Source organism: Pseudophryne corroboree, chromosome 3 (genome assembly GCF_028390025.1).
Source record: "Pseudophryne corroboree isolate aPseCor3 chromosome 3, aPseCor3.hap2, whole genome shotgun sequence".
NCBI classification, from domain to species: Eukaryota; Metazoa; Chordata; class Amphibia; order Anura; family Myobatrachidae; genus Pseudophryne; species Pseudophryne corroboree.
In genome coordinates this window covers 330,085,117-330,228,513 of record NC_086446.1, presented here as the reverse complement: position 1 = coordinate 330,228,513, position 143,397 = coordinate 330,085,117, and the positions used below count along the sequence as shown (strand labels likewise).

The window sequence follows — 143,397 nt, the reverse complement described above, 5'->3', positions numbered from 1 at the left end:
TGAAATTGGAAGTGAAACTGTTGGAATACATTAGTATTTTAAAATACTATCAGATAATTGAACTAAGCACTTTTAAAGAACCTGAGAAAACAGGCTCATCCAGGATATGAACCTGGGACCTTTTGCACCCGAAGCAAGAATCATACACCCTGACCAACAAGCCACTAGCCAAATAATTTCTTATTCAGTTTTTAACATTTTTAAAGTAAAACTCTAATTATTTAAGAAAAAATGCAAATAACTGGAGAAAACACACAATTTCATTTAATGAAGATGAAACATTTTAAAAATAACATAACAACTTAAAACAAAAAATGTGTATGTAGCATTGCAAAAATAATAACTTAAGGTTACTTGTTATCCAAGTATGTATATTAGAAATGTGCAGTGCCAATATTTAGAGGTCCCAATAGAGTTTGGACTTTTTTTGATAGTTGGAACCTAAGACTTGTCACATACTGTGTGCAACTCAAGCATGCAGACCCAGAAGAAAGACAAAATAAACACCTGCAATTTATTGTTGATCTTTTTGTTAGTCATAATGATACTATTATTTTAAGCCACTCAGGGTTATTTAGAAAAAAGAAAGGTAAGAGAAAAACCTGTAATTTCATTTTGACAGTTTTTTGTTTGTCAAAATTAGACTTTTAAGCCACTCAAGGTTACTTAGACAAAATGGAATCTATAGTTTACCCAATATACCACCAAATGGTTGACATTTTACTAAGTATGCATAAGTATATACCTTTAAAAGATGGGCTCATCCGGGATTTGTACCGGGGATCTCTCGCACCCTAAGCAAGAATCAACGAGCCCACTGTGCATGTCTTTTTTATGTATATTAATGAAATTGTAAGTAAAACTGTTTGTATACATTAGTGAGTATTTGTATACATTAGTGAGTATTTTAAAATGCTATCAGATATGAAGAGATGGGCTCGTCCGGGATTTGAACCCGGGACCTCTCGCACCCGAAGCGAGAATCATACCCCTAGACCAACGTGCCATCTGCCTAAGGTCTTCTCATTCAGATTTTACCATTTTTAAAGTAAAACTCAAATTATTTAATAAAAAAATGCAATAAGCTGGAAAAAAAGATGTTACATTTTAAAAATACCATAACTATTTAAAAAAAATATTTGTAGCATAGCTAAAATGTTTCCTTAAGGTCAATTTTTGGTCCAAGTATGCATATTTGGAAATTTCAGTGCAAGATTTATGGGTTCCTATAGAGTTTTAACTTTTCTAATAGCTGGAACCTAAGACTTGTCTCATACTGTGTGCAACTTAAGCATACAGACCAAGAAGAAAGAAAAAAACAAAAACCTGCAATTAATTGTTGACCTTTTTGTTTGTCAAAAAGAGACTATTCTTTTAAGCCACTCATTGTTTCTTAGAAAAAAGCAAGGTAAGAGAAAAACCTGTAATTTCATTTTGACTGTTTTTTATTTGTCAAAATGAGACTTCTTTGAAGCCACTCAAAGTTACTTAGACAAAATGGAATCTACAGTTTACCCAATATACCACCAAATGGTTGACAGTTTACTAAATATGCATAAGTATATGCTTTTTTTATGGATTGGCAAAAGAAAAATTCACTTGATGCTTTTGACTCAGGCAATTGACATCAATCAGATAATGGAACCATGGTATTTAAAAGAACCTGAGAAGATGGGCTCGTCTGCGATTTAATCCCAGGACCTCTCACACCCTAAGCGAGAATCATACCCCTATACCAACGAGCCTACTGTTCATGTATTTTCATGTATACTAATGAAATTGGAAGTGAAACTGTTGGAATACATTAGTATTTTAAAATACTATCAGATAATTGAACTAAGCACTTTTAAAGAACCTGAGAAAACAGGCTCATCCAGGATATGAACCTGGGACCTTTTGCACCCGAAGCAAGAATCATACACCCTGACCAACAAGCCACTAGCCAAATAATTTCTTATTCAGTTTTTAACATTTTTAAAGTAAAACTCTAATTATTTAAGAAAAAATGCAAATAACTGGAGAAAACACACAATTTCATTTAATGAAGATGAAACATTTTAAAAATAACATAACAACTTAAAACAAAAAATGTGTATGTAGCATTGCAAAAATAATAACTTAAGGTTACTTGTTATCCAAGTATGTATATTAGAAATGTGCAGTGCCAATATTTAGAGGTCCCAATAGAGTTTGGACTTTTTTTGATAGTTGGAACCTAAGACTTGTCACATACTGTGTGCAACTCAAGCATGCAGACCCAGAAGAAAGACAAAATAAACACCTGCAATTTATTGTTGATCTTTTTGTTAGTCATAATGATACTATTATTTTAAGCCACTCAGGGTTATTTAGAAAAAAGAAAGGTAAGAGAAAAACCTGTAATTTCATTTTGACAGTTTTTTGTTTGTCAAAATTAGACTTTTAAGCCACTCAAGGTTACTTAGACAAAATGGAATCTATAGTTTACCCAATATACCACCAAATGGTTGACATTTTACTAAGTATGCATAAGTATATACCTTTAAAAGATGGGCTCATCCGGGATTTGTACCGGGGATCTCTCGCACCCTAAGCAAGAATCAACGAGCCCACTGTGCATGTCTTTTTTATGTATATTAATGAAATTGTAAGTAAAACTGTTTGTATACATTAGTGAGTATTTGTATACATTAGTGAGTATTTTAAAATGCTATCAGATATGAAGAGATGGGCTCGTCCGGGATTTGAACCCGGGACCTCTCGCACCCGAAGCGAGAATCATACCCCTAGACCAACGTGCCATCTGCCTAAGGTCTTCTCATTCAGATTTTACCATTTTTAAAGTAAAACTCAAATTATTTAATAAAAAAATGCAATAAGCTGGAAAAAAAGATGTTACATTTTAAAAATACCATAACTATTTAAAAAAAATATTTGTAGCATAGCTAAAATGTTTCCTTAAGGTCAATTTTTGGTCCAAGTATGCATATTTGGAAATTTCAGTGCAAGATTTATGGGTTCCTATAGAGTTTTAACTTTTCTAATAGCTGGAACCTAAGACTTGTCTCATACTGTGTGCAACTTAAGCATACAGACCAAGAAGAAAGAAAAAAACAAAAACCTGCAATTAATTGTTGACCTTTTTGTTTGTCAAAAAGAGACTATTCTTTTAAGCCACTCATTGTTTCTTAGAAAAAAGCAAGGTAAGAGAAAAACCTGTAATTTCATTTTGACTGTTTTTTATTTGTCAAAATGAGACTTCTTTGAAGCCACTCAAAGTTACTTAGACAAAATGGAATCTACAGTTTACCCAATATACCACCAAATGGTTGACAGTTTACTAAATATGCATAAGTATATGCTTTTTTTATGGATTGGCAAAAGAAAAATTCACTTGATGCTTTTGACTCAGGCAATTGACATCAATCAGATAATGGAACCATGGTATTTAAAAGAACCTGAGAAGATGGGCTCGTCTGCGATTTAATCCCAGGACCTCTCACACCCTAAGCGAGAATCATACCCCTATACCAACGAGCCTACTGTTCATGTATTTTCATGTATACTAATGAAATTGGAAGTGAAACTGTTGGAATACATTAGTATTTTAAAATACTATCAGATAATTGAACTAAGCACTTTTAAAGAACCTGAGAAAACAGGCTCATCCAGGATATGAACCTGGGACCTTTTGCACCCGAAGCAAGAATCATACACCCTGACCAACAAGCCACTAGCCAAATAATTTCTTATTCAGTTTTTAACATTTTTAAAGTAAAACTCTAATTATTTAAGAAAAAATGCAAATAACTGGAGAAAACACACAATTTCATTTAATGAAGATGAAACATTTTAAAAATAACATAACAACTTAAAACAAAAAATGTGTATGTAGCATTGCAAAAATAATAACTTAAGGTTACTTGTTATCCAAGTATGTATATTAGAAATGTGCAGTGCCAATATTTAGAGGTCCCAATAGAGTTTGGACTTTTTTTGATAGTTGGAACCTAAGACTTGTCACATACTGTGTGCAACTCAAGCATGCAGACCCAGAAGAAAGACAAAATAAACACCTGCAATTTATTGTTGATCTTTTTGTTAGTCATAATGATACTATTCTTTTAAGCCACTCAGGGTTATTTAGAAAAAAGAAAGGTAAGAGAAAAACCTGTAATTTCATTTTGACAGTTTTTTGTTTGTCAAAATTAGACTTTTAAGCCACTCAAGGTTACTTAGACAAAATGGAATCTATAGTTTACCCAATATACCACCAAATGGTTGACATTTCACTAAGTATGCATAAGTATATACCTTTAAAAGATGGGCTCATCCGGGATTTGTACCGTGGATCTCTCGCACCCTAAGCAAGAATCAACGAGCCCACTGTGCATGTCTTTTTTATGTATATTAATGAAATTGTAAGTAAAACTGTTTGTATACATTAGTGAGTATTTTAAAATGCTATTAAATACTATCAGATATTAAGGACTTTAAAAGTACATGAAGAGATGGGCTCGTCCGGGATTTGAACCCGGGACCTCTCGCACCCGAAGCGAGAATCATACCCCTAGACCAACGAGCCATCTGCCTAAGGTCTTCTCATTCAGATTTTACCATTTTTAAGGTAAAAACTCAAATTATTTAATAAAAAAATGCAATAAGCTGGAAAAAAAGATGTTACATTTTAAAAATACCATAACTATTTAAAAAAATTATTTGTAGCATAGCTAAAATGTTTCCTAAAGGTCAATTTTTGGTCCAAGTATGCATATTTGGAAATTTCAGTGCCAAGATTTATGGGTTCCTATAGAGTTTTAACTTTTCTAATAGCTGGAACCTAAGACTTGTCTCATACTGTGTGCAACTTAAGCATACAGACCAAGAAGAAAGAAAAAAACAAAAACCTGCAATTAATTGTTGACCTTTTTGTTTGTCAAAAAGAGACTATTCTTTTAAGCCACTCATTGTTTCTTAGAAAAAAGCAAGGTAAGAGAAAAACCTGTAATTTCATTTTGACTGTTTTTTATTTGTCAAAATGAGACTTCTTTGAAGCCACTCAAAGTTACTTAGACAAAATGGAATCTACAGTTTACCCAATATACCACCAAATGGTTGACAGTTTACTAAATATGCAAAAGTATATACTTTTTTTATGGATTGGCAAAAGAAAAATTCACTTGATGCTTTTGACTCAGGCAATTGACATCAATCAGATAATGGAACCATGGTATTTAAAAGAACCTGAGAAGATGGGCTCGTCTGCGATTTAATCCCAGGACCTCTCGCACCCTAAGCGACAATCATACCCCTATAACAATGAGCCTACTGTTCATGTATTTTCATGTATACTAATGAAATTGTGTTATGCACACCAGTGCCAGCAGGAAAGTACTGGTGTCAGAACTGTTATGCATTCCAGTGTCTGCAGGAATGTACTGGTGTTTGAACTGTTATGCAAAACAGATGGACTCACAGACAAACTGGGGGATATGACATAACGTACACAGAAGGTGATAGGGTAACAAAATACACACAAAGTGAACAGAGAAGCCCAGAGGCTAAGGAACTGGGTATCTCCCTTGTATTAGAACTGCTAAGATGGAAAAAGCAAGATGTTGTGTTTTAATACGTAGAGAACCCAAAATGCTGTTGCTAAGGGCAACAGCAAAACCCTAAAGGGTTACCAACGGGTGTGGCAGTAAACTCCTTGGTCAGAGATGGAATGATAGACACAAGGAGAATCTCCACAATCCTAATTCTCACTTGCAGTGCACAGGTTTTAGCTTACTGCCACTAAACTGACCCCTGACACCTAGCACAGTGAGACAGGATTAGACAGGCAAGTCTTAGAATACAGCCGCAAACTTGCTAAGTTCACAGAGTAGTAACAGAACCCCAGCAAGCTAAACGACTGACTCCAGTCTTACTGCTAGGTCTGGATTGGCAGAGTGTAATACCAAATTCCCAGGCCTATTTGCAGTAAGCAACAAACAAATACAAAGCTACACAGTACTGGCTAACTTTCATGAACTGACTAACCAACAAAGATTCAGCAGCATCTGCTTACCCTGAAAAGAGGCCTTATAAAGCAGGTGCTGTCCACGCCCCACTCAGACCTCACAGACTGTGAGCACAAAAACCAGCACCGGATCCCCTGCCGTGCACAGAGCCTATAACCACTGCACAGCAAAAGACCCGAACCGGAGTATCAGCTGCGCTCAGGTTACTCCACTAGCACTTGTCTCCCGGTTGCCATGACGACGTGGCAGCACAGGGCAGGAGACCCTAACAGTACCCCCCCTCTGACGAGGGGTCAAAGAACCCCTACCACCGGGTTTATCGGGGAACTGCGAGAAGAAAGAGCGTATCAGTCTGGGGGCATGAAGATCACAACTGCGCACCCACGACCGCTCCTCCGGGCCATACCCCTTCCAGTGCACCAAAAATGACAGCCGACCCCGAACCACCTTGGAGTCAAGAATCCTTTCAACAACAAACTCCCTCTGGCCACGTATCAGAAGAGGGGAAGGTCTTCCACTGGAAGAAGGATTACTAATCGCCCGTTTTAAAAGGGAACAATGAAATGTTTTATTGATACCCAAAGAACGGGGCAGATCTAACTGAAATGCCACCGGATTGATAACCCCGGTGATCTTATAAGGGCCGATGAACCGGGGGCCTAACTTATGAGATGGCTGTCTCAACTTCAAATTCTTGGTAGACAACCAGACGAAGTCTCCTAATTTGAAGCTGCAGGGTCTTTTCCGCTTATCAAAAACCCTTTTGGTCACTAATGACACAGACACAAGGGCTTTCTTCACTTTCCGCCAAATACCTCTAAGGACCGAAACCACAGAGGAACCACCAGGCGTGGAGTCCAGGGGGTCAAAAGAATTGGCCTTAGGATGATGCCCATACACACAAAGGAAGGGAGAGATCCCTGTAGCAGAGTGAGCTGCGTTGTTATAGGCAAACTCCGCCATGGACAGATGAGCAACCCAGTCAGTCTGACACTTGGAGACATAACACCTGAGGAACTGCTCCAAGGACTGGTTCACCCTTTCAGTCTGCCCATTAGACTGCGGATGGTAGCCTGACGACAAGCTGACAGAAATCTGGAGATCGGAACAAAATGCCCTCCAGAATTTGGCCACAAACTGGGATCCACGGTCAGAGACCACATCAAGTGGCAACCCGTGGAGATGCACAACATGCAGCATAAATAATTCAGACAGGCGTCTGGCTGATGGCAGCCCAACCAGTGGAACGAAGTGCGCCATCTTCGAAAACCTGTCAACGACAACCCAGATGGCTGTCATCCCCGAGGATTTGGGCAAGTCCACCACAAAATCCATTGAAATGTGGGTCCATGGCTTAGATGGGATAGAGAGTGGATGTAATGGGCCAACAGGAACCCCTCTAGGAGTCTTATTTCGGGCACAGATGTCACATGCCCGAACCCACTGATCCACATCCTTAGCCACCGAGGGCCACCACACCGCCCTAGATAGCAACTCCCGAGTTCTGGCAATACCCGGGTGACCTGCCGACTTCTTGGCATGGAATTCCAGGAACACTCGCTGTCTTAACCTAGGAGGCACAAACAAAAGACCTACCGGAAGGTCTGGAGGAGCCTGCTCCTGTGCTCTAAGGACTAATGATAAGAGGTCCTGGGTAATGCCCACTTTAATACATGATGGGGAAACAATGGGCAACGGCTCCTCGGTGGTCTCCTGGATTGGAGCAAAACTCCGCGAGAGCGCATCAGCCTTGATGTTTTTTGACCCAGGGCGATATGTTATCAAAAAATTAAAGCGAGCAAAAAACAAAGCCCATCGTGCCTGCCTGGCATTGAGACGCTTTGCTGACTCTAAATATGCCAGATTCTTATGGTCAGTGAGAATTGAGACCACAAACTTAGCCCCCTCAAGCCAGTGTCTCCACTCCTCGAGTGCATCCTTAATAGCCAACAATTCCCGGTTACCCACGTCATAATTCATCTCGGCAGGCGAAAATTTACGGGAAAAGTTAGCACAGGGATGAAGGCGATTATCAGACACTCCCATCTGTGAAAGCACTGCCCCAATACCCATCTCAGAGGCATCCACCTCCACCACAAAAGGACGCTCTGGATCTGGGTGTCGCAGCACCTTGGCCGAAACAAATGCCCTTTTGAGACAGGCAAAAGCCGCTTTAGCCTCACAAGACCAGTGAGCAACATCCGCCCCTTTCTTAGTGAGTGCCACCAAGGGCGCCACTATAGACGAAAATCCAGCGATAAATCGTCTATAAAAATTCGCAAAGCCCAGGAAACGCTGAAGCGCCTTCAAACTAGTGGGCTGCACCCAATCCAGGACTGCCTGTACCTTGGAACCCTCCATTTGGAAACCTTCTGGGGAGATAATATATCCTAGAAATGCGATTTGCTGAACTTCAAATTCGCACTTCTCCAGCTTCGCCCCAAGCCGGTGGTCTCTGAGTTTCTGGAGGACTAAGCGTACATGCTTCCGATGTTCCTCCAGGGAATGGGAGAAGATTAGGATGTCATCTAAGTATACAACTAAGAATCTATCCAAATATTCCCTGAGCACATCATTCATGAAATCCTGGAAGACTGCCGGGGCATTACAGAGCCCAAAAGGCATCACCAAATATTCATAATGCCCTGAGTGGGTATTAAAGGCAGTCTTCCATTCATCCCCCTCTCTTATTCGGATTAGATTGTACGCACCGCGTAGGTCAATCTTAGAAAAAATGGTGGCAGTACGAAGCTGGTCAAACAAGACCGAAATGAGAGGCAGTGGGTATGAGTTTTTAATCGTGATACGGTTCAATTCCCTGAAGTCGATGCAGGGTCGCAACGAACCGTCCTTTTTACCCACGAAGAAGAACCCCGACCCAACTGGAGACTGTGAAGGTCTGATAAATCCCTTAGCCAAGTTCTTCTGAATGTACTCTGCCATAGCCTGAGTCTCAGGACGTGACAGGGAGTACAACCTGCTCTTGGGAAGCTTAGCATTTGGCAACAAATCAATGGCACAGTCATAGGGGCGATGGGGAGGTAGTACCTCTGCAACTTTTTTGGAGAACACGTCCGCAAAATCTGCATAACACCCTGGCAATCCTGGCAAACTTAGCTGCGAGAGCCTGACTGGAAGGCTCAAGCAACTCCTGAAACAATCAGTACCCCAACTAAGAATCTCTCCAGAGACCCAGTCAAATTGAGGATTGTGGGCCCTTAACCAGGGTAACCCCAACACCAATGGGGCAAAAGTACAGACAGTCACATAAAAGGACAATTTTTCAGAGTGTGTGGCTCCAATAAACAAAGAAATCTGGCTAGTGCAAGAGGTAATTTTACCTTGGGATAATGGTTCCCCGTTTAACCCACAAATCTCAATTTCCGATGCCAAGGGTACTAAGGGAACAGAGTGTTTCAGGGCGAATTGGCGGTCCATAAAAACCCCGTCGGCCCCACTGTCCACAAAGGCCTCAGTCTTGACAGTTTGACCGAGGATCTTCAAGGTCACCGGAATGATAAAAGTCTTCTTGGGAAATTCTGACTTCTGGCCTGACAGGATATTTCCCATCACCCTCAGGCCCTGAAGTTTTCCGGCTTTTCTGGGCATGATACTACCACATGACCTTTATTCCCACAGTACAAACACAACCCCTGCTGTCTCCTCCGCGTCTTCTCACGCGAGGAGAGGCGGGTAGCCCCAATCTGCATAGGCTCCTCAGAAAATTCCTCAGAGTCTGAGGTTCCCTTGGGAAGGAAGGAAATCTCAGTCTCCCTTTCAAGCCTACGCTCTCTCAGCCGTCTATCCACCCGGATGGATAACTGCATGAGCTGATCCAAGCTATCAGGCAAGGGATATTGTACCAGTTGGTCCTTTATCTGGTTAGAAAGACCTCTTCGGTACTGGTGTCTCAGGGCTGGGTCATTCCACTGGGTATCATGGGCCAACCTCCGAAACTCCGTACAGTAAACCTCAACTGGCCTTCGCCCTTGCTTAAGGATCGAAATCTGAGCCTCGGCTGAGGCCGTCTTGTCAGGGTCATCATACAACATGCCCAGTGCCGTAAAAAAAGCATCAACACTTTTAAGCGACGGACAGTCAGGCTGCAACCCATATGCCCAGACCTGTGGGTCTCCTTGTAGCAAGGAAATCACTATGCCCACCCGCTGAATCTCCGACCCAGAAGACTGAGGCCTAAGTCGGAAGTATAGCTTGCAGCTCTCCTTGAAACAAAAGAACTGCGAGCGATCTCCAGAAAAACGATCCGGGAGATTTACTTTCGGCTCCTTAACCCCTGCAGGTGCTGCTGCTGCGGGAGCTCCGCCAGCAGCCTGGGAGGTGTGCATTTTAATGGACAAATCATTAAATTGTCGAGTCAGGACCTGCACCTGATCGACCACCTGTTGCAACGTATTTTGAGGGGTATGCTCCATATTCCCACAAAATTTCAACAGGAGTATTAGGCTGCTGAATATGTTATGCACACCAGTGCCAGCAGGAAAGTACTGGTGTCAGAACTGTTATGCATTCCAGTGTCTGCAGGAATGTACTGGTGTTTGAACTGTTATGCAAAACAGATGGACTCACAGACAAACTGGGGGATATGACATAACGTACACAGAAGGTGATAGGGTAACAAAATACACACAAAGTGAACAGAGAAGCCCAGAGGCTAAGGAACTGGGTATCTCCCTTGTATTAGAACTGCTAAGATGGAAAAAGCAAGATGTTGTGTTTTAATACGTAGAGAACCCGAAATGCTGTTGCTAAGGGCAACAGCAAAACCCTAAAGGGTTACCAACGGGTGTGGCAGTAAACTCCTTGGTCAGAGATGGAATGATAGACACAAGGAGAATCTCCACAATCCTAATTCTCACTTGCAGTGCACAGGTTTTAGCTTACTGCCACTAAACTGACCCCTGACACCTAGCACAGTGAGACAGGATTAGACAGGCAAGTCTTAGAATACAGCCGCAAACTTGCTAAGTTCACAGAGTAGTAACAGAACCCCAGCAAGCTAAACGACTGACTCCAGTCTTACTGCTAGGTCTGGATTGGCAGAGTGTAATACCAAATTCCCAGGCCTACTTGCAGTAAGCAACAAACAAATACAAAGCTACACAGTACTGGCTAACTTTCATGAACTGACTAACCAACAAAGATTCAGCAGCATCTGCTTACACTGAAAAGAGGCCTTATAAAGCAGGTGCTGTCCACGCCCCACTCAGACCTCACAGACTGTGAGCACAAAAACCAGCACCGGATCCCCTGCCGTGCACAGAGCCTATAACCACTGCACAGCAAAAGACCCGAACCGGAGTATCAGCTGCGCTCAGGTTACTCCACTAGCACTTGTCTCCCGGTTGCCATGACGACGTGGCAGCAGAGGGCAGGAGACCCTAACAAATTGGAAGTGAAACTGTTGGAATACATTAGTATTTTAAAATACTATCAGATAATTGAACTAAGCACTTTTAAAGAACCTGAGAAAACAGGCTCATCCAGGATATGAACCTGGGACCTTTTGCACCCGAAGCAAGAATCATACACCCTGACCAACAAGCCACTAGCCAAATAATTTCTTATTCAGTTTTTAACATTTTTAAAGTAAAACTCTAATTATTTAAGAAAAAATGCAAATAACTGGAGAAAACACACAATTTCATTTAATGAAGATGAAACATTTTAAAAATAACATAACAACTTAAAACAAAAAATGTGTATGTAGCATTGCAAAAATAATAACTTAAGGTTACTTGTTATCCAAGTATGTATATTAGAAATGTGCAGTGCCAATATTTAGAGGTCCCAATAGAGTTTGGACTTTTTTTGATAGTTGGAACCTAAGACTTGTCACATACTGTGTGCAACTCAAGCATGCAGACCCAGAAGAAAGACAAAATAAACACCTGCAATTTATTGTTGATCTTTTTGTTAGTCATAATGATACTATTCTTTTAAGCCACTCAGGGTTATTTAGAAAAAAGAAAGGTAAGAGAAAAACCTGTAATTTCATTTTGACAGTTTTTTGTTTGTCAAAATTAGACTTTTAAGCCACTCAAGGTTACTTAGACAAAATGGAATCTATAGTTTACCTAATATACCACCAAATGGTTGACATTTTACTAAGTATGCATAAGTATATACCTTTAAAAGATGGGCTCATCCGGGATTTGTACCGGGGATCTCTCGCACCCTAAGCAAGAATCAACGAGCCCACTGTGCATGTCTTTTTTATGTATATTAATGAAATTGTAAGTAAAACTGTTTGTATACATTAGTGAGTATTTTAAAATGCTATTAAATACTATCAGATATTAAGGACTTTAAAAGTACATGAAGAGATGGGCTTGTCCGGGATTTGAACCCAGGACCTCTCGCACCCGAAGCGAGAATCATACCCCTAGACCAACGAGCCATCTGCCTAAGGTCTTCTCATTCAGATTTTACCATTTTTAAAGTAAAACTCAAATTATTTAATAAAAAAATGCAATAAGCTGGAAAAAAAGATGTTACATTTTAAAAATACCATAACTATTTAAAAAAATTATTTGTAGCATAGCTAAAATGTTTCCTTAAGGTCAATTTTTGGTCCAAGTATGCATATTTGGAAATTTCAGTGCCAAGATTTATGGGTTCCTATAGAGTTTTAACTTTTCTAATAGCTGGAACCTAAGACTTGTCTCATACTGTGTGCAACTTAAGCATACAGACCAAGAAGAAAGAAAAAAACAAAAACCTGCAATTAATTGTTGACCTTTTTGTTTGTCAAAAAGAGACTATTCTTTTAAGCCACTCATTGTTTCTTAGAAAAAAGCAAGGTAAGAGAAAAACCTGTAATTTCATTTTGACTGTTTTTTATTTGTCAAAATGAGACTTCTTTGAAGCCACTCAAAGTTACTTAGACAAAATGGAATCTACAGTTTACCCAATATACCACCAAATGGTTGACAGTTTACTAAATATGCATAAGTATATACTTTTTTTTATGGATTGGCAAAAGAAAAATTCACTTGATGCTTTTGACTCAGGCAATTGACATCAATCAGATAATGGAACCATGGTATTTAAAAGAACCTGAGAAGATGGGCTCGTCTGCGATTTAATCCTAGGACCTCTCGCACCCTAAGCGAGAATCATACCCCTATACCAACGAGCCTACTGTTCATGTATTTTCATGTATACTAATGAAATTGGAAGTGAAACTGTTGGAATACATTAGTATTTTAAAATACTATCAGACAATTGAACTAAGCACTTTTAAAGAACCTGAGAAAACAGGCTCATCCAGGATATGAACCTGGGACCTTTTGCACCCGAAGCAAGAATTATACACCCTGACCAACAAGCCACTAGCCAAATAATTTCTTATTCAGTTTTTAACATTTTTAAAGTAAAACTCTAATTATTTAAGAAAAAATGCAAATAACTAGAGAAAACACACAATTTCATTTAATGAAGATGAAACATTTTAAAAATAACATAACAACTTAAAACAAAAAATGTGTATGTAGCATTGCAAAAATAATAACTTAAGGTTACTTGTTATCCAAGTATGTATATTAGAAATGTGCAGTGCCAATATTTAGAGGTCCCAATAGAGTTTGGACTTTTTTTGATAGTTGGAACCTAAGACTTGTCACATACTGTGTGCAACTCAAGCATGCAGACCCAGAAGAAAAACAAAATAAACACCAGCAATTTATTGTTGATCTTTTTGTTAGTCATAATGATACTATTCTTTTAAGCCACTCAGGGTTATTTAGAAAAAAGAAAGGTAAGAGAAAAACCTGTAATTTCATTTTGACAGTTTTTTGTTTGTCAAAATTAGACTTTTAAGCCACTCAAGGTTACTTAGACAAAATGGAATCTATAGTTTACCCAATATACCACCAAATGGTTGACATTTTACTAAGTATGCATAAGTATATACCTTTAAAAGATGGGCTCATCCGGGATTTGTACCGGGGATCTCTCGCACCCTAAGCAAGAATCAACGAGCCCACTGTGCATGTCTTTTTTATGTATATTAATGAAATTGTAAGTAAAACTGTTTGTATACATTAGTGAGTATTTTAAAATGCTATTAAATACTATCAGATATTAAAAGTACATGAAGAGATGGGCTCATCCAGGATTTGAACCCGGGACCTCTCGCACCCGAAGCGAGAATCATACCCCTAGACCAACGAGCCATCTGCCTAAGGTCTTCTCATTCAGATTTTACCATTTTTAAAGTAAAACTCAAATTATTTAATAAAAAAAGGCAATAAGCTGGAAAAAAAGATGTTACATTTTAAAAATACCATAACTATTTAAAAAAATTATTTGTAGCATAGCTAAAATGTTTCCTTAAGGTCAATTTTTGGTCCAAGTATGCATATTTGGAAATTTCAGTGCCAAGATTTATGGGTTCCTATAGAGTTTTAACTTTTCTAATAGCTGGAACCTAAGACTTGTCTCATACTGTGTGCAACTTAAGCATACAGACCAAGAAGAAAGAAAAAAACAAAAACCTGCAATTAATTGTTGACCTTTTTGTTTGTCAAAAAGAGACTATTCTTTTAAGCCACTCATTGTTTCTTAGAAAAAAGCAAGGTAAGAGAAAAACCTGTAATTTCATTTTGACTGTTTTTTATTTGTCAAAATGAGACTTCTTTGAAGCCACTCAAAGTTACTTAGACAAAATGGAATCTACAGTTTACCCAATATACCACCAAATGGTTGACAGTTTACTAAATATGCATAAGTATATACTTTTTTTTATGGATTGGCAAAAGAAAAATTCACTTGATGCTTTTGACTCAGGCAATTGACATCAATCAGATAATGGAACCATGGTATTTAAAAGAACCTGAGAAGATGGGCTCGTCTGCGATTTAATCCCAGGACCTCTCGCACCCTAAGCGAGAATCATACCCCTATACCAACGAGCCTACTGTTCATGTATTTTCATGTATACTAATGAAATTGGAAGTGAAACTGTTGGAATACATTAGTATTTTAAAATACTATCAGATAATTGAACTAAGCACTTTTAAAGAACCTGAAAAAACAGGCTCATCCAGGATATGAACCTGGGACCTTTAGCACCCGAAGCAAGAATCATACACTCTTACCAACAAGCCACTAGCCAAATAATTTCTTATTCAGTTTTTAACATTTTTAAAGTAAAACTCTAATTATTTAAGAAAAAATGCAAATAACTGGAGAAACCAACAATTTCATTTAATGAAGATGAAACATTTTAAAAATAACATAACAACTTAAAACAAAAAATGTGTATGTAGCATTGCAAAAATAATAACTTAAGGTTACTTGTTATCCAAGTATGTATATTAGAAATGTGCAGTGCCAATATTTAGAGGTCCCAATAGAGTTTGGACTTTTTTTGATAGTTGGAACCTAAGACTTGTCACATACTGTGTGCAACTCAAGCATGCAGACCCAGAAGAAAAACAAAACAAACACCTGCAATTTATTGTTGATCTTTTTGTTAGTCATAATGATACTATTCTTTTAAGCCACTCAGGGTTATTTAGAAAAAAGAAAGGTAAGAGAAAAACCTGTAATTTCATTTTGACAGTTTTTTGTTTGTCAAAATTAGACTTTTAAGCCACTCAAGGTTACTTAGACAAAATGGAATCTATAGTTTACCTAATATACCACCAAATGGTTGACATTTTACTAAGTATGCATAAGTATATACCTTTAAAAGATGGGCTCATCCGGGATTTGTACCGGGGATCTCTCGCACCCTAAGCAAGAATCAACGAGCCCACTGTGCATGTCTTTTTTATGTATATTAATGAAATTGTAAGTAAAACTGTTTGTATACATTAGTGAGTATTTTAAAATGCTATTAAATACTATCAGATATTAAAAGTACATGAAGAGATGGGCTCGTCAGGGATTTGAACCCGGGACCTCTCGCACCCGAAGCGAGAATCATACCCCTAGACCAACGAGCCATCTGCCTAAGGTCTTCTCATTCAGATTTTACCATTTTTAAAGTCAAACTCAAATTATTTAATAAAAAAATGCAATAAGCTGGAAAAAAAGATGTTACATTTTAAAAATACCATAACTATTTAAAAAAATTATTTATAGCATAGCTAAAATGTTTCCTTAAGGTCAATTTTTGGTCCAAGTATGCATATTTGGAAATTTCAGTGCCAAGATTTATGGGTTCCTATAGAGTTTTAACTTTTCTAATAGCTGGAACCTAAGACTTGTCTAATACTGTGTGCAACTTAAGCATACAGACCAAGAAGAAAGAAAAAAACAAAAACCTGCAATTAATTGTTGACCTTTTTGTTTGTCAAAAAGAGACTATTCTTTTAAGCCACTCATTGTTTCTTAGAAAAAAGCAAGGTAAGAGAAAAACCTGTAATTTCATTTTGACTGTTTTTTATTTGTCAAAATGAGACTTCTTTGAAGCCACTCAAAGTTACTTAGACAAAATGGAATCTACAGTTTACCCAATATACCACCAAATGGTTGACAGTTTACTAAATATGCATAAGTATATACTTTTTTTTATGGATTGGCAAAAGAAAAATTCACTTGATGCTTTTGACTCAGGCAATTGACATCAATCAGATAATGGAACCATGGTATTTAAAAGAACCTGAGAAGATGGGCTCGTCTGCGATTTAATCCTAGGACCTCTCGCACCCTAAGCGAGAATCATACCCCTATACCAACGAGCCTACTGTTCATGTATTTTCATGTATACTAATGAAATTGGAAGTGAAACTGTTGGAATACATTAGTATTTTAAAATACTATCAGATAATTGAACTAAGCACTTTTAAAGAACCTGAGAAAACAGGCTCATCCAGGATATGAACCTGGGACCTTTTGCACCCGAAGCAAGAATTATACACCCTGACCAACAAGCCACTAGCCAAATAATTTCTTATTCAGTTTTTAACATTTTTAAAGTAAAACTCTAATTATTTAAGAAAAAATGCAAATAACTAGAGAAAACACACAATTTCATTTAATGAAGATGAAACATTTTAAAAATAACATAACAACTTAAAACAAAAAATGTGTATGTAGCATTGCAAAAATAATAACTTAAGGTTACTTGTTATCCAAGTATGTATATTAGAAATGTGCAGTGCCAATATTTAGAGGTCCCAATAGAGTTTGGACTTTTTTTGATAGTTGGAACCTAAGACTTGTCACATACTGTGTGCAACTCAAGCATGCAGACCCAGAAGAAAGACAAAATAAACACCTGCAATTTATTGTTGATCTTTTTGTTAGTCATAATGATACTATTCTTTTAAGCCACTCAGGGTTATTTAGAAAAAAGAAAGGTAAGAGAAAAACCTGTAATTTCATTTTGACAGTTTTTTGTTTGTCAAAATTAGACTTTTAAGCCACTCAAGGTTACTTAGACAAAATGGAATCTATAGTTTACCTAATATACCACCAAATGGTTGACATTTTACTAAGTATGCATAAGTATATACCTTTAAAAGATGGGCTCATCCGGGATTTGTACCGGGGATCTCTCGCACCCTAAGCAAGAATCAACGAGCCCACTGTGCATGTCTTTTTTATGTATATTAATGAAATTGTAAGTAAAACTGTTTGTATACATTAGTGAGTATTTTAAAATGCTATTAAATACTATCAGATATTAAAAGTACATGAAGAGATGGGCTCGTCCGGGATTTGAACCCTGGACCTCTCGCACCCGAAGCGAGAATCATACCCCTAGACCAACGAGCCATCTGCCTAAGGTCTTCTCATTCAGATTTTACCATTTTTAAAGTAAAACTCAAATTATTTAATAAAAAAATGCAATAAGCTGGAAAAAAAGATGTTACATTTTAAAAATACCGTAACTATTTAAAAAAATTATTTGTAGCATAGCTAAAATGTTTCCTTAAGGTCAATTTTTGGTCCAAGTATGCATATTTGGAAATTTCAGTGCCAAGATTTATGGGTTCCTATAGAGTTTTAACTTTTCTAATAGCTGGAAACTAAGACTTGTCTCATACTGTGTGCAACTTAAGCATACAGACCAAGAAGAAATAAAAAAACAAAAACCTGCAATTAATTGTTGACCTTTTTGTTTGTCAAAAAGAGACTATTCTTTTAAGCCACTCATTGTTTCTTAGAAAAAAGCAAGGTAAGAGAAAAACCTGTAATTTCATTTTGATTGTTTTTTATTTGTCAAAATGAGACTTCTTTGAAGCCACTCAAAGTTACTTAGACAAAATGGAATCTACAGTTTACCCAATATACCACCAAATGGTTGACAGTTTACTAAATATGCATAAGTATATACTTTTTTTTATGGATTGGCAAAAGAAAAATTCACTTGATGCTTTTGACTCAGGCAATTGACATCAATCAGATAATGGAACCATGGTATTTAAAAGAACCTGAGAAGATGGGCTCGTCTGCGATTTAATCCCAGGACCTCTCGCACCCTAAGCGAGAATCATACCCCTATACCAACGAGCCTACTGTTCATGTATTTTCAAGTATACTAATGAAATTGGAAGTGAAACTGTTGGAATACATTAGTATTTTAAAATACTATCAGATAATTGAACTAAGCACTTTTAAAGAACCTGAGAAAACAGGCTCATCCAGGATATGAACCTGGGACCTTTAGCACCCGAAGCAAGAATCATACACCCTGACCAACAAGCCACTAGCCAAATAATTTCTTATTCAGTTTTTAACATTTTTAAAGTAAAACTCTAATTATTTAAGAAAAAATGCAAATAACTGGAGAAACCAACAATTTCATTTAATGAAGATGAAACATTTTAAAAATAACATAACAACTTAAAACAAAAAATGTGTATGTAGCATTGCAAAAATAATAACTTAAGGTTACTTGTTATCCAAGTATGTATATTAGAAATGTGCAGTTGCAATATTTAGAGGTCCCAATAGAGTTTGGACTTTTTTTGATAGTTGGAACCTAAAACTTGTCACATACTGTGTGCAACTCAAGCATGCAGACCCAGAAGAAAGACAAAATAAACACCTGCAATTTATTGTTGATCTTTTTGTTAGTCATAATGATACTATTCTTTTAAGCAACTCAGGGTTATTTAGAAAAAAGAAAGGTAAGAGAAAAACCTGTAATTTCATTTTGACAGTTTTTTGTTTGTCAAAATTAGACTTTTAAGCCACTCAAGGTTACTTAGACAAAATGGAATCTATAGTTTACCTAATATACCACCAAATGGTTGACATTTTACTAAGTATGCATAAGTATATACCTTTAAAAGATGGGCTCATACGGGATTTGTACCGGGGATCTCTCGCACCCTAAGCAAGAATCAACGAGCCCACTGTGCATGTCTTTTTTATGTATATTAATGAAATTGTAAGTAAAACTGTTTGTATACATTAGTGAGTATTTTAAAATGCTATTAAATACTATCAGATATTAAAAGTACATTTAGAGATGGGCTTGTCCGGGATTTGAACCCGGGACCGCTCGCACCCGAAGCGAGAATCATACCCCTAGACCAACGAGCCATCTGCCTAACGTCTTCTCATTCAGATTTTACCATTTTTAAAGTAAAACTCAAATTATTTAATAAAAAAATGCAATAAGCTGGAAAAAAAGATGTTACATTTTAAAAATACCATAACTATTTAAAAAAATTATTTGTAGCATAGCTAAAATGTTTCCTTAAGGTCAATTTTTGGTCCAAGCATGCATATTTGGAAATTTCAGTGCCAAGATTTATGGGTTCCTATAGAGTTTTAACTTTTCTAATAGCTGGAACCTAAGACTTGTCTCATACTGTGTGCAACTTAAGCATACAGACCAAGAAGAAAGAAAAAAACAAAAACCTGCAATTAATTGTTGACCTTTTTGTTTGTCAAAAAGAGACTATTCTTTTAAGCCACTCATTGTTTCTTAGAAAAAAGCAAGGTAAGAGAAAAACCTGTAATTTCATTTTGACTGTTTTTTATTTGTCAAAATGAGACTTCTTTGAAGCCACTCAAAGTTACTTAGACAAAATGGAATCTACAGTTTACCCAATATACCACCAAATGGTTGACAGTTTACTAAATATGCATAAGTATATACTTTTTTTTATGGATTGGCAAAAGAAAAATTCACTTGATGCTTTTGACTCAGGCAATTGACATCAATCAGATAATGGAACCATGGTATTTAAAAGAACCTGAGAAGATGGGCTCGTCTGCGATTTAATCCCAGGACCTCTCGCACCCTAAGAGAGAATCATACCCCTATACCAACGAGCCTACTGTTCATGTATTTTCATGTATACTAATGAAATTGGAAGTGAAACTGTTGGAATACATTAGTATTTTAAAATACTATCAGATAATTGAACTAAGCACTTTTAAAGAACCTGAGAAAACAGGCTCATCCAGGATATGAACCTGGGACCTTTAGCACCCGAAGCAAGAATCATACACCCTGACCAACAAGCCACTAGCCAAATAATTTCTTATTCAGTTTTTAACATTTTTAAAGTAAAACTCTAATTATTTAAGAAAAAATGCAAATAACTGGAGAAACCAACAATTTCATTTAATGAAGATGAAACATTTTAAAAATAACATAACAACTTAAAACAAAAAATGTGTATGTAGCATTGCAAAAATAATAACTTAAGGTTACTTGTTATCCAAGTATGTATATTAGAAATGTGCAGTGCCAATATTTAGAGGTCCCAATAGAGTTTGGACTTTTTTTGATAGTTGGAACCTAAGACTTGTCACATACTGTGTGCAACTCAAGCATGCAGACCCAGAAGAAAAACAAAACAAACACCTGCAATTTATTGTTGATCTTTTTGTTAGTCATAATGATACTATTCTTTTAAGCCACTCAGGGTTATTTAGAAAAAAGAAAGGTAAGAGAAAAACCTGTAATTTCATTTTGACAGTTTTTTGTTTGTCAAAATTAGACTTTTAAGCCACTCAAGGTTACTTAGACAAAATGGAATCTATAGTTTACCTAATATACCACCAAATGGTTGACATTTTACTAAGTATGCATAAGTATATACCTTTAAAAGATGGGCTCATCCGGGATTTGTACCGGGGATCTCTCGCACCCTAAGCAAGAATCAACGAGCCCACTGTGCATGTCTTTTTTATGTATATTAATGAAATTGTAAGTAAAACTGTTTGTATACATTAGTGAGTATTTTAAAATGCTATTAAATACTATCAGATATTAAAAGTACATGAAGAGATGGGCTCGTCTGGGATTTGAACCCGGGACCTCTCGCACTCGAAGCGAGAATCATACCCCTAGACCAACGAGCCATCTGCCTAAGGTCTTCTCATTCAGATTTTACCATTTTTAAAGTCAAACTCAAATTATTTAATAAAAAAATGCAATAAGCTGGAAAAAAAGATGTTACATTTTAAAAATACCATAACTATTTAAAAAAATTATTTATAGCATAGCTAAAATGTTTCCTTAAGGTCAATTTTTGGTCCAAGTATGCATATTTGGAAATTTCAGTGCCAAGATTTATGGGTTCCTATAGAGTTTTAACTTTTCTAATAGCTGGAACCTAAGACTTGTCTCATACTGTGTGCAACTTAAGCATACAGACCAAGAAGAAAGAAAAAAACAAAAACCTGCAATTAATTGTTGACCTTTTTGTTTGTCAAAAAGAGACTATTCTTTTAAGACACTCATTGTTTCTTAGAAAAAAGCAAGGTAAGAGAAAAACCTGTAATTTCATTTTGACTGTTTTTTATTTGTCAAAGTGAGACTTCTTTGAAGCCACTCAAAGTTACTTAGACAAAATGGAATCTACAGTTTACCCAATATACCACCAAATGGTTGACAGTTTACTAAATATGCATAAGTATATACTTTTTTTTATGGATTGGCAAAAGAAAAATTCACTTGATGCTTTTGACTCAGGCAATTGACATCAATCAGATAATGGAACCATGGTATTTAAAAGAACCTGAGAAGATGGGCTCGTCTGCGATTTAATCCCAGGACCTCTCGCACCCTAAGCGAGAATCATACCCCTATACCAACGAGCCTACTGTTCATGTATTTTCATGTATACTAATGAAATTGGAAGTGAAACTGTTGGAATACATTAGTATTTTAAAATACTATCAGATAATTGAACTAAGCACTTTTAAAGAACCTGAGAAAACAGGCTCATCCAGGATATGAACCTGGGACCTTTAGCACCCGAAGCAAGAATCATACACCCTGACCAACAAGCCACTAGCCAAATAATTTCTTATTCAGTTTTTAACATTTTTAAAGTAAAACTCTAATTATTTAAGAAAAAATGCAAATAACTGGAGAAACCAACAATTTCATTTAATGAAGATGAAACATTTTAAAAATAACATAACAACTTAAAACAAAAAATGTGTATGTAGCATTGCAAAAATAATAACTTAAGGTTACTTGTTATCCAAGTATGTATATTAGAAATGTGCAGTGCCAATATTTAGAGGTCCCAATAGAGTTTGGACTTTTTTTGATAGTTGGAACCTAAGACTTGTCACATACTGTGTGCAACTCAAGCATGCAGACCCAGAAGAAAAACAAAATAAACACCTGCAATTTATTGTTGATCTTTTTGTTAGTCATAATGATACTATTCTTTTAAGTAACTCAGGGTTATTTAGAAAAAAGAAAGGTAAGAGAAAAACCTGTAATTTCATTTTGACAGTTTTTTGTTTGTCAAAATTAGACTTTTAAGCCACTCAAGGTTACTTAGACAAAATGGAATCTATAGTTTACCTAATATACCACCAAATGGTTGACATTTTACTAAGTATGCATAAGTATATACCTTTAAAAGATGGGCTCATCCGGGATTTGTACCGGGGATCTCTCGCACCCTAAGCAAGAATCAACGAGCCCACTGTGCATGTCTTTTTTATGTATATTAATGAAATTGTAAGTAAAACTGTTTGTATACATTAGTGAGTATTTTAAAATGCTATTAAATACTATCAGATATTAAAAGTACATGAAGAGATGGGCTTGTCCGGGATTTGAACCCGGGACCGCTCGCACCCGAAGCGAGAATCATACCCCTAGACCAACGAGCCATCTGCCTAACGTCTTCTCATTCAGATTTTACCATTTTTAAAGTAAAACTCAAATTATTTAATAAAAAAAATGCAATAAGCTGGAAAAAAAGATGTTACATTTTAAAAATACCATAACTATTTAAAAAAATTATTTGTAGCATAGCTAAAATGTTTCCTTAAGGTCAATTTTTGGTCCAAGTATGCATATTTGGAAATTTCAGTGCCAAGATTTATGGGTTCCTATAGAGTTTTAACTTTTCTAATAGCTGGAACCTAAGAGTTGTCTCATACTGTGTGCAACTTAAGCATACAGACCAAGAAGAAAGAAAAAAACAAAAACCTGCAATTAATTGTTGACCTTTTTGTTTGTCAAAAAGAGACTATTCTTTTAAGCCACTCATTGTTTCTTAGAAAAAAGCAAGGTAAGAGAAAAACCTGTAATTTCATTTTGACTGTTTTTTATTTGTCAAAATGAGACTTCTTTGAAGCCACTCAAAGTTACTTAGACAAAATGGAATCTACAGTTTACCCAATATACCACCAAATGGTTGACAGTTTACTAAATATGCATAAGTATATACTTTTTTTTATGGATTGGCAAAAGAAAAATTCACTTGATGCTTTTGACTCAGGCAATTGACATCAATCAGATAATGGAACCATGGTATTTAAAAGAACCTGAGAAGATGGGCTCGTCTGCGATTTAATCCCAGGACCTCTCGCACCCTAAGCGAGAATCATACCCCTATACCAACGAGCCTACTGTTCATGTATTTTCATGTATACTAATGAAATTGGAAGTGAAACTGTTGGAATACATTAGTATTTTAAAATACTATCAGATAATTGAACTAAGCACTTTTAAAGAACCTGAGAAAACAGGCTCATCCAGGATATGAACCTGGGACCTTTAGCACCCGAAGCAAGAATCATACACCCTGACCAACAAGCCACTAGCCAAATAATTTCTTATTCAGTTTTTAACATTTTTAAAGTAAAACTCTAATTATTTAAGAAAAAATGCAAATAACTGGAGAAACCAACAATTTCATTTAATGAAGATGAAACATTTTAAAAATAACATAACAACTTAAAACAAAAAATGTGTATGTAGCATTGCAAAAATAATAACTTAAGGTTACTTGTTATCCAAGTATGTATATTAGAAATGTGCAGTGCCAATATTTAGAGGTCCCAATAGAGTTTGGACTTTTTTTGATAGTTGGAACCTAAGACTTGTCACATACTGTGTGCAACTCAAGCATGCAGACCCAGAAGAAAAACAAAATAAACACCTGCAATTTATTGTTGATCTTTTTGTTAGTCATAATGATACTATTCTTTTAAGTAACTCAGGGTTATTTAGAAAAAAGAAAGGTAAGAGAAAAACCTGTAATTTCATTTTGACAGTTTTTTGTTTGTCAAAATTAGACTTTTAAGCCACTCAAGGTTACTTAGACAAAATGGAATCTATAGTTTACCTAATATACCACCAAATGGTTGACATTTTACTAAGTATGCATAAGTATATACCTTTAAAAGATGGGCTCATCCGGGATTTGTACCGGGGATCTCTCGCACCCTAAGCAAGAATCAACGAGCCCACTGTGCATGTCTTTTTTATGTATATTAATGAAATTGTAAGTAAAACTGTTTGTATACATTAGTGAGTATTTTAAAATGCTATTAAATACTATCAGATATTAAAAGTACATGAAGAGATGGGCTTGTCCGGGATTTGAACCCGGGACCGCTCGCACCCGAAGCGAGAATCATACCCCTAGACCAACGAGCCATCTGCCTAACGTCTTCTCATTCAGATTTTACCATTTTTAAAGTAAAACTCAAATTATTTAATAAAAAAATGCAATAAGCTGGAAAAAAAGATGTTACATTTTAAAAATACCATAACTATTTAAAAAAATTATTTGTAGCATAGCTAAAATGTTTCCTTAAGGTCAATTTTTGGTCCAAGTATGCATATTTGGAAATTTCAGTGCCAAGATTTATGGGTTCCTATAGAGTTTTAACTTTTCTAATAGCTGGAACCTAAGAGTTGTCTCATACTGTGTGCAACTTAAGCATACAGACCAAGAAGAAAGAAAAAAACAAAAACCTGCAATTAATTGTTGACCTTTTTGTTTGTCAAAAAGAGACTATTCTTTTAAGCCACTCATTGTTTCTTAGAAAAAAGCAAGGTAAGAGAAAAACCTGTAATTTCATTTTGACTGTTTTTTATTTGTCAAAATGAGACTTCTTTGAAGCCACTCAAAGTTACTTAGACAAAATGGAATCTACAGTTTACCCAATATACCACCAAATGGTTGACAGTTTACTAAATATGCATAAGTATATACTTTTTTTTATGGATTGGCAAAAGAAAAATTCACTTGATGCTTTTGACTCAGGCAATTGACATCAATCAGATAATGGAACCATGGTATTTAAAAGAACCTGAGAAGATGGGCTCGTCTGCGATTTAATCCCAGGACCTCTCGCACCCTAAGAGAGAATCATACCCCTATACCAACGAGCCTACTGTTCATGTATTTTCATGTATACTAATGAAATTGGAAGTGAAACTGTTGGAATACATTAGTATTTTAAAATACTATCAGATAATTGAACTAAGCACTTTTAAAGAACCTGAGAAAACAGGCTCATCCAGGATATGAACCTGGGACCTTTAGCACCCGAAGCAAGAATCATACACCCTGACCAACAAGCCACTAGCCAAATAATTTCTTATTCAGTTTTTAACATTTTTAAAGTAAAACTCTAATTATTTAAGAAAAAATGCAAATAACTGGAGAAACCAACAATTTCATTTAATGAAGATGAAACATTTTAAAAATAACATAACAACTTAAAACAAAAAATGTGTATGTAGCATTGCAAAAATAATAACTTAAGGTTACTTGTTATCCAAGTATGTATATTAGAAATGTGCAGTGCCAATATTTAGAGGTCCCAATAGAGTTTGGACTTTTTTTGATAGTTGGAACCTAAGACTTGTCACATACTGTGTGCAACTCAAGCATGCAGACCCAGAAGAAAAACAAAACAAACACCTGCAATTTATTGTTGATCTTTTTGTTAGTCATAATGATACTATTATTTTAAGCCACTCAGGGTTATTTAGAAAAAAGAAAGGTAAGAGAAAAACCTGTAATTTCATTTTGACAGTTTTTTGTTTGTCAAAATTAGACTTTTAAGCCACTCAAGGTTACTTAGACAAAATGGAATCTATAGTTTACCTAATATACCACCAAATGGTTGACATTTTACTAAGTATGCATAAGTATATACCTTTAAAAGATGGGCTCATCCGGGATTTGTACCGGGGATCTCTCGCACCCTAAGCAAGAATCAACGAGCCCACTGTGCATGTCTTTTTTATGTATATTAATGAAATTGTAAGTAAAACTGTTTGTATACATTAGTGAGTATTTTAAAATGCTATTAAATACTATCAGATATTAAAAGTACATGAAGAGATGGGCTCGTCCGGGATTTGAACCCGGGACCTCTCGCACTCGAAGCGAGAATCATACCCCTAGACCAACGAGCCATCTGCCTAAGGTCTTCTCATTCAGATTTTACCATTTTTAAAGTCAAACTCAAATTATTTAATAAAAAAATGCAATAAGCTGGAAAAAAGATGTTACATTTTAAAAATACCATAACTATTTAAAAAAATTATTTATAGCATAGCTAAAATGTTTCCTTAAGGTCAATTTTTGGTCCAAGTATGCATATTTGGAAATTTCAGTGCCAAGATTTATGGGTTCCTATAGAGTTTTAACTTTTCTAATAGCTGGAACCTAAGACTTGTCTCATACTGTGTGCAACTTAAGCATACAGACCAAGAAGAAAGAAAAAAACAAAAACCTGCAATTAATTGTTGACCTTTTTGTTTGTCAAAAAGAGACTATTCTTTTAAGACACTCATTGTTTCTTAGAAAAAAGCAAGGTAAGAGAAAAACCTGTAATTTCATTTTGACTGTTTTTTATTTGTCAAAATGAGACTTCTTTGAAGCCACTCAAAGTTACTTAGACAAAATGGAATCTACAGTTTACCCAATATACCACCAAATGGTTGACAGTTTACTAAATATGCATAAGTATATACTTTTTTTTATGGATTGGCAAAAGAAAAATTCACTTGATGCTTTTGACTCAGGCAATTGACATCAATCAGATAATGGAACCATGGTATTTAAAAGAACCTGAGAAGATGGGCTCGTCTGTGATTTAATCCCAGGACCTCTCGCACCCTAAGCGAGAATCATACCCCTATACCAACGAGCCTACTGTTCATGTATTTTCATGTATACTAATGAAATTGGAAGTGAAACTGTTGGAATACATTAGTATTTTAAAATACTATCAGATAATTGAACTAAGCACTTTTAAAGAACCTGAGAAAACAGGCTCATCCAGGATATGAACCTGGGACCTTTAGCACCCGAAGCAAGAATCATACACCCTGACCAACAAGCCACTAGCCAAATAATTTCTTATTCAGTTTTTAACATTTTTAAAGTAAAACTCTAATTATTTAAGAAAAAATGCAAATAACTGGAGAAACCAACAATTTCATTTAATGAAGATGAAACATTTTAAAAATAACATAACAACTTAAAACAAAAAATGTGTATGTAGCATTGCAAAAATAATAACTTAAGGTTACTTGTTATCCAAGTATGTATATTAGAAATGTGCAGTGCCAATATTTAGAGGTCCCAATAGAGTTTGGACTTTTTTTGATAGTTGGAACCTAAGACTTGTCACATACTGTGTGCAACTCAAGCATGCAGACCCAGAAGAAAAACAAAATAAACACCTGCAATTTATTGTTGATCTTTTTGTTAGTCATAATGATACTATTCTTTTAAGTAACTCAGGGTTATTTAGAAAAAAGAAAGGTAAGAGAAAAACCTGTAATTTCATTTTGACAGTTTTTTGTTTGTCAAAATTAGACTTTTAAGCCACTCAAGGTTACTTAGACAAAATGGAATCTATAGTTTACCTAATATACCACCAAATGGTTGACATTTTACTAAGTATGCATAAGTATATACCTTTAAAAGATGGGCTCATCCGGGATTTGTACCGGGGATCTCTCGCACCCTAAGCAAGAATCAACGAGCCCACTGTGCATGTCTTTTTTATGTATATTAATGAAATTGTAAGTAAAACTGTTTGTATACATTAGTGAGTATTTTAAAATGCTATTAAATACTATCAGATATTAAAAGTACATGAAGAGATGGGCTCGTCCGGGATTTGAACCCGGGACCTCTCGCACCCGAAGCGAGAATCATACCCCTAGACCAACGAGCCATCTGCCTAAGGTCTTCTCATTCAGATTTTACCATTTTTAAAGTCAAACTCAAATTATTTAATAAAAAAATGCAATAAGCTGGAAAAAAAGATGTTACATTTTAAAAATACCATAACTATTTAAAAAAATTATTTGTAGCATAGCTAAAATGTTTCCTTAAGGTCAATTTTTGGTCCAAGTATGCATATTTGGAAATTTCAGTGCCAAGATTTATGGGTTCCTATAGAGTTTTAACTTTTCTAATAGCTGGAACCTAAGACTTGTCTCATACTGTGTGCAACTTAAGCATACAGACCAAGAAGAAAGAAAAAAACAAAAACCTGCAATTAATTGTTGACCTTTTTGTTTGTCAAAAAGAGACTATTCTTTTAAGCCACTCATTGTTTCTTAGAAAAAAGCAAGGTAAGAGAAAAACCTGTAATTTCATTTTGACTGTTTTGTATTTGTCAAAATGAGACTTCTTTGAAGCCACTCAAAGTTACTTAGACAAAATGGAATCTACAGTTTACCCAATATACCACCAAATGGTTGACAGTTTACTAAATATGCATAAGTATATACTTTTTTTTATGGATTGGCAAAAGAAAAATTCACTTGATGCTTTTGACTCAGGCAATTGACATCAATCAGATAATGGAACCATGGTATTTAAAAGAACCTGAGAAGATGGGCTCGTCTGCGATTTAATCCCAGGACCTCTCGCACCCTAAGCGAGAATCATACCCCTATACCAACGAGCCTACTGTTCATGTATTTTCATGTATACTAATGAAATTGGAAGTGAAACTGTTGGAATACATTAGTATTTTAAAATACTATCAGATAATTGAACTAAGCACTTTTAAAGAACCTGAGAAAACAGGCTCATCCAGGATATGAACCTGGGACCTTTAGCACCCGAAGCAAGAATCATACACCCTGACCAACAAGCCACTAGCCAAATAACTTCTTATTCAGTTTTTAACATTTTTAAAGTAAAACTCTAATTATTTAAGAAAAAATGCAAATAACTGGAGAAACCAACAATTTCATTTAATGAAGATGAAACATTTTAAAAATAACATACAGATGTAGCCACCTTTATCTTGACTGTTTCTCCACCGAGACGGGCGTTTAGCCACGCTAAGGCGATAGCTGAGTTTAATCACAGGCAGGCGCGTTGAGACGATCTAGATACTCATCATGCATTACACATCTCCACCACTGTGTGGCTAATGCTCCACTAATCCAGTACTTTCGATCGTACAATATAGCGGCGGATTGATCTACAGCTCTGGCAATACTGTAGGCGTAACGGGAGGCGGTGGAAAAAGTATGGAGTACAGTACTGTATGTGTATGGAGACGCAACTACAGTAATTGTGTAAAAGGAAGAATGTACAGTACAATGTATAAACACCGTGCTTTTAAAATATATGAGCGTCTGAGTTCGCTAATGCATAATGGGAATGGAGGACTAGCAGAAGGCGGAGGAAAACACCGTGCTTTACAAATGCGAGCGTCCGAGTCCTCTAAGGCATAAACCAACAGCAATGGGGCGGGGGCCGGGCGCTGTTTGCAGTACTTTCACACATGAAATTAGAAATCTCTCATGAGGCGTCGTGGGCTAGGGGTGAAGGCTCCCACCTCCCTCACTGGGGGTCCAGGGTTCGAGACATGATGTGCTTTCTTTCTTTTTTTTTTTTTTTCTGTAATAATGCACTGTATTATTTTATTTACATTGTAAGACAGTCAAAGGAAGGATGCACACAGGTTTCACATAAATCAAAGTACATCTGCAGGAGCGATTCTTTACGCTAAATGCACCCAAACAGCGTGAATGAAATGAGTGTATTCTGACGCTACCAACTAAGCAAAACAGTACTGTAGATCTTCAGCGTTTGTGCATTGCACAGGACCTGAATTTCCTCCCTGTGCAGGCCCCCAGGGGGGAAGGGCGATGGGGGTAGGGGGGAGACGATGGAAAATACTGTGCCTTTGAAATGCAATTACAGTACATGAGCGTCCGAGTACACTACGGCATACTGTAAACCAACACCAATGGGAAGGAAGTGCCAACCTTATTTTTAATGTGTTCCCGTGACATTCACTTAAACATTTTTTTTTTTCTCTCCAATACAGTACATCCAATGGAAGGATGCACACAGGTTTCACATAAATCAAAGTACATCTGCAGGAGCGATTCTTTACGCTAAATGCAACCTACAGTACGGTACTGTAAGTGAGCAAAATAGTACTACAGTGGGCGTTTGTGTATTGCACATGACCTGCATTCCCTCCCTGTCTACTGCATGATCTGTGCAGGCTCCCATGGGGGAAGGGCAACAGGCTAGCAGGAGGCGGAGGAAAACACCGTGCTTTACAAATGCGAGCGTCCGAGTCCTCTAAGGCATAAACCAACAGCAATGGGGCGAGGGCCGGGCGCTGTTTGCAGTACTTTCACACATGAAATTAGAAATCTCTCATGAGGCATCGTGGGCTAGGGGTGAAGGCTCCCACCTCCCTCACTGGGGGTCCAGGGTTCGAGACATGATGTGCTTTCTTTCTTTTTTTTTTTTTTTTCTGTAATAATGCACTGTATTATTTTATTTACATTGTAAGACAGTCAATGGAAGGATGCACACAGGTTTCACATAAATCAAAGTACATCTGCAGGAGCGATTCTTTATGCTAAATGCACCCAAACAGCGTGAATGAAATGAGTGTATTCTGACGCTACCAACTAAGCAAAACAGTACTGTAGATCTTCAGCGTTTGTGCATTGCACAGGACCTGAATTTCCTCCCTGTGCAGGCCCCCAGGGGGGAAGGGCGATGGGGGTAGGGGGGAGACGATGGAAAATACTGTGCCTTTGAAATGCAATTACAGTACATGAGCGTCCGAGTACACTACGGCATACTGTAAACCAACACCAATGGGAAGGAAGTGCCAACCTTATTTTTAATGTGTTCCCGTGACATTCACTTTAACATTTTTTTTTTCTCTCCAATACAGTACATCCAATGGAAGGATGCACACAGGTTTCACATAAATCAAAGTACATCTGCAGGAGCGATTCTTTACGCTAAATGCAACCTACAGTACGGTACTGTAAGTGAGCAAAATAGTACTACAGTGGGCGTTTGTGTATTGCACATGACCTGCATTCCCTCCCTGTCTACTGCATGATCTGTGCAGGCTCCCATGGGGGAAGGGCAACAGGCTAGCAGGAGGCGGAGGAAAACACCGTGCTTTACAAATGCGAGCGTCCGAGTCCTCTAAGGCATAAACCAACAGCAATGGGGCGAGGGCCGGGCGCTGTTTGCAGTACTTTCACACATGAAATTAGAAATCTCTCATGAGGCATCGTGGGCTAGGGGTGAAGGCTCCCACCTCCCTCACTGGGGGTCCAGGGTTCGAGACATGATGTGCTTTCTTTCTTTTTTTTTTTTTTTTCTGTAATAATGCACTGTATTATTTTATTTACATTGTAAGACAGTCAATGGAAGGATGCACACAGGTTTCACATAAATCAAAGTACATCTGCAGGAGCGATTCTTTACGCTAAATGCACCCAAACAGCGTGAATGAAATGAGTGTATTCTGACGCTACCAACTAAGCAAAACAGTACTGTAGATCTTCAGCGTTTGTGCATTGCACAGGACCTGAATTTCCTCCCTGTGCAAGCCCCCAGGGGGGAAGGGCGATGGGGGTAGGGGGGAGACGATGGAAAATACAGTGCCTTTGAAATGCAATTACAGTACATGAGCGTCCGAGTACACTACGGCATACTGTAAACCAACACCAATGGGAAGGAAGTGCCAACCTTATTTTTAATGTGTTCCCGTGACATTCACTTTAACATTTTTTTTTTCTCTCCAATACAGTACATCCAATGGAAGGATGCACACAGGTTTCACATAAATCAAAGTACATCTGCAGGAGCGATTCTTTACGCTAAATGCAACCTACAGTACGGTACTGTAAGTGAGCAAAATAGTACTACAGTGGGCGTTTGTGTATTGCACATGACCTGCATTCCCTCCCTGTCTACTGCATGATCTGTGCAGGCTCCCATGGGGGAAGGGCAACAGGCTAGCAGGAGGCGGAGGAAAACACCGTGCTTTACAAATGCGAGCGTCCGAGTCCTCTAAGGCATAAACCAACAGCAATGGGGCGAGGGCCGGGCGCTGTTTGCAGTACTTTCACACATGAAATTAGAAATCTCTCATGAGGCATCGTGGGCTAGGGGTGAAGGCTCCCACCTCCCTCACTGGGGGTCCAGGGTTCGAGACATGATGTGCTTTCTTTCTTTTTTTTTTTTCTGTAATAATGCACTGTATTATTTTATTTACATTGTAAGACAGTCAATGGAAGGATGCACACAGGTTTCACATAAATCAAAGTACATCTGCAGGAGCGATTCTTTACGCTAAATGCACCCAAACAGCGTGAATGAAATGAGTGTATTCTGACGGACTGTGCATCTTCGGTATTTGTGTATAGCATAAGACCTGTGAAGGCTCCCAGGAGGGAAGGGCGTAGGGCAAGACAGTGGAAAATACTGTGGTCAAAGAAAGGGCATATTTAAAACTAAGGGAAACTGTCACAAAGTACAGTAACTACAGTACTGTACGTTGAATGCCTGGAACGCACGACGTCTGAGACGCACGACGTCTGAGACGCACGACGTCTGGATCGCTCATTGAGCATAAGCATGGCTGCTGTACGTGACCGTCCCTATGCTCTGGGTGAGCTGCGTCTCCTCGTTCGCTGGCGGGACAGAACTCTCGCCAGCAACGAGGAGAAAGTTAGAGCATATAGGAGGGCAAGTAGGGCTATCCTCCAGACCTACAACCGGAGGAGAACGGTGAGGTCTCTCCAGAGGAGATGGAGCGACCTCGTGAGGAGGACCCCACGACGCCTGCAGGCCATAAGGGATTGTAAGTACAGTACATTACTGTAGATTACTGTACTTTAAGTTACTGTAGTTACAGGTACAGTACATTATAGCAGGGGCTGCTGTAGCAGCAGGTATCCGGTCTATACAGCACTGTACAGTATTTGTGGTAAACAAATGGTTAAACAAGGACCAAACATTAACCCGGGTCAAAAGGTCAATTTGTTTTTTTGCGTCGACCTAGATGGTGCGGCTTTTGAAATTGGTTGACACCAGTTACTGTAGGTTGACATGGTCGTTAAGTTGACATGGAAAAAGATCGACATGCGTTTTACAAAAACAATTGTTATTTTTTTAAACTTGTGTATATACAGTAGTTCTTTACAATCCAGGTGGTCTACGATTGTGCAGTGTACAGTATCATGCAGTGTACAGTATATGCAATGTATCACAGTGTATCGTGCTGCGTAATTGCAGCGTGTCATGCAGTGTACATTCAGTATATGGTATTGTGCAGTGAGTGTAATACATAGTGAATCACATCGTGCAGCAGAGCCGGCCTTAGGCATAGGCAAACTACAGTAGGCAAATGCCTAGGGCATTTGCTATGCTTAGGGGCACCAGCAGCTTCTGCTGATTAAAATGATATGCGGCATGCCTATATTTTGCGTGACTGCGGCTGTATCTGTACCTGGCTAGGGCCAGCACTGTCGTGCAGTGTACTGTATACACATGTGGTAATTGCAGTTTTTTGTGTAGTGTACATTGTATCATATTTTGCAGGGAAATGTGCAGTTTGTCATATCACGCAGTGCATACACTATGCAGTCGTGCAGTGCATTGTGTGGTTTAATTGCAGTGTGTCGTGCAGTGTGCCGAAATTTGTGTTTCAGATAGTACAGTGTTCTAAGGGATGTTACTTTGGCAGAAATTATTCTAAGGGATGTTACAGTGGCCTAATGTGTTCTGACGTGCATTACTCTTGCATAAGGTTCATGACTGGCAGATCTCTACTTTGTGACGTAATGTGGATATACTACTGCACTACTGTGACGTACAGTACAGTAACGTGAATAAGGTGCTCTACTGTGTGACACAACGTGAATCAAGGACAGTACTGTGACGTGAATACGGTGCTCTACTGTGTGACACAACGTGAATCAAGGACAGTACTGTGACGTGAATACGGTGCTCTACTGTGTGACACAACGTGAATCAAGGACAGTACTGTGACGTGAATACGGTGCTCTACTGTGTGACACAACGTGAATCAAGGACAGTACTGTGACGTGAATAAACTGCACTACTGTGACATGACGTGAATAAGATGAATTCAGGTGAGTACTGCATCATCTGTCATGAAATCAATTTGTAATGTAATGAACAGTACTGAGATGGTTAAGGGTGGGAGGGCTGCATGCTGATGTGTGTCATAATGTTTATAAGGGCAATGCTTATGTGTGTTACAATGTCTATAAAGGTAGTGTTCTGTCTAATACCCTGGACCTACTGTACTGTAGCGATACTGTAAGTGTACTGTATGTCACATTTAGAAATGTGCCCCTTAAGTTTTGAAGACAGTACAGTACACTATGCCCTCCTGAGTGATTAGGTGCAGGGTACTAGAATGAACAATTCCATTTATTGTGATGTCATAAAGATGCTGTCAATGTTGAATTTCATTGGCTGTACAGTATGCTGCCATTATACTGTATATATATTTTTACAGGGCTGGTAGCACGACGTCACAGGAGGCGGGACAGGCGCCGCCAAGCTGGTAAGTATTGTCAAATACAGTAGTGTACAGTACATAGTGATTTCTATAGTCCCAACCCCCTGTCCTGACCATCACAGATAACTCGCTGCAATCCGTTAATGTTAAGAATGTCTGTTTACAAAACTAAATGTAAATATTAAACACAAAGTATAAATAACATTGTAGATAGCTGAATACCCGTGCTTCGCTACGGGATGAGGATGGTAAATTCCAGTGATAGTTGTTTGTTAATTTACGTTTGTTGGCGATCTAGTATATAGTACTGTATACTTTAAGCATACTGTATCTTGCTTCTCTGATGCAGATTGTTTATTGGCCGGACCCCTTTTTGGTCCTGGATACTGTACAGTACATGTTTCAAATTGACAGCTTCACTTACAGTACTGTTATTTTTTTTCCCACAGTACCACCACCACCACCACCACCACCACCACCACCACCTGCTGCGCTGCCAGGTATTGTGTAACGAGAATTCTGGTGCTACTGTCATCGTTGTTACACTACTGTACATGTGTCCTGGATACTGTACAGTACATGTTTCAAATTGACAGCTTCACTTACAGTACTGTTATTTTTTTTCCCACAGTACCAACAACACCACCACCACCACCACCTGCTGCGCTGCCAGGTATTGTGTAACGAGAATTCTGGTGTGACTGTCATCGTTACACTACTGTACATGTGTCCTGGATACTGTACAGTACATGTTTCCAATTGACAGCTTCACTTACAGTACTGTTATTTTTTTTCCCACAGTACCAACACCACCACCACCACCACCACCACCACCACCTGCTGCGCTGCCAGGTATTGTGTAACGAGAATTCTGGTGCTACTGTCATCGTTGTTACACTACTGTACATGTGTCCTGGATACTGTACAGTACATGTTTCAAATTGACAGCTTCACTTACAGTACTGTTATTTTTTTTCCCACAGTACCAACAACACCACCACCACCACCACCTGCTGCGCTGCCAGGTATTGTGTAACGAGAATTCTGGTGTGACTGTCATCGTTACACTACTGTACATGTGTCCTGGATACTGTACAGTACATGTTTCCAATTGACAGCTTCACTTACAGTACTGTTATTTTTTTTCCCACAGTACCAACAACACCACCACCACCACCACCACCACCTGCTGCGCTGCCAGGTATTGTGTAACGAGAATTCTGGTGTGACTGTCATCGTTACACTACTGTACATGTGTCCTGGATACTGTACAGTACATGTTTCCAATTGACAGCTTCACTTACAGTACTGTTATTTTTTTTCCCACAGTACCAACACCACCACCACCACCACCACCACCACCACCACCACCTGCTGCGCTGCCAGGTATTGTGTAACGAGAATTCTGGTGCTACTGTCATCGTTGTTACACTACTGTACATGTGTCCTGGATACTGTACAGTACATGTTTCAAATTGACAGCTTCACTTACAGTACTGTTATTTTTTTTCCCACAGTACCAACAACACCACCACCACCACCACCTGCTGCGCTGCCAGGTATTGTGTAACGAGAATTCTGGTGTGACTGTCATCGTTACACTACTGTACATGTGTCCTGGATACTGTACAGTACATGTTTCCAATTGACAGCTTCACTTACAGTACTGTTATTTTTTTTCCCACAGTACCAACAACACCACCACCACCACCACCACCACCTGCTGCGCTGCCAGGTATTGTGTAACGAGAATTCTGGTGTGACTGTCATCGTTGTTACACTACTGTACATGTGTCCTGGATACTGTATAGTACATGTTACAAATTGACAGCTTCACTTACAGCACTGTTGTTTTTTCTCACAGTACCACCACCACCACCACCACCACCAACACCGTCTGACCAGCAGAGCTCTGGAAGTGGTAATCATTATTTTTGTTACAGACACACTAGTTTCCTACAGTATTACTGTAATTTTTTTATTTTACAATACTTGTTATCTTGTACACACAGACCGCCTTGTTATTGATACCGAGGAGGAGGAAATGGGGGAGCCTTCAGGCCAGCCTGGTAAGAATTGTAATCTACTGTACAGTACTCTACATTCTACATTCATTGATTTATTAACAGTACCAATGGCTTGGGTTTGCGTGACCAGTGGTCAGGATTCCAGCAGTCAAGTGACCGACAGCGGTATCCTGATTGCAGAAATCCCATTGACTTTTCTTTTTGTTTTTTTTATATTCAACACAGATGTCACTTACGTGGACTCTGAGTCGTCGGAGGAGCCGCCACAGTATAGTAAGTACAGTAGGATTTTCTCAAGCCCATTCTTAAAAGTATTGACCAAGTCCACTTTTATTACTTTTCAGGCAGGGAATTCCAAACATGTACTGTACAGTATTTCCCTCACTGTGAAGACCCCTTTTCGCCTCTGTGTGCGAAATCGCCTCTCCTCCAACACGAGTTAAATACAGGCACAGTACAGTACTGTATGTCCCCTACCACTGGACAGTCATTCTGCTCCTACTGTATTATGAATATATCTCTGCCTCCTGTAGCACTGTACTACTGTGCAATTTTGTAGTAACTGTACTCTACTGTATTTTGTTTATAATATTTTTTTATTTTCCACTCAGTAATTATTGACAGTGATGAGGAAGGGGAGAAAAAGCCCTCTCCCCAACTTGGTAAGTAAACTAAAGTATTGTACTGTACTGTACATTGTGTTAAACCAATGGGTTGGGTTTGCATGACCAGCAGGGTGATCCTGATGCATCATGATTGCAGCAATCCCAACAGGGTGAGGTACGGTATCCTAACCCTCCTCCACTACCCCCTGATTCTGGCCTCGACATTCTCGTCTCTGTGTGCGAAATCTACTCTCCTCCTCCAATTCCTGACTGAATTTTTGCTTTACTGTATTCAACACAGAATACAAAAGTATATTTCATGGAATTTTTGCTTTCACAGGCCCTACACTGTCACAGGCGGTGGCGGAGGACTCTATGTCCATCACCTCACTGCACCCATTAAGTAAGTCCAGTCCGGTACATCTTGCCTCTGTAGAGCCAGTTTGAGCAAGGAGAGATTGATTGCTTCTTTTTTTGGTGGGGGCCCAAACCAACCAGTCATTTCAGCCACAGTCGTGTGGCAGACCCTGTTTATATAACATAAGGGTGGTTGGGAGGGCCCAATCACAATTCCATCTTGCACCTCTTTTTTTATTTATTTATCTTTGCATCATGTGATGTTTGGGGAAAATTGTTATAAGTGACATCCTGTCTGCCACTGCACTGCCACTCCTAAATGGGCCAGGTGTTTGTGCCGGCCACTTGGGTCGCTTAGCTTAGTCATCCAGTGACCTCGGTGAAAATTTTAGGACTACAAATAATATTGTGAGGTGTTCAGAATAGACTGGAAATGAGTGGAAATTATGGTCATTGAGGTTAATAACACTATACAGTAGGATCAAAAATACCCCCAAATTCTACGATTTAAGCTGTTTTTGAGAGGTTTTTGAAAAAAAGCACCAGGATCCAAAACAAGTCCGAATCCAAAAGCAAACACAATAGGACACGAGGATGTGCACGGAGACTGGAGGGGGGCGAGGTTCAGGGGGAATTTTAAGAAAAATTACTTCACAGAAAGTGCAGTGGACAAGTGGAATAGCCTCCCATCAGAGGTGATAGAGCCTAAAACAGTAGAGCTACAGTATTTAAACATGCATGGAAGAGACATACATAAGGATATCCTTACAAAGAAATAAGGATCAAATAAGGTTTGATGTAAAAAAAAGGTTAAAAAAAAGAGGCAGATTAGATGGCCAAAGTGGTTCTTACAGTATTTGTCATCAAATTCTATGTTTCTGTATGCAGACCCTCCAACATGACCCGCCGCACTGCTCTGTTTCTAGACTTCCCTCTTAATTTATGATTTCCATCACCTGTGTTGAACTAGTTATATGATAAGAAAGCTGTTTCTTCACAGGTGATGGCAATAATAAATTAAGAGGGAAGTCCAGAACCAGAGCATTTTGTACCTAGTGGGGCGGGTCATGTTGGAGGGTATGTGTATTTCCTGGAATGAACTTTTTTTTTTCACATTAATGTTTTTTTTCACAGGCCCTACACTGGAACAGGCCATGGAGGAGGAGGAGGATGATGATGATGATGATGCTGCTGCATTTAGTGGTAAGAATTATTACTGACATTGATCTGATGCCATCAGAGTAGCACTTTTCATCAGATTTTTCTGGCAAATGCGTAGAAATCGGATGAAAATTGTTTTTGTTTGAACTGGTGATATTGCCCATACAGTAGCAACCGATCACATCCCACATTAACATTTACAGTATCTAGTTACACTTACAGACGATAATACAGTACAGTAGGTAATATTTGATTGGTTGCTACTGTATGGACAACATCCTGTTCTAAAAAAAACACCCATCTTACTCAATTTCTCTCTCTCTCTCTCTCTCTCTCTCTCTCTCTCACCCCTTGTCACTGTCTCTCCATTCATCTCTCTAGATACTGTCAGTGATGAATTTCCCATTAGGCACGAGAGGCACGTACTGTACCTAGTGGCGGCATCTGTTTGGGGGCCTCAGTTGGATGCTTACAGTATGCTAATACTGTCATCCCAAAAATTACCACTACAGTAACTGCTAAATATTTTAAGTGTACTGTACAATATGCACATACAGTACTGTACAGTATACATAATTCAAAAGAAAAAAGAGTTGCTACCTTATTCTAGTCATAATCACCGGCATACGGGTCACTCACAAATTTTCTGATGGTCTCGGTGGGGTCCCTTGGAATCACCATGCCTGTCACAAGCATACCTTTTTTTACCCACCTGACACTGGGCCTGGACACTAGTGTACTATTACTATACTTTTTACTGTATACTGTATCTTATAATATTCTTCTCTTTTACCCACAGACGACGAGCCAGAATACATTTTTGGTAAATATACTGTACAGTAGCAATAGTTGGTACTGTAATTACAGTATTTTTTTTCTCCAACATTATTTTAAGTCAAACTGATATGACTAACTGTATTTTATCTTTTTACAGTCCGTCGCCAACCAGTGGAGGAGACACCTGGTAATAAAATATAAATACATAATGCACTGTACTGTATTCTAACTTACTGTAACATGTATAACACTGAGCTGATCATCTTCACACCCTCTGACATAACCTTACAGTACATACTGTACTTTCTCTCTTTTTTCACCCTCTTCACTCCACAAATGCATGCTGCCTTTCCTGACTACTGATATAATAGTGTGCAGAGCGTAGCGAGGCACCGTGCCCACCGCATGGCGAGCGAAGCAAGCATAACGAGAATAAGAGACACTATTGCATGATATGTTGTGAATAAAGTTGCAGTACTGTGTGGCGTCATTTCAGATTGGGGAATTACTGTGTGTCCATGCCCCTTCCCAGCAAGAACATGCACCGTTTTGGGATGCACACCGAATGTGCACACTGTTGCTATTTTAAACATACAGTACTGTAGGTTGGAGGAGCACCAAAATGAGGACTGCTATGGTTGAGGGGTGATGGTGCTGGGAAAGGGGTACAGGATCAGAGGCGGAAATAGCGTCTGTGCAAGGGGGCAGCATCCAAAAACTTGACTAGGGAATCATAATATTTATGGCTGGCTCTGAGTACAGTCCACTATTATTGATAGTACTCCCTACAACACCACCTACAGTACTGTAACCCTCTTTTTTCTGAAGCGGTCATGAAATGTCATGACTGCTAATACATACAGTAAATGTCTACAGTATTTGTACTGTGGTGTTTTATTCCTTTGACAATTTGTTTATGACCTATTGAAGCTAAACTCTTGTACAGTACTTTATATTTTGAATACCAGCAATACAGTATAATACTGTACCTACAGTATACAGTAATAATTGTATAGTATTTGAATGTGACTAAATGTTTTTTTTTCTCCAATATAGTGCCAATGATTTATGGGGGCCCCAGACAGGGGCAAGATAGGTGGGCTGGCCCAGAAGCGGGCAGGCAGCAGCCCACTTATACAAGAGGTAAACTAAAGCAATGTTTAAATTACCTCGACAGCATACAGTAGTGTTTGATTTACTGTACTGACAATACAGTACTGTACATTGTAAATAACAAGATTGTCTAATATAGAGTAAAGTACTGTATTGCCATTACTACACTGTAAAGTATTCAGTATTTGTTTTGTAATACTGTCCTTTTTTTCCCACAGAACAGTTGCAGCGTGCCGTTCTGCTCCTGCGGGTGGTGGTCCACCTCTTAGTGGACCACTTTTTTAATTTGTTGTTAAGATCATTTTAAATTTTTTTTTTTTTTTTAATAAATGTTTGTTATTGTACTCCATTGTATAGTATCTTTTTCTACTGTATAAGATAGGCATACTGTACACCATACAATTATCTGGCAGATAATCTGCAAGATCTGGCTGTTTGTAATGAAATTCTCTCGTAATTTAGCTGTGGTGTACCTCCTGAGTGTGCTGGCGTGCTTTCTGTCCAGTTTGGGGTGATTTGGAGCAAGTTTGGTCGGCCATCTGGCCGACATGTGCTGTCGACTGTTTGGCAAACATGTGTTTTCCCTCCAGCATGTGTGTGTCAGGCATTTTGTGTGTGTCAGGCATTTTGTGTGTGTCAGGCATTTTATGTGTGTCAGGCATTGCTGTGTGGTTCCACAAATGTTAGTGTGTCAAAGTGCTGACCACTGACACCACTATTTCACTTTGGACCGCATGCCTTTTGTGGAACCACACAGCCCAGCATGACTTATTGCTGGGCTGTGTGGTTCCACAAATGTTAGCGTGTCAAAGTGCTGACCACTGACACCACTATTTCACTTTGGACCGCATGCCTTTTGTGGAACCACACAGCCCAGCATGACTTATTGCTGGGCTGTGTGGTTCCACAAATGTTAGCGTGTCAAAGTGCTGACCACTGACACCACTATTTCACTTTGGACCGCATGCCTTTTGTGGAACCACACAGCCCAGCATGACTTATTGCTGGGCTGTGTGGTTCCACAAATTTTCTGGGAAAACAAATGAACATGAGTGTCTTTACTTTAATACTTTTTTTTTTTTTTCCCACAGATATCTATATACACAAGAAAAGAATGTAACGAAGAACAAACTACTTTTTTGTTTTAATTAACTTTCAAACTTTATTTAAAAAAAAACACCTTTTTTTTCTTCAATAAACTTTTAAAAATAGAAGTTTCCTGTGGTTTTTATTAAAATATGAAATGCAAGATGCCTAACCAAGTTGTTTTACATACAGTATACCACTCTTAATTGAATTCCCATCATACAGTACAGTAGTACTAATTTATACAGTACAGGAAGTTGGGAATACAAACATTGGAAACCACGTCATGTTTATTTTAAGAAACACTTTATTTACGGACAAAATCATTTGGAACATGTAACATCACACATACTGTACTGTATTGTAATAAAGCCAACATCACACATACTGTACGGTACTTTAATCAAAAGGTAACAGCACAAATACAGTAACAATATCAACTTTAACATTTTTATAATTTATTTTTTTGTGGTGGTGGTGCGGGGTAATGGTTTTTGTACTTTATTTTTAGGTTTTGCTTTTTTGAATTATTTTTCGTTTTTGTCTTTTGCTTTTTAACACTGTCGCATACGGACACCAGAATAGAGGACTGACAACAGCAGCCCCTGGATGGAAACGCAGCCCAAGGCCCCAGATGGACACAGCACAATGGACTCGGCTGCTACTGGATAGATACAGCAGCGCCCAAAAAATCAACAGGAATAAAAGGGGCAACTTGTAACAGGCCCTTACATTACCAGGAATGTGGTGAGCCAAGTTCATGCACTCCCCTTTGAGTAACCAAGCTGCTCCAAGTGGATTCAGCACAGTGCATGCAGCCCCAGAAAATGTACAGGTCATACAGGTACATTGACACAATTTTTTAGCTTCAGCTGTGTGAAGCTGATGTGCTGAAGCTAGGAGGTAGGTAATGATCTGGTTTCATCATAGTCGAGCTTCCAAGTCATTTTCCTCTTCGTTCTCAGCACAGAGTTTATGGTATCCCTTATCTTCCTCTTTTCTGGATCACCAATCCTCACGCGGCGTTCACACCTAGCCATGATGTCATGTACCAGATTTTTGGGCAGCGGAAGTTTGCCCTTGGAACCATCAAAGTTCACACGATTGGCCCACGTCAAGTATTTGTCGTACCGTACATGGTGCTGGAACAGAGAATATGCATATTTCTGAATATGTCCATTTGAAGCTCTGTACAGATGGTCGTCCAGGGAAGTTGAGATGACAGCCAGGGCAATATTGTTCAGAGAGCCTCCGAATGTATTGCGAAGTGGCCTGTGAGCAGGTGTGCTGGTCATCATTGGTGTTCCTGGCAACAGCACACTTGAATCCAGGCCTCTGCGGTCGTCCAGCCCTCTGCGGTCATCCAGGCCTCCTCTGCGGTCCTCCAGGCCTCCTCTGCGGTCCTCCAGGCCTCCTCTGCGGTCCTCCAGGTCTCTTCTGCGGTCCTCCAGGTCTCTTCTGCGGTCCTCCAGGTCTCTTCTGCGGTCCTCCAGGCCTCCTCTGCGGTCGTCCAAGTCGCTGACTTCGTCCAGTCCGCTGCTGTGGTCCAGGCCTCCTCTGCGGTCCTCCAGGCCTCCTCTGCGGTCCTCCAGGCCTCCTCTGCGGTCCTCCAGGCCTCCTCTGCGGTCCTCCAGGCCTCCTCTGCGGTCCTCCAGGTCTCTTCTGCGGTCCTCCAGGCCTCCTCTGCGGTCCTCCAGGCCTCCTCTGCGGTCCTCCAGGCCTCCTCTGCGGTCCTCCAGGCCTCCTCTGCGGTCCTCCAGGTCTCTTCTGCGGTCCTCCAGGCCTCCTCTGCGGTCCTCCAGGCCTCCTCTGCGGTCCTCCAGGTTTCCTCTGCGGTCCTCCAGGCCTCTGTGGTCGTCCAGGCCTCCTCTGCGGTCGCCCAAGTCGCTGACTTCGTCCAGTCCGCTGCTGTGGTCCAGGCCTCTGCGGTCCTCCAGGTCTCTTCTGCGGTCCTCCAGGCCTCCTCTGCGGTCGTCCAAGTCGCTGACTTCGTCCAGTCCGCTGCTGCGGTCCCCCAGGCCTCCTCTACGGTCGTCCAGGCCTCCTCTGCGGTCGTCCAGGCCTCCTCTGCGGTCGTCCAGGCCTCCTCTGCAGTCGTCCAGGCCTCCTCTGCGGTCGCCCAAGTCGCTGACTTCGCCCAGTCCGCTGCTGTGGTCCAGGCCTCTGCGGTCCTCCAGGCCTCCTCTGCGGTCGTCCAAGTCGCTGACTTCGTCCAGTCCGCTGCTGCGGTCCCCCAGGCCTCCTCTACGGTCCCCCAGGCCTCCTCTGCGGTCGTCCAGGCCTCCTCTGCGGTCGTCCAGGCCTCCTCTGCGGTCCTCCAGGCCTCCTCTGCGGTCCTCCAGGCCACCTCTGCGGTCCTCCAGGCCTCCTCTGCGGTCCTCCAGGCCTCCTCTGCGGTCCTCCAGGCCTCCTCTGCGGTCCTCCAGGCCTCCTCTGCGGTCGTCCAAGTCGCTGACTTCGTCCAGTCCGCTGCTGCGGTCCCCCAGGCCTCCTCTACGGTCGTCCAGGCCTCCTCTGCGGTCGTCCAGGCCTCCTCTGCGGTCGTCCAGGCCTCCTCTGCGGTCGTCCAGGCCTCCTCTGCGGTCCTCCAGGTCTCTTCTGCGGTCCTCCAGGCCTCCTCTGCGGTCGTCCAAGTCGCTGACTTCGTCCAGTCCGCTGCTGCGGTCCCCCAGGCCTCCTCTGCGGTCGTCCAGGCCTCCTCTGCGGTCGTCCAGGCCTCCTCTGCGGTCGTCCAGGCCTCCTCTGCGGTCCTCCAGGTCTCTTCTGCGGTCCTCCAGGCCTCCTCTGCGGTCGTCCAAGTCGCTGACTTCGTCCAGTCCGCTGCTGCGGTCCCCCAGGCCTCCTCTACGGTCGTCCAGGCCTCCTCTGCGGTCGTCCAGGCCTCCTCTGCGGTCGTCCAGGCCTCCTCTGCGGTCGTCCAGGCCTCCTCTGCGGTCGTCCAGGCCTCCTCTGCGGTCCTCCAGGCCTCCTCTGTGGTCGTCCATGCCGCTGACTTCGTCCTGTCCGCTGCGGTCCTCCAGGCCTCCTCTGCGGTCCTCCAGGCCTCCTCTGCGGTCCTCCAGGCCTCGGTCGTCCAGGCCGCTGACTTGAACCGCTTGGTGGTGTGTTGCAATGATGGTGCGGCAAACTCCAACTTGCCATTCTTCCCTCGTTTGTTCAATGACTTTCTTCATGGCTTCTACCATCTGTTCCTTTATGCCTTCTTTAAGGCCAGCCACATCGGTCTGCAGCTGATTGACCTGTCCACCAACTTCTGACTCCATATTGGTCACCTTACTGAGTAGCTCCTTTAGTAAAACAGGACAGGTACACTGGCAGTCCTGCACTTTGGTGTTCACATCTGTGAAATGCAACCTTCTTCGTGGTGAATGTGTCATGTCTTCTTGTCCAGGGGTGGCTACATGGTCCAAAAAAGAAGCTTCCTGATGCAGCGTGTTTGTCACGTCCTCTAGCACCGGTATTTCCAGATTCATTGGCTGAACACTGTGATCTGCAGGAGATGGAACAATTACATCATTTGCCACACCACATATCATCTCCAACGTATTATTCTTTGCCTTGGCATTTTTTCGTGGTTTCACCACATTTTCTTTCTGAGCCGCCTTGGCAGTTTTCTTCTTCTTTTGTGGGACTAATGCAGCAAGTTTCTGTGCCACTGATGGGTGGGTTTTGGCACTCCCGTAAAATCTGGTAGTCTGCATTCTTTGTCTTTTGTCTAAAAATATAAAAACCACAATAAGAAAACATGTAAAGCACAGCATGCTAAAAATAGCAAACAACTGTACATTTTCAAATAAAGTGCACAACAGTAAAGTGCAAATACTGTACAGTATTTGCCTTTTTTCCCTGTGCCTCCCAACAAGAACCTCTGCAGGAGGGACAGAATGCTCTGTTACGGACTTCAGTTTAAATATACAGTATGATTACCATCACCTGTGCGAACAACTATACTGTACAGTAGTTACTGTATTTGATAAGATAGGTGTTTCACCACAAGTGATAGCAATCATTCAGTACTACTGCACATACCTGTAGTACACCGGGATAAGCAAGGTCTATGTACATTACGTTATACCGAGCTGGATCGCTTAGCAACCTGACAAAATGGCCACCGACCGTGAACTCCCAGCACGTGGCAGCGCTTGGATATGGAGTGAGATACAGTATGGTACAGTCCAGGGGCAATGCTGAAGGAGCGTCACAATCCCCTAGCTCAATTACTAGAGCCATCTTAACAGCAGTGTGGGCCCCTGGACACAGCAATGCACTGGGGCCCCTACCCACTCACCAGCGGAAGGGGTGGGGGGAGCTATCAGCGGCAGCTTTGATGCTCCGCGGGGGATAGGGGGGTTCTATCTTTCGCTCAGTATGTACAGTAGGACCTGGAGAAATTATTTCTGCTAATTATTCCTTTACTGCACAGATGGGGCAGGAAGGAGAACACTAAACTGTAGAAGGGGGCATTGTGCTGAATGAAGGGGCCCTGGTACATGACTTCCAGGGTGGTAGGGGGTGTTTAATACACAGGGGAGGAGTGGATAATGGAGTGGGCTTAATATTAGTGTTATGGACTGCAATTAGTTTCCTGTATGAAACAGATACAGTACAGTAAATAACCCTCCTTGGAAGTGCATGGGCCCTGTGAGACTTACAGTAGTGTACAGCATAAGGGTCGACTGACATGATGTACAAGCATTACATACAGTACATGTCAGTACTGTATGTAAATTCTTCAATTATTGCCTAACAACAATGCTGCTTACTGTATATTAAATACTGTAGGCCTAGAAATGTGCATCTCAATATAGTAGTTAAAAACACAGGGGCCTATGTGGATAAGCGAGTTCTATGCACACTAAAAATGGCCACCGACCGTGAACCCCCAGCACGTGGCAGCGCTCGTATATGTAGTGAGATACAGTATGGCATACATTTCACAGTTCAGGGGGCAATGCTGAAGGAGCGTCACAATCCCCTAGCTCAATTACATTGGGATAAGCGAGGTCTATGCACATTACGGTATACCGAGCTGGATCGCTTAGCAACCTGACAACATGGCCGCCGACCGTGAACTCCCAGCACGTGGCAGCGCTCGGATATGTAGTGAGATACAATATGGCATACATTTCACAGTTCAGGGGGCAATGCTGAAGGAGCGTCACAATCCCCTAGCTCAATTACATTGGGATAAGCGAGGTCTATGCACATTACGGTATACCGAGCTGGATCGTTTAGCAACCTGACAACATGGCCGCCGACCGTGAACTCCCAGCACGTGGCAGCGCTCGGATATGTAGTGAGATACAATATGGCATACATTTCACAGTTCAGGGGGCAATGCTGAAGGAGCGTCACAATCCCCTAGCTCAATTACATTGGGATAAGCGAGGTCTATGCACATTACGGTATACCGAGCTGGATCGCTTAGCAACCTGACAAAATGGCCGCCGACCGTGAACTCCCAGCACGTGGCAGCGCTCGGATATGGAGTGAGATACAATATGGCATACATTTCACAGTTCAGGGGGCAATGCTGAAGGAGCGTCACAATCCCCTAGCTCAATTACATTGGGATAAGCGAGGTCTATGCACATTACGGTATACCGAGCTGGATCGCTTAGCAACCTGACAACATGGCCGCCGACCGTGAACTCCCAGCACGTGGCAGCGCTCGGATATGTAGTGAGATACAATATGGCATACATTTCACAGTTCAGGGGGCAATGCTGAAGGAGCGTCACAATCCCCTAGCTCAATTACATTGGGATAAGCGAGGTCTATGCACATTACGGTATACCGAGCTGGATCGCTTAGCAACCTGACAAAATGGCCGCCGACCGTGAACTCCCAGCACGTGGCAGCGCTCGGATATGGAGTGAGAGATGGTATACATTTTAAAATACACCGGGATAAGTTGTACAGGCCATGGAGCAATGCACAGGGACATTCATCATTTACGTACAGTATATAAATAATTGTAAACCGTAAATGAAAGAATTACCGGTCAAATACTGTATAACGAAACTGTGTCAATGAGCTGGAACAGTATGGCCTGTGAAGAAGTTTTCGAAGGCAGAAACGAAGAGCAAATTATCAGGAGATTTCTGAAAGGTCGGAGAAGATCCACACAGCAAGTCTGCCTACGAGGAAACAGATTTGCAAAGTGGGTAGCGGGCAGTGACTGAGACGCTCTTTTATTCACATTCAAAAGTACAGTATGCTCTGTGATTGGTGTAAGGATGAATGCGCCTATATTGGCACCAATCACAGCGGTAAGAATTCCTTTTGTGTGAATGTGAATAAAAGAGCGTCTCAGTCACCGCCCCGCTACCCACTTTGCAAAGCTGTTTCCTCGTAAGCAGACTTGCTGTGTGGATCTTCTCCGACCTTTCAGAAATCTCCTGATAATTTGCTCTCCGTTTCTGCCTTCGAAAACTTCTTCACAGGCCATACTGTTCCAGCTCATTGACACAGTTTCGTCATACAGTATTTGACCGGTAATTCTTTCATTTACGGTTTACAATTATTTATATACTGTACGTAAATGATGAATGTCCCTGTGCATTGCTCCATGGCCTATACAACTTATCCCGGTGTATTTTAAAATGTATACCATCTCTCACTCCATATCCGAGCGCTGCCACGTGCTGGGAGTTCACGGTCGGCGGCCATTTTGTCAGGTTGCTAAGCGATCCAGCTCGGTATACCGTAATGTGCATAGACCTCGCTTATCCCAATGTAATTGAGCTAGGGGATTGTGACGCTCCTTCAGCATTGCCCCCTGAACTGTGAAATGTATGCCATATTGTATCTCACTACATATCCGAGCGCTGCCACGTGCTGGGAGTTCACGGTCGGCGGCCATGTTGTCAGGTTGCTAAGCGATCCAGCTCGGTATACCGTAATGTGCATAGACCTCGCTTATCCCAATGTAATTGAGCTAGGGGATTGTGACGCTCCTTCAGCATTGCCCCCTGAACTGTGAAATGTATGCCATATTGTATCTCACTACATATCCGAGCGCTGCCACGTGCTGGGAGTTCACGGTCGGCGGCCATGTTGTCAGGTTGCTAAGCGATCCAGCTCGGTATACCGTAATGTGCATAGACCTCGCTTATCCCAATGTAATTGAGCTAGGGGATTGTGACGCTCCTTCAGCATTGCCCCCTGAACTGTGAAATGTATGCCATACTGTATCTCACTACATATACGAGCGCTGCCACGTGCTGGGGGTTCACGGTCGGTGGCCATTTTTAGTGTGCATAGAACTCGCTTATCCACATAGGCCCCTGTGTTTTTAACTACTATATTGAGATGCACATTTCTAGGCCTACAGTATTTAATATACAGTAAGCAGCATTGTTGTTAGGCAATAATTGAAGAATTTACATACAGTACTGACATGTACTGTATGTAATGCGTGTACATCATGTCAGTCGACCCTTATGCTGTACACTACTGTAAGTCTCACAGGGCCCATGCACTTCCAAGGAGGGTTATTTACTGTACTGTATCTGTTTCATACAGGAAACTAATTGCAGTCCATAACACTGAAGTTGTATTTTCAGTACTGTACAGTATACAATACTTAAATTTGAACATCAGGTACTGGATAGTAAACATGTACAGTATTAACTTCTATCATAAAACTCTTATGCATTTTCAGATGTGTAAATTTTAGACTACAGTATTCACAAATGTTTTCTCTCCATACAGGAATTATAGTTGGACAACATGCCAGTAACTATCAACAAAACGATGAGCAAGATAATCGCCAACATGAAAAAAGAGAATAAAACCATCAAAGAGATCCATGCATGGCTCAAGGAAAGTGGCATTATAGTCACTTTAGAAACGGTGCGCTATCATGCATTCGAGAGAACAACGCCCAGATTTGTATTTCCTACAAAATGCACATGGTACGTACTGTACACTACTGTAATGTTTAAATGACTTGCTTTATACCATAAACAATTTTTTTGAAATAAAATAAAAACTTCATCAATTGTAACTGTGATTGTGCTGTTCATGAATTCATATTTTTCATACTGTATTGTACTGTAGGAGAGTGCAACAAATTGTGGAGGAACTAACTCGTGAGGATGATGAGCGTACTGCTCTGCAAATAAAACGAATTCTCCATTCCAAGTATGACCTGGACATATCGGCCACCAGCATCAGAAGGATGCGACGGAAAATGGGATGGACCTTTGGCGCAACAAGGTAAAATACTGAAAGCAGTATAAACCATACAGTAAATGCACTGTTAATAATCCCTTGATACGTGATATAATAATGCCATAAATCATTATACAGAGTGTGTACTTTATACTATATACAGTATGTGTGTGTGTATATACTGTATATATTCTATCCCAAAAGAGATACCTACTGTATAGGCACTCAGAGACAGCAATGAAGCATTGCCGGCTTATTGTGATGATTACATACTGTATACTGTGTGTGTGTGTTTGTGTGTATGTACAGTATGTATATATATATTACTCTGTATGTAACTTAATGTACTGTATGTACAGTTTAATGTATACAGTAGGTATATAATACAGTATACTGCACATACAGTCTACTGTATATACAGTAATCTGTAAATCTGTAATTTCATAACTGTATCTGATTTCATTATTTTTGGCTCTTCACAGGATATCTCCAATGATAAGAGATGTGAATAAAGAAAAGAGAGTGGAACAGGCACGGCGATGGATTGAGAGTGGTGAAACATTTGATGATGTCATTTTCACAGATGAATCGTCTGTTGCCCTTGAGCGGTTCTCCAGAATGTCATTCAGGAAACGTAACCATATCTCTTTAAAACCACGCCCAAAGCATCCATTGAAAGTCCATGTATGGGGAGGCATATCACGATTAGGAGCTGGTCCCCTATTATTTTTCGAAGGTACAGTACTATACTTTATTCTGTGCCTGTGTTCTGTAAAAATACATGTTGTACTGTAGAGTACGTGTAACTGCACAATAAAAGGAGTTGCTTATTAATGAACAACATTTTTTGATTTCTGTAGGAATCATGGATAAGAAATATTTCCAAGAAACAATAGTAGAGAAATGTATGGTGCCATTTGTGAATAAATATTACCCAACTCACCATAGGATATTCCAAGACAATGATCCTAAACACTCCGCCTCAGCCAAATTTATGGAAGAGAAAGGTATGAATTGGGAACGCACACCACCAGAGTGAGTATTCTTTCAACAGTGTACAAGTAAAATTTTGGATAGCACTCTAGTACTGTAAAAAAAAATTTTGTTTAATAAACAGTACAATATTGTATGTTTAATTTTCTCTATTTACTGTAATGTAATTAATTTTTTCTATACGCTTTTTTTTTATTTTTATATAGATCACCAGACATGAACCCAATCGAATTAGTGTGGGCTCAATTGAAGAGGTACGTTAGGAGTGTTGCAAAGCCAACAACAAAACAGCAACTGGTGGATGGGATAAAGAAATTTTGGCTAGAAGTACTCACACCTGAACATTGTAATAATTATATAAATCACCTGTATAAAGTATTACCTGTTGTAGTTGAAAGAAATGGTCAAGCCACAAATATGTAGTTCTGTATTTTCTGTTTAAAATTTTAAATTGGTGCATTATTAAAAAAAATGATAAAATTGCCTTTGTCTGATTATTGCATAAACTAATGTAGAATATTATACAGTAGTCATGTTATTGATGTGTACTGTATGAACAGTTATTTTCAGTTTTATAAGTCCTGAATAAGAGTACTGTACATTTTGATCAGTGCAGTACATGGAATCGGATGTTGTAATACTTTATTTTTACATTAATATTGATGTTTTTCCAATAAATATTCAATTTTACAGTATGGTACGGTACAGTACATGAGGGTACCTGTACAGTATGATACGTCATTATGGGGGAGAAATACTGTATCCACTAAATGTACAGTAAAATGTTTTTTTCTTATTACAAACACACAAATGCATCTCAGATGGAAATATGCTATACACAGCAGACAGCTTATGGTGACAGAACTTCCCTACTGTATCCCCACCCATAGTCGTGGTATATTTTAGATTGCCTAATGAGACACTCCTGCAGCATTGCCAATGATTCATGTAAAACCTGTGTGCAAACAGTATCTGTATTGAATGCAAAGTACAGTAAGAGTACAGTATACAGTATTATCAGAGCCAAACCTGACCAACATGATGCCCTAGGCTAGATTTTGGCTGATGCCCTCTTGCACAGATGCTACGTAGTTCCGCCTCTAACCCTGCACCCCTTTCCCAGCACCATCACCCATTTTGGCGCTCCTACCCCCTATAATCTAAATAAGAACAATGTGCACATTTAGTGCCAGCCCAAAACAGTGTACAGTATGTTCTTGCTGGGAAGGGGCATGGTAACACAATAATACCCGAAGATGAAATGACACAACACAGTACTGCAACTTTATTCACATTATATCATGCAGTGGTGTCTCTTATTCTCATGACATCATATCATAGTACCACATTACTCCTAACAGTAATGCCCCTTATTCACATTACACCCCACCACATTCATCTTTATTTACATTAGACCACAGGTTCTCAAACTCAGTCCTCAGGACCCCACACAGTGCAGGTTTTGCAGGTCTCACAGAATCACAAGTGAAAAAATTAGCTCCACCTACTGTATGGACCTTCTAAAATGTGTCAGTTAGTAATGAATACATCTGTGCACTTGCTGGTTTACCTGCAAAACATGCACTGTGTGGGGTCCTGAGGACCAAGTTTGAGAACCACTGCATTAGACCATGCAGTAGTGCCCTTTCCTTATGTTACACCAGAAAATATTGTAGTACACCTTATACACATACAGTACAGTAATGCCACACATTAGTAATGCATTTCATATTTAAATTTTCTGATTTAATTTCATAGAGCCGCAGTCACTCACAGAATATAGGCATGTACTGTAGCATCTCATTTTATTCTGCAGAAGCTGATTATTCCCGTTTGGCTAGTTTGCCGCCTCTGTACAGTATATCACAATAGAAAAAAGTTATAGTGTCAGTGAAAAAAGCACCTCATGACAGATACTGTACACAAGCTCATGTCTAAATACTGTATACTGTAAGCAGTGACATTAAGGGGTACAGTACTGTATATGCAATTGCAGTCGAATTCCGGAAGGAATACGGAAAAAATGGACACGGGATCCCCCATCTTTTTAGAACCAGCACCGGGCTCTGCGCCTGGTCCTGGTGCAAAAAATAAGGGGGACAAAAAAAGCGTAGGGGTTCCCCATATTTTTTGAATCAGCACTGGGCTCCACTAGCTGGACAGATAATGCACAGCCGGGGGAGACTTTTATACCGGTCCCTGCGGCCATGGAATTAAATACCCAACTAGTCACACCTGGCCGGAGTACCCTGGAGGAGTGGGGGCCACTTAAATCAAGGGGACCCCCCTCCAGCCACTCGATTATCTCTATCACCCCTGTGTATTGTAGCTAGGGGATTGTGACGCTCCTTCAGCATTGCCCCGTAGCCTGCAAAATCTGTGCTGTTATTTGCTCCATAGCTGAGTGCCTCCTAGGAGCTACTGTAGGAGACACAGGCGGTAGCCATTTCAATTGAGTCTGCCCTGCTATAGAATTGTACAGGTATGTGTACATTACCGTACGGTGCATAGAACCTTTACAGTAGAAACTCTCCTGCAGCTTTGGCCTGCTTTACTGTATGTACTGTAAAACTTGTGTTTTGTCAGTTTGCTATGCGACCGAGCCCGGTGTAACGTACAGTACTGTAATGTGCATAGACCTCGCTTACAGTATCTCTGTGTATTTTGGCTAGGGGATTGTGACGCTCCTTCAGCATCGCCCCGTAGCCTGCACAGCTTATGCCATTTCTCATTCCATACCCAACTGCTGCATGCCACGAGGTGGGGGTTCAGGAGGTGGGGGTTCATGGGTAGTGGTCGTTTTGACAGTGTGCTATGCGATTGAGTCCGGTGTACCGTAATACTGTATGCAATCCTACAGTGGCTTATCCCTCCCCTGTGTATTTTGGCTAGGGGATTGTGACGCTCCTTCAGCATTGCCCCATAACCTGCACAAGGGTTCAGGGGCGGCGGCCATTTTGCCAGTGTGCTACAGTATGTCATCGAGTCCGGTGTACCATAATATGCATACTGTGTATTTTAGCTAGGGGATTGTGACGCTCCTTCAGCATTGCCCCATAGTCTGTACAATCTGGACTATTACTTGCTCCGTAGCCTAGGGCCTCTGTGGGGCAAGGAGTCATAGGTGGTAGCCATTTCTATTCAGTCTGCCCAGCTACAGAATTGTATGTGTACTGTGTACGGAGCATAGTACCTTAACCTGCATAGAACCTGCACATTATGGTACACCGGACTCGATCGCATAGAACCGCTCATGCAGCTACTGTATGCCCTGGTTTACAGTATGTGAATAAAAAAATAATAAAGTGTCTGAAAAAAACAACAGTAACATGCATTCGTACTTAAGGAATCGAACCCTGGACTCTGAGTATAGGAAGCGAAACACTTCACCACTTCGCCGCAGACAAATGTATAAATCCGTTGGTTTTGATTATGCTGTAATGGCTACGGGATTAGGACGATAACATACTGTAGAAAATTCCTAATCTTGAGAGGCAATAGTGAACTTGTAACACACATCCATTTGCGACAGTGTACACTACTGGTTTTACAGTACTGTGTTTTGTCTGCGGGACTTGGACGCTCACATACAGTATTCATAAAGTATTGTAGATGGATCATATACTGTATGCTGTACTACTGTATTTGCGTCGGTGTCGTACTGTATATACAGTACTGTATTAAATAATGCAGCGTAATGAGTACAGTATTTGCTGTATGCAGCGTAATGAGACGCCTTAGTAAAGTAGTCCTTATTATGTATGTCAGTATTGTATTTTACGGGAGACCACACGCATGCGCAGTGGTGATTGTAAAAAGCGACATCTGGTGGCTGATCGCAGGTATTACACGTAAAGGTAACGCCAAACGTCAAATGTCTGTCTCCGTGCGATTAGATAGCCTCTCTGTGGCTAGGCGCGCCTCGCTACGCCACAGTACGCTGCGTATGGTCGAACGGGACAACCGCCGCGGCCACTCAAGATAAAGGTGGCTACATCTGTAACAACTTAAAACAAAAAATGTGTATGTAGCATTGCAAAAATAATAACTTAAGGTTACTTGTTATCCAAGTATGTATATTAGAAATGTGCAGTGCCAATATTTAGAGGTCCCAATAGAGTTTGAACTTTTTTTGATAGTTGGAACCTAAGACTTGTCACATACTGTGTGCAACTCAAGCATGCAGACCCAGAAGAAAACAAAACAAACACCTGCAATTTATTGTTGATCTTTTTGTTAGTCATAATGATACTATTCTTTTAAGCCACTCAGGGTTATTTAGAAAAAAGAAAGGTAAGAGAAAAACCTGTAATTTCATTTTGACAGTTTTTTGTTTGTCAAAATTAGACTTTTAAGCCACTCAAGGTTACTTAGACAAAATGGAATCTATAGTTTACCTAATATACCACCAAATGGTTGACATTTTACTAAGTATGCATAAGTATATACCTTTAAAAGATGGGCTCATCCGGGATTTGTACCGGGGATCTCTCGCACCCTAAGCAAGAATCACCGAGCCCACTGTGCATGTCTTTTTTATGTATATTAATGAAATTGTAAGTAAAACTGTTTGTATACATTAGTGAGTATTTTAAAATGCTATTAAATACTATCAGATATTAAAAGTACATGAAGAGATGGGCTCGTTCGGGATTTGAACCCGGGACCTCTCGCACCCGAAGCGAGAATCATACCCCTAGACCAACGAGCCATCTGCCTAAGGCCTTCTCATTCAGATTTTACCATTTTTAAAGTCAAACTCAAATTATTTAATAAAAAAATGCAATAAGCTGGAAAAAAAGATGTTACATTTTAAAAATACCATAACTATTTAAAAAAATTATTTATAGCATAGCTAAAATGTTTCCTTAAGGTCAATTTTTGGTCCAAGTATGCATATTTGGAAATTTCAGTGCCAAGATTTATGGGTTCCTATAGAGTTTTAACTTTTCTAATAGCTGGAACCTAAGACTTGTCTCATACTGTGTGCAACTTAAGCATACAGACCAAGAAGAAAGAAAAAAACAAAAACCTGCAATTAATTGTTGACCTTTTTGTTTGTCAAAAAGAGACTATTCTTTTAAGCCACTCATTGTTTCTTAGAAAAAAGCAAGGTAAGAGAAAAACCTGTAATTTCATTTCGACTGTTTTTTATTTGTCAAAATGAGACTTCTTTGAAGCCACTCAAAGTTACTTAGACAAAATGGAATCTACAGTTTACCCAATATACCACCAAATGGTTGACAGTTTACTAAATATGCATAAGTATATACTTTTTTTTATGGATTGGCAAAAGAAAAATTCACTTGATGCTTTTGACTCAGGCAATTGACATCAATCAGATAATGGAACCATGGTATTTAAAAGAACCTGAGAAGATGGGCTCGTCTGCGATTTAATCCTAGGACCTCTCGCACCCTAAGCGAGAATCATACCCCTATACCAACGAGCCTACTGTTCATGTATTTTCATGTATACTAATGAAATTGGAAGTGAAACTGTTGGAATACATTAGTATTTTAAAATACTATCAGATAATTGAACTAAGCACTTTTAAAGAACCTGAGAAAACAGGCTCATCCAGGATATGAACCTGGGACCTTTTGCACCCGAAGCAAGAATTATACACCCTGACCAACAAGCCAATAGCCAAATAATTTCTTATTCAGTTTTTAACATTTTTAAAGTAAAACTCTAATTATTTAAGAAAAAATGCAAATAACTAGAGAAAACACACAATTTCATTTATTGAAGATGAAACATTTTAAAAATAACATAACAACTTAAAACAAAAAATGTGTATGTAGCATTGCAAAAATAATAACTTAAGGTTACTTGTTATCCAAGTATGTATATTAGAAATGTGCAGTGCCAATATTTAGAGGTCCCAATAGAGTTTGGACTTTTTTTGATAGTTGGAACCTAAGACTTGTCACATACTGTGTGCAACTCAAGCATGCAGACCCAGAAGAAAGACAAAATAAACACCTGCAATTTATTGTTGATCTTTTTGTTAGTCATAATGATACTATTCTTTTAAGCCACTCAGGGTTATTTAGAAAAAAGAAAGGTAAGAGAAAAACCTGTAATTTCATTTTGACAGTTTTTTGTTTGTCAAAATTAGACTTTTAAGCCACTCAAGGTTACTTAGACAAAATGGAATCTATAGTTTACCCAATATACCACCAAATGGTTGACATTTTACTAAGTATGCATAAGTATATACCTTTAAAAGATGGGCTCATCCGGGATTTGTACCGGGGATCTCTCGCACCCTAAGCAAGAATCAACGAGCCCACTGTGCATGTCTTTTTTATGTATATTAATGAAATTGTAAGTAAAACTGTTTGTATACATTAGTGAGTATTTTAAAATGCTATTAAATACTATCAGATATTAAAAGTACATGAAGAGATGGGCTCGTCCGGGATTTGAACCCGGGACCTCTCGCACCCGAAGCGAGAATCATACCCCTAGACCAACGAGCCATCTGCCTAACGTCTTCTCATTCAGATTTTACCATTTTTAAAGTAAAACTCAAATTATTTAATAAAAAAATGCAATAAGCTGGAAAAAAAGATGTTACATTTTAAAAATACCATAACTATTTAAAAAAATTATTTGTAGCATAGCTAAAATGTTTCCTTAAGGTCAATTTTTGGTCCAAGTATGCATATTTGGAAATTTCAGTGCCAAGATTTATGGGTTCCTATAGAGTTTTAACTTTTCTAATAGCTGGAACCTAAGACTTGTCTCATACTGTGTGCAACTTAAGCATACAGACCAAGAAGAAAGAAAAAAACAAAAACCTGCAATTAATTGTTGACCTTTTTGTTTGTCAAAAAGAGACTATTCTTTTAAGACACTCATTGTTTCTTAGAAAAAAGCAAGGTAAGAGAAAAACCTGTAATTTCATTTTGACTGTTTTTTATTTGTCAAAATGAGACTTCTTTGAAGCCACTCAAAGTTACTTAGACAAAATGGAATCTACAGTTTACCCAATATACCACCAAATGGTTGACAGTTTACTAAATATGCATAAGTATATACTTTTTTTTATGGATTGGCAAAAGAAAAATTCACTTGATGCTTTTGACTCAGGCAATTGACATCAATCAGATAATGGAACCATGGTATTTAAAAGAACCTGAGAAGATGGGCTCGTCTGCGATTTAATCCCAGGACCTCTCGCACCCTAAGCGAGAATCATACCCCTATACCAACGAGCCTACTGTTCATGTATTTTCATGTATACTAATGAAATTGGAAGTGAAACTGTTGGAATACATTAGTATTTTTAAATACTATCAGATAATTGAACTAAGCACTTTTAAAGAACCTGAGAAAACAGGCTCATCCAGGATATGAACCTGGGACCTTTAGCACCCGAAGCAAGAATCATAAACCCTGACCAACAAGCCACTAGCCAAATAATTTCTTATTCAGTTTTTAACATTTTTAAAGTAAAACTCTAATTATTTAAGAAAAAATGCAAATAACTGGAGAAACCAACAATTTCATTTAATGAAGATGAAACATTTTAAAAATAACATAACAACTTAAAACAAAAAATGTGTATGTAGCATTGCAAAAATAATAACTTAAGGTTACTTGTTATCCAAGTATGTATATTAGAAATATGCAGTGCCAATATTTAGAGGTCCCAATAGAGTTTGGACTTTTTTTGATAGTTGGAACCTAAGACTTGTCACATACTGTGTGCAACTCAAGCATGCAGACCCAGAAGAAAAACAAAATAAACACCTGCAATTTATTGTTGATCTTTTTGTTAGTCATAATGATACTATTCTTTTAAGCAACTCAGGGTTATTTAGAAAAAAGAAAGGTAAGAGAAAAACCTGTAATTTCATTTTGACAGTTTTTTGTTTGTCAAAATTAGACTTTTAAGCCTCTCAAGGTTACTTAGACAAAATGGAATCTATAGTTTACCTAATATACCACCAAATGGTTGACATTTTACTAAGTATGCATAAGTATATACCTTTAAAAGATGGGCTCATCCGGGATTTGTACCGGGGATCTCTCGCACCCTAAGCAAGAATCAACGAGCCCACTGTGCATGTCTTTTTTATGTATATTAATGAAATTGTAAGTAAAACTGTTTGTATACATTAGTGAGTATTTTAAAATGCTATTAAATACTATCAGATATTAAAAGTACATGAAGAGATGGGCTCGTCCGGGATTTGAACCCGGGACCTCTCGCACCCGAAGCGAGAATCATACCCCTAGACCAACGAGCCATCTGCCTAACGTCTTCTCATTCAGATTTTACCATTTTTAAAGTAAAACTCAAATTATTTAATAAAAAAATGCAATAAGCTGGAAAAAAAGATGTTACATTTTAAAAATACCATAACTATTTAAAAAAATTATTTGTAGCATAGCTAAAATGTTTCCTTAAGGTCAATTTTTGGTCCAAGTATGCATATTTGGAAATTTCAGTGCCAAGATTTATGGGTTCCTATAGAGTTTTAACTTTTCTAATAGCTGGAACCTAAGACTTGTCTCATACTGTGTGCAACTTAAGCATACAGACCAAGAAGAAAGAAAAAAACAAAAACCTGCAATTAATTGTTGACCTTTTTGTTTGTCAAAAAGAGACTATTCTTTTAAGACACTCATTGTTTCTTAGAAAAAAGCAAGGTAAGAGAAAAACCTGTAATTTCATTTTGACTGTTTTTTATTTGTCAAAATGAGACTTCTTTGAAGCCACTCAAAGTTACTTAGACAAAATGGAATCTACAGTTTACCCAATATACCACCAAATGGTTGACAGTTTACTAAATATGCATAAGTATATACTTTTTTTTATGGATTGGCAAAAGAAAAATTCACTTGATGCTTTTGACTCAGGCAATTGACATCAATCAGATAATGGAACCATGGTATTTAAAAGAACCTGAGAAGATGGGCTCGTCTGCGATTTAATCCCAGGACCTCTCGCACCCTAAGCGAGAATCATACCCCTATACCAACGAGCCTACTGTTCATGTATTTTCATGTATACTAATGAAATTGGAAGTGAAACTGTTGGAATACATTAGTATTTTAAAATACTATCAGATAATTGAACTAAGCACTTTTAAAGAACCTGAGAAAACAGGCTCATCCAGGATATGAACCTGGGACCTTTAGCACCCGAAGCAAGAATCATACACCCTGACCAACAAGCCACTAGCCAAATAATTTCTTATTCAGTTTTTAACATTTTTAAAGTAAAACTCTAATTATTTAAGAAAAAATGCAAATAACTGGAGAAACCAACAATTTCATTTAATGAAGATGAAACATTTTAAAAATAACATAACAACTTAAAACAAAAAATGTGTATGTAGCATTGCAAAAATAATAACTTAAGGTTACTTGTTATCCAAGTATGTATATTAGAAATGTGCAGTGCCAATATTTAGAGGTCCCAATAGAGTTTGGACTTTTTTTGATAGTTGGAACCTAAGACTTGTCACATACTGTGTGCAACTCAAGCATGCAGACCCAGAAGAAAAACAAAACAAACACCTGCAATTTATTGTTGATCTTTTTGTTAGTCATAATTATACTATTCTTTTAAGCCACTCAGGGTTATTTAGAAAAAAGAAAGGTAAGAGAAAAACCTGTAATTTCATTTTGACAGTTTTTTGTTTGTCAAAATTAGACTTTTAAGCCACTCAAGGTTACTTAGACAAAATGGAATCTATAGTTTACCTAATATACCACCAAATGGTTGACATTTTACTAAGTATGCATAAGTATATACCTTTAAAAGATGGGCTCATCCGGGATTTGTACCGGGGATCTCTCGCACCCTAAGCAAGAATCAACGAGCCCACTGTGCATGTCTTTTTTATGTATATTAATGAAATTGTAAGTAAAACTGTTTGTATACATTAGTGAGTATTTTAAAATGCTATTAAATACTATCAGATATTAAAAGTACATGAAGAGATGGGCTCGTCCAGGATTTGAACCCGGGACCTCTCGCACCCGAAGCGAGAATCATACCCCTAGACCAACGAGCCATCTGCCTAAGGTCTTCTCATTCAGATTTTACCATTTTTAAAGTAAAACTCAAATTATTTAATAAAAAAATGCAATAAGCTGGAAAAAAAGATGTTACATTTTAAAAATACCATAACTATTTAAAAAAATGATTTATAGCATAGCTAAAATGTTTCCTTAAGGTCAATTTTTGGTCCAAGTATGCATATTTGGAAATTTCAGTGCCAAGATTTATGGGTTCCTATAGAGTTTTAACTTTTCTAATAGCTGGAACCTAAGACTTGTCTCATACTGTGTGCAACTTAAGCATACAGACCAAGAAGAAAGAAAAAAACAAAAACCTGCAATTAATTGTTGACCTTTTTGTTTGTCAAAAAGAGACTATTCTTTTAAGCCACTCATTGTTTCTTAGAAAAAAGCAAGGTAAGAGAAAAACCTGTAATTTCATTTTGACTGTTTTTTATTTGTCAAAATGAGACTTCTTTGAAGCCACTCAAAGTTACTTAGACAAAATGGAATCTACAGTTTACCCAATATACCACCAAATGGTTGACAGTTTACTAAATATGCATAAGTATATACTTTTTTTTATGGATTGGCAAAAGAAAAATTCACTTGATGCTTTTGACTCAGGCAATTGACATCAATCAGATAATGGAACCATGGTATTTAAAAGAACCTGAGAAGATGGGCTCGTCTGCGATTTAATCCTAGGACCTCTCGCACCCTAAGCGAGAATCATACCCCTATACCAACGAGCCTACTGTTCATGTATTTTCATGTATACTAATGAAATTGGAAGTGAAACTGTTGGAATACATTAGTATTTTTAAATACTATCAGATAATTGAACTAAGCACTTTTAAAGAACCTGAGAAAACAGGCTCATCCAGGATATGAACCTGGGACCTTTAGCACCCGAAGCAAGAATCATAAACCCTGACCAACAAGCCACTAGCCAAATAATTTCTTATTCAGTTTTTAACATTTTTAAAGTAAAACTCTAATTATTTAAGAAAAAATGCAAATAACTGGAGAAACCAACAATTTCATTTAATGAAGATGAAACATTTTAAAAATAACATAACAACTTAAAACAAAAAATGTGTATGTAGCATTGCAAAAATAATAACTTAAGGTTACTTGTTATCCAAGTATGTATATTAGAAATATGCAGTGCCAATATTTAGAGGTCCCAATAGAGTTTGGACTTTTTTTGATAGTTGGAACCTAAGACTTGTCACATACTGTGTGCAACTCAAGCATGCAGACCCAGAAGAAAAACAAAATAAACACCTGCAATTTATTGTTGATCTTTTTGTTAGTCATAATGATACTATTCTTTTAAGCAACTCAGGGTTATTTAGAAAAAAGAAAGGTAAGAGAAAAACCTGTAATTTCATTTTGACAGTTTTTTGTTTGTCAAAATTAGACTTTTAAGCCTCTCAAGGTTACTTAGACAAAATGGAATCTATAGTTTACCTAATATACCACCAAATGGTTGACATTTTACTAAGTATGCATAAGTATATACCTTTAAAAGATGGGCTCATCCGGGATTTGTACCGGGGATCTCTCGCACCCTAAGCAAGAATCAACGAGCCCACTGTGCATGTCTTTTTATGTATATTAATGAAATTGTAAGTAAAACTGTTTGTATACATTAGTGAGTATTTTAAAATGCTATTAAATACTATCAGATATTAAAAGTACATGAAGAGATGGGCTCGTCCGGGATTTGAACCCGGGACCTCTCGCACCCGAAGCGAGAATCATACCCCTAGACCAACGAGCCATCTGCCTAAGGTCTTCTCATTCAGATTTTACCATTTTTAAAGTCAAACTCAAATTATTTAATAAAAAAATGCAATAAGCTGGAAAAAAAGATGTTACATTTTAAAAATACCATAACTATTTAAAAAAATGATTTATAGCATAGCTAAAATGTTTCCTTAAGGTCAATTTTTGGTCCAAGTATGCATATTTGGAAATTTCAGTGCCAAGATTTATGGGTTCCTATAGAGTTTTAACTTTTCTAATAGCTGGAACCTAAGACTTGTCTCATACTGTGTGCAACTTAAGCATACAGACCAAGAAGAAAGAAAAAAACAAAAACCTGCAATTAATTGTTGACCTTTTTGTTTGTCAAAAAGAGACTATTCTTTTAAGCCACTCATTGTTTCTTAGAAAAAAGCAAGGTAAGAGAAAAACCTGTAATTTCATTTTGACTGTTTTTTATTTGTCAAAATGAGACTTCTTTGAAGCCACTCAAAGTTACTTAGACAAAATGGAATCTACAGTTTACCCAATATACCACCAAATGGTTGACAGTTTACTAAATATGCATAAGTATATACTTTTTTTTATGGATTGGCAAAAGAAAAATTCACTTGATGCTTTTGACTCAGGCAATTGACATCAATCAGATAATGGAACCATGGTATTTAAAAGAACCTGAGAAGATGGGCTCGTCTGCGATTTAATCCTAGGACCTCTCGCACCCTAAGCGAGAATCATACCCCTATACCAACGAGCCTACTGTTCATGTATTTTCATGTATACTAATGAAATTGGAAGTGAAACTGTTGGAATACATTAGTATTTTAAAATACTATCAGATAATTGAACTAAGCACTTTTAAAGAACCTGAGAAAACAGGCTCATCCAGGATATGAACCTGGGACCTTTTGCACCCGAAGCAAGAATTATACACCCTGACCAACAAGCCACTAGCCAAATAATTTCTTATTCAGTTTTTAACATTTTTAAAGTAAAACTCTAATTATTTAAGAAAAAATGCAAATAACTAGAGAAAACACACAATTTCATTTAATGAAGATGAAACATTTTAAAAATAACATAACAACTTAAAACAAAAAATGTGTATGTAGCATTGCAAAAATAATAACTTAAGGTTACTTGTTATCCAAGTATGTATATTAGAAATGTGCAGTGCCAATATTTAGAGGTCCCAATAGAGTTTGGACTTTTTTTGATAGTTGGAACCTAAGACTTGTCACATACTGTGTGCAACTCAAGCATGCAGACCCAGAAGAAAGACAAAATAAACACCTGCAATTTATTGTTGATCTTTTTGTTAGTCATAATGATACTATTCTTTTAAGCCACTCAGGGTTATTTAGAAAAAAGAAAGGTAAGAGAAAAACCTGTAGTTTCATTTTGACAGTTTTTTGTTTGTCAAAATTAGACTTTTAAGCCACTCAAGGTTACTTAGACAAAATGGAATCTATAGTTTACCTAATATACCACCAAATGGTTGACATTTTACTAAGTATGCATAAGTATATACCTTTAAAAGATGGGCTCATCCGGGATTTGTACCGGGGATCTCTCGCACCCTAAGCAAGAATCAACGAGCCCACTGTGCATGTCTTTTTTATGTATATTAATGAAATTGTAAGTAAAACTGTTTGTATACATTAGTGAGTATTTTAAAATGCTATTAAATACTATCAGATATTAAAAGTACATGAAGAGATGGGCTCGTCCGGGATTTGAACCCGGGACCTCTCGCACCCGAAGCGAGAATCATACCCCTAGACCAACGAGCCATCTGCCTAACGTCTTCTCATTCAGATTTTACCATTTTTAAAGTAAAACTCAAATTATTTAATAAAAAAATGCAATAAGCTGGAAAAAAAGATGTTACATTTTAAAAATACCATAACTATTTAAAAAAATTATTTGTAGCATAGCTAAAATGTTTCCTTAAGGTCAATTTTTGGTCCAAGTATGCATATTTGGAAATTTCAGTGCCAAGATTTATGGGTTCCTATAGAGTTTTAACTTTTCTAATAGCTGGAACCTAAGACTTGTCTCATACTGTGTGCAACTTAAGCATACAGACCAAGAAGAAAGAAAAAAACAAAAACCTGCAATTAATTGTTGACCTTTTTGTTTGTCAAAAAGAGACTATTCTTTTAAGACACTCATTGTTTCTTAGAAAAAAGCAAGGTAAGAGAAAAACCTGTAATTTCATTTTGACTGTTTTTTATTTGTCAAAATGAGACTTCTTTGAAGCCACTCAAAGTTACTTAGACAAAATGGAATCTACAGTTTACCCAATATACCACCAAATGGTTGACAGTTTACTAAATATGCATAAGTATATACTTTTTTTTATGGATTGGCAAAAGAAAAATTCACTTGATGCTTTTGACTCAGGCAATTGACATCAATCAGATAATGGAACCATGGTATTTAAAAGAACCTGAGAAGATGGGCTCGTCTGCGATTTAATCCCAGGACCTCTCGCACCCTAAGCGAGAATCATACCCCTATACCAACGAGCCTACTGTTCATGTATTTTCATGTATACTAATGAAATTGGAAGTGAAACTGTTGGAATACATTAGTATTTTAAAATACTATCAGATAATTGAACTAAGCACTTTTAAAGAACCTGAGAAAACAGGCTCATCCAGGATATGAACCTGGGACCTTTAGCACCCGAAGCAAGAATCATACACCCTGACCAACAAGCCACTAGCCAAATAATTTCTTATTCAGTTTTTAACATTTTTAAAGTAAAACTCTAATTATTTAAGAAAAAATGCAAATAACTGGAGAAACCAACAATTTCATTTAATGAAGATGAAACATTTTACAAATAACATAACAACTTAAAACAAAAAATGTGTATGTAGCATTGCAAAAATAATAACTTAAGGTTACTTGTTATCCAAGTATGTATATTAGAAATGTGCAGTGCCAATATTTAGAGGTCCCAATAGAGTTTGGACTTTTTTTGATAGTTGGAACCTAAGACTTGTCACATACTGTGTGCAACTCAAGCATGCAGACCCAGAAGAAAAACAAAATAAACACCTGCAATTTATTGTTGATCTTTTTGTTAGTCATAATGATACTATTCTTTTAAGCAACTCAGGGTTATTTAGAAAAAAGAAAGGTAAGAGAAAAACCTGTAATTTCATTTTGACAGTTTTTTGTTTGTCAAAATTAGACTTTTAAGCCACTCAAGGTTACTTAGACAAAATGGAATCTATAGTTTACCTAATATACCACCAAATGGTTGACATTTTACTAAGTATGCATAAGTATATACCTTTAAAAGATGGGCTCATCCGGGATTTGTACCGGGGATCTCTCGCACCCTAAGCAAGAATCAACGAGCCCACTGTGCATGTCTTTTTTATGTATATTAATGAAATTGTAAGTAAAACTGTTTGTATACATTAGTGAGTATTTTAAAATGCTATTAAATACTATCAGATATTAAAAGTACATGAAGAGATGGGCTCGTCCGGGATTTGAACCCGGGACCTCTCGCACCCGAAGCGAGAATCATACCCCTAGACCAACGAGCCATCTGCCTAACGTCTTCTCATTCAGATTTTACCATTTTTAAAGTAAAACTCAAATTATTTAATAAAAAAATGCAATAAGCTGGAAAAAAAGATGTTACATTTTAAAAATACCATAACTATTTAAAAAAATTATTTGTAGCATAGCTAAAATGTTTCCTTAAGGTCAATTTTTGGTCCAAGTATGCATATTTGGAAATTTCAGTGCCAAGATTTATGGGTTCCTATAGAGTTTTAACTTTTCTAATAGCTGGAACCTAAGACTTGTCTCATACTGTGTGCAACTTAAGCATACAGACCAAGAAGAAAGAAAAAAACAAAAACCTGCAATTAATTGTTGACCTTTTTGTTTGTCAAAAAGAGACTATTCTTTTAAGACACTCATTGTTTCTTAGAAAAAAGCAAGGTAAGAGAAAAACCTGTAATTTCATTTTGACTGTTTTTTATTTGTCAAAATGAGACTTCTTTGAAGCCACTCAAAGTTACTTAGACAAAATGGAATCTACAGTTTACCCAATATACCACCAAATGGTTGACAGTTTACTAAATATGCATAAGTATATACTTTTTTTTATGGATTGGCAAAAGAAAAATTCACTTGATGCTTTTGACTCAGGCAATTGACATCAATCAGATAATGGAACCATGGTATTTAAAAGAACCTGAGAAGATGGTCTCGTCTGCGATTTAATCCCAGGACCTCTCGCACCCTAAGCGAGAATCATACCCCTATACCAACGAGCCTACTGTTCCTGTATTTTCATGTATACTAATGAAATTGGAAGTGAAACTGTTGGAATACATTAGTATTTTAAAATACTATCAGATAATTGAACTAAGCACTTTTAAAGAACCAGAGAAAACAGGCTCATCCAGGATATGAACCTGGGACCTTTTGCACCCGAAGCAAGAATCATACACCCTGACCAACAAGCCACTAGCCAAATAATTTCTTATTCAGTTTTTAACATTTTTAAAGTAAAACTCTAATTATTTAAGAAAAAATGCAAATAACTGGAGAAAACACACAATTTCATTTAATGAAGATGAAACATTTTAAAAATAACATAACAACTTAAAACAAAAAATGTGTATGTAGCATTGCAAAAATAATAACTTAAGGTTACTTGTTATCCAAGTATGTATATTAGAAATGTGCAGTGCCAATATTTAGAGGTCCCAATAGAGTTTGGACTTTTTTTGATAGTTGGAACCTAAGACTTGTCACATACTGTGTGCAACTCAAGCATGCAGACCCAGAAGAAAAACAAAACAAACACCTGCAATTTATTGTTGATCTTTTTGTTAGTCATAATGATACTATTCTTTTAAGCCACTCAGGGTTATTTAGAAAAAAGAAAGGTAAGAGAAAAACCTGTAATTTCATTTTGACAGTTTTTTGTTTGTCAAAATTAGACTTTTAAGCCACTCAAGGTTACTTAGACAAAATGGAATCTATAGTTTACCTAATATACCACCAAATGGTTGACATTTTACTAAGTATGCATAAGTATATACCTTTAAAAGATGGGCTCATCCGGGATTTGTACCGGGGATCTCTCGCACCCTAAGCAAGAATCAACGAGCCCACTGTGCATGTCTTTTTTATGTATATTAATGAAATTGTAAGTAAAACTGTTTGTATACATTAGTGAGTATTTTAAAATGCTATTAAATACTATCAGATATTAAAAGTACATGAAGAGATGGGCTCGTCCGGGATTTGAACCCGGGACCTCTCGCACCCGAAGCGAGAATCATACCCCTAGACCAACGAGCCATCTGCCTAAGGTCTTCTCATTCAGATTTTACCATTTTTAAAGTCAAACTCAAATTATTTAATAAAAAAATGCAATAAGCTGGAAAAAAAGATGTTACATTTTAAAAATACCATAACTATTTAAAAAAATTATTTATAGCATAGCTAAAATGTTTCCTTAAGGTCAATTTTTGGTCCAAGTATGCATATTTGGAAATTTCAGTGCCAAGATTTATGGGTTCCTATAGAGTTTTAACTTTTCTAATAGCTGGAACCTAAGACTTGTCTCATACTGTGTGCAACTTAAGCATACAGACCAAGAAGAAAGAAAAAAACAAAAACCTGCAATTAATTGTTGACCTTTTTGTTTGTCAAAAAGAGACTATTCTTTTAAGCCACTCATTGTTTCTTAGAAAAAAGCAAGGTAAGAGAAAAACCTGTAATTTCATTTTGACTGTTTTTTATTTGTCAAAATGAGACTTATTTGAAGCCACTCAAAGTTACTTAGACAAAATGGAATCTACAGTTTACCCAATATACCACCAAATGGTTGACAGTTTACTAAATATGCATAAGTATATACTTTTTTTTATGGATTGGCAAAAGAAAAATTCACTTGATGCTTTTGACTCAGGCAATTGACATCAATCAGATAATGGAACCATGGTATTTAAAAGAACCTGAGAAGATGGGCTCATCTGCGATTTAATCCTAGGACCTCTCGCACCCTAAGCGAGAATCATACCCCTATACCAACGAGCCTACTGTTCATGTATTTTCATGTATACTAATGAAATTGGAAGTGAAACTGTTGGAATACATTAGTATTTTAAAATACTATCAGATAATTGAACTAAGCACTTTTAAAGAACCTGAGAAAACAGGCTCATCCAGGATATGAACCTGGGACCTTTTGCACCCGAAGCAAGAATTATACACCCTGACCAACAAGCCACTAGCCAAATAATTTCTTATTCAGTTTTTAACATTTTTAAAGTAAAACTCTAATTATTTAAGAAAAAATGCAAATAACTAGAGAAAACACACAATTTCATTTAATGAAGATGAAACATTTTAAAAATAACATAACAACTTAAAACAAAAAATGTGTATGTAGCATTGCAAAAATAATAACTTAAGGTTACTTGTTATCCAAGTATGTATATTAGAAATGTGCAGTGCCAATATTTAGAGGTCCCAATAGAGTTTGGACTTTTTTTGATAGTTGGAACCTAAGACTTGTCACATACTGTGTGCAACTCAAGCATGCAGACCCAGAAGAAAGACAAAATAAACACCTGCAATTTATTGTTGATCTTTTTGTTAGTCATAATGATACTATTCTTTTAAGCCACTCAGGGTTATTTAGAAAAAAGAAAGGTAAGAGAAAAACCTGTAGTTTCATTTTGACAGTTTTTTGTTTGTCAAAATTAGACTTTTAAGCCACTCAAGGTTACTTAGACAAAATGGAATCTATAGTTTACCTAATATACCACCAAATGGTTGACATTTTACTAAGTATGCATAAGTATATACCTTTAAAAGATGGGCTCATCCGGGATTTGTACCGGGGATCTCTCGCACCCTAAGCAAGAATCAACGAGCCCACTGTGCATGTCTTTTTTATGTATATTAATGAAATTGTAAGTAAAACTGTTTGTATACATTAGTGAGTATTTTAAAATGCTATTAAATACTATCAGATATTAAAAGTACATGAAGAGATGGGCTCGTCCGGGATTTGAACCCGGGACCTCTCGCACCCGAAGCGAGAATCATACCCCTAGACCAACGAGCCATCTGCCTAACGTCTTCTCATTCAGATTTTACCATTTTTAAAGTAAAACTCAAATTATTTAATAAAAAAATGCAATAAGCTGGAAAAAAAGATGTTACATTTTAAAAATACCATAACTATTTAAAAAAATTATTTGTAGCATAGCTAAAATGTTTCCTTAAGGTCAATTTTTGGTCCAAGTATGCATATTTGGAAATTTCAGTGCCAAGATTTATGGGTTCCTATAGAGTTTTAACTTTTCTAATAGCTGGAACCTAAGACTTGTCTCATACTGTGTGCAACTTAAGCATACAGACCAAGAAGAAAGAAAAAAACAAAAACCTGCAATTAATTGTTGACCTTTTTGTTTGTCAAAAAGAGACTATTCTTTTAAGACACTCATTGTTTCTTAGAAAAAAGCAAGGTAAGAGAAAAACCTGTAATTTCATTTTGACTGTTTTTTATTTGTCAAAATGAGACTTCATTGAAGCCACTCAAAGTTACTTAGACAAAATGGAATCTACAGTTTACCCAATATACCACCAAATGGTTGACAGTTTACTAAATATGCATAAGTATATACTTTTTTTTATGGATTGGCAAAAGAAAAATTCACTTGATGCTTTTGACTCAGGCAATTGACATCAATCAGATAATGGAACCATGGTATTTAAAAGAACCTGAGAAGATGGGCTCGTCTGCGATTTAATCCCAGGACCTCTCGCACCCTAAGCGAGAATCATACCCCTATACCAACGAGCCTACTGTTCATGTATTTTCATGTATACTAATGAAATTGGAAGTGAAACTGTTGGAATACATTAGTATTTTAAAATACTATCAGATAATTGAACTAAGCACTTTTAAAGAACCTGAGAAAACAGGCTCATCCAGGATATGAACCTGGGACCTTTAGCACCCAAAGCAAGAATCATACACCCTGACCAACAAGCCACTAGCCAAATAATTTCTTATTCAGTTTTTAACATTTTTAAAGTAAAACTCTAATTATTTAAGAAAAAATGCAAATAACTGGAGAAACCAACAATTTCATTTAATGAAGATGAAACATTTTAAAAATAACATAACAACTTAAAACAAAAAATGTGTATGTAGCATTGCAAAAATAATAACTTAAGGTTACTTGTTATCCAAGTATGTATATTAGAAATGTGCAGTGCCAATATTTAGAGGTCCCAATAGAGTTTGGACTTTTTTTGATAGTTGGAACCTAAGACTTGTCACATACTGTGTGCAACTCAAGCATGCAGACCCAGAAGAAAAACAAAATAAACACCTGCAATTTATTGTTGATCTTTTTGTTAGTCATGATGATACTATTCTTTTAAGCAACTCAGGGTTATTTAGAAAAAAGAAAGGTAAGAGAAAAACCTGTAATTTCATTTTGACAGTTTTTTGTTTGTCAAAATTAGACTTTTAAGCCACTCAAGGTTACTTAGACAAAATGGAATCTATAGTTTACCTAATATACCACCAAATGGTTGACATTTTACTAAGTATGCATAAGTATATACCTTTAAAAGATGGGCTCATCCGGGATTTGTACCGGGGATCTCTCGCACCCTAAGCAAGAATCAACGAGCCCACTGTGCATGTCTTTTTTATGTATATTAATGAAATTGTAAGTAAAACTGTTTGTATACATTAGTGAGTATTTTAAAATGCTATTAAATACTATCAGATATTAAAAGTACATGAAGAGATGGGCTCGTCCGGGATTTGAACCCGGGACCTCTCGCACCCGAAGCGAGAATCATACCCCTAGACCAACGAGCCATCTGCCTAACGTCTTCTCATTCAGATTTTACCATTTTTAAAGTAAAACTCAAATTATTTAATAAAAAAATGCAATAAGCTGGAAAAAAAGATGTTACATTTTAAAAATACCATAACTATTTAAAAAAATTATTTGTAGCATAGCTAAAATGTTTCCTTAAGGTCAATTTTTGGTCCAAGTATGCATATTTGGAAATTTCAGTGCCAAGATTTATGGGTTCCTATAGAGTTTTAACTTTTCTAATAGCTGGAACCTAAGACTTGTCTCATACTGTGTGCAACTTAAGCATACAGACCAAGAAGAAAGAAAAAAACAAAAACCTGCAATTAATTGTTGACCTTTTTGTTTGTCAAAAAGAGACTATTCTTTTAAGACACTCATTGTTTCTTAGAAAAAAGCAAGGTAAGAGAAAAACCTGTAATTTCATTTTGACTGTTTTTTATTTGTCAAAATGAGACTTCTTTGAAGCCACTCAAAGTTACTTAGACAAAATGGAATCTACAGTTTACCCAATATACCACCAAATGGTTGACAGTTTACTAAATATGCATAAGTATATACTTTTTTTTATGGATTGGCAAAAGAAAAATTCACTTGATGCTTTTGACTCAGGCAATTGACATCAATCAGATAATGGAACCATGGTATTTAAAAGAACCTGAGAAGATGGGCTCGTCTGCGATTTAATCCCAGGACCTCTCGCACCCTAAGCGAGAATCATACCCCTATACCAACGAGCCTACTGTTCATGTATTTTCATGTATACTAATGAAATTGGAAGTGAAACTGTTGGAATACATTAGTATTTTAAAATACTATCAGATAATTGAACTAAGCACTTTTAAAGAACCTGAGAAAACAGGCTCATCCAGGATATGAACCTGGGACCTTTAGCACCCGAAGCAAGAATCATACACCCTGACCAACAAGCCACTAGCCAAATAATTTCTTATTCAGTTTTTAACATTTTTAAAGTAAAACTCTAATTATTTAAGAAAAAATGCAAATAACTGGAGAAACCAACAATTTCATTTAATGAAGATGAAACATTTTAAAAATAACATAACAACTTAAAACAAAAAATGTGTATGTAGCATTGCAAAAATAATAACTTAAGGTTACTTGTTATCCAAGTATGTATATTAGAAATGTGCAGTGCCAATATTTAGAGGTCCCAATAGAGTTTGGACTTTTTTTGATAGTTGGAACCTAAGACTTGTCACATACTGTGTGCAACTCAAGCATGCAGACCCAGAAGAAAAACAAAACAAACACCTGCAATTTATTGTTGATCTTTTTGTTAGTCATAATGATACTATTCTTTTAAGCCACTCAGGGTTATTTAGAAAAAAGAAAGGTAAGAGAAAAACCTGTAATTTCATTTTGACAGTTTTTTGTTTGTCAAAATTAGACTTTTAAGCCACTCAAGGTTACTTAGACAAAATGGAATCTATAGTTTACCTAATATACCACCAAATGGTTGACATTTTACTAAGTATGCATAAGTATATACCTTTAAAAGATGGGCTCATCCGGGATTTGTACCGGGGATCTCTCGCACCCTAAGCAAGAATCAACGAGCCCACTGTGCATGTCTTTTTTATGTATATTAATGAAATTGTAAGTAAAACTGTTTGTATACATTAGTGAGTATTTTAAAATGCTATTAAATACTATCAGATATTAAAAGTACATGAAGAGATGGGCTCGTCTGGGATTTGAACGCGGGACCTCTCGCACCCGAAGCGAGAATCATACCCCTAGACCAACGAGCCATCTGCCTAAGGTCTTCTCATTCAGATTTTACCATTTTTAAAGTCAAACTCAAATTATTTAATAAAAAAATGCAATAAGCTGGAAAAAAAGATGTTACATTTTAAAAATACCATAACTATTTAAAAAAATTATTTATAGCATAGCTAAAATGTTTCCTTAAGGTCAATTTTTGGTCCAAGTATGCATATTTGGAAATTTCAGTGCCAAGATTTATGGGTTCCTGTAGAGTTTTAACTTTTCTAATAGCTGGAACCTAAGACTTGTCTCATACTGTGTGCAACTTAAGCATACAGACCAAGAAGAAAGAAAAAAACAAAAACCTGCAATTAATTGTTGACCTTTTTGTTTGTCAAAAAGAGACTATTCTTTTAAGACACTCATTGTTTCTTAGAAAAAAGCAAGGTAAGAGAAAAACCTGTAATTTCATTTTGACTGTTTTTTATTTGTCAAAATGAGACTTCTTTGAAGCCACTCAAAGTTACTTAGACAAAATGGAATCTACAGTTTACCCAATATACCACCAAATGGTTGACAGTTTACTAAATATGCATAAGTATATACTTTTTTTTATGGATTGGCAAAAGAAAAATTCACTTGATGCTTTTGACTCAGGCAATTGACATCAATCAGATAATGGAACCATGGTATTTAAAAGAACCTGAGAAGATGGGCTCGTCTGCGATTTAATCCCAGGACCTCTCGCACCCTAAGCGAGAATCATACCCCTATACCAACGAGCCTACTGTTCATGTATTTTCATGTATACTAATGAAATTGGAAGTGAAACTGTTGGAATACATTAGTATTTTAAAATACTATCAGATAATTGAACTAAGCACTTTTAAAGAACCTGAGAAAACAGGCTCATCCAGGATATGAACCTGGGACCTTTAGCACCCGAAGCAAGAATCATACACCCTGACCAACAAGCCACTAGCCAAATAATTTCTTATTCAGTTTTTAACATTTTTAAAGTAAAACTCTAATTATTTAAGAAAAAATGCAAATAACTGGAGAAACCAACAATTTCATTTAATGAAGATGAAACATTTTAAAAATAACATAACAACTTAAAACAAAAAATGTGTATGTAGCATTGCAAAAATAATAACTTAAGGTTACTTGTTATCCAAGTATGTATATTAGAAATGTGCAGTGCCAATATTTAGAGGTCCCAATAGAGTTTGGACTTTTTTTGATAGTTGGAACCTAAGACTTGTCACATACTGTGTGCAACTCAAGCATGCAGACCCAGAAGAAAAACAAAACAAACACCTGCAATTTATTGTTGATCTTTTTGTTAGTCATAATGATACTATTCTTTTAAGCCACTCAGGGTTATTTAGAAAAAAGAAAGGTAAGAGAAAAACCTGTAATTTCATTTTGACAGTTTTTTGTTTGTCAAAATTAGACTTTTAAGCCACTCAAGGTTACTTAGACAAAATGGAATCTATAGTTTACCTAATATACCACCAAATGGTTGACATTTTACTAAGTATGCATAAGTATATACCTTTAAAAGATGGGCTCATCCGGGATTTGTACCGGGGATCTCTCGCACCCTAAGCAAGAATCAACGAGCCCACTGTGCATGTCTTTTTTATGTATATTAATGAAATTGTAAGTAAAACTGTTTGTATACATTAGTGAGTATTTTAAAATGCTATTAAATACTATCAGATATTAAAAGTACATGAAGAGATGGGCTCGTCTGGGATTTGAACGCGGGACCTCTCGCACCCGAAGCGAGAATCATACCCCTAGACCAACGAGCCATCTGCCTAAGGTCTTCTCATTCAGATTTTACCATTTTTAAAGTCAAACTCAAATTATTTAATAAAAAAATGCAATAAGCTGGAAAAAAAGATGTTACATTTTAAAAATACCATAACTATTTAAAAAAATTATTTATAGCATAGCTAAAATGTTTCCTTAAGGTCAATTTTTGGTCCAAGTATGCATATTTGGAAATTTCAGTGCCAAGATTTATGGGTTCCTGTAGAGTTTTAACTTTTCTAATAGCTGGAACCTAAGACTTGTCTCATACTGTGTGCAACTTAAGCATACAGACCAAGAAGAAAGAAAAAAACAAAAACCTGCAATTAATTGTTGACCTTTTTGTTTGTCAAAAAGAGACTATTCTTTTAAGACACTCATTGTTTCTTAGAAAAAAGCAAGGTAAGAGAAAAACCTGTAATTTCATTTTGACTGTTTTTTATTTGTCAAAATGAGACTTCTTTGAAGCCACTCAAAGTTACTTAGACAAAATGGAATCTACAGTTTACCCAATATACCACCAAATGGTTGACAGTTTACTAAATATGCATAAGTATATACTTTTTTTTATGGATTGGCAAAAGAAAAATTCACTTGATGCTTTTGACTCAGGCAATTGACATCAATCAGATAATGGAACCATGGTATTTAAAAGAACCTGAGAAGATGGGCTCGTCTGCGATTTAATCCCAGGACCTCTCGCACCCTAAGCGAGAATCATACCCCTATACCAACGAGCCTACTGTTCATGTATTTTCATGTATACTAATGAAATTGGAAGTGAAACTGTTGGAATACATTAGTATTTTAAAATACTATCAGATAATTGAACTAAGCACTTTTAAAGAACCTGAGAAAACAGGCTCATCCAGGATATGAACCTGGGACCTTTAGCACCCGAAGCAAGAATCATACACCCTGACCAACAAGCCACTAGCCAAATAATTTCTTATTCAGTTTTTAACATTTTTAAAGTAAAACTCTAATTATTTAAGAAAAAATGCAAATAACTGGAGAAACCAACAATTTCATTTAATGAAGATGAAACATTTTAAAAATAACATAACAACTTAAAACAAAAAATGTGTATGTAGCATTGCAAAAATAATAACTTAAGGTTACTTGTTATCCAAGTATGTATATTAGAAATGTGCAGTGCCAATATTTAGAGGTCCCAATAGAGTTTGGACTTTTTTTGATAGTTGGAACCTAAGACTTGTCACATACTGTGTGCAACTCAAGCATGCAGACCCAGAAGAAAAACAAAACAAACACCTGCAATTTATTGTTGATCTTTTTGTTAGTCATAATGATACTATTCTTTTAAGCCACTCAGGGTTATTTAGAAAAAAGAAAGGTAAGAGAAAAACCTGTAATTTCATTTTGACAGTTTTTTGTTTGTCAAAATTAGACTTTTAAGCCACTCAAGGTTACTTAGACAAAATGGAATCTATAGTTTACCTAATATACCACCAAATGGTTGACATTTTACTAAGTATGCATAAGTATATACCTTTAAAAGATGGGCTCATCCGGGATTTGTACCGGGGATCTCTCGCACCCTAAGCAAGAATCAACGAGCCCACTGTGCATGTCTTTTTTATGTATATTAATGAAATTGTAAGTAAAACTGTTTGTATACATTAGTGAGTATTTTAAAATGCTATTAAATACTATCAGATATTAAAAGTACATGAAGAGATGGGCTCGTCTGGGATTTGAACCCGGGACCTCTCGCACCCGAAGCGAGAATCATACCCCTAGACCAACGAGCCATCTGCCTAAGGTCTTCTCATTCAGATTTTACCATTTTTAAAGTCAAACTCAAATTATTTAATAAAAAAATGCAATAAGCTGGAAAAAAAGATGTTACATTTTAAAAATACCATAACTATTTAAAAAAATTATTTATAGCATAGCTAAAATGTTTCCTTAAGGTCAATTTTTGGTCCAAGTATGCATATTTGGAAATTTCAGTGCCAAGATTTATGGGTTCCTATAGAGTTTTAACTTTTCTAATAGCTGGAACCTAAGACTTGTCTCATACTGTGTGCAACTTAAGCATACAGACCAAGAAGAACGAAAAAAACAAAAACCTGCAATTAATTGTTGACCTTTTTGTTTGTCAAAAAGAGACTATTCTTTTAAGCCACTCATTGTTTCTTAGAAAAAAGCAAGGTAAGAGAAAAACCTGTAATTTAATTTTGACTGTTTTTTATTTGTCAAAATGAGACTTCTTTGAAGCCACTCAAAGTTACTTAGACAAAATGGAATCTACAGTTTACCCAATATACCACCAAATGGTTGACAGTTTACTAAATATGCATAAGTATATACTTTTTTTTATGGATTGGCAAAAGAAAAATTCACTTGATGCTTTTGACTCAGGCAATTGACATCAATCAGATAATGGAACCATGGTATTTAAAAGAACCTGAGAAGATGGGCTCGTCTGCGATTTAATCCTAGGACCTCTCGCACCCTAAGCGAGAATCATACCCCTATACCAACGAGCCTACTGTTCATGTATTTTCATGTATACTAATGAAATTGGAAGTGAAACTGTTGGAATACATTAGTATTTTAAAATACTATCAGATAATTGAACTAAGCACTTTTAAAGAACCTGAGAAAACAGGCTCATCCAGGATATGAACCTGGGACCTTTTGCACCCGAAGCAAGAATTATACACCCTGACCAACAAGCCACTAGCCAAATAATTTCTTATTCAGTTTTTAACATTTTTAAAGTAAAACTCTAATTATTTAAGAAAAAATGCAAATAACTAGAGAAAACACACAATTTCATTTAATGAAGATGAAACATTTTAAAAATAACATAACAACTTAAAACAAAAAATGTGTATGTAGCATTGCAAAAATAATAACTTAAGGTTACTTGTTATCCAAGTATGTATATTAGAAATGTGCAGTGCCAATATTTAGAGGTCCCAATAGAGTTTGGACTTTTTTTGATAGTTGGAACCTAAGACTTGTCACATACTGTGTGCAACTCAAGCATGCAGACCCAGAAGAAAGACAAAATAAACACCTGCAATTTATTGTTGATCTTTTTGTTAGTCATAATGATACTATTCTTTTAAGCCACTCAGGGTTATTTAGAAAAAAGAAAGGTAAGAGAAAAACCTGTAGTTTCATTTTGACAGTTTTTTGTTTATCAAAATTAGACTTTTAAGCCACTCAAGGTTACTTAGACAAAATGGAATCTATAGTTTACCTAATATACCACCAAATGGTTGACATTTTACTAAGTATGCATAAGTATATACCTTTAAAAGATGGGCTCATCCGGGATTTGTACCGGGGATCTCTCGCACCCTAAGCAAGAATCAACGAGCCCACTGTGCATGTCTTTTTTATGTATATTAATGAAATTGTAAGTAAAACTGTTTGTATACATTAGTGAGTATTTTAAAATGCTATTAAATACTATCAGATATTAAAAGTACATGAAGAGATGGGCTCGTCCGGGATTTGAACCATGGACCTCTCGCACCCGAAGCAAGAATCATACCCCTAGACCAACGAGCCATCTGCCTAAGGTCTTCTCATTCAGATTTTACCATTTTTAAAGTAAAACTCAAATTATTTAATAAAAAAATGCAATAAGCTGGAAAAAAAGATGTTACATTTTAAAAATACCATAACTATTTAAAAAAATTATTTGTAGCATAGCTAAAATGTTTCCTTAAGGTCAATTTTTGGTCCAAGTATGCATATTTGGAAATTTCAGTGCCAAGATTTATGGGTTCCTATAGAGTTTTAACTTTTCTAATAGCTGGAACCTAAGACTTGTCTCATACTGTGTGCAACTTAAGCATACAGACCAAGAAGAAATAAAAAAACAAAAACCTGCAATTAATTGTTGACCTTTTTGTTTGTCAAAAAGAGACTATTCTTTTAAGCCACTCATTGTTTCTTAGAAAAAAGCAAGGTAAGAGAAAAACCTGTAATTTCATTTTGACTGTTTTTTATTTGTCAAAATGAGACTTCTTTGAAGCCACTCAAAGTTACTTAGACAAAATGGAATCTACAGTTTACCCAATATACCACCAAATGGTTGACAGTTTACTAAATATGCATAAGTATATACTTTTTTTTATGGATTGGCAAAAGAAAAATTCACTTGATGCTTTTGACTCAGGCAATTGACATCAATCAGATAATGGAACCATGGTATTTAAAAGAACCTGAGAAGATGGGCTCGTCTGCGATTTAATCCCAGGACCTCTCGCACCCTAAGCGAGAATCATACCCCTATACCAACGAGCCTACTGTTCATGTATTTTCATGTATACTAATGAAATTGGAAGTGAAACTGTTGGAATACATTAGTATTTTAAAATACTATCAGATAATTGAACTAAGCACTTTTAAAGAACCTGAGAAAACAGGCTCATCCAGGATATGAACCTGGGACCTTTTGCACCCGAAGCAAGAATTATACACCCTGACCAACAAGCCACTAGCCAAATAATTTCTTATTCAGTTTTTAACATTTTTAAAGTAAAACTCTAATTATTTAAGAAAAAATGCAAATAACTAGAGAAAACACACAATTTCATTTATTGAAGATGAAACATTTTAAAAATAACATAACAACTTAAAACAAAAAATGTGTATGTAGCATTGCAAAAATAATAACTTAAGGTTACTTGTTATCCAAGTATGTATATTAGAAATGTGCAGTGCCAATATTTAGAGGTCCCAATAGAGTTTGGACTTTTTTTGATAGTTGGAACCTAAGACTTGTCAGATACTGTGTGCAACTCAAGCATGCAGACCCAGAAGAAAGACAAAATAAACACCTGCAATTTATTGTTGATCTTTTTGTTAGTCATAATGATACTATTCTTTTAAGCCACTCAGGGTTATTTAGAAAAAAGAAAGGTAAGAGAAAAACCTGTAATTTCATTTTGACAGTTTTTTGTTTGTCAAAATTAGACTTTTAAGTCACTCAAGGTTACTTAGACAAAATGGAATCTATAGTTTACCTAATATACCACCAAATGGTTGACATTTTACTAAGTATGCATAAGTATATACCTTTAAAAGATGGGCTCATCCGGGATTTGTACCGGGGATCTCTCGCACCCTAAGCAAGAATCAACGAGCCCACTGTGCATGTCTTTTTTATGTATATTAATGAAATTGTAAGTAAAACTGTTTGTATACATTAGTGAGTATTTTAAAATGCTATTAAATACTATCAGATATTAAAAGTACATGAAGAGATGGGCTCGTCCAGGATTTGAACCCGGGACCTCTCGCACCCGAAGCGAGAATCATACCCCTAGACCAACGAGCCATCTGCCTAAGGTCTTCTCATTCAGATTTTACCATTTTTAAAGTAAAACTCAAATTATTTAATAAAAAAATGCAATAAGCTGGAAAAAAAGATGTTACATTTTAAAAATACCATAACTATTTAAAAAAATTATTTGTAGCATAGCTAAAATGTTTCCTTTAGGTCAATTTTTGGTCCAAGTATGCATATTTGGAAATTTCAGTGCCAAGATTTATGGGTTCCTATAGAGTTTTAACTTTTCTAATAGCTGGAACCTAAGAGTTGTCTCATACTGTGTGCAACTTAAGCATACAGACCAAGAAGAAAGAAAAAAACAAAAACCTGCAATTAATTGTTGACCTTTTTGTTTGTCAAAAAGAGACTATTCTTTTAAGCCACTCATTGTTTCTTAGAAAAAAGCAAGGTAAGTGAAAAACCTGTAATTTCATTTTGACTGTTTTTTATTTGTCAAAATGAGACTTCTTTGAAGCCACTCAAAGTTACTTAGACAAAATGGAATCTACAGTTTACCCAATATACCACCAAATGGTTGACAGTTTACTAAATATGCATAAGTATATACTTTTTTTTATGGATTGGCAAAAGAAAAATTCACTTGATGCTTTTGACTCAGGCAATTGACATCAATCAGATAATGGAACCATGGTATTTAAAAGAACCTGAGAAGATGGGCTCGTCTGCGATTTAATCCCAGGACCTCTCGCACCCTAAGCGAGAATCATACCCCTATACCAACGAGCCTACTGTTCATGTATTTTCATGTATACTAATGAAATTGGAAGTGAAACTGTTGGAATACATTAGTATTTTAAAATACTATCAGATAATTGAACTAAGCACTTTTAAAGAACCTGAGAAAACAGGCTCATCCAGGATATGAACCTGGGACCTTTTGCACCCGAAGCAAGAATCATACACCCTGACCAACAAGCCACTAGCCAAATAATTTCTTATTCAGTTTTTAACATTTTTAAAGTAAAACTCTAATTATTTAAGAAAAAATGCAAATAACTGGAGAAACCAACAATTTCATTTAATGAAGATGAAACATTTTACAAATAACATAACAACTTAAAACAAAAAATGTGTATGTAGCATTGCAAAAATAATAACTTAAGGTTACTTGTTATCCAAGTATGTATATTAGAAATGTGCAGTGCCAATATTTAGAGGTCCCAATAGAGTTTGGACTTTTTTTGATAGTTGGAACCTAAGACTTGTCACATACTGTGTGCAACTCAAGCATGCAGACCCAGAAGAAAAACAAAATAAACACCTGCAATTTATTGTTGATCTTTTTGTTAGTCATAATGATACTATTCTTTTAAGCAACTCAGGGTTATTTAGAAAAAAGAAAGGTAAGAGAAAAACCTGTAATTTCATTTTGACAGTTTTTTGTTTGTCAAAATTAGACTTTTAAGCCACTCAAGGTTACTTAGACAAAATGGAATCTATAGTTTACCTAATATACCACCAAATGGTTGACATTTTACTAAGTATGCATAAGTATATACCTTTAAAAGATGGGCTCATCCGGGATTTGTACCGGGGATCTCTCGCACCCTAAGCAAGAATCAACGAGCCCACTGTGCATGTCTTTTTTATGTATATTAATGAAATTGTAAGTAAAACTGTTTGTATACATTAGTGAGTATTTTAAAATGCTATTAAATACTATCAGATATTAAAAGTACATGAAGAGATGGGCTCGTCGGGGATTTGAACCCGGGACCTCTCGCACCCGAAGCGAGAATCATACCCCTAGACCAACGAGCCATCTGCCTAACGTCTTCTCATTCAGATTTTACCATTTTTAAAGTAAAACTCAAATTATTTAATAAAAAAATGCAATAAGCTGGAAAAAAAGATGTTACATTTTAAAAATACCATAACTATTTAAAAAAATGATTTGTAGCATAGCTAAAATGTTTCCTTAAGGTCAATTTTTGGTCCAAGTATGCATATTTTGAAATTTCAGTGCCAAGATTTATTGGTTCCTATAGAGTTTTAACTTTTCTAATAGCTGGAACCTAAGACTTGTCTCATACTGTGTGCAACTTAAGCATACAGACCAAGAAGAAAGAAAAAAACAAAAACCTGCAATTAATTGTTGACCTTTTTGTTTGTCAAAAAGAGACTATTCTTTTAAGACACTCATTGTTTCTTAGAAAAAAGCAAGGTAAGAGAAAAACCTGTAATTTCATTTTGACTGTTTTTTATTTGTCAAAATGAGACTTCTTTGAAGCCACTCAAAGTTACTTAGACAAAATGGAATCTACAGTTTACCCAATATACCACCAAATGGTTGACAGTTTACTAAATATGCATAAGTATATACTTTTTTTTATGGATTGGCAAAAGAAAAATTCACTTGATGCTTTTGACTCAGGCAATTGACATCAATCAGATAATGGAACCATGGTATTTAAAAGAACCTGAGAAGATGGGCTTGTCTGCGATTTAATCCCAGGACCTCTCGCACCCTAAGCGAGAATCATACCCCTATACCAACGAGCCTACTGTTCATGTATTTTCATGTATACTAATGAAATTGGAAGTGAAACTGTTGGAATACATTAGTATTTTAAAATACTATCAGATAATTGAACTAAGCACTTTTAAAGAACCTGAGAAAACAGGCTCATCCAGGATATGAACCTGGGACCTTTAGCACCCGAAGCAAGAATCATACACCCTGACCAACAAGCCACTAGCCAAATAATTTCTTATTCAGTTTTTAACATTTTTAAAGTAAAACTCTAATTATTTAAGAAAAAATGCAAATAACTGGAGAAACCAACAATTTCATTTAATGAAGATGAAACATTTTAAAAATAACATAACAACTTAAAACAAAAAATGTGTATGTAGCATTGCAAAAATAATAACTTAAGGTTACTTGTTATCCAAGTATGTATATTAGAAATATGCAGTGCCAATATTTAGAGGTCCCAATAGAGTTTGGACTTTTTTTGATAGTTGGAACCTAAGACTTGTCACATACTGTGTGCAACTCAAGCATGCAGACCCAGAAGAAAAACAAAACAAACACCTGCAATTTATTGTTGATCTTTTTGTTAGTCATAATTATACTATTCTTTTAAGCCACTCAGGGTTATTTAGAAAAAAGAAAGGTAAGAGAAAAACCTGTAATTTCATTTTGACAGTTTTTTGTTTGTCAAAATTAGACTTTTAAGCCACTCAAGGTTACTTAGACAAAATGGAATCTATAGTTTACCTAATATACCACCAAATGGTTGACATTTTACTAAGTATGCATAAGTATATACCTTTAAAAGATGGGCTCATCCGGGATTTGAACCGGGGATCTCTCGCACCCTAAGCAAGAATCAACGAGCCCACTGTGCATGTCTTTTTAATGTATATTAATGAAATTGTAAGTAAAACTGTTTGTATACATTAGTGAGTATTTTAAAATGCTATTAAATACTATCAGATATTAAAAGTACATGAAGAGATGGGCTCGTCCGGGATTTGAACCCGGGACCTCTCACACCCGAAGCGAGAATCATACCCCTAGACCAATGAGCCATCTGCCTAAGGTCTTCTCATTCAGATTTTACCATTTTTAAAGTCAAACTCAAATTATTTAATAAAAAAATGCAATAAGCTGGAAAAAAAGATGTTACATTTTAAAAATACCATAACTATTTAAAAAAATTATTTATAGCATAGCTAAAATGTTTCCTTAAGGTCAATTTTTGGTCCAAGTATGCATATTTGGAAATTTCAGTGCCAAGATTTATGGGTTCCTATAGAGTTTTAACTTTTCTAATAGCTGGAACCTAAGACTTGTCTCATACTGTGTGCAACTTAAGCATACAGACCAAGAAGAAAGAAAAAAACAAAAACCTGCAATTAATTGTTGACCTTTTTGTTTGTCAAAAAGAGACTATTCTTTTAAGCCACTCATTGTTTCTTAGAAAAAAGCAAGGTAAGAGAAAAACCTGTAATTTAATTTTGACTGTTTTTTATTTGTCAAAATGAGACTTCTTTGAAGCCACTCAAAGTTACTTAGACAAAATGGAATCTACAGTTTACCCAATATACCACCAAATGGTTGACAGTTTACTAAATATGCATAAGTATATACTTTTTTTTATGGATTGGCAAAAGAAAAATTCACTTGATGCTTTTGACTCAGGCAATTGACATCAATCAGATAATGGAACCATGGTATTTAAAAGAACCTGAGAAGATGGGCTCGTCTGCGATTTAATCCTAGGACCTCTCGCACCCTAAGCGAGAATCATACCCCTATACCAACGAGCCTACTGTTCATGTATTTTCATGTATACTAATGAAATTGGAAGTGAAACTGTTGGAATACATTAGTATTTTAAAATACTATCAGATAATTGAACTAAGCACTTTTAAAGAACCTGAGAAAACAGGCTCATCCAGGATATGAACCTGGGACCTTTTGCACCCGAAGCAAGAATTATACACCCTGACCAACAAGCCACTAGCCAAATAATTTCTTATTCAGTTTTTAACATTTTTAAAGTAAAACTCTAATTATTTAAGAAAAAATGCAAATAACTAGAGAAAACACACAATTTCATTTAATGAAGATGAAACATTTTAAAAATAACATAACAACTTAAAACAAAAAATGTGTATGTAGCATTGCAAAAATAATAACTTAAGGTTACTTGTTATCCAAGTATGTATATTAGAAATGTGCAGTGCCAATATTTAGAGGTCCCAATAGAGTTTGGACTTTTTTTGATAGTTGGAACCTAAGACTTGTCAGATACTGTGTGCAACTCAAGCATGCAGACCCAGAAGAAAGACAAAATAAACACCTGCAATTTATTGTTGATCTTTTTGTTAGTCATAATGATACTATTCTTTTAAGCCACTCAGGGTTATTTAGAAAAAAGAAAGGTAAGAGAAAAACCTGTAGTTTCATTTTGACAGTTTTTTGTTTGTCAAAATTAGACTTTTAAGCCACTCAAGGTTACTTAGACAAAATGGAATCTATAGTTTACCTAATATACCACCAAATGGTTGACATTTTACTAAGTATGCATAAGTATATACCTTTAAAAGATGGGCTCATCCGGGATTTGTACCGGGGATCTCTCGCACCCTAAGCAAGAATCAACGAGCCCACTGTGCATGTCTTTTTTATGTATATTAATGAAATTGTAAGTAAAACTGTTTGTATACATTAGTGAGTATTTTAAAATGCTATTAAATACTATCAGATATTAAAAGTACATGAAGAGATGGGCTCGTCCGGGATTTGAACCAGGGACCTCTCGCACCCGAAGCGAGAATCATACCCCTAGACCAACGAGCCATCTGCCTAACGTCTTCTCATTCAGATTTTACCATTTTTAAAGTAAAACTCAAATTATTTAATAAAAAAATGCAATAAGCTGGAAAAAAAGATGTTACATTTTAAAAATACCATAACTATTTAAAAAAATTATTTGTAGCATAGCTAAAATGTTTCCTTAAGGTCAATTTTTGGTCCAAGTATGCATATTTGGAAATTTCAGTGCCAAGATTTATGGGTTCCTATAGAGTTTTAACTTTTCTAATAGCTGGAACCTAAGACTTGTCTCATACTGTGTGCAACTTAAGCATACAGACCAAGAAGAAAGAAAAAAACAAAAACCTGCAATTAATTGTTGACCTTTTTGTTTGTCAAAAAGAGACTATTCTTTTAAGCCACTCATTGTTTCTTAGAAAAAAGCAAGGTAAGAGAAAAACCTGTAATTTAATTTTGATTGTTTTTTATTTGTCAAAATGAGACTTCTTTGAAGCCACTCAAAGTTACTTAGACAAAATGGAATCTACAGTTTACCCAATATACCACCAAATGGTTGACAGTTTACTAAATATGCATAAGTATATACTTTTTTTTATGGATTGGCAAAAGAAAAATTCACTTGATGCTTTTGACTCAGGCAATTGACATCAATCAGATAATGGAACCATGGTATTTAAAAGAACCTGAGAAGATGGGCTCGTCTGCGATTTAATCCCAGGACCTCTCGCACCCTAAGCGAGAATCATACCCCTATACCAACGAGCCTACTGTTCATGTATTTTCATGTATACTAATGAAATTGGAAGTGAAACTGTTGGAATACATTAGTATTTTAAAATACTATCAGATAATTGAACTAAGCACTTTTAAAGAACCTGAGAAAACAGGCTCATCCAGGATATGAACCTGGGACCTTTTGCACCCGAAGCAAGAATTATACACCCTGACCAACAAGCCACTAGCCAAATAATTTCTTATTCAGTTTTTAACATTTTTAAAGTAAAACTCTAATTATTTAAGAAAAAATGCAAATAACTAGAGAAAACACACAATTTCATTTATTGAAGATGAAACATTTTAAAAATAACATAACAACTTAAAACAAAAAATGTGTATGTAGCATTGCAAAAATAATAACTTAAGGTTACTTGTTATCCAAGTATGTATATTAGAAATGTGCAGTGCCAATATTTAGAGGTCCCAATAGAGTTTGGACTTTTTTTGATAGTTGGAACCTAAGACTTGTCAGATACTGTGTGCAACTCAAGCATGCAGACCCAGAAGAAAGACAAAATAAACACCTGCAATTTATTGTTGATCTTTTTGTTAGTCATAATGATACTATTCTTTTAAGCCACTCAGGGTTATTTAGAAAAAAGAAAGGTAAGAGAAAAACCTGTAATTTCATTTTGACAGTTTTTTGTTTGTCAAAATTAGACTTGTAAGTCACTCAAGGTTACTTAGACAAAATGGAATCTATAGTTTACCTAATATACCACCAAATGGTTGACATTTTACTAAGTATGCATAAGTATATACCTTTAAAAGATGGGCTCATCCGGGATTTGTACCGGGGATCTCTCGCACCCTAAGCAAGAATCAACGAGCCCACTGTGCATGTCTTTTTTATGTATATTAATGAAATTGTAAGTAAAACTGTTTGTATACATTAGTGAGTATTTTAAAATGCTATTAAATACTATCAGATATTAAAAGTACATGAAGAGATGGGCTCGTCCAGGATTTGAACCCGGGACCTCTCGCACCCGAAGCGAGAATCATACCCCTAGACCAACGAGCCATCTGCCTAAGGTCTTCTCATTCAGATTTTACCATTTTTAAAGTAAAACTCAAATTATTTAATAAAAAAATGCAATAAGCTGGAAAAAAAGATGTTACATTTTAAAAATACCATAACTATTTAAAAAAATTATTTGTAGCATAGCTAAAATGTTTCCTTAAGGTCAATTTTTGGTCCAAGTATGCATATTTGGAAATTTCAGTGCCAAGATTTATGGGTTCCTATAGAGTTTTAACTTTTCTAATAGCTGGAACCTAAGAGTTGTCTCATACTGTGTGCAACTTAAGCATACAGACCAAGAAGAAAGAAAAAAACAAAAACCTGCAATTAATTGTTGACCTTTTTGTTTGTCAAAAAGAGACTATTCTTTTAAGCCACTCATTGTTTCTTAGAAAAAAGCAAGGTAAGTGAAAAACCTGTAATTTCATTTTGACTGTTTTTTATTTGTCAAAATGAGACTTCTTTGAAGCCACTCAAAGTTACTTAGACAAAATGGAATCTACAGTTTACCCAATATACCACCAAATGGTTGACAGTTTACTAAATATGCATAAGTATATACTTTTTTTTATGGATTGGCAAAAGAAAAATTCACTTGATGCTTTTGACTCAGGCAATTGACATCAATCAGATAATGGAACCATGGTATTTAAAAGAACCTGAGAAGATGGGCTCGTCTGCGATTTAATCCCAGGACCTCTCGCACCCTAAGCGAGAATCATACCCCTATACCAACAAGCCTACTGTTCATGTATTTTCATGTATACTAATGAAATTGGAAGTGAAACTGTTGGAATACATTAGTATTTTAAAATACTATCAGATAATTGAACTAAGCACTTTTAAAGAACCTGAGAAAACAGGCTCATCCAGGATATGAACCTGGGACCTTTTGCACCCGAAGCAAGAATCATACACCCTGACCAACAAGCCACTAGCCAAATAATTTCTTATTCAGTTTTTAACATTTTTAAAGTAAAACTCTAATTATTTAAGAAAAAATGCAAATAACTGGAGAAAACACACAATTTCATTTAATGAAGATGAAACATTTTAAAAATAACATAACAACTTAAAACAAAAAATGTGTATGTAGCATTGCAAAAATAATAACTTAAGGTTACTTGTTATCCAAGTATGTATATTAGAAATGTGCAGTGCCAATATTTAGAGGTCCCAATAGAGTTTGGACTTTTTTTGATAGTTGGAACCTAAGACGTGTCACATACTGTGTGCAACTCAAGCATGCAGACCCAGAAGAAAGACAAAATAAACACCTGCAATTTATTGTTGATCTTTTTGTTAGTCATAATGATACTATTCTTTTAAGCCACTCAGGGTTATTTAGAAAAAAGAAAGGTAAGAGAAAAACCTGTAATTTCATTTTGACAGTTTTTTGTTTGTCAAAATTAGACTTTTAAGCCACTCAAGGTTACTTAGACAAAATGGAATCTATAGTTTACCCAATATACCACCAAATGGTTGACATTTTACTAAGTATGCATAAGTATATACCTTTAAAAGATGGGCTCATCCGGGATTTGTACCGGGGATCTCTCGCACCCTAAGCAAGAATCAACGAGCCCACTGTGCATGTCTTTTTTATGTATATTAATGAAATTGTAAGTAAAACTGTTTGTATACATTAGTGAGTATTTTAAAATGCTATTAAATACTATCAGATATTAAGGACTTTAAAAGTACATGAAGAGATGGGCTCGTCCGGGATTTGAACCCGGGACCTCTCGCACCCGAAGCAAGAATCATACTCCTAGACCAACGAGCCATCTGCCTAAGGTTTTCTCATTCAGATTTTACCATTTTTTAAGTAAAACTCAAATTATTTAATAAAAAAATGCAATAAGCTGGAAAAAAAGATGTTACATTTTAAAAATACCATAACTATTTAAAAAAATTATTTGTAGCATAGCTAAAATGTTTCCTTAAGGTCAATTTTTGGTCCAAGTATGCATATTTGGAAATTTCAGTGCCAAGATTTATGGGTTCCTATAGAGTTTTAACTTTTCTAATAGCTGGAACCTAAGACTTGTCTCATACTGTGTGCAACTTAAGCATACAGACCAAGAAGAAAGAAAAAAACAAAAACCTGCAATTAATTGTTGACCTTTTTGTTTGTCAAAAAGAGACTATTCTTTTAAGCCACTCATTGTTTCTTAGAAAAAAGCAAGGTAAGATAAAAACCTGTAATTTCATTTTGACTGTTTTTTATTTGTCAAAATGAGACTTCTTTGAAGCCACTCAAAGTTACTTAGACAAAATGGAATCTACAGTTTACCCAATATACCTCCAAATGGTTGACAGTTTACTAAATATGCATAAGTATATACTTTTTTTTATGGATTGGCAAAAGAAAAATTCACTTGATGCTTTTGACTCAGGCAATTGACATCAATCAGATAATGGAACCATGGTATTTAAAAGAACCTGAGAAGATGGGCTCGTCTGCGATTTAATCCCAGGACCTCTCGCACCCTAAGCGAGAATCATACCCCTATACCAACGAGCCTACTGTTCATGTATTTTCATGTATACTAATGAAATTGGAAGTGAAACTGTTGGAATACATTAGTATTTTAAAATACTATCAGATAATTGAACTAAGCACTTTTAAAGAACCTGAGAAAACAGGCTCATCCAGGATATGAACCTGGGACCTTTTGCACCCGAAGCAAGAATTATACACCCTGACCAACAAGCCACTAGCCAAATAATTTCTTATTCAGTTTTTAACATTTTTAAAGTAAAACTCTAATTATTTAAGAAAAAATGCAAATAACTAGAGAAAACACACAATTTCATTTAATGAAGATGAAACATTTTAAAAATAACATAACAAATTAAAACAAAAAATGTGTATGTAGCATTGCAAAAATAATAACTTAAGGTTACTTGTTATCCAAGTATGTATATTAGAAATGTGCAGTGCCAATATTTAGAGGTCCCAATAGAGTTTGGACTTTTTTTGATAGTTGGAACCTAAGACTTGTCAGATACTGTGTGCAACTCAAGCATGCAGACCCAGAAGAAAGACAAAATAAACACCTGCAATTTATTGTTGATCTTTTTGTTAGTCATAATGATACTATTCTTTTAAGCCACTCAGGGTTATTTAGAAAAAAGAAAGGTAAGAGAAAAACCTGTAATTTCATTTTGACAGTTTTTTGTTTGTCAAAATTAGACTTTTAAGTCACTCAAGGTTACTTAGACAAAATGGAATCTATAGTTTACCTAATATACCACCAAATGGTTGACATTTTACTAAGTATGCATAAGTATATACCTTTAAAAGATGGGCTCATCCGGGATTTGTACCGGGGATCTCTCGCACCCTAAGCAAGAATCAACGAGCCCACTGTGCATGTCTTTTTTATGTATATTAATGAAATTGTAAGTAAAACTGTTTGTATACATTAGTGAGTATTTTAAAATGCTATTAAATACTATCAGATATTAAAAGTACATGAAGAGATGGGCTCGTCCGGGATTTGAACCCGGGACCTCTCGCACCTGAAGCGAGAATCATACCCCTAGACCAACGAGCCATCTGCCTAAGGTCTTCTCATTCAGATTTTACCATTTTTAAAGTCAAACTCAAATTATTTAATAAAAAAATGCAATAAGCTGGAAAAAAAGATGTTACATTTTAAAAATACCATAACTATTTAAAAAAATTATTTGTAGCATAGCTAAAATGTTTCCTTAAGGTCAATTTTTGGTCCAAGTATGCATATTTGGAAATTTCAGTGCCAAGATTTATGGGTTCCTATAGAGTTTTAACTTTTCTAATAGCTGGAACCTAAGACTTGTCTCATACTGTGTGCAACTTAAGCATACAGACCAAGAAGAAAGAAAAAAACAAAAACCTGCAATTAATTGTTGACCTTTTTGTTTGTCAAAAAGAGACTATTCTTTTAAGCCACTCATTGTTTCTTAGAAAAAAGCAAGGTAAGAGAAAAACCTGTAATTTCATTTTGACTGTTTTTTATTTGTCAAAATGAGACTTCTTTGAAGCCACTCAAAGTTACTTAGACAAAATGGAATCTACAGTTTACCCAATATACCACCAAATGGTTGACAGTTTACTAAATATGCATAAGTATATACTTTTTTTTATGGATTGGCAAAAGAAAAATTCACTTGATGCTTTTGACTCAGGCAATTGACATCAATCAGATAATGGAACCATGGTATTTAAAAGAACCTGAGAAGATGGGCTCGTCTGCGATTTAATCCCAGGACCTCTCGCACCCTAAGCGAGAATCATACCCCTATACCAACGAGCCTACTGTTCATGTATTTTCATGTATACTAATGAAATTGGAAGTGAAACTGTTGGAATACATTAGTATTTTAAAATACTATCAGATAATTGAACTAAGCACTTTTAAAGAACCTGAGAAAACAGGCTCATCCAGGATATGAACCTGGGACCTTTTGCACCCGAAGCAAGAATCATACACCCTGACCAACAAGCCACTAGCCAAATAATTTCTTATTCAGTTTTTAACATTTTTAAAGTAAAACTCTAATTATTTAAGAAAAAATGCAAATAACTGGAGAAAACACACAATTTCATTTAATGAAGATGAAACATTTTAAAAATAACATAAATTAAAACAAAAAATGTGTATGTAGCATTGCAAAAATAATAACTTAAGGTTACTTGTTATCCAAGTATGTATATTAGAAATGTGCAGTGCCAATATTTAGAGGTCCCAATAGAGTTTGGACTTTTTTTGATAGTTGGAACCTAAGACTTGTCAGATACTGTGTGCAACTCAAGCATGCAGACCCAGAAGAAAGACAAAATAAACACCTGCAATTTATTGTTGATCTTTTTGTTAGTCATAATGATACTATTCTTTTAAGCCACTCAGGGTTATTTAGAAAAAAGCAAGGTAAGAGAAAAACCTGTAATTTCATTTTGACTGTTTTTTATTTATCAAAATGAGACTTCTTTGAAGCCACTCAAAGTTACTTAGACAAAATGGAATCTACAGTTTACCCAATATACCACCAAATGGTTGACAGTTTACTAAATATGCATAAGTATATACTTTTTTTTATGGATTGGCAAAAGAAAAATTCACTTGATGCTTTTGACTCAGGCAATTGACATCAATCAGATAATGGAACCATGGTATTTAAAAGAACCTGAGAAGATGGGCTCGTCTGCGATTTAATCCCAGGACCTCTCGCACCCTAAGCGAGAATCATACCCCTATACCAACGAGCCTACTGTTCATGTATTTTCATGTATACTAATGAAATTGGAAGTGAAACTGTTGGAATACATTAGTATTTTAAAATACTATCAGATAATTGAACTAAGCACTTTTAAAGAACCTGAGAAAACAGGCTCATCCAGGATATGAACCTGGGACCTTTTGCACCCGAAGCAAGAATCATACACCCTGACCAACAAGCCACTAGCCAAATAATTTCTTATTCAGTTTTTAACATTTTTAAAGTAAAACTCTAATTATTTAAGAAAAAATGCAAATAACTGGAGAAAACACACAATTTCATTTAATGAAGATGAAACATTTTAAAAATAACATAACAAATTAAAACAAAAAATGTGTATGTAGCATTGCAAAAATAATAACTTAAGGTTACTTGTTATCCAAGTATGTATATTAGAAATGTGCAGTGCCAATATTTAGAGGTCCCAATAGAGTTTGGACTTTTTTTGATAGTTGGAACCTAAGACTTGTCAGATACTGTGTGCAACTCAAGCATGCAGACCCAGAAGAAAGACAAAATAAACACCTGCAATTTATTGTTGATCTTTTTGTTAGTCATAATGATACTATTCTTTTAAGCCACTCAGGGTTATTTAGAAAAAAGAAAGGTAAGAGAAAAACCTGTAATTTCATTTTGACAGTTTTTTGTTTGTCAAAATTAGACTTTTAAGCCACTCAAGGTTACTTAGACAAAATGGAATCTATAGTTTACCTAATATACCACCAAATGGTTGACATTTTACTAAGTATGCATAAGTATATACCTTTAAAAGATGGGCTCATCCGGGATTTGTACCGGGGATCTCTCGCACCCTAAGCAAGAATCAACGAGCCCACTGTGCATGTCTTTTTTATGTATATTAATGAAATTGTAAGTAAAACTGTTTGTATACATTAGTGAGTATTTTAAAATGCTATTAAATACTATCAGATATTAAAAGTACATGAAGAGATGGGCTCGTCCGGGATTTGAACCCGGGACCTCTCGCACCTGAAGCGAGAATCATACCCCTAGACCAACGAGCCATCTGCCTAAGGTTTTCTCATTCAGATTTTACCATTTTTAAAGTCAAACTCAAATTATTTAATAAAAAAATGCAATAAGCTGGAAAAAAAGATGTTACATTTTAAAAATACCATAACTATTTAAAAAAATTATTTGTAGCATAGCTAAAATGTTTCCTTAAGGTCAATTTTTGGTCCAAGTATGCATATTTGGAAATTTCAGTGCCAAGATTTATGGGTTCCTATAGAGTTTTAACTTTTCTAATAGCTGGAACCTAAGACTTGTCTCATACTGTGTGCAACTTAAGCATACAGACCAAGAAGAAAGAAAAAAACAAAAACCTGCAATTAATTGTTGACCTTTTTGTTTGTCAAAAAGAGACTATTCTTTTAAGCCACTCATTGTTTCTTAGAAAAAAGCAAGGTAAGAGAAAAACCTGTAATTTCATTTTGACTGTTTTTTATTTGTCAAAATGAGACTTCTTTGAAGCCACTCAAAGTTACTTAGACAAAATGGAATCTACAGTTTACCCAATATACCACCAAATGGTTGACAGTTTACTAAATATGCATAAGTTTATACTTTTTTTTATGGATTGGCAAAAGAAAAATTCACTTGATGCTTTTGACTCAGGCAATTGACATCAATCAGATAATGGAACCATGGTATTTAAAAGAACCTGAGAAGATGGGCTCGTCTGCGATTTAATCCCAGGACCTCTCGCACCCTAAGCGAGAATCATACCCCTATACCAACGAGCCTACTGTTCATGTATTTTCATGTATACTAATGAAATTGGAAGTGAAACTGTTGGAATACATTAGTATTTTAAAATACTATCAGATAATTGAACTAAGCACTTTTAAAGAACCTGAGAAAACAGGCTCATCCAGGATATGAACCTGGGACCTTTTGCACCCGAAGCAAGAATCATACACCCTGACCAACAAGCCACTAGCCAAATAATTTCTTATTCAGTTTTTAACATTTTTAAAGTAAAACTCTAATTATTTAAGAAAAAATGCAAATAACTGGAGAAAACACACAATTTCATTTAATGAAGATGAAACATTTTAAAAATAACATAACAACTTAAAACAAAAAATGTGTATGTAGCATTGCAAAAATAATAACTTAAGGTTACTTGTTATCCAAGTATGTATATTAGAAATGTGCAGTGCCAATATTTAGAGGTCCCAATAGAGTTTGGACTTTTTTTGATAGTTGGAACCTAAGACGTGTCACATACTGTGTGCAACTCAAGCATGCAGACCCAGAAGAAAGACAAAATAAACACCTGCAATTTATTGTTGATCTTTTTGTTAGTCATAATGATACTATTCTTTTAAGCCACTCAGGGTTATTTAGAAAAAAGAAAGGTAAGAGAAAAACCTGTAATTTCATTTTGACAGTTTTTTGTTTGTCAAAATTAGACTTTTAAGCCACTCAAGGTTACTTAGACAAAATGGAATCTATAGTTTACCCAATATACCACCAAATGGTTGACATTTTACTAAGTATGCATAAGTATATACCTTTAAAAGATGGGCTCATCCGGGATTTGTACCGGGGATCTCTCGCACCCTAAGCAAGAATCAACGAGCCCACTGTGCATGTCTTTTTTATGTATATTAATGAAATTGTAAGTAAAACTGTTTGTATACATTAGTGAGTATTTTAAAATGCTATTAAATACTATCAGATATTAAGGACTTTAAAAGTACATGAAGAGATGGGCTCGTCCGGGATTTGAACCCGGGACCTCTCGCACCCGAAGCAAGAATCATACTCCTAGACCAACGAGCCATCTGCCTAAGGTTTTCTCATTCAGATTTTACCATTTTTTAAGTAAAACTCAAATTATTTAATAAAAAAATGCAATAAGCTGGAAAAAAAGATGTTACATTTTAAAAATACCATAACTATTTAAAAAAATTATTTGTAGCATAGCTAAAATGTTTCCTTAAGGTCAATTTTTGGTCCAAGTATGCATATTTGGAAATTTCAGTGCCAAGATTTATGGGTTCCTATAGAGTTTTAACTTTTCTAATAGCTGGAACCTAAGACTTGTCTCATACTGTGTGCAACTTAAGCATACAGACCAAGAAGAAAGAAAAAAACAAAAACCTGCAATTAATTGTTGACCTTTTTGTTTGTCAAAAAGAGACTATTCTTTTAAGCCACTCATTGTTTCTTAGAAAAAAGCAAGGTAAGAGAAAAACCTGTAATTTCATTTTGACTGTTTTTTATTTGTCAAAATGAGACTTCTTTGAAGCCACTCAAAGTTACTTAGACAAAATGGAATCTACAGTTTACCCAATATACCTCCAAATGGTTGACAGTTTACTAAATATGCATAAGTATATACTTTTTTTTATGGATTGGCAAAAGAAAAATTCACTTGATGCTTTTGACTCAGGCAATTGACATCAATCAGATAATGGAACCATGGTATTTAAAAGAACCTGAGAAGATGGGCTCGTCTGCGATTTAATCCCAGGACCTCTCGCACCCTAAGCGAGAATCATACCCCTATACCAACGAGCCTACTGTTCATGTATTTTCATGTATACTAATGAAATTGGAAGTGAAACTGTTGGAATACATTAGTATTTTAAAATACTATCAGATAATTGAACTAAGCACTTTTAAAGAACCTGAGAAAACAGGCTCATCCAGGATATGAACCTGGGACCTTTTGCACCCGAAGCAAGAATTATACACCCTGACCAACAAGCCACTAGCCAAATAATTTCTTATTCAGTTTTTAACATTTTTAAAGTAAAACTCTAATTATTTAAGAAAAAATGCAAATAACTAGAGAAAACACACAATTTCATTTAATGAAGATGAAACATTTTAAAAATAACATAACAAATTAAAACAAAAAATGTGTATGTAGCATTGCAAAAATAATAACTTAAGGTTACTTGTTATCCAAGTATGTATATTAGAAATGTGCAGTGCCAATATTTAGAGGTCCCAATAGAGTTTGGACTTTTTTTGATAGTTGGAACCTAAGACTTGTCAGATACTGTGTGCAACTCAAGCATGCAGACCCAGAAGAAAGACAAAATAAACACCTGCAATTTATTGTTGATCTTTTTGTTAGTCATAATGATACTATTCTTTTAAGCCACTCAGGGTTATTTAGAAAAAAGCAAGGTAAGAGAAAAACCTGTAATTTCATTTTGACTGTTTTTTATTTGTCAAAATGAGACTTCTTTGAAGCCACTCAAAGTTACTTAGACAAAATGGAATCTACAGTTTACCCAATATACCACCAAATGGTTGACAGTTTACTAAATATGCATAAGTATATACTTTTTTTTATGGATTGGCAAAAGAAAAATTCACTTGATGCTTTTGACTCAGGCAATTGACATCAATCAGATAATGGAACCATGGTATTTAAAAGAACCTGAGAAGATGGGCTCATCTGCGATTTAATCCCAGGACCTCTCGCACCCTAAGCGAGAATCATACCCCTATACCAACGAGCCTACTGTTCATGTATTTTCATGTATACTAATGAAATTGGAAGTGAAACTGTTGGAATACATTAGTATTTTAAAATACTATCAGATAATTGAACTAAGCACTTTTAAAGAACCTGAGAAAACAGGCTCATCCAGGATATGAACCTGGGACCTTTTGCACCCGAAGCAAGAATCATACACCCTGACCAACAAGCCACTAGCCAAATAATTTCTTATTCAGTTTTTAACATTTTTAAAGTAAAACTCTAATTATTTAAGAAAAAATGCAAATAACTGGAGAAAACACACAATTTCATTTAATGAAGATGAAACATTTTAAAAATAACATAACAACTTAAAACAAAAAATGTGTATGTAGCATTGCAAATAATAACTTAAGGTTACTTGTTATCCAAGTATGTATATTAGAAATGTGCAGTGCCAATATTTAGAGGTCCCAATAGAGTTTGGACTTTTTTTGATAGTTGGAACCTAAGACTTGTCGCATACTGTGTGCAACTCAAGCATGCAGACCCAGAAGAAAGACAAAATAAACACCTGCAATTTATTGTTGATCTTTTTGTTAGTCATAATGATACTATTCTTTTAAGCCACTCAGGGTTATTTAGAAAAAAGAAAGGTAAGAGAAAAACCTGTAATTTCATTTTGACAGTTTTTTGTTTGTCAAAATTAGACTTTTAAGCCACTCAAGGTTACTTAGACAAAATGGAATCTATAGTTTACCCAATATACCACCAAATGGTTGACATTTTACTAAGTATGCATAAGTATATACCTTTAAAAGATGGGCTCATCCGGGATTTGTACCGGGGATCTCTCGCACCCTAAGCAAGAATCAACGAGCCCACTGTGCATGTCTTTTTTATGTATATTAATGAAATTGTAAGTAAAACTGTTTGTTAGTTAGTATTTTAAAATGCTATTAAATACTATCAGATATTAAAAGTACATGAAGAGATGGGCTCGTCCGGGATTTGAACCCGGGACCTCTCGCACCCGAAGCGAGAATCATACCCCTAGACCAACGAGCCATCTGCCTAAGGTCTTCTCATTCAGATTTTACCATTTTTAAAGTAAAACTCAAATTATTTAATAAAAAAATGCAATCAGCTGGAAAAAAAGATGTTACATTTTAAAAAATACCATAACTATTTAAAAAAATTATTTGTAGCATAGCTAAAATGTTTCCTTAAGGTCAATTTTTGGTCCAAGTATGCATATTTGGAAATTTCAGTGTCAAGATTTATGGGTTCCTATAGAGTTTTAACTTTTCTAATAGCTGGAACCTAAGACTTGTCTCATACTGTGTGCAACTTAAGCATACAGACCAAGAAGAAAGAAAAAAACAAAAACCTGCAATTAATTGTTGACCTTTTTGTTTGTCAAAAAGAGACTATTCTTTTAAGCCACTCATTGTTTCTTAGAAAAAAGCAAGGTAAGAGAAAAACCTGTAATTTCATTTTGACTGTTTTTTATTTGTCAAAATGAGACTTCTTTGAAGCCACTCAAAGTTACTTAGACAAAATGGAATCTACAGTTTACCCAATATACCACCAAATGGTTGACAGTTTACTAAATATGCATAAGTATATACTTTTTTTTATGGATTGGCAAAAGAAAAATTCACTTGATGCTTTTGACTCAGGCAATTGACATCAATCAGATAATGGAACCATGGTATTTAAAAGAACCTGAGAAGATGGGCTCGTCTGCGATTTAATCCCAGGACCTCTCGCACCCTAAGCGAGAATCATACCCCTATACCAACGAGCCTACTGTTCATGTATTTTCATGTATACTAATGAAATTGGAAGTGAAACTGTTGGAATACATTAGTATTTTAAAATACTATCAGATAATTGAACTAAGCACTTTTAAAGAACCTGAGAAAACAGGCTCATCCAGGATATGAACCTGGGACCTTTTGCACCCGAAGCAAGAATCATACACCCTGACCAACAAGCCACTAGCCAAATAATTTCTTATTCAGTTTTTAACATTTTTAAAGTAAAACTCTAATTATTTAAGAAAAAATGCAAATAACTGGAGAAAACACACAATTTCATTTAATGAAGATGAAACATTTTAAAAATAACATAACAACTTAAAACAAAAAATGTGTATGTAGCATTGCAAAAATAATAACTTAAGGTTACTTGTTATCCAAGTATGTATATTAGAAATGTGCAGTGCCAATATTTAGAGGTCCCAATAGAGTTTGGACTTTTTTTGATAGTTGGAACCTAAGACGTGTCACATACTGTGTGCAACTCAAGCATGCAGACCCAGAAGAAAGACAAAATAAACACCTGCAATTTATTGTTGATCTTTTTGTTAGTCATAATGATACTATTCTTTTAAGCCACTCAGGGTTATTTAGAAAAAAGAAAGGTAAGAGAAAAACCTTTAATTTCATTTTGACAGTTTTTTGTTTGTCAAAATTAGACTTTTAAGCCACTCAAGGTTACTTAGACAAAATGGAATCTATAGTTTACCCAATATACCACCAAATGGTTGACATTTTACTAAGTATGCATAAGTATATACCTTTAAAAGATGGGCTCATCCGGGATTTGTACCGGGGATCTCTCGCACCCTAAGCAAGAATCAACGAGCCCACTGTGCATGTCTTTTTTATGTATATTAATGAAATTGTAAGTAAAACTGTTTGTTAGTGAGTATTTTAAAATGCTATTAAATACTATCAGATATTAAAAGTACATGAAGAGATGGGCTCGTCCGGGATTTGAACCCGGGACCTCTCGCACCCGAAGCGAGAATCATACCCCTAGACCAACGAGCCATCTGCCTAAGGTCTTCTCATTCAGATTTTACCATTTTTAAAGTAAAACTCAAATTATTTAATAAAAAAATGCAATCAGCTGGAAAAAAAGATGTTACATTTTAAAAAATACCATAACTATTTAAAAAAATTATTTGTAGCATAGCTAAAATGTTTCCTTAAGGTCAATTTTTGGTCCAAGTATGCATATTTGGAAATTTCAGTGCCAAGATTTATGGGTTCCTATAGAGTTTTAACTTTTCTAATAGCTGGAACCTAAGAGTTGTCTCATACTGTGTGCAACTTAAGCATACAGACCAAGAAGAAAGAAAAAAACAAAAACCTGCAATTAATTGTTGACCTTTTTGTTTGTCAAAAAGAGACTATTCTTTTAAGCCACTCATTGTTTCTTAGAAAAAAGCAAGGTAAGAGAAAAACCTGTAATTTCATTTTGACTGTTTTTTATTTGTCAAAATGAGACTTCTTTGAAGCCACTCAAGGTTACTTAGACAAAATGGAATCTACAGTTTACCCAATATACCACCAAATGGTTGACAGTTTACTAAATATGCATAAGTATATACTTTTTTTTATGGATTGGCAAAAGAAAAATTCACTTGATGCTTTTGACTCAGGCAATTGACATCAATCAGATAATGGAACCATGGTATTTAAAAGAACCTTAGAAGATGGGCTCGTCTGCGATTTAATCCCAGGACCTCTCGCACCCTAAGCGAGAATCATACCCCTATACCAACGAGCCTACTGTTCATGTATTTTCATGTATACTAATGAAATTGGAAGTGAAACTGTTGGAATACATTAGTATTTTAAAATACTATCAGATAATTGAACTAAGCACTTTTAAAGAACCTGAGAAAACAGGCTCATCCAGGATATGAACCTGGGACCTTTTGCACCCGAAGCAAGAATCATACACCCTGACCAACAAGCCACTAGCCAAATAATTTCTTATTCAGTTTTTAACATTCTTAAAGTAAAACTCTAATTATTTAAGAAAAAATGCAAATAACTGGAGAAAACACAATTTCATTTAATGAAGATGAAACATTTTAAAAATAACATAACAACTTAAAACAAAAAATGTGTATGTAGCATTGCAAATAATAACTTAAGGTTACTTGTTATCCAAGTATGTATATTAGAAATGTGCAGTGCCAATATTTAGAGGTCCCAATAGAGTTTGGACTTTTTTTGATAGTTGGAACCTAAGACTTGTCGCATACTGTGTGCAACTCAAGCATGCAGACCCAGAAGAAAGACAAAATAAACACCTGCAATTTATTGTTGATCTTTTTGTTAGTCATAATGATACTATTCTTTTAAGCCACTCAGGGTTATTTAGAAAAAAGAAAGGTAAGAGAAAAACCTGTAATTTCATTTTGACAGTTTTTTGTTTGTCAAAATTAGACTTTTAAGCCACTCAAGGTTACTTAGACAAAATGGAATCTATAGTTTACCCAATATACTGTATTACCAAATGGTTGACATTTTACTAAGTATGCATAAGTATATACCTTTAAAAGATGGGCTCATCCGGGATTTGTACCGGGGATCTCTCGCACCCTAAGCAAGAATCAACGAGCCCACTGTGCATGTCTTTTTTATGTATATTAATGAAATTGTAAGTAAAACTGTTTGTATACATTAGTGAGTATTTTAAAATGCTATTAAATACTATCAGATATTAAAAGTACATGAAGAGATGGGCTCGTCCGTGATTTGAACCCGGGACCTCTCGCGCCTGAAGCGAGAATCATACCCCTAGACCAACGAGCCATCTGCCTAAGGTCTTCTCATTCAGATTTTACCATTTTTAAAGTCAAACTCAAATTATTTAATAAAAAAATGCAATAAGCTGGAAAAAAAGATGTTACATTTTAAAAATACCATAACTATTTAAAAAAATTATTTGTAGCATAGCTAAAATGTTTCCTTAAGGTCAATTTTTGGTCCAAGTATGCATATTTGGAAATTTCAGTGCCAAGATTTATGGGTTCCTATAGAGTTTTAACTTTTCTAATAGCTGGAACCTAAGAGTTGTCTCATACTGTGTGCAACTTAAGCATACAGACCAAGAAGAAAGAAAAAAACAAAAACCTGCAATTAATTGTTGACCTTTTTGTTTGTCAAAAAGAGACTATTCTTTTAAGCCACTCATTGTTTCTTAGAAAAAAGCAAGGTAAGAGAAAAACCTGTAATTTCATTTTGACTGTTTTTTATTTGTCAAAATGAGACTTCTTTGAAGCCACTCAAAGTTACTTAGACAAAATGGAATCTACAGTTTTCCCAATATACCACCAAATGGTTGACAGTTTACTAAATATGCATAAGTATATACTTTTTTTTATGGATTGGCAAAAGAAAAATTCACTTGATGCTTTTGACTCAGGCAATTGACATCAATCAGATAATGGAACCATGGTATTTAAAAGAACCTGAGAAGATGGGCTCGTCTGCGATTTAATCCCAGGACCTCTCGCACCCTAAGCGAGAATCATACCCCTATACCAACGAGCCTACTGTTCATGTATTTTCATGTATACTAATGAAATTGGAAGTGAAACTGTTGGAATACATTAGTATTTTAAAATACTATCAGATAATTGAACTAAGCACTTTTAAAGAACCTGAGAAAACAGGCTCATCCAGGATATGAACCTGGCACCTTTTGCACCCGAAGCAAGAATCATACACCCTGACCAACAAGCCACTAGCCAAATAATTTCTTATTCAGTTTTTAACATTTTTAAAGTAAAACTCTAATTATTTAAGAAAAAATGCAAATAACTGGAGAAAACACACAATTTCATTTAATGAAGATGAAACATTTTAAAAATAACATAACAACTTAAAACAAAAAATGTGTATGTAGCATTGCAAAAATAATAACTTAAGGTTACTTGTTATCCAAGTATGTATATTAGAAATGTGCAGTGCCAATATTTAGAGGTCCCAATAGAGTTTGGACTTTTTTTGATAGTTGGAACCTAAGACGTGTCACATACTGTGTGCAACTCAAGCATGCAGACCCAGAAGAAAGACAAAATAAACACCTGCAATTTATTGTTGATCTTTTTGTTAGTCATAATGATACTATTCTTTTAAGCCACTCAGGGTTATTTAGAAAAAAGAAAGGTAAGAGAAAAACCTTTAATTTCATTTTGACAGTTTTTTGTTTGTCAAAATTAGACTTTTAAGCCACTCAAGGTTACTTAGACAAAATGGAATCTATAGTTTACCCAATATACCACCAAATGGTTGACATTTTACTAAGTATGCATAAGTATATACCTTTAAAAGATGGGCTCATCCGGGATTTGTACCGGGGATCTCTCGCACCCTAAGCAAGAATCAACGAGCCCACTGTGCATGTCTTTTTTATGTATATTAATGAAATTGTAAGTAAAACTGTTTGTTAGTGAGTATTTTAAAATGCTATTAAATACTATCAGATATTAAAAGTACATGAAGAGATGGGCTCGTCCGGGATTTGAACCCGGGACCTCTCGCACCCGAAGCGAGAATCATACCCCTAGACCAACGAGCCATCTGCCTAAGGTCTTCTCATTCAGATTTTACCATTTTTAAAGTAAAACTCAAATTATTTAATAAAAAAATGCAATCAGCTGGAAAAAAAGATGTTACATTTTAAAAAATACCATAACTATTTAAAAAAATTATTTGTAGCATAGCTAAAATGTTTCCTTAAGGTCAATTTTTGGTCCAAGTATGCATATTTGGAAATTTCAGTGCCAAGATTTATGGGTTCCTATAGAGTTTTAACTTTTCTAATAGCTGGAACCTAAGAGTTGTCTCATACTGTGTGCAACTTAAGCATACAGACCAAGAAGAAAGAAAAAAACAAAAACCTGCAATTAATTGTTGACCTTTTTGTTTGTCAAAAAGAGACTATTCTTTTAAGCCACTCATTGTTTCTTAGAAAAAAGCAAGGTAAGAGAAAAACCTGTAATTTCATTTTGACTGTTTTTTATTTGTCAAAATGAGACTTCTTTGAAGCCACTCAAAGTTACTTAGACAAAATGGAATCTACAGTTTACCCAATATACCACCAAATGGTTGACAGTTTACTAAATATGCATAAGTATATACTTTTTTTTATGGATTGGCAAAAGAAAAATTCACTTGATGCTTTTGACTCAGGCAATTGACATCAATCAGATAATGGAACCATGGTATTTAAAAGAACCTTAGAAGATGGGCTCGTCTGCGATTTAATCCCAGGACCTCTCGCACCCTAAGCGAGAATCATATGCCTATACCAACGAGCCTACTGTTCATGTATTTTCATGTATACTAATGAAATTGGAAGTGAAACTGTTGGAATACATTAGTATTTTAAAATACTATCAGATAATTGAACTAAGCACTTTTAAAGAACCTGAGAAAACAGGCTCATCCAGGTTATGAACCTGGGACCTTTTGCACCCGAAGCAAGAATCATACACCCTGACCAACAAGCCACTAGCCAAATAATTTCTTATTCAGTTTTTAACATTTTTAAAGTAAAACTCTAATTATTTAAGAAAAAATGCAAATAACTGGAGAAAACACACAATTTCATTTAATGAAGATGAAACATTTTAAAAATAACATAACAACTTAAAACAAAAAATGTGTATGTAGCATTGCAAATAATAACTTAAGGTTACTTGTTATCCAAGTATGTATATTAGAAATGTGCAGTGCCAATATTTAGAGGTCCCAATAGAGTTTGGACTTTTTTTGATAGTTGGAACCTAAGACTTGTCGCATACTGTGTGCAACTCAAGCATGCAGACCCAGAAGAAAGACAAAATAAACACCTGCAATTTATTGTTGATCTTTTTGTTAGTCATAATGATACTATTCTTTTAAGCCACTCAGGGTTATTTAGAAAAAAGAAAGGTAAGAGAAAAACCTGTAATTTCATTTTGACAGTTTTTTGTTTGTCAAAATTAGACTTTTAAGCCACTCAAGGTTACTTAGACAAAATGGAATCTATAGTTTACCCAATATACTGTATTACCAAATGGTTGACATTTTACTAAGTATGCATAAGTATATACCTTTAAAAGATGGGCTCATCCGGGATTTGTACCGGGGATCTCTCGCACCCTAAGCAAGAATCAACGAGCCCACTGTGCATGTCTTTTTTATGTATATTAATGAAATTGTAAGTAAAACTGTTTGTTAGTGAGTATTTTAAAATGCTATTAAATACTATCAGATATTAAAAGTACATGAAGAGATGGGCTCGTCCGGGATTTGAACCCGGGACCTCTCGCACCCGAAGCGAGAATCATACCCCTAGACCAACGAGCCATCTGCCTAAGGTCTTCTCATTCAGATTTTACCATTTTTAAAGTAAAACTCAAATTATTTAATAAAAAAATGCAATAAGCTGGAAAAAAAGATGTTACATTTTAAAAAATACCATAACTATTTAAAAAAATGATTTGTAGCATAGCTAAAATGTTTCCTTAAGGTCAATTTTTGGTCCAAGTATGCATATTTGGAAATTTCAGTGCCAAGATTTATGGGTTCCTATAGAGTTTTAACTTTTCTAATAGCTGGAACCTAAGAGTTGTCTCATACTGTGTGCAACTTAAGCATACAGACCAAGAAGAAAGAAAAAAACAAAAACCTGCAATTAATTGTTGACCTTTTTGTTTGTCAAAAAGAGACTATTCTTTTAAGCCACTCATTGTTTCTTAGAAAAAAGCAAGGTAAGAGAAAAACCTGTAATTTCATTTTGACTGTTTTTTATTTGTCAAAATGAGACTTCTTTGAAGCCACTCAAAGTTACTTAGACAAAATGGAATCTACAGTTTACCCAATATACCACCAAATGGTTGACAGTTTACTAAATATGCATAAGTATATACTTTTTTTTATGGATTGGCAAAAGAAAAATTCACTTGATGCTTTTGACTCAGGCAATTGACATCAATCAGATAATGGAACCATGGTATTTAAAAGAACCTGAGAAGATGGGCTCGTCTGCGATTTAATCCCAGGACCTCTCGCACCCTAAGCGAGAATCATACCCCTATACCAACGAGCCTACTGTTCCTGTATTTTCATGTATACTAATGAAATTGGAAGTGAAACTGTTGGAATACATTAGTATTTTAAAATACTATCAGATAATTGAACTAAGCACTTTTAAAGAACCTGAGAAAACAGGCTCATCCAGGATATGAACCTGGGACCTTTTGCACCCGAAGCAAGAATCATACACCCTGACCAACAAGCCACTAGCCAAATAATTTCTTATTCAGTTTTTAACATTTTTAAAGTAAAACTCTAATTATTTAAGAAAAAATGCAAATAACTGGAGAAAACACACAATTTAATTTAATGAAGATGAAACATTTTAAAAATAACATAACAACTTAAAACAAAAAATGTGTATGTAGCATTGCAAATAATAACTTAAGGTTACTTGTTATCCAAGTATGTATATTAGAAATGTGCAGTGCCAATATTTAGAGGTCCCAATAGAGTTTGGACTTTTTTTGATAGTTGGAACCTAAGACTTGTCGCATACTGTGTGCAACTCAAGCATGCAGACCCAGAAGAAAGACAAAATAAACACCTGCAATTTATTGTTGATCTTTTTGTTAGTCATAATGATACTATTCTTTTAAGCCACTCAGGGTTATTTAGAAAAAAGAAAGGTAAGAGAAAAACCTGTAATTTCATTTTGACAGTTTTTTGTTTGTCAAAATTAGACTTTTAAGCCACTCAAGGTTACTTAGACAAAATGGAATCTATAGTTTACCCAATATACTGTATTACCAAATGGTTGACATTTTACTAAGTATGCATAAGTATATACCTTTAAAAGATGGGCTCATCCGGGATTTGTACCGGGGATCTCTCGCACCCTAAGCAAGAATCAACGAGCCCACTGTGCATGTCTTTTTTATGTATATTAATGAAATTGTAAGTAAAACTGTTTGTATACATTAGTGAGTATTTTAAAATGCTATTAAATACTATCAGATATTAAGGACTTTAAAAGTACATGAAGAGATGGGCTCGTCCGGGATTTGAACCCGGGACCTCTCGCAACCGAAGCGAGAATCATACCCCTAGACCAACGAGCCATCTGCCTAAGGTTTTCTCATTCAGATTTTACCATTTTTTAAGTAAAACTCAAATTATTTAATAAAAAAATGCAATAAGCTGGAAAAAAAGATGTTACATTTTAAAAATACCATAACTATTTAAAAAAATTATTTGTAGCATAGCTAAAATGTTTCCTTAAGGTCAATTTTTGGTCCAAGTATGCATATTTGGAAATTTCAGTGCCAAGATTTATGGGTTCCTACAGAGTTTTAACTTTTCTAATAGCTGGAACCTAAGACTTGTCTCATACTGTGTGCAACTTAAGCATACAGACCAAGAAGAAAGAAAAAAACAAAAACCTGCAATTAATTGTTGACCTTTTTGTTTGTCAAAAAGAGACTATTCTTTTAAGCCACTCATTGTTTCTTAGAAAAAAGCAAGGTAAGAGAAAAACCTGTAATTTCATTTTGACTGTTTTTTATTTGTCAAAATGAGACTTCTTTGAAGCCACTCAAAGTTACTTAGACAAAATGGAATCTACAGTTTACCCAATATACCACCAAATGGTTGACAGTTTACTAAATATGCATAAGTATATACTTTTTTTTATGGATTGGCAAAAGAAAAATTCACTTGATGCTTTTGACTCAGGCAATTGACATCAATCAGATAATGGAACCATGGTATTTAAAAGAACCTGAGAAGATGGGCTCGTCTGCGATTTAATCCCAGGACCTCTCGCACCCTAAGCGAGAATCATACCCCTATACCAACGAGCCTACTGTTCATGTATTTTCATGTATACTAATGAAATTGGAAGTGAAACTGTTGGAATACATTAGTATTTTAAAATACTATCAGATAATTGAACTAAGCACTTTTAAAGAACCTGAGAAAACAGGCTCATCCAGGATATGAACCTGGGACCTTTTGCACCCGAAGCAAGAATTATACACCCTGACCAACAAGCCACTAGCCAAATAATTTCTTATTCAGTTTTTAACATTTTTAAAGTAAAACTCTAATTATTTAAGAAAAAATGCAAATAACTAGAGAAAACACACAATTTCATTTAATGAAGATGAAACATTTTAAAAATAACATAACAACTTAAAACAAAAAATGTGTATGTAGCATTGCAAAAATAATAACTTAAGGTTACTTGTTATCCAAGTATGTATATTAGAAATGTGCAGTGCCAATATTTAGAGGTCCCAATAGAGTTTGGACTTTTTTTGATAGTTGGAACCTAAGACTTGTCAGATACTGTGTGCAACTCAAGCATGCAGACCCAGAAGAAAGACAAAATAAACACCTGCAATTTATTGTTGATCTTTTTGTTAGTAATAATGATACTATTCTTTTAAGCCACTCAGGGTTATTTAGAAAAAAGAAAGGTAAGAGAAAAACCTGTAATTTCATTTTGACAGTTTTTTGTTTGTCAAAATTAGACTTTTAAGTCACTCAAGGTTACTTAGACAAAATGGAATCTATAGTTTACCTAATATACCACCAAATGGTTGACATTTTACTAAGTATGCATAAGTATATACCTTTAAAAGATGGGCTCATCCGGGATTTGTACCGGGGATCTCTCGCACCCTAAGCAAGAATCAACGAGCCCACTGTGCATGTCTTTTTTATGTATATTAATGAAATTGTAAGTAAAACTGTTTGTATACATTAGTGAGTATTTTAAAATGCTATTAAATACTATCAGATATTAAAAGTACATGAAGAGATGGGCTCGTCCGGGATTTGAACCCGGGACCTCTCGCACCCGAAGCGAGAATCATACCCCTAGACCAACGAGCCATCTGCCTAAGGTCTTCTCATTCAGATTTTACCATTTTTAAAGTCAAACTCAAATTATTTAATAAAAAAATGCAATAAGCTGGAAAAAAAGATGTTACATTTTAAAAATACCATAACTATTTAAAAAAATTATTTGTAGCATAGCTAAAATGTTTCCTTAAGGTCAATTTTTGGTCCAAGTATGCATATTTGGAAATTTCAGTGCCAAGATTTATGGGTTCCTATAGAGTTTTAACTTTTCTAATAGCTGGAACCTAAGACTTGTCTCATACTGTGTGCAACTTAAGCATACAGACCAAGAAGAAAGAAAAAAACAAAAACCTGCAATTAATTGTTGACCTTTTTGTTTGTCAAAAAGAGACTATTCTTTTAAGCCACTCATTGTTTCTTAGAAAAAAGCAAGGTAAGAGAAAAACCTGTAATTTCATTTTGACTGTTTTTTATTTGTCAAAATGAGACTTCTTTGAAGCCACTCAAAGTTACTTAGACAAAATGGAATCTACAGTTTACCCAATATACCACCAAATGGTTGACAGTTTACTAAATATGCATAAGTATATACTTTTTTTTATGGATTGGCAAAAGAAAAATTCACTTGATGCTTTTGACTCAGGCAATTGACATCAATCAGATAATGGAACCATGGTATTTAAAAGAACCTGAGAAGATGGGCTCGTCTGCGATTTAATCCCAGGACCTCTCGCACCCTAAGCGAGAATCATACCCCTATACCAACGAGCCTACTGTTCATGTATTTTCATGTATACTAATGAAATTGGAAGTGAAACTGTTGGAATACATTAGTATTTTAAAATACTATCAGATAATTGAACTAAGCACTTTTAAAGAACCTGAGAAAACAGGCTCATCCAGGATATGAACCTGGGACCTTTTGCACCCGAAGCAAGAATCATACACCCTGACCAACAAGCCACTAGCCAAATAATTTCTTATTCAGTTTTTAACATTTTTAAAGTAAAACTAATTATTTAAGAAATAATGCAAATAACTGGAGAAAACACACAATTTCATTTAATGAAGATGAAACATTTTAAAAATAACATAACAACTTAAAACAAAAAATGTGTATGTAGCATTGCAAAAATAATAACTTAAGGTTACTTGTTATCCAAGTATGTATATTAGAAATGTGCAGTGCCAATATTTAGAGGTCCCAACAGAGTTTGGCGTTTTTTTGATAGTTGGAACCTAAGACTTGTCACATACTGTGTGCAACTCAAGCATGCAGACCCAGAAGAAAGACAAAATAAACACCTGCAATTTATTGTTGATCTTTTTGTTAGTCATAATGATACTATTCTTTTAAGCCACTCAGGGTTATTTAGAAAAAAGAAAGGTAAGAGAAAAACCTGTAATTTCATTTTGACAGTTTTTTGTTTGTCAAAATTAGACTTCTTTGAAGCCACTCAAAGTTACTTAGACAAAATGGAATCTACAGTTTACCCAATATACCACCAAATGGTTGACAGTTTACTAAATATGCATAAGTATATACTTTTTTTTATGGATTGGCAAAAGAAAAATTCACTTGATGCTTTTGACTCAGGCAATTGACATCAATCAGATAATGGAACCATGGTATTTAAAAGAACCTGAGAAGATGGGCTTGTCTGCGATTTAATCCCAGGACCTCTCGCACCCTAAGCGAGAATCATACCCCTATACCAACGAGCCTACTGTTCATGTATTTTCATGTATACTAATGAAATTGGAAGTGAAACTGTTGGAATACATTAGTATTTTAAAATACTATCAGATAATTGAACTAAGCACTTTTAAAGAACCTGAGAAAACAGGCTCATCCAGGATATGAACCTGGGACCTTTTGCACCCGAAGCAAGAATCATACACCCTGACCAACAAGCCACTAGCCAAATAATTTCTTATTCAGTTTTTAAAATTTTTAAAGTAAAACTCTAATTATTTAAGAAAAAATGCAAATAACTAGAGAAAACACACAATTTCATTTAATGAAGATGAAACATTTTAAAAATAACATAACAACTTAAAACAAAAAATGTGTATGTAGCATTGCAAAAATAATAACTTAAGGTTACTTGTTATCCAAGTATGTATATTAGAAATGTGCAGTGCCAATATTTAGAGGTCCCAATAGAGTTTGGACTTTTTTTGATAGTTGGAACCTAAGACTTGTCAGATACTGTGTGCAACTCAAGCATGCAGACCCAGAAGAAAGACAAAATAAACACCTGCAATTTATTGTTGATCTTTTTGTTAGTCATAATGATACTATTCTTTTAAGCCACTCAGGGTTATTTAGAAAAAAGAAAGGTAAGAGAAAAACCTGTAATTTCATTTTGACAGTTTTTTGTTTGTCAAAATTAGACTTTTAAGTCACTCAAGGTTACTTAGACAAAATGGAATCTATAGTTTACCTAATATACCACCAAATGGTTGACATTTTACTAAGTATGCATAAGTATATACCTTTAAAAGATGGGCTCATCCGGGATTTGTACCGGGGATCTCTCGCACCCTAAGCAAGAATCAACGAGCCCACTGTGCATGTCTTTTTTATGTATATTAATGAAATTGTAAGTAAAACTGTTTGTATACATTAGTGAGTATTTTAAAATGCTATTAAATACTATCAGATATTAAAAGTACATGAAGAGATGGGCTCGTCCGGGATTTGAACCCGGGACCTCTCGCACCCGAAGCGAGAATCATACCCCTAGACCAACGAGCCATCTGCCTAAGGTCTTCTCATTCAGATTTTACCATTTTTAAAGTCAAACTCAAATTATTTAATAAAAAAATGCAATAAGCTGGAAAAAAAGATGTTACATTTTAAAAATACCATAACTATTTAAAAAAATTATTTGTAGCATAGCTAAAATGTTTCCTTAAGGTCAATTTTTGGTCCAAGTATGCATATTTGGAAATTTCAGTGCCAAGATTTATGGGTTCCTATAGAGTTTTAACTTTTCTAATAGCTGGAACCTAAGACTTGTCTCATACTGTGTGCAACTTAAGCATACAGACCAAGAAGAAAGAAAAAAACAAAAACCTGCAATTAATTGTTGACCTTTTTGTTTGTCAAAAAGAGACTATTCTTTTAAGAAACTCATTATTTCTTAGAAAAAAGCAAGGTAAGAGAAAAACCTGTAATTTCATTTTGACTGTTTTTTATTTGTCAAAATGAGACTTCTTTGAAGCCACTCAAAGTTACTTAGACAAAATGGAATCTACAGTTTACCCAATATACCACCAAATGGTTGACAGTTTACTAAATATGCATAAGTATATACTTTTTTTTATGGATTGGCAAAAGAAAAATTCACTTGATGCTTTTGACTCAGGCAATTGACATCAATCAGATAATGGAACCATGGTATTTAAAAGAACCTGAGAAGATGGGCTCGTCTGCGATTTAATCCCAGGACCTCTCGCACCCTAAGCGAGAATCATACCCCTATACCAACGAGCCTACTGTTCATGTATTTTCATGTATACTAATGAAATTGGAAGTGAAACTGTTGGAATACATTAGTATTTTAAAATACTATCAGATAATTGAACTAAGCACTTTTAAAGAACCTGAGAAAACAGGCTCATCCAGGATATGAACCTGGGACCTTTTGCACCCGAAGCAAGAATCATACACCCTGACCAACAAGCCACTAGCCAAATAATTTCTTATTCAGTTTTTAACATTTTTAAAGTAAAACTCTAATTATTTAAGAAAAAATGCAAATAACTGGAGAAAACACACAATTTCATTTAATGAAGATGAAACATTTTAAAAATAACATAACAACTTAAAACAAAAAATGTGTATGTAGCATTGCAAAAATAATAACTTAAGGTTACTTGTTATCCAAGTATGTATATTAGAAATGTGCAGTGCCAATATTTAGAGGTCCCAATAGAGTTTGGACTTTTTTTGATAGTTGGAACCTAAGACGTGTCACATACTGTGTGCAACTCAAGCATGCAGACCCAGAAGAAAGACAAAATAAACACCTGCAATTTATTGTTGATCTTTTTGTTAGTCATAATGATACTATTCTTTTAAGCCACTCAGGGTTATTTAGAAAAAAGAAAGGTAAGAGAAAAACCTGTAATTTCATTTTGACCGTTTTTTGTTTGTCAAAATTAGACTTTTAAGCCACTCAAGGTTACTTAGACAAAATGGAATCTATAGTTTACCCAATATACCACCAAATGGTTGACATTTTACTAAGTATGCATAAGTATATACCTTTAAAAGATGGGCTCATCCGGGATTTGTACCGGGGATCTCTCGCACCCTAAGCAAGAATCAACGAGCCCACTGTGCATGTCTTTTTTATGTATATTAATGAAATTGTAAGTAAAACTGTTTGTATACATTAGTGAGTATTTTAAAATGCTATTAAATACTATCAGATATTAAAAGTACATGAAGAGATGGGCTCATCCGGGACTTGAACCCGGGACCTCTCGCACCCGAAGCGAGAATCATACCCCTAGACCAACGAGCCATCTGCCTAAGGTCTTCTCATTCAGATTTTACCATTTTTAAAGTCAAACTCAAATTATTTAATAAAAAAATGCAATAAGCTGGAAAAAAAGATGTTACATTTTAAAAATACCATAACTATTTAAAAAAATTATTTGTAGCATAGCTAAAATGTTTCCTTAAGGTCAATTTTTGGTCCAAGTATGCATATTTGGAAATTTCAGTGCCAAGATTTATGGGTTCCTATAGAGTTTTAACTTTTCTAATAGCTGGAACCTAAGAGTTGTCTCATACTGTGTGCAACTTAAGCATACAGACCAAGAAGAAAGAAAAAAACAAAAACCTGCAATTAATTGTTGACCTTTTTGTTTGTCAAAAAGAGACTATTCTTTTAAGCCACTCATTGTTTCTTAGAAAAAAGCAAGGTAAGAGAAAAACCTGTAATTTCATTTTGACTGTTTTTTATTTGTCAAAATGAGACTTCTTTGAAGCCACTCAAAGTTACTTAGACAAAATGGAATCTACAGTTTACCCAATATACCACCAAATGGTTGACAGTTTACTAAATATGCATAAGTATATACTTTTTTTTATGGATTGGCAAAAGAAAAATTCACTTGATGCTTTTGACTCAGGCAATTGACATCAATCAGATAATGGAACCATGGTATTTAAAAGAACCTGAGAAGATGGGCTCGTCTGCGATTTAATCCCAGGACCTCTCGCACCCTAAGCGAGAATCATACCCCTATACCAACGAGCCTACTGTTCATGTATTTTCATGTATACTAATGAAATTGGAAGTGAAACTGTTGGAATACATTAGTATTTTAAAATACTATCAGATAATTGAACTAAGCACTTTTAAAGAACCTGAGAAAACAGGCTCATCCAGGATATGAACCTGGGACCTTTTGCACCCGAAGCAAGAATCATACACCCTGACCAACAAGCCACTAGCCAAATAATTTCTTATTCAGTTTTTAAAATTTTTAAAGTAAAACTCTAATTATTTAAGAAAAAATGCAAATAACTAGAGAAAACACACAATTTCATTTAATGAAGATGAAACATTTTAAAAATAACATAACAACTTAAAACAAAAAATGTGTATGTAGCATTGCAAAAATAATAACTTAAGGTTACTTGTTATCCAAGTATGTATATTAGAAATGTGCAGTGCCAATATTTAGAGGTCCCAATAGAGTTTGGACTTTTTTTGATAGTTGGAACCTAAGACTTGTCAGATACTGTGTGCAACTCAAGCATGCAGACCCAGAAGAAAGACAAAATAAACACCTGCAATTTATTGTTGATCTTTTTGTTAGTCATAATGATACTATTCTTTTAAGCCACTCAGGGTTATTTAGAAAAAAGAAAGGTAAGAGAAAAACCTGTAATTTCATTTTGACAGTTTTTTGTTTGTCAAAATTAGACTTTTAAGTCACTCAAGGTTACTTAGACAAAATGGAATCTATAGTTTACCTAATATACCACCAAATGGTTGACATTTTACTAAGTATGCATAAGTATATACCTTTAAAAGATGGGCTCATCCGGGATTTGTACCGGGGATCTCTCGCACCCTAAGCAAGAATCAACGAGCCCACTGTGCATGTCTTTTTTATGTATATTAATGAAATTGTAAGTAAAACTGTTTGTATACATTAGTGAGTATTTTAAAATGCTATTAAATACTATCAGATATTAAAAGTACATGAAGAGATGGGCTCGTCCGGGATTTGAACCCGGGACCTCTCGCACCCGAAGCGAGAATCATACCCCTAGACCAACGAGCCATTTGCCTAAGGTCTTCTCATTCAGATTTTACCATTTTTAAAGTCAAACTCAAATTATTTAATAAAAAAATGCAATAAGCTGGAAAAAAAGATGTTACATTTTAAAAATACCATAACTATTTAAAAAAATTATTTGTAGCATAGCTAAAATGTTTCCTTAAGGTCAATTTTTGGTCCAAGTATGCATATTTGGAAATTTCAGTGCCAAGATTTATGGGTTCCTATAGAGTTTTAACTTTTCTAATAGCTGGAACCTAAGACTTGTCTCATACTGTGTGCAACTTAAGCATACAGACCAAGAAGAAAGAAAAAAACAAAAACCTGCAATTAATTGTTGACCTTTTTGTTTGTCAAAAAGAGACTATTCTTTTAAGCCACTCATTATTTCTTAGAAAAAAGCAAGGTAAGAGAAAAACCTGTAATTTCATTTTGACTGTTTTTTATTTGTCAAAATGAGACTTCTTTGAAGCCACTCAAAGTTACTTAGACAAAATGGAATCTACAGTTTACCCAATATACCACCAAATGGTTGACAGTTTACTAAATATGCATAAGTATATACTTTTTTTTATGGATTGGCAAAAGAAAAATTCACTTGATGCTTTTGACTCAGGCAATTGACATCAATCAGATAATGGAACCATGGTATTTAAAAGAACCTGAGAAGATGGGCTCGTCTGCGATTTAATCCCAGGACCTCTCGCACCCTAAGCGAGAATCATACCCCTATACCAACGAGCCTACTGTTCATGTATTTTCATGTATACTAATGAAATTGGAAGTGAAACTGTTGGAATACATTAGTATTTTAAAATACTATCAGATAATTGAACTAAGCACTTTTAAAGAACCTGAGAAAACAGGCTCATCCAGGATATGAACCTGGGACCTTTTGCACCCGAAGCAAGAATCATACACCCTGACCAACAAGCCACTAGCCAAATAATTTCTTATTCAGTTTTTAACATTTTTAAAGTAAAACTCTAATTATTTAAGAAAAAATGCAAATAACTGGAGAAAACACACAATTTCATTTAATGAAGATGAAACATTTTAAAAATAACATAACAACTTAAAACAAAAAATGTGTATGTAGCATTGCAAAAATAATAACTTAAGGTTACTTGTTATCCAAGTATGTATATTAGAAATGTGCAGTGCCAATATTTAGAGGTCCCAATAGAGTTTGGACTTTTTTTGATAGTTGGAACCTAAGACGTGTCACATACTGTGTGCAACTCAAGCATGCAGACCCAGAAGAAAGACAAAATAAACACCTGCAATTTATTGTTGATCTTTTTGTTAGTCATAATGATACTATTCTTTTAAGCCACTCAGGGTTATTTAGAAAAAAGAAAGGTAAGAGAAAAACCTGTAATTTCATTTTGACCGTTTTTTGTTTGTCAAAATTAGACTTTTAAGCCACTCAAGGTTACTTAGACAAAATGGAATCTATAGTTTACCCAATATACCACCAAATGGTTGACATTTTACTAAGTATGCATAAGTATATACCTTTAAAAGATGGGCTCATCCGGGATTTGTACCGGGGATCTCTCGCACCCTAAGCAAGAATCAACGAGCCCACTGTGCATGTCTTTTTTATGTATATTAATGAAATTGTAAGTAAAACTGTTTGTATACATTAGTGAGTATTTTAAAATGCTATTAAATACTATCAGATATTAAAAGTACATGAAGAGATGGGCTCATCCGGGACTTGAACCCGGGACCTCTCGCACCCGAAGCGAGAATCATACCCCTAGACCAACGAGCCATCTGCCTAAGGTCTTCTCATTCAGATTTTACCATTTTTAAAGTCAAACTCAAATTATTTAATAAAAAAATGCAATAAGCTGGAAAAAAAGATGTTACATTTTAAAAATACCATAACTATTTAAAAAAATTATTTGTAGCATAGCTAAAATGTTTCCTTAAGGTCAATTTTTGGTCCAAGTATGCATATTTGGAAATTTCAGTGCCAAGATTTATGGGTTCCTATAGAGTTTTAACTTTTCTAATAGCTGGAACCTAAGAGTTGTCTCATACTGTGTGCAACTTAAGCATACAGACCAAGAAGAAAGAAAAAAACAAAAACCTGCAATTAATTGTTGACCTTTTTGTTTGTCAAAAAGAGACTATTCTTTTAAGCCACTCATTGTTTCTTAGAAAAAAGCAAGGTAAGAGAAAAACCTGTAATTTCATTTTGACTGTTTTTTATTTGTCAAAATGAGACTTCTTTGAAGCCACTCAAAGTTACTTAGACAAAATGGAATCTACAGTTTACCCAATATACCACCAAATGGTTGACAGTTTACTAAATATGCATAAGTATATACTTTTTTTTATGGATTGGCAAAAGAAAAATTCACTTGATGCTTTTGACTCAGGCAATTGACATCAATCAGATAATGGAACCATGGTATTTAAAAGAACCTGAGAAGATGGGCTCGTCTGCGATTTAATCCCAGGACCTCTCGCACCCTAAGCGAGAATCATACCCCTATACCAACGAGCCTACTGTTCATGTATTTTCATGTATACTAATGAAATTGGAAGTGAAACTGTTGGAATACATTAGTATTTTAAAATACTATCAGATAATTGAACTAAGCACTTTTAAAGAACCTGAGAAAACAGGCTCATCCAGGATATGAACCTGGGACCTTTTGCACCCGAAGCAAGAATCATACACCCTGACCAACAAGCCACTAGCCAAATAATTTCTTATTCAGTTTTTAAAATTTTTAAAGTAAAACTCTAATTATTTAAGAAAAAATGCAAATAACTAGAGAAAACACACAATTTCATTTAATGAAGATGAAACATTTTAAAAATAACATAACAACTTAAAACAAAAAATGTGTATGTAGCATTGCAAAAATAATAACTTAAGGTTACTTGTTATCCAAGTATGTATATTAGAAATGTTCAGTGCCAATATTTAGAGGTCCCAATAGAGTTTGGACTTTTTTTGATAGTTGGAACCTAAGACTTGTCAGATACTGTGTGCAACTCAAGCATGCAGACCCAGAAGAAAGACAAAATAAACACCTGCAATTTATTGTTGATCTTTTTGTTAGTCATAATGATACTATTCTTTTAAGCCACTCAGGGTTATTTAGAAAAAAGAAAGGTAAGAGAAAAACCTGTAATTTCATTTTGACAGTTTTTTGTTTGTCAAAATTAGACTTTTAAGTCACTCAAGGTTACTTAGACAAAATGGAATCTATAGTTTACCTAATATACCACCAAATGGTTGACATTTTACTAAGTATGCATAAGTATATACCTTTAAAAGATGGGCTCATCCGGGATTTGTACCGGGGATCTCTCGCACCCTAAGCAAGAATCAACGAGCCCACTGTGCATGTCTTTTTTATGTATATTAATGAAATTGTAAGTAAAACTGTTTGTATACATTAGTGAGTATTTTAAAATGCTATTAAATACTATCAGATATTAAAAGTACATGAAGAGATGGGCTCGTCCGGGATTTGAACCCGGGACCTCTCGCACCCGAAGCGAGAATCATACCCCTAGACCAACGAGCCATCTGCCTAAGGTCTTCTCATTCAGATTTTACCATTTTTAAAGTCAAACTCAAATTATTTAATAAAAAAATGCAATAAGCTGGAAAAAAAGATGTTACATTTTAAAAATACCATAACTATTTAAAAAAATTATTTGTAGCATAGCTAAAATGTTTCCTTAAGGTCAATTTTTGGTCCAAGTATGCATATTTGGAAATTTCAGTGCCAAGATTTATGGGTTCCTATAGAGTTTTAACTTTTCTAATAGCTGGAACCTAAGACTTGTCTCATACTGTGTGCAACTTAAGCATACAGACCAAGAAGAAAGAAAAAAACAAAAACCTGCAATTAATTGTTGACCTTTTTGTTTGTCAAAAAGAGACTATTCTTTTAAGCCACTCATTATTTCTTAGAAAAAAGCAAGGTAAGAGAAAAACCTGTAATTTCATTTTGACTGTTTTTTATTTGTCAAAATGAGACTTCTTTGAAGCCACTCAAAGTTACTTAGACAAAATGGAATCTACAGTTTACCCAATATACCACCAAATGGTTGACAGTTTACTAAATATGCATAAGTATATACTTTTTTTTATGGATTGGCAAAAGAAAAATTCACTTGATGCTTTTGACTCAGGCAATTGACATCAATCAGATAATGGAACCATGGTATTTAAAAGAACCTGAGAAGATGGGCTCGTCTGCGATTTAATCCCAGGACCTCTCGCACCCTAAGCGAGAATCATACCCCTATACCAACGAGCCTACTGTTCATGTATTTTCATGTATACTAATGAAATTGGAAGTGAAACTGTTGGAATACATTAGTATTTTAAAATACTATCAGATAATTGAACTAAGCACTTTTAAAGAACCTGAGAAAACAGGCTCATCCAGGATATGAACCTGGGACCTTTTGCACCCGAAGCAAGAATCATACACCCTGACCAACAAGCCACTAGCCAAATAATTTCTTATTCAGTTTTTAACATTTTTAAAGTAAAACTCTAATTATTTAAGAAAAAATGCAAATAACTGGAGAAAACACACAATTTCATTTAATGAAGATGAAACATTTTAAAAATAACATAACAACTTAAAACAAAAAATGTGTATGTAGCATTGCAAAAATAATAACTTAAGGTTACTTGTTATCCAAGTATGTATATTAGAAATGTGCAGTGCCAATATTTAGAGGTCCCAATAGAGTTTGGACTTTTTTTGATAGTTGGAACCTAAGACGTGTCACATACTGTGTGCAACTCAAGCATGCAGACCCAGAAGAAAGACAAAATAAACACCTGCAATTTATTGTTGATCTTTTTGTTAGTCATAATGATACTATTCTTTTAAGCCACTCAGGGTTATTTAGAAAAAAGAAAGGTAAGAGAAAAACCTGTAATTTCATTTTGACCGTTTTTTGTTTGTCAAAATTAGACTTTTAAGCCACTCAAGGTTACTTAGACAAAATGGAATCTATAGTTTACCCAATATACCACCAAATGGTTGACATTTTACTAAGTATGCATAAGTATATACCTTTAAAAGATGGGCTCATCCGGGATTTGTACCGGGGATCTCTCGCACCCTAAGCAAGAATCAACGAGCCCACTGTGCATGTCTTTTTTATGTATATTAATGAAATTGTAAGTAAAACTGTTTGTATACATTAGTGAGTATTTTAAAATGCTATTAAATACTATCAGATATTAAAAGTACATGAAGAGATGGGCTCATCCGGGACTTGAACCCGGGACCTCTCGCACCCGAAGCGAGAATCATACCCCTAGACCAACGAGCCATCTGCCTAAGGTCTTCTCATTCAGATTTTACCATTTTTAAAGTCAAACTCAAATTATTTAATAAAAAAATGCAATAAGCTGGAAAAAAAGATGTTACATTTTAAAAATACCATAACTATTTAAAAAAATTATTTGTAGCATAGCTAAAATGTTTCCTTAAGGTCAATTTTTGGTCCAAGTATGCATATTTGGAAATTTCAGTGCCAAGATTTATGGGTTCCTATAGAGTTTTAACTTTTCTAATAGCTGGAACCTAAGAGTTGTCTCATACTGTGTGCAACTTAAGCATACAGACCAAGAAGAAAGAAAAAAACAAAAACCTGCAATTAATTGTTGACCTTTTTGTTTGTCAAAAAGAGACTATTCTTTTAAGCCACTCATTGTTTCTTAGAAAAAAGCAAGGTAAGAGAAAAACCTGTAATTTCATTTTGACTGTTTTTTATTTGTCAAAATGAGACTTCTTTGAAGCCACTCAAAGTTACTTAGACAAAATGGAATCTACAGTTTACCCAATATACCACCAAATGGTTGACAGTTTACTAAATATGCATAAGTATATACTTTTTTTTATGGATTGGCAAAAGAAAAATTCACTTGATGCTTTTGACTCAGGCAATTGACATCAATCAGATAATGGAACCATGGTATTTAAAAGAACCTGAGAAGATGGGCTCGTCTGCGATTTAATCCCAGGACCTCTCGCACCCTAAGCGAGAATCATACCCCTATACCAACGAGCCTACTGTTCATGTATTTTCATGTATACTAATGAAATTGGAAGTGAAACTGTTGGAATACATTAGTATTTTAAAATACTATCAGATAATTGAACTAAGCACTTTTAAAGATCCTGAGAAAACAGGCTCATCCAGGATATGAACCTGGGACCTTTTGCACCCGAAGCAAGAATCATACACCCTGACCAACAAGCCACTAGCCAAATAATTTCTTATTCAGTTTTTAACATTTTTAAAGTAAAACTCTAATTATTTAAGAAAAAATGCAAATAACTGGAGAAAACACACAATTTCATTTAATGAAGATGAAACATTTTAAAAATAACATAACAACTTAAAACAAAAAATGTGTATGTAGCATTGCAAAAATAATAACTTAAGGTTACTTGTTATCCAAGTATGTATATTAGAAATGTGCAGTGCCAATATTTAGAGGTCCCAATAGAGTTTGGACTTTTTTTGATAGTTGGAACCTAAGACTTGTCAGATACTGTGTGCAACTCAAGCATGCAGACCCAGAAGAAAGACAAAATAAACACCTGCAATTTATTGTTGATCTTTTTGTTAGTCATAATGATACTATTCTTTTAAGCCACTCAGGGTTATTTAGAAAAAAGAAAGGTAAGAGAAAAACCTGTAATTTCATTTTGACAGTTTTTTGTTTGTCAAAATTAGACTTTTAAGTCACTCAAGGTTACTTAGACAAAATGGAATCTATAGTTTACCTAATATACCACCAAATGGTTGACATTTTACTAAGTATGCATAAGTATATACCTTTAAAAGATGGGCTCATCCGGGATTTGTACCGGGGATCTCTCGCACCCTAAGCAAGAATCAACGAGCCCACTGTGCATGTCTTTTTTATGTATATTAATGAAATTGTAAGTAAAACTGTTTGTATACATTAGTGAGTATTTTAAAATGCTATTAAATACTATCAGATATTAAAAGTACATGAAGAGATGGGCTCGTCCGGGATTTGAACCCGGGACCTCTCGCACCCGAAGCGAGAATCATACCCCTAGACCAACGAGCCATCTGCCTAAGGTCTTCTCATTCAGATTTTACCATTTTTAAAGTCAAACTCAAATTATTTAATAAAAAAATGCAATAAGCTGGAAAAAAAGATGTTACATTTTAAAAATACCATAACTATTTAAAAAAATTATTTGTAGCATAGCTAAAATGTTTCCTTAAGGTCAATTTTTGGTCCAAGTATGCATATTTGGAAATTTCAGTGCCAAGATTTATGGGTTCCTATAGAGTTTTAACTTTTCTAATAGCTGGAACCTAAGACTTGTCTCATACTGTGTGCAACTTAAGCATACAGACCAAGAAGAAAGAAAAAAACAAAAACCTGCAATTAATTGTTGACCTTTTTGTTTGTCAAAAAGAGACTATTCTTTTAAGCCACTCATTGTTTCTTAGAAAAAAGCAAGGTAAGAGAAAAACCTGTAATTTCATTTTGACTGTTTTTTATTTGTCAAAATGAGACTTCTTTGAAGCCACTCAAAGTTACTTAGACAAAATGGAATCTACAGTTTACCCAATATACCACCAAATGGTTGACAGTTTACTAAATATGCATAAGTATATACTTTTTTTTATGGATTGGCAAAAGAAAAATTCACTTGATGCTTTTGACTCAGGCAATTGACATCAATCAGATAATGGAACCATGGTATTTAAAAGAACCTGAGAAGATGGGCTCGTCTGCGATTTAATCCCAGGACCTCTCGCACCCTAAGCGAGAATCATACCCCTATACCAACGAGCCTACTGTTCATGTATTTTCATGTATACTAATGAAATTGGAAGTGAAACTGTTGGAATACATTAGTATTTTAAAATACTATCAGATAATTGAACTAAGCACTTTTAAAGAACCTGAGAAAACAGGCTCATCCAGGATATGAACCTGGGACCTTTTGCACCCGAAGCAAGAATCATACACCCTGACCAACAAGCCACTAGCCAAATAATTTCTTATTCAGTTTTTAACATTTTTAAAGTAAAACTCTAATTATTTAAGAAAAAATGCAAATAACTGGAGAAAACACACAATTTCATTTAATGAAGATGAAACATTTTAAAAATAACATAACAACTTAAAACAAAAAATGTGTATGTAGCATTGCAAAAATAATAACTTAAGGTTACTTGTTATCCAAGTATGTATATTAGAAATGTGCAGTGCCAATATTTAGAGGTCCCAATAGAGTTTGGACTTTTTTTGATAGTTGGAACCTAAGACGTGTCACATACTGTGTGCAACTCAAGCATGCAGACCCAGAAGAAAGACAAAATAAACACCTGCAATTTATTGTTGATCTTTTTGTTAGTCATAATGATACTATTCTTTTAAGCCACTCAGGGTTATTTAGAAAAAAGAAAGGTAAGAGAAAAACCTGTAATTTCATTTTGACAGTTTTTTGTTTGTCAAAATTAGACTTTTAAGCCACTCAAGGTTACTTAGACAAAATGGAATCTATAGTTTGGCCAATATACCACCAAATGGTTGACATTTTACTAAGTATGCATAAGTATATACCTTTAAAAGATGGGCTCATCCGGGATTTGTACCAGGGATCTCTCGCACCCTAAGCAAGAATCAACGAGCCCACTGTGCATGTCTTTTTTATGTATATTAATGAAATTGTAAGTAAAACTGTTTGTATACATTAGTGAGTATTTTAAAATGCTATTAAATACTATCAGATATTAAGGACTTTAAAAGTACATGAAGAGATGGGCTCGTCCGGGATTTGAACCCGGGACCTCTCGCACCCGAAGCGAGAATCATACCCCTAGACCAACGAGCCATCTGCCTAAGGTTTTCTCATACAGATTTTACCATTTTTAAAGTCAAACTCAAATTATTTAATAAAAAAATGCAATAAGCTGGAAAAAAAGATGTTACATTTTAAAAATACCATAACTATTTAAAAAAATTATTTGTAGCATAGCTAAAATGTTTCCTTAAGGTCAATTTTTGGTCCAAGTATGCATATTTGGAAATTTCAGTGCCAAGATTTATGGGTTCCTATAGAGTTTTAACTTTTCTAATAGCTGGAACCTAAGAGTTGTCTCATACTGTGTGCAACTTAAGCATACAGACAAAGAAGAAAGAAAAAAACAAAAACCTGCAATTAATTGTTGACCTTTTTGTTTGTCAAAAAGAGACTATTCTTTTAAGCCACTCATTGTTTCTTAGAAAAAAGCAAGGTAAGAGAAAAACCTGTAATTTCATTTTGACTGTTTTTTATTTGTCAAAATGAGACTTCTTTGAAGCCACTCAAAGTTACTTAGACAAAATGGAATCTACAGTTTACCCAATATACCACCAAATGGTTGACAGTTTACTAAATATGCATAAGTATATACTTTTTTTTATGGATTGGCAAAAGAAAAATTCACTTGATGCTTTTGACTCAGGCAATTGACATCAATCAGATAATGGAACCATGGTATTTAAAAGAACCTTAGAAGATGGGCTCTTCTGCGATTTAATCCCAGGACCTCTCGCACCCTAAGCGAGAATCATACCCCTATACCAACGAGCCTACTGTTCATGTATTTTCATGTATACTAATGAAATTGGAAGTGAAACTGTTGGAATACATTAGTATTTTAAAATACTATCAGATAATTGAACTAAGCACTTTTAAAGAACCTGAGAAAACAGGCTCATCCAGGATATGAACCTGGGACCTTTTGCACCCGAAGCAAGAATCATACACCCTGACCAACAAGCCACTAGCCAAATAATTTCTTATTCAGTTTTTAACATTTTTAAAGTAAAACTCTAATTATTTAAGAAAAAATGCAAATAACTGGAGAAAACACACAATTTCATTTAATGAAGATGAAACATTTTAAAAATAACATAACAACTTAAAACAAAAAATGTGTATGTAGCATTGCAAAAATAATAACTTAAGGTTACTTGTTATCCAAGTATGTATATTAGAAATGTGCAGTGCCAATATTTAGAGGTCCCAATAGAGTTTGGACTTTTTTTGATAGTTGGAACCTAAGACGCGTCACATACTGTGTGCAACTCAAGCATGCAGACCCAGAAGAAAGACAAAATAAACACCTGCAATTTATTGTTGATCTTTTTGTTAGTCATAATGATACTATTCTTTTAAGCCACTCAGGGTTATTTAGAAAAAAGAAAGGTAAGAGAAAAACCTGTAATTTCATTTTGACAGTTTTTTGTTTGTCAAAATTAGACTTTTAAGCCACTCAAGGTTACTTAGACAAAATGGAATCTATAGTTTAGCCAATATACCACCAAATGGTTGACATTTTACTAAGTATGCATAAGTATATACCTTTAAAAGATGGGCTCATCCGGGATTTGTACCAGGGATCTCTCGCACCCTAAGCAAGAATCAACGAGCCCACTGTGCATGTCTTTTTTATGTATATTAATGAAATTGTAAGTAAAACTGTTTGTATACATTAGTGAGTATTTTAAAATGCTATTAAATACTATCAGATATTAAGGACTTTAAAAGTACATGAAGAGATGGGCTCGTCCGGGATTTGAACCCGGGACCTCTCGCACCCGAAGCGAGAATCATACCCCTAGACCAACGAGCCATCTGCCTAAAGTTTTCTCATACAGATTTTACCATTTTTAAAGTCAAACTCAAATTATTTAATAAAAAAATGCAATAAGCTGGAAAAAAAGATGTTACATTTTAAAAATACCATAACTATTTAAAAAAAATTATTTGTAGCATAGCTAAAATGTTTCCTTAAGGTCAATTTTTGGTCCAAGTATGCATATTTGGAAATTTCAGTGCCAAGATTTATGGGTTCCTATAGAGTTTTAACTTTTCTAATAGCTGGAACCTAAGAGTTGTCTCATACTGTGTGCAACTTAAGCATACAGACCAAGAAGAAAGAAAAAAACAAAAACCTGCAATTAATTGTTGACCTTTTTGTTTGTCAAAAAGAGACTATTCTTTTAAGCCACTCATTGTTTCTTAGAAAAAAGCAAGGTAAGAGAAAAACCTGTAATTTCATTTTGACTGTTTTTTATTTGTCAAAATGAGACTTCTTTGAAGCCACTCAAAGTTACTTAGACAAAATGGAATCTACAGTTTACCCAATATACCACCAAATGGTTGACAGTTTACTAAATATGCATAAGTATATACTTTTTTTTATGGATTGGCAAAAGAAAAATTCACTTGATGCTTTTGACTCAGGCAATTGACATCAATCAGATAATGGAACCATGGTATTTAAAAGAACCTTAGAAGATGGGCTCGTCTGCGATTTAATCCCAGGACCTCTCGCACCCTAAGCGAGAATCATACCCCTATACCAACGAGCCTACTGTTCATGTATTTTCATGTATACTAATGAAATTGGAAGTGAAACTGTTGGAATACATTAGTATTTTAAAATACTATCAGATAATTGAACTAAGCACTTTTAAAGAACCTGAGAAAACAGGCTCATCCAGGATATGAACCTGGGACCTTTTGCACCCGAAGCAAGAAACATACACCCTGACCAACAAGCCACTAGCCAAATAATTTCTTATTCAGTTTTTAACATTTTTAAAGTAAAACTCTAATTATTTAAGAAAAAATGCAAATAACTGGAGAAAACACACAATTTCATTTAATGAAGATGAAACATTTTAAAAATAACACAACAACTTAAAACAAAAAATGTGTATGTAGCATTGCAAATAATAACTTAAGGTTACTTGTTATCCAAGTATGTATATTAGAAATGTGCAGTGCCAATATTTAGAGGTCCCAATAGAGTTTGACTTTTTTTGATAGTTGGAACCTAAGACTTGTCGCATACTGTGTGCAACTCAAGCATGCAGACCCAGAAGAAAGACAAAATAAACACCTGCAATTTATTGTTGATCTTTTTGTTAGTCATAATGATACTATTCTTTTAAGCCACTCAGGGTTATTTAGAAAAAAGAAAGGTAAGAGAAAAACCTGTAATTTCATTTTGACAGTTTTTTGTTTGTCAAAATTAGACTTTTAAGCCACTCAAGGTTACTTAGACAAAATGGAATCTATAGTTTACCCAATATACCACCAAATGGTTGACATTTTACTAAGTATGCATAAGTATATACCTTTAAAAGATTGGCTCATCCGGGATTTGTACCGGGGATCTCTCGCACCCTAAGCAAGAATCAACGAGCCCACTGTGCATGTCTTTTTTATGTATATTAATGAAATTGTAAGTAAAACTGTTTGTATACATTAGTGAGTATTTTAAAATGCTATTAAATACTATCAGATATTAAGGAATTTAAAATTACATGAAGAGATGGGCTCGTCCGGGATTTGAACCCGGGACCTTTCGCACCCGAAGCGAGAATCATACCCCTAGACCAACGAGCCATCTGCCTAAGGTCTTCTCATTCAGATTTTACCATTTTTAAAGTAAAACTCAAATTATTTAATAAAAAAATGCAATAAGCTGGAAAAAAAGATGTTACATTTTAAAAATACCATAACTATTTAAAAAAATTATTTGTAGCATAGCTAAAATGTTTCCTTAAGGTCAATTTTTGGTCCAAGTATGCATATTTGGAAATTTCAGTGCCAAGATTTATGGGTTCCTATAGAGTTTTAACTTTTCTAATAGCTGGAACCTAAGACTTGTCTCATACTGTGTGCAACTTAAGCATACAGACCAAGAAGAAAGAAAAAAACAAAAACCTGCAATTAATTGTTGACCTTTTTGTTTGTCAAAAATAGACTATTCTTTTAAGCCACTCATTGTTTCTTAGAAAAAAGCAAGGTAAGAGAAAAACCTGTAATTTAATTTTGACTGTTTTTTATTTGTCAAAATGAGACTTCTTTGAAGCCACTCAAAGTTACTTAGACAAAATGGAATCTACAGTTTACCCAATATACCACCAAATGGTTGACAGTTTACTAAATATGCATAAGTATATACTTTTTTTTATGGTTTGGCAAAAGAAAAATTCACTTGATGCTTTTGACTCAGGCAATTGACATCAATCAGATAATGGAACCATGGTATTTAAAAGAACCTGAGAAGATGGGCTCGTCTGCGATTTAATCCCAGGACCTCTCGCACCCTAAGCGAGAATCATACCCCTATACCAACGAGCCTACTGTTCATGTATTTTCATGTATACTAATGAAATTGGAAGTGAAACTGTTGGAATACATAAGTATTTTAAAATACTATCAGATAATTGAACTAAGCACTTTTAAAGAACCTGAGAAAACAGGCTCATCCAGGATATGAACCTGGGACCTTTTGCACCCGAAGCAAGAATCATACACCCTGACCAACAAGCCACTAGCCAAATAATTTCTTATTCAGTTTTTAACATTTTTAAAGTAAAACTCTAATTATTTAAGAAAAAATGCAAATAACTGGAGAAACCAACAATTTCATTTAATGAAGATGAAACATTTTAAAAAAAACATAACAACTTAAAACAAAAAATGTGTATGTAGCATTGCAAATAATAACTTAAGGTTACTTGTTATCCAAGTATGTATATTAGAAATGTGCAGTGCCAATATTTAGAGGTCCCAATAGAGTTTGGACTTTTTTTGATAGTTGGAACCTAAGACTTGTCACATACTGTGTGCAACTCAAGCATGCAGACCCAGAAGAAAGACAAAATAAACACCTGCAATTTATTGTTGATCTTTTTGTTAGTCATAATGATACTATTCTTTTAAGCCACTCAGGGTTATTTAGAAAAAAGAAAGGTAAGAGAAAAACCTGTAATTTCATTTTGACAGTTTTTTGTTTGTCAAAATTAGACTTTTAAGCCACTCAAGGTTACTTAGACAAAATGGAATCTATAGTTTACCCAATATACCACCAAAAGGTTGACATTTTACTAAGTATGCATAAGTATATACCTTTAAAAGATGGGCTCATCCGGGATTTGTACTGGGGATCTCTCGCACCCTAAGCAAGAATCAACGAGCCCACTGTGCATGTCTTTTTTATGTATATTAATGAAATTGTAAGTAAAACTGTTTGTATACATTAGTGAGTATTTTAAAATGATATTAAATACTATCAGATATTAAGGACTTTAAAAGTACATGAAGAGATGGGCTCGTCCAGGATTTGAACCCAGGACCTCTCGCACCCGAAGCGAGAATCATACCCCTAGACCAACGAGCCATCTGCCTAAGGTTTTCTCATTCAGATTTTACCATTTTTAAAGTCAAACTCAAATTATTTAATAAAAAAATGCAATAAGCTGGAAAAAAAGATGTTACATTTTAAAAATACCATAACTATTTAAAAAAATTATTTGTAGCATAGCTAAAATGTTTCCTTAAGGTCAATTTTTGGTCCAAGTATGCATATTTGGAAATTTCAGTGCCAAGATTTATGGGTTCCTATAGAGTTTTAACTTTTCTAATAGCTGGAACCTAAGACTTGTCTCATACTGTGTGCAACTTAAGCATACAGACCAAGAAGAAAGAAAAAAACAAAAACCTGCAATTAATTGTTGACCTTTTTGTTTGTCAAAAATAGACTATTCTTTTAAGCCACTCATTGTTTCTTAGAAAAAAGCAAGGTAAGAGAAAAACCTGTAATTTCATTTTGACTGTTTTTTATTTGTCAAAATGAGACTTCTTTGAAGCCACTCAAAGTTACTTAGACAAAATGGAATCTACAGTTTACCCAATATACCACCAAATGGTTGACAGTTTACTAAATATGCATAAGTATATACTTTTTTTTATGGATTGGCAAAAGAAAAATTCACTTGATGCTTTTGACTCAGGCAATTGACATCAATCAGATAATGGAACCATGGTATTTAAAAGAACCTGAGAAGATGGGCTCGTCTGCGATTTAATCCCAGGACCTCTCGCACCCTAAGCAAGAATCATACCCCTATAACTACGAGCCTACTGTTCCTGTATTTTCATGTATACTAATGAAATTGGAAGTGAAACTGTTGGAATACATTAGTATTTTAAAATACTATCAGATAATTGAACTAAGCACTTTTAAAGAACCTGAGAAAACAGGCTCATCCAGGATATGAACCTGGGACCTTTTGCACCCGAAGCAAGAATCATACACCCTGACCAACAAGCCACTAGCCAAATAATTTCTTATTCAGTTTTTAACATTTTTAAAGTAAAACTCTAATTATTTAAGAAAAAATGCAAATAACTGGAGAAAACACACAATTTCATTTAATGAAGATGAAACATTTAAAAAAAAAACATAACAACTTAAAACAAAAAATGTGTATGTAGCATTGCAAATAATAACTTAAGGTTACTTGTTATCCAAGTATGTATATTAGAAATGTGCAGTGCCAATATTTAGAGGTCCCAATAGAGTTTGGACTTTTTTTGATAGTTGGAACCTAAGACTTGTCACATACTGTGTGCAACTCAAGCATGCAGACCCAGAAGAAAGACAAAATAAACACCTGCAATTTATTGTTGATCTTTTTGTTAGTCATAATGATACTATTCTTTTAAGCCACTCAGGGTTATTTAGAAAAAAGAAAGGTAAGAGAAAAACCTGTAATTTCATTTTGACAGTTTTTTTTTTTGTCAAAATTAGACTTTTAAGCCACTCAAGGTTACTTAGACAAAATGGAATCTATAGTTTACCCAATATACCACCAAATGGTTGACATTTTACTAAGTATGCATAAGTATATACCTTTAAAAGATGGGCTCATCCGGGATTTGTACTGGGGATCTCTCGCACCCTAAGCAAGAATCAACGAGCCCACTGTGCATGTCTTTTTTATGTATATTAATGAAATTGTAAGTAAAACTGTTTGTATACATTAGTGAGTATTTTAAAATGATATTAAATACTATCAGATATTAAGGACTTTAAAAGTACATGAAGAGATGGGCTCGTCCGGGATTTGAACCCGGGATCTCTCGCACCCGAAGCGAGAATCATACCCCTAGACCAACGAGCCATCTGCCTAAGGTTTTCTCATTCAGATTTTACCATTTTTAAAGTCAAACTCAAATTATTTAATAAAAAAATGCAATAAGCTGGAAAAAAAGATGTTACATTTTAAAAATACCATAACTATTTAAAAAAATTATTTGTAGCATAGCTAAAATGTTTCCTTAAGGTCAATTTTTGGTCCAAGTATGCATATTTGGAAATTTCAGTGCCAAGATTTATGGGTTCCTATAGAGTTTTAACTTTTCTAATAGCTGGAACCTAAGACTTGTCTCATACTGTGTGCAACTTAAGCATACAGACCAAGAAGAAAGAAAAAAACAAAAACCTGCAATTAATTGTTGACCTTTTTGTTTGTCAAAAAGAGACTATTCTTTTAAGCCACTCATTGTTTCTTAGAAAAAAGCAAGGTAAGAGAAAAACCTGTAATTTCATTTTGACTGTTTTTTATTTGTCAAAATGAGACTTCTTTGAAGCCACTCAAAGTTACTTAGACAAAATGGAATCTACAGTTTACCCAATATACCACCAAATGGTTGACAGTTTACTAAATATGCATAAGTATATACTTTTTTTTATGGTTTGGCAAAAGAAAAATTCACTTGATGCTTTTGACTCAGGCAATTGACATCAATCAGATAATGGAACCATGGTATTTAAAAGAATAACTATTTAAAAAAATTATTTGTAGCATAGCTAAAATGTTTCCTTAAGGTCAATTTTTGGTCCAAGTATGCATATTTGGAAATTTCAGTGCCAAGATTTATGGGTTCCTATAGAGTTTTAACTTTTCTAATAGCTGGAACCTAAGACTTGTCTCATACTGTGTGCAACTTAAGCATACAGACCAAGAAGAAAGAAAAAAACAAAAACCTGCAATTAATTGTTGACCTTTTTGTTTGTCAAAAAGAGACTATTCTTTTAAGCCACTCATTGTTTCTTAGAAAAAAGCAAGGTAAGAGAAAAACCTGTAATTTCATTTTGACTGTTTTTTATTTGTCAAAATGAGACTTCTTTGAAGCCACTCAAAGTTACTTAGACAAAATGGAATCTACAGTTTACCCAATATACCACCAAATGGTTGACAGTTTACTAAATATGCATAAGTATATACTTTTTTTTATGGTTTGGCAAAAGAAAAATTCACTTGATGCTTTTGACTCAGGCAATTGACATCAATCAGATAATGGAACCATGGTATTTAAAAGAACCTGAGAAGATGGGCTCGTCTGCGATTTAATCCCAGGACCTCTCGCACCCTAAGCGAGAATCATACCCCTATACCAACGAGCCTACTGTTCATGTATTTTCATGTATACTAATGAAATTGGAAGTGAAACTGTTGGAATACATTAGTATTTTAAAATACTATCAGATAATTGAACTAAGCACTTTTAAAGAACCTGAGAAAACAGGCTCATCCAGGATATGAACCTGGGACCTTTTGCACCCGAAGCAAGAATCATACACCCTGACCAACAAGCCACTAGCCAAATAATTTCTTATTCAGTTTTTAACATTTTTAAAGTAAAACTCTAATTATTTAAGAAAAAATGCAAATAACTGGAGAAAACACACAATTTCATTTAATGAAGATGAAACATTTAAAAAATAACATAACAACTTAAAACAAAAAATGTGTATGTAGCATTGCAAAAATAATAACTTAAGGTTACTTGTTATCCAAGTATGTATATTAGAAATGTGCAGTGCCAATATTTAGAGGTCCCAATAGAGTTTGGACTTTTTTTTGATAGTTGGAACCTAAGACTTGTCACATACTGTGTGCAACTCAAGCATGCAGACCCAGAAGAAAGACAAAAAAAACACCTGCAATTTATTGTTGATCTTTTTGTTAGTCATAATGATACTATTCTTTTAAGCCACTCAGGGTTATTTAGAAAAAAGAAAGGTAAGAGAAAAACCTGTAATTTCATTTTGACAGTTTTTTGTTTGTCAAAATTAGACTTTTAAGCCACTCAAGGTTACTTAGACAAAATGGAATCTATAGTTTACCCAATATACCACCAAATGGTTGACATTTTACTAAGTATGCATAAGTATATACCTTTAAAAGATGGGCTCATCCGGGATTTGTACCGGGGATCTCTCGCACCCTAAGCAAGAATCAACGAGCCCACTGTGCATGTCTTTTTTATGTATATTAATGAAATTGTAAGTAAAACTGTTTGTATACATTAGTGAGTATTTTAAAATGCTATTAAATACTATCAGATATTAAAAGTACATGAAAGATGGGCTCGTTCAGGATTTGAACCCGGGACCTCTCGCACCCGAAGCGAGAATCATACCCCTAGACCAAAAAGCCATCTGCCTAAGGTCTTCTCATTCAGATTTTACCATTTTTAAATTAAAACTCAAATTATTTAATAAAAAAATGCAATAAGCTGGAAAAAAAGATAATACATTTTTAAAATACCATAACTATTTAAAAAAATTATTTATAGCATAGCTAAAATGTTTCCTTAAGGTCAATTTTTGGTCCAAGTATGCATATTTGGAAATTTCAGTGCCAAGATTTATGGGTTCCTATAGAGTTTTAACTTTTCTAATAGCTGAAACCTAAGACTTGTCTCATACTGTGTGCAACTTAAGCATACAGACCAAGAAGAAAGAAAAAAACAAAAACCTGCAATTAATTGTTGACCTTTTTGTTTGTCAAAAAGAGACTATTCTTTTAAGCCACTCATTGTTTCTTAGAAAAAAGCAAGGTAAGAGAAAAACCTGTAATTAAATTTTGACTGTTTTTTATTTGTCAAAATGAGACTTCTTTGAAGCCACTCAAAGTCACTTAGACAAAATGGAATCTACAGTTTACCCAATATACCACCAAATGGTTGACAGTTTACTAAATATGCATAAGTATATACTTTTTTTATGGATTGGCAAAAGAAAAATTCACTTGATGCTTTTGACTCAGGCAATTGACATCAATCAGATAATGGAACCATGGTATTTAAAAGAACCTGAGAAGATGGGCTCGTCTGCGATTTAATCCCAGGACCTCTCGCACCCTAAGCGAGAATCATACCCCTATAACAACGAGCCTACTGTTCATGTATTTTCATGTATACTAATGAAATTGGAAGTGAAACTGTTGGAATACATTAGTATTTTAAAATACTATCAGATAATTGAACTAAGCACTTTTAAAGAACCTGAGAAAACAGGCTCATCCAGGATATGAACCTGGGACCTTTTGCACCCGAAGCAAGAATCATACACCCTGACCAACAAGCCACTAGCCAAATAATTTCTTATTCAGTTTTTAACATTTTTAAAGTAAAACTCTAATTATTTAAGAAAAAATGCAAATAACTGGAGAAAACACACAATTTCATTTAATGAAGATGAAACATTTAAAAAAAAAACATAACAACTTAAAACAAAAAATGTGTATGTAGCATTGCAAATAATAACTTAAGGTTACTTGTTATCCAAGTATGTATATTAGAAATGTGCAGTGCCAATATTTAGAGGTCCCAATAGAGTTTGGACTTTTTTTGATAGTTGGAACCTAAGACTTGTCACATACTGTGTGCAACTCAAGCATGCAGACCCAGAAGAAAGACAAAATAAACACCTGCAATTTATTGTTGATCTTTTTGTTAGTCATAATGATACTATTCTTTTAAGCCACTCAGGGTTATTTAGAAAAAAGAAAGGTAAGAGAAAAACCTGTAATTTCATTTTGACAGTTTTTTGTTTGTCAAAATTAGACTTTTAAGCCACTCAAGGTTACTTAGACAAAATGGAATCTATAGTTTACCCAATATACCACCAAATGGTTGACATTTTACTAAGTATGCATAAGTATATACCTTTAAAAGATGGGCTCATCCGGGATTTGTACTGGGGATCTCTCGCACCCTAAGCAAGAATCAACGAGCCCACTGTGCATGTCTTTTTTATGTATATTAATGAAATTGTAAGTAAAACTGTTTGTATACATTAGTGAGTATTTTAAAATGCTATTAAATACTATCAGATATTAAGGACTTTAAAAGTACATGAAGAGATGGGCTCGTCCGGGATTTGAACCCGGGACCTCTCGCACCCGAAGCGAGAATCATACCCCTAGACCAACGAGCCATCTGCCTAAGGTCTTCTCATTCAGATTTTACCATTTTTAAAGTCAAACTCAAATTATTTAATAAAAAAATGCAATAAGCTGGAAAAAAAGATGTTACATTTTAAAAATACCATAACTATTTAAAAAAATTATTTGTAGCATAGCTAAAATGTTTCCTTAAGGTCAATTTTTGGTCCAAGTATGCATATTTGGAAATTTCAGTGCCAAGATTTATGGGTTCCTATAGAGTTTTAACTTTTCTAATAGCTGGAACCTAAGACTTGTCTCATACTGTGTGCAACTTAAGCATACAGACCAAGAAGAAAGAAAAAAACAAAAACCTGCAATTCATTGTTGACCTTTTTGTTTGTCAAAAAGAGACTATTCTTTTAAGCCACTCATTGTTTCTTAGAAAAAAGCAAGGTAAGAGAAAAACCTGTAATTTAATTTTGACTGTTTTTTATTTGTCAAAATGAGACTTCTTTGAAGCCACTCAAAGTTACTTAGACAAAATGGAATCTACAGTTTACCCAATATACCACCAAATGGTTGACAGTTTACTAAATATGCATAAGTATATACTTTTTTTTATGGTTTGGCAAAAGAAAAATTCACTTGATGCTTTTGACTCAGGCAATTGACATCAATCAGATAATGGAACCATGGTATTTAAAAGAACCTGAGAAGATGGGCTCGTCTGCGATTTAATCCCAGGACCTCTCGCACCCTAAGCGAGAATCATACCCCTATACCAACGAGCCTACTGTTCATGTATTTTCATGTATACTAATGAAATTGGAAGTGAAACTGTTGGAATACATAAGTATTTTAAAATACTATCAGATAATTGAACTAAGCACTTTTAAAGAACCTGAGAAAACAGGCTCATCCAGGATATGAACCTGGGACCTTTTGCACCCGAAGCAAGAATCATACACCCTGACCAACAAGCCACTAGCCAAATAATTTCTTATTCAGTTTTTAACATTTTTAAAGTAAAACTCTAATTATTTAAGAAAAAATGCAAATAACTGGAGAAACCAACAATTTCATTTAATGAAGATGAAACATTTTAAAAATAACATAACAACTTAAAACAAAAAATGTGTATGTAGCATTGCAAAAATAATAACTTAAGGTTACTTGTTATCCAAGTATGTATATTAGAAATGTGCAGTGCCAATATTTAGAGGTCCCAATAGAGTTTGGACTTTTTTTTGATAGTTGGAACCTAAGACTTGTCACATACTGTGTGCAACTCAAGCATGCAGACCCAGAAGAAAGACAAAATAAACACCTGCAATTTATTGTTGATCTTTTTGTTAGTCATAATGATACTATTCTTTTAAGCCACTCAGGGTTATTTAGAAAAAAGAAAGGTAAGAGAAAAACCTGTAATTTCATTTTGACAGTTTTTTGTTTGTCAAAATTAGACTTTTAAGCCACTCAAGGTTACTTAGACAAAATGGAATCTATAGTTTACCCAATATACCACCAAATGGTTGACATTTTACTAAGTATGCATAAGTATATACCTTTAAAAGATGGGCTCATCCGGGATTTGTACGGGGGATCTCTCGCACCCTAAGCAAGAATCAACGAGCCCACTGTGCATGTCTTTTTTATGTATATTAATGAAATTGTAAGTAAAACTGTTTGTATACATTAGTGAGTATTTTAAAATGCTATTAAATACTATCAGATATTAAAAGTACATGAAAGATGGGCTCGTTCAGGATTTGAACCCGGGACCTCTCGCACCCGAAGCGAGAATCATACCCCTAGACCAAAAAGCCATCTGCCTAAGGTCTTCTCATTCAGATTTTACCATTTTTAAATTAAAACTCAAATTATTTAATAAAAAAATGCAATAAGCTGGAAAAAAAGATGTTACATTTTTAAAATACCATAACTATTTAAAAAAATTATTTATAGCATAGCTAAAATGTTTCCTTAAGGTCAATTTTTGGTCCAAGTATGCATATTTGGAAATTTCAGTGCCAAGATTTATGGGTTCCTATAGAGTTTTAACTTTTCTAATAGCTGAAACCTAAGACTTGTCTCATACTGTGTGCAACTTAAGCATACAGACCAAGAAGAAAGAAAAAAACAAAAACCTGCAATTAATTGTTGACCTTTTTGTTTGTCAAAAAGAGACTATTCTTTTAAGCCACTCATTGTTTCTTAGAAAAAAGCAAGGTAAGAGAAAAACCTGTAATTTAATTTTGACTGTTTTTTATTTGTCAAAATGAGACTTCTTTGAAGCCACTCAAAGTTACTTAGACAAAATGGAATCTACAGTTTACCCAATATACCACCAAATGGTTGACAGTTTACTAAATATGCATAAGTATATACTTTTTTTTATGGATTGGCAAAAGAAAAATTCACTTGATGCTTTTGACTCAGGCAATTGACATCAATCAGATAATGGAACCATGGTATTTAAAAGAACCTGAGAAGATGGGCTCGTCTGCGATTTAATCCCAGGACCTCTCGCACCCTAAGCGAGAATCTTACCCCTATACCAACGAGCCTACTGTTCCTGTATTTTCATGTATACTAATGAAATTGGAAGTGAAACTGTTGGAATACATTAGTATTTTAAAATACTATCAGATAATTGAACTAAGCACTTTTAAAGAACCAGAGAAAACAGGCTCATCCAGGATATGAACCTGGGACCTTTTGCACCCGAAGCAAGAATCATACACCCTGACCAACAAGCCACTAGCCAAATAATTTCTTATTCAGTTTTTAACATTTTTAAAGTAAAACTCTAATTATTTAAGAAAAAATGCAAATAACTGGAGAAAACACACAATTTCATTTAATGAAGATGAAACATTTAAAAAAAAAAAACATAACAACTTAAAACAAAAAATGTGTATGTAGCATTGCAAATAATAACTTAAGGTTACTTGTTATCCAAGTATGTATATTAGAAATGTGCAGTGCCAATATTTAGAGGTCCCAATAGAGTTTGGACTTTTTTTGATAGTTGGAACCTAAGACTTGTCACATACTGTGTGCAACTCAAGCATGCAGACCCAGAAGAAAGACAAAATAAACACCTGCAATTTATTGTTGATCTTTTTGTTAGTCATAATGATACTATTCTTTTAAGCCACTCAGGGTTATTTAGAAAAAAGAAAGGTAAGAGAAAAACCTGTAATTTCATTTTGACAGTTTTTTGTTTGTCAAAATTAGACTTTTAAGCCACTCAAGGTTACTTAGACAAAATGGAATCTATAGTTTACCCAATATACCACCAAATGGTTGACATTTTACTAAGTATGCATAAGTATATACCTTTAAAAGATGGGCTCATCCGGGATTTGTACTGGGGATCTCTCGCACCCTAAGCAAGAATCAACGAGCCCACTGTGCATGTCTTTTTTATGTATATTAATGAAATTGTAAGTAAAACTGTTTGTATACATTAGTGAGTATTTTAAAATGCTATTAAATACTATCAGATATTAAGGACTTTAAAAGTACATGAAGAGATGGGCTCGTCCGGGATTTGAACCCGGGACCTCTCGCACCCGAAGCGAGAATCATACCCCTAGACCAACGAGCCATCTGCCTAAGGTCTTCTCATTCAGATTTTACCATTTTTAAAGTCAAACTCAAATTATTTAATAAAAAAATGCAATAAGCTGGAAAAAAAGATGTTACATTTTAAAAATACCATAACTATTTAAAAAAATTATTTGTAGCATAGCTAAAATGTTTCCTTAAGGTCAATTTTTGGTCCAAGTATGCATATTTGGAAATTTCAGTGCCAAGATTTATGGGTTCCTATAGAGTTTTAACTTTTCTAATAGCTGGAACCTAAGACTTGTCTCATACTGTGTGCAACTTAAGCATACAGACCAAGAAGAAAGAAAAAAACAAAAACCTGCAATTAATTGTTGACCTTTATGTTTGTCAAAAAGAGACTATTCTTTTAAGCCACTCATTGTTTTTTAGAAAAAAGCAAGGTAAGAGAAAAACCTGTAATTTCATTTTGACTGTTTTTTATTTGTCAAAATGAGACTTCTTTGAAGCCACTCAAAGTTACTTAGACAAAATGGAATCTACAGTTTACCCAATATACCACCAAATGGTTGACAGTTTACTAAATATGCATAAGTATATACTTTTTTTTATGGATTGGCAAAAGAAAAAGTCACTTGATGCTTTTGACTCAGGCAATTGACATCAATCAGATAATGGAACCATGGTATTTAAAAGAACCTGAGAAGATGGGCTCGTCTGCGATTTAATCCCAGGACCTCTCGCACCCTAAGCGAGAATCATACCCCTATACCAACGAGCCTACTGTTCATGTATTTTCATGTATACTAATGAAATTGGAAGTGAAACTGTTGGAATACATTAGTATTTTAAAATACTATCAGATAATTGAACTAAGCACTTTTAAAGAACCTGAGAAAACAGGCTCATCCAGGATATGAACCTGGGACCTTTTGCACCCGAAGCAAGAATCATACACCCTGACCAACAAGCCACTAGCCAAATAATTTCTTATTCAGTTTTTAACATTTTTAAAGTAAAACTCTAATTATTTAAGAAAAAATGCAAATAACTGGAGAAAACACACAATTTCATTTAATGAAGATGAAACATTTTAAAAATAACATAACAACTTAAAACAAAAAATGTGTATGTAGCATTGCAAAAATAATAACTTAAGGTTACTTGTTATCCAAGTATGTATATTAGAAATGTGCAGTGCCAATATTTAGAGGTCCCAATAGAGTTTGGACTTTTTTTGATAGTTGGAACCTAAGACTTGTCACATACTGTGTGCAACTCAAGCATGCAGACCCAGAAGAAAGACAAAATAAACACCTGCAATTTATTGTTGATCTTTTTGTTAGTCATAATGATACTATTCTTTTAAGCCACTCAGGGTTATTTAGAAAAAAGAAAGGTAAGAGAAAAACCTGTAATTTCATTTTGACAGTTTTTTGTTTGTCAAAATTAGACTTTTAAGCCACTCAAGGTTACTTAGACAAAATGGAATCTATAGTTTACCCAATATACCACCAAATGGTTGACATTTTACTAAGTATGCATAAGTATATACCTTTAAAAGATGGGCTCATCCGGGATTTGTACCGGGGATCTCTCGCACCCTAAGCAAGAATCAACGAGCCCACTGTGCATGTCTTTTTTATGTATATTAATGAAATTGTAAGTAAAACTGTTTGTATACATTAGTGAGTATTTTAAAATGCTATTAAATACTATCAGATATTAAAAGCACATGAAGAGATGGGCTCGTCCAGGATTTGAACCCGGGACCTCTCGCACCCGAAGCGAGAATCATACCCCTAGACCAAAAAGCCATCTGCCTAAGGTCTTCTCATTCAGATTTTACCATTTTTAAATTAAAACTCAAATTATTTAATAAAAAAATGCAATAAGCTGGAAAAAAAGATGTTACATTTTTAAAATACCATACCTATTTAAAAAAATTATTTATAGCATAGCTAAAATGTTTCCTTAAGGTCAATTTTTGGTCCAAGTATGCATATTTGGAAATTTCAGTGCCAAGATTTATGGGTTCCTATAGAGTTTTAACTTTTCTAATAGCTGAAACCTAAGACTTGTCTCATACTGTGTGCAACTTAAGCATACAGACCAAGAAGAAAGAAAAAAACAAAAACCTGCAATTAATTGTTGACCTTTTTGTTTGTCAAAAAGAGACTATTCTTTTAAGCCACTCATTGTTTCTTAGAAAAAAGCAAGGTAAGAGAAAAACCTGTAATTTAATTTTGACTGTTTTTTATTTGTCAAAATGAGACTTCTTTGAAGCCACTCAAAGTCACTTAGACAAAATGGAATCTACAGTTTACCCAATATACCACCAAATGGTTGACAGTTTACTAAATATGCATAAGTATATACTTTTTTTTATGGATTGGCAAAAGAAAAATTCACTTGATGCTTTTGACTCAGGCAATTGACATCAATCAGATAATGGAACCATGGTATTTAAAAGAACCTGAGAAGATGGGCTCGTCTGCGATTTAATCCCAGGACCTCTCGCACCCTAAGCGAGAATCATACCCCTATAACAACAAGCCTACTGTTCATGTATTTTCATGTATACTAATGAAATTGGAAGTGAAACTGTTGGAATACATTAGTATTTTAAAATACTATCAGATAATTGAACTAAGCACTTTTAAAGAACCTGAGAAAACAGGCTCATCCAGGATATGAACCTGGGACCTTTTGCACCCGAAGCAAGAATCATACACCCTGACCAACAAGCCACTAGCCAAATAATTTCTTATTCAGTTTTTAACATTTTTAAAGTAAAACTCTAATTATTTAAGAAAAAATGCAAATAACTGGAGAAAACACACAATTTCATTTAATGAAGATGAAACATTTTAAAAATAACATAACAACTTAAAACAAAAAATGTGTATGTAGCATTGCAAAAATAATAACTCAAGGTTACTTGTTATCCAAGTATGTATATTAGAAATGTGCAGTGCCAATATTTAGAGGTCCCAATAGAGTTTGGACTTTTTTTGATAGTTGGAACCTAAGACTTGTCACATACTGTGTGCAACTCAAGCATGCAGACCCAGAAGAAAGACAAAATAAACACCTGCAATTTATTGTTGATCTTTTTGTTAGTCATAATGATACTATTCTTTTAAGCCACTCAGGGTTATTTAGAAAAAAGAAAGGTAAGAGAAAAACCTGTAATTTCATTTTGACAGTTTTTTGTTTGTCAAAATTAGACTTTTAAGCCACTCAAGGTTACTTAGACAAAATGGAATCTATAGTTTACCCAATATACCACCAAATGGTTGACATTTTACTAAGTATGCATAAGTATATACCTTTAAAAGATGGGCTCATCCGGGATTTGTACCGGGGATCTCTCGCACCCTAAGCAAGAATCAACGAGCCCACTGTGCATGTCTTTTTTATGTATATTAATGAAATTGTAAGTAAAACTGTTTGTATACATTAGTGAGTATTTTAAAATGCTATTAAATACTATCAGATATTAAAAGTACATGAAGAGATGGGCTCGTCCAGGATTTGAACCCGGGACCTCTCGCACCCGAAGCGAGAATCATACCCCTAGACCAAAGAGCCATCTGCCTAAGGTCTTCTCATTCAGATTTTACCATTTTTAAATTAAAACTCAAATTATTTAATAAAAAAATGCAATAAGCTGGAAAAAAAGATGCTACATTTTAAAAATACCATAACTATTTAAAAAAAATTATTTATAGCATAGCTAAAATGTTTACTTAAGGTCAATTTTTGGTCCAAGTATGCATATTTGGAAATTTCAGTGCCAAGATTTATGGGTTCCTATAGAGTTTTAACTTTTCTAATAGCTGGAACCTAAGACTTGTCTCATACTGTGTGCAACTTAAGCATACAGACCAAGAAGAAAGAAAAAAACAAAAACCTGCAATTAATTGTTGACCTTTTTGTTTGTCAAAAAGAGACTATTCTTTTAAGCCACTCATTGTT

The 143,397-nt window shown here is 35.5% G+C and overlaps 54 non-coding genes across 54 annotated transcripts; all 54 read right to left on the bottom strand.

Annotated features, from left to right (window-relative positions):
- Window positions 1–934: 934 nt before the first annotated feature.
- TRNAP-CGG (transfer RNA proline (anticodon CGG)) lies at window positions 935–1,006 on the bottom strand. The gene has a single exon. It is a non-coding gene; the product is annotated as a tRNA-Pro (tRNA).
- A 1,702-nt stretch (window positions 1,007–2,708) lies between these two features.
- TRNAP-CGG (transfer RNA proline (anticodon CGG)) lies at window positions 2,709–2,780 on the bottom strand. Its single transcript has one exon. It is a non-coding gene; the product is annotated as a tRNA-Pro (tRNA).
- Window positions 2,781–4,492: 1,712 nt separating this feature from the next.
- On the bottom strand, window positions 4,493–4,564 carry TRNAP-CGG (transfer RNA proline (anticodon CGG)). The gene has a single exon. It is a non-coding gene; the product is annotated as a tRNA-Pro (tRNA).
- Window positions 4,565–12,348: 7,784 nt separating this feature from the next.
- Window positions 12,349–12,420, bottom strand: TRNAP-CGG (transfer RNA proline (anticodon CGG)). Its single transcript has one exon. It is a non-coding gene; the product is annotated as a tRNA-Pro (tRNA).
- A 1,705-nt stretch (window positions 12,421–14,125) lies between these two features.
- TRNAP-CGG (transfer RNA proline (anticodon CGG)) lies at window positions 14,126–14,197 on the bottom strand. Its single transcript has one exon. It is a non-coding gene; the product is annotated as a tRNA-Pro (tRNA).
- A 1,704-nt stretch (window positions 14,198–15,901) lies between these two features.
- On the bottom strand, window positions 15,902–15,973 carry TRNAP-CGG (transfer RNA proline (anticodon CGG)). Its single transcript has one exon. It is a non-coding gene; the product is annotated as a tRNA-Pro (tRNA).
- Window positions 15,974–17,678: 1,705 nt separating this feature from the next.
- On the bottom strand, window positions 17,679–17,750 carry TRNAP-CGG (transfer RNA proline (anticodon CGG)). The gene has a single exon. It is a non-coding gene; the product is annotated as a tRNA-Pro (tRNA).
- A 1,704-nt stretch (window positions 17,751–19,454) lies between these two features.
- On the bottom strand, window positions 19,455–19,526 carry TRNAP-CGG (transfer RNA proline (anticodon CGG)). The gene has a single exon. It is a non-coding gene; the product is annotated as a tRNA-Pro (tRNA).
- Window positions 19,527–21,230: 1,704 nt separating this feature from the next.
- Window positions 21,231–21,302, bottom strand: TRNAS-CGA (transfer RNA serine (anticodon CGA)). The gene has a single exon. It is a non-coding gene; the product is annotated as a tRNA-Ser (tRNA).
- Window positions 21,303–23,006: 1,704 nt separating this feature from the next.
- Window positions 23,007–23,078, bottom strand: TRNAP-CGG (transfer RNA proline (anticodon CGG)). The gene has a single exon. It is a non-coding gene; the product is annotated as a tRNA-Pro (tRNA).
- A 1,705-nt stretch (window positions 23,079–24,783) lies between these two features.
- TRNAP-CGG (transfer RNA proline (anticodon CGG)) lies at window positions 24,784–24,855 on the bottom strand. The gene has a single exon. It is a non-coding gene; the product is annotated as a tRNA-Pro (tRNA).
- A 1,704-nt stretch (window positions 24,856–26,559) lies between these two features.
- On the bottom strand, window positions 26,560–26,631 carry TRNAS-CGA (transfer RNA serine (anticodon CGA)). The gene has a single exon. It is a non-coding gene; the product is annotated as a tRNA-Ser (tRNA).
- A 1,703-nt stretch (window positions 26,632–28,334) lies between these two features.
- TRNAP-CGG (transfer RNA proline (anticodon CGG)) lies at window positions 28,335–28,406 on the bottom strand. The gene has a single exon. It is a non-coding gene; the product is annotated as a tRNA-Pro (tRNA).
- Window positions 28,407–55,954: 27,548 nt separating this feature from the next.
- Window positions 55,955–56,026, bottom strand: TRNAP-CGG (transfer RNA proline (anticodon CGG)). The gene has a single exon. It is a non-coding gene; the product is annotated as a tRNA-Pro (tRNA).
- Window positions 56,027–57,731: 1,705 nt separating this feature from the next.
- TRNAP-CGG (transfer RNA proline (anticodon CGG)) lies at window positions 57,732–57,803 on the bottom strand. Its single transcript has one exon. It is a non-coding gene; the product is annotated as a tRNA-Pro (tRNA).
- Window positions 57,804–59,507: 1,704 nt separating this feature from the next.
- Window positions 59,508–59,579, bottom strand: TRNAP-CGG (transfer RNA proline (anticodon CGG)). Its single transcript has one exon. It is a non-coding gene; the product is annotated as a tRNA-Pro (tRNA).
- Window positions 59,580–61,283: 1,704 nt separating this feature from the next.
- Window positions 61,284–61,355, bottom strand: TRNAP-CGG (transfer RNA proline (anticodon CGG)). The gene has a single exon. It is a non-coding gene; the product is annotated as a tRNA-Pro (tRNA).
- A 1,703-nt stretch (window positions 61,356–63,058) lies between these two features.
- Window positions 63,059–63,130, bottom strand: TRNAP-CGG (transfer RNA proline (anticodon CGG)). Its single transcript has one exon. It is a non-coding gene; the product is annotated as a tRNA-Pro (tRNA).
- A 1,705-nt stretch (window positions 63,131–64,835) lies between these two features.
- Window positions 64,836–64,907, bottom strand: TRNAP-CGG (transfer RNA proline (anticodon CGG)). Its single transcript has one exon. It is a non-coding gene; the product is annotated as a tRNA-Pro (tRNA).
- Window positions 64,908–66,611: 1,704 nt separating this feature from the next.
- Window positions 66,612–66,683, bottom strand: TRNAP-CGG (transfer RNA proline (anticodon CGG)). Its single transcript has one exon. It is a non-coding gene; the product is annotated as a tRNA-Pro (tRNA).
- Window positions 66,684–68,388: 1,705 nt separating this feature from the next.
- Window positions 68,389–68,460, bottom strand: TRNAP-CGG (transfer RNA proline (anticodon CGG)). The gene has a single exon. It is a non-coding gene; the product is annotated as a tRNA-Pro (tRNA).
- A 1,705-nt stretch (window positions 68,461–70,165) lies between these two features.
- Window positions 70,166–70,237, bottom strand: TRNAP-CGG (transfer RNA proline (anticodon CGG)). The gene has a single exon. It is a non-coding gene; the product is annotated as a tRNA-Pro (tRNA).
- A 1,704-nt stretch (window positions 70,238–71,941) lies between these two features.
- TRNAP-CGG (transfer RNA proline (anticodon CGG)) lies at window positions 71,942–72,013 on the bottom strand. Its single transcript has one exon. It is a non-coding gene; the product is annotated as a tRNA-Pro (tRNA).
- A 5,256-nt stretch (window positions 72,014–77,269) lies between these two features.
- On the bottom strand, window positions 77,270–77,341 carry TRNAP-CGG (transfer RNA proline (anticodon CGG)). The gene has a single exon. It is a non-coding gene; the product is annotated as a tRNA-Pro (tRNA).
- Window positions 77,342–80,823: 3,482 nt separating this feature from the next.
- Window positions 80,824–80,895, bottom strand: TRNAP-CGG (transfer RNA proline (anticodon CGG)). The gene has a single exon. It is a non-coding gene; the product is annotated as a tRNA-Pro (tRNA).
- A 1,704-nt stretch (window positions 80,896–82,599) lies between these two features.
- On the bottom strand, window positions 82,600–82,671 carry TRNAP-CGG (transfer RNA proline (anticodon CGG)). The gene has a single exon. It is a non-coding gene; the product is annotated as a tRNA-Pro (tRNA).
- A 1,704-nt stretch (window positions 82,672–84,375) lies between these two features.
- On the bottom strand, window positions 84,376–84,447 carry TRNAP-CGG (transfer RNA proline (anticodon CGG)). Its single transcript has one exon. It is a non-coding gene; the product is annotated as a tRNA-Pro (tRNA).
- A 1,705-nt stretch (window positions 84,448–86,152) lies between these two features.
- On the bottom strand, window positions 86,153–86,224 carry TRNAP-CGG (transfer RNA proline (anticodon CGG)). The gene has a single exon. It is a non-coding gene; the product is annotated as a tRNA-Pro (tRNA).
- Window positions 86,225–87,929: 1,705 nt separating this feature from the next.
- On the bottom strand, window positions 87,930–88,001 carry TRNAP-CGG (transfer RNA proline (anticodon CGG)). Its single transcript has one exon. It is a non-coding gene; the product is annotated as a tRNA-Pro (tRNA).
- A 1,714-nt stretch (window positions 88,002–89,715) lies between these two features.
- On the bottom strand, window positions 89,716–89,787 carry TRNAP-CGG (transfer RNA proline (anticodon CGG)). Its single transcript has one exon. It is a non-coding gene; the product is annotated as a tRNA-Pro (tRNA).
- A 1,705-nt stretch (window positions 89,788–91,492) lies between these two features.
- TRNAL-CAG (transfer RNA leucine (anticodon CAG)) lies at window positions 91,493–91,564 on the bottom strand. Its single transcript has one exon. It is a non-coding gene; the product is annotated as a tRNA-Leu (tRNA).
- A 2,658-nt stretch (window positions 91,565–94,222) lies between these two features.
- On the bottom strand, window positions 94,223–94,294 carry TRNAL-CAG (transfer RNA leucine (anticodon CAG)). The gene has a single exon. It is a non-coding gene; the product is annotated as a tRNA-Leu (tRNA).
- Window positions 94,295–96,008: 1,714 nt separating this feature from the next.
- On the bottom strand, window positions 96,009–96,080 carry TRNAP-CGG (transfer RNA proline (anticodon CGG)). The gene has a single exon. It is a non-coding gene; the product is annotated as a tRNA-Pro (tRNA).
- A 2,653-nt stretch (window positions 96,081–98,733) lies between these two features.
- Window positions 98,734–98,805, bottom strand: TRNAP-CGG (transfer RNA proline (anticodon CGG)). Its single transcript has one exon. It is a non-coding gene; the product is annotated as a tRNA-Pro (tRNA).
- A 1,700-nt stretch (window positions 98,806–100,505) lies between these two features.
- TRNAP-CGG (transfer RNA proline (anticodon CGG)) lies at window positions 100,506–100,577 on the bottom strand. Its single transcript has one exon. It is a non-coding gene; the product is annotated as a tRNA-Pro (tRNA).
- Window positions 100,578–102,284: 1,707 nt separating this feature from the next.
- TRNAL-CAG (transfer RNA leucine (anticodon CAG)) lies at window positions 102,285–102,356 on the bottom strand. The gene has a single exon. It is a non-coding gene; the product is annotated as a tRNA-Leu (tRNA).
- A 1,699-nt stretch (window positions 102,357–104,055) lies between these two features.
- TRNAP-CGG (transfer RNA proline (anticodon CGG)) lies at window positions 104,056–104,127 on the bottom strand. The gene has a single exon. It is a non-coding gene; the product is annotated as a tRNA-Pro (tRNA).
- Window positions 104,128–105,830: 1,703 nt separating this feature from the next.
- On the bottom strand, window positions 105,831–105,902 carry TRNAP-CGG (transfer RNA proline (anticodon CGG)). The gene has a single exon. It is a non-coding gene; the product is annotated as a tRNA-Pro (tRNA).
- Window positions 105,903–107,620: 1,718 nt separating this feature from the next.
- Window positions 107,621–107,692, bottom strand: TRNAP-CGG (transfer RNA proline (anticodon CGG)). Its single transcript has one exon. It is a non-coding gene; the product is annotated as a tRNA-Pro (tRNA).
- A 1,705-nt stretch (window positions 107,693–109,397) lies between these two features.
- TRNAP-CGG (transfer RNA proline (anticodon CGG)) lies at window positions 109,398–109,469 on the bottom strand. The gene has a single exon. It is a non-coding gene; the product is annotated as a tRNA-Pro (tRNA).
- Window positions 109,470–112,128: 2,659 nt separating this feature from the next.
- Window positions 112,129–112,200, bottom strand: TRNAP-CGG (transfer RNA proline (anticodon CGG)). Its single transcript has one exon. It is a non-coding gene; the product is annotated as a tRNA-Pro (tRNA).
- A 1,705-nt stretch (window positions 112,201–113,905) lies between these two features.
- TRNAP-CGG (transfer RNA proline (anticodon CGG)) lies at window positions 113,906–113,977 on the bottom strand. The gene has a single exon. It is a non-coding gene; the product is annotated as a tRNA-Pro (tRNA).
- A 1,705-nt stretch (window positions 113,978–115,682) lies between these two features.
- Window positions 115,683–115,754, bottom strand: TRNAP-CGG (transfer RNA proline (anticodon CGG)). The gene has a single exon. It is a non-coding gene; the product is annotated as a tRNA-Pro (tRNA).
- Window positions 115,755–117,459: 1,705 nt separating this feature from the next.
- On the bottom strand, window positions 117,460–117,531 carry TRNAP-CGG (transfer RNA proline (anticodon CGG)). Its single transcript has one exon. It is a non-coding gene; the product is annotated as a tRNA-Pro (tRNA).
- A 1,705-nt stretch (window positions 117,532–119,236) lies between these two features.
- Window positions 119,237–119,308, bottom strand: TRNAP-CGG (transfer RNA proline (anticodon CGG)). The gene has a single exon. It is a non-coding gene; the product is annotated as a tRNA-Pro (tRNA).
- A 1,705-nt stretch (window positions 119,309–121,013) lies between these two features.
- TRNAP-CGG (transfer RNA proline (anticodon CGG)) lies at window positions 121,014–121,085 on the bottom strand. Its single transcript has one exon. It is a non-coding gene; the product is annotated as a tRNA-Pro (tRNA).
- A 1,705-nt stretch (window positions 121,086–122,790) lies between these two features.
- TRNAP-CGG (transfer RNA proline (anticodon CGG)) lies at window positions 122,791–122,862 on the bottom strand. The gene has a single exon. It is a non-coding gene; the product is annotated as a tRNA-Pro (tRNA).
- Window positions 122,863–124,576: 1,714 nt separating this feature from the next.
- On the bottom strand, window positions 124,577–124,648 carry TRNAP-CGG (transfer RNA proline (anticodon CGG)). The gene has a single exon. It is a non-coding gene; the product is annotated as a tRNA-Pro (tRNA).
- Window positions 124,649–126,362: 1,714 nt separating this feature from the next.
- Window positions 126,363–126,434, bottom strand: TRNAP-CGG (transfer RNA proline (anticodon CGG)). Its single transcript has one exon. It is a non-coding gene; the product is annotated as a tRNA-Pro (tRNA).
- Window positions 126,435–128,146: 1,712 nt separating this feature from the next.
- Window positions 128,147–128,218, bottom strand: TRNAP-CGG (transfer RNA proline (anticodon CGG)). Its single transcript has one exon. It is a non-coding gene; the product is annotated as a tRNA-Pro (tRNA).
- Window positions 128,219–129,929: 1,711 nt separating this feature from the next.
- TRNAP-CGG (transfer RNA proline (anticodon CGG)) lies at window positions 129,930–130,001 on the bottom strand. Its single transcript has one exon. It is a non-coding gene; the product is annotated as a tRNA-Pro (tRNA).
- A 1,714-nt stretch (window positions 130,002–131,715) lies between these two features.
- TRNAP-CGG (transfer RNA proline (anticodon CGG)) lies at window positions 131,716–131,787 on the bottom strand. The gene has a single exon. It is a non-coding gene; the product is annotated as a tRNA-Pro (tRNA).
- Window positions 131,788–135,821: 4,034 nt separating this feature from the next.
- Window positions 135,822–135,893, bottom strand: TRNAP-CGG (transfer RNA proline (anticodon CGG)). Its single transcript has one exon. It is a non-coding gene; the product is annotated as a tRNA-Pro (tRNA).
- Window positions 135,894–139,384: 3,491 nt separating this feature from the next.
- On the bottom strand, window positions 139,385–139,456 carry TRNAP-CGG (transfer RNA proline (anticodon CGG)). Its single transcript has one exon. It is a non-coding gene; the product is annotated as a tRNA-Pro (tRNA).
- Window positions 139,457–143,397: the final 3,941 nt, after the last annotated feature.